We start from the raw sequence: 144,179 nt of genomic DNA on the forward strand, positions 1-144,179 counted from the left end.
TACGCTGATATACGGTCCTGTTAATTTTCACTTGGCTTGTTTGCTTTTTATTTATCTATAACACAGATATAATACATATTATACCACAAGTGCTTTCCTGGATTGATTTTGAATTTGACTTCTTTAATTTCCTTTCTTATTCACATAATGTAAACATGGAGAATTGAAATGTATAATCAAGACTGTTCATGTGACCGTTGTGTGTGAGAAAACTCATCAATGTTTTTTTTATACATTTTATTTTTACGTAGGAAATGTGATGTTCGAGGAAGATGTTTTTCCTTTCATTTAAGTTTATTTATCAAACGAAAAATATGCTCTACTTCAATAAACTTCTGTTTTTAAAGTTTAAATTTCATTACTCACTGGCATGAAATGATTTTAATGCTCACACCCTTAAACCTTTCAATGTTCTCTATGTGATTGACAGTGCCATCCGATTGATATTAGATATGAATTTATCAGTATTTGGAAACGTTGAATTATAAAGCATCTGCATATTTTTCCGACGATGCTAGCATGGCTTTAAAAGTAAATGTCGTTGTTACCAACAATTATTGCTGATAGCTTGTTATTTTAAGATTTTTTTTCTTTTCATTAAACGCATACACAATATTTTCTTAAATAAACTTAGGCATTTGGAGTTGAAACTCGATTGCCTTACGCTCTTGCAAATTAATGCATCTCATTATCTTTCTGAGACTTTACTGTCGCAAAAAATAAGAAACTAGCTAGTACCCCATTAATGTTCTGCACCTCTTCAAAAATTTTTAAAAAAATCTGATATTTGTTCATTTTAACAGAAATCAACGTCAAATATTATCTAAAATGACTTTTTTTATTATTTTTAAATTAAATGAATAGTAAAATCCTAAGAAAGTTGTTTAAAGTAACTGTCAATTCTCTGAAAAGTATTGTTGATTACAATTATCTTTTTTTTTCTTTTCGTCATTTATTATACAGTTTAAATATGGATAATTGGTCTCCTAAATTTATTGTATTATACCTTCTAAAACTGTGTTATAATCTAATTGGTTATGATTTGTCGGATCATGAAAAACGGTCCTCTTAATTGTCATTTTTTAATTAAATGAATAGTAAAATACTAAAAAGTTGTTTAAAGTAACTCAATTCTCTGAAAAGTATTGTTGATTATAATTATCTTTTTTTTCTCTTTTTGTTATTTATTATACAGTTTAAATATGGATAGTTGGTCTACTAAATTTCTTTGATGATACCATCTAAAAACTGTCTGTTATAATCTAGTCGGTTATGATTTGTTGGATCATGAAAAACATACGAGATACCTGCAATACTATTACAAACTCGCATTCTATCATGCATACATAAGAAAAAAATGTAGATTGGGTCAAAGAGTCACAGCAGTCGGAAGTGTTTTTTAGTATTGTCAAATTAACTACTGACTTGAATTACATGATGGTCCAGTCAAACTAAGATTTAACCTCAAACTAATTGCAACAGAAAATGTTTTAGTTCTAATCTATAGCATTATGCCCTTTATATACACAGAAAAAAGTCCCATAAAATCTAACTTGAGGAAAACTCAAAATCCGCATTTTTAATTTCCTATAGAAATTTATATTGGAAGGGGAGATAACTCTTGCAAAAATTAGTCTTTTTTTGTCAGTTTTTTGTTGTTTTTCTTGAAATTTATGTAAAGTATGAAATTTTGATGGGGTTATAAGTTCATGAAATGTACAAAACCGAAGTGTTATGGGTAGTTTTATTTTTTTCGTGCATCTTTCATTAAAGAAATTGCAAATTTGAAACTTTGTGACCATTTTGAAAAAATAATGTGAAAATTTGGTATTGTTTATATCTGTATATTATATTTTTTCAGCAACTTACTTATCTAAAGATACTTTAAACCACAAAAAGAAGAAAACATGTTTAATTGTTTTGATTAAATTTGAGATTCTTAATCTTGACGTGTTGAAAAATTCAATAAATGGTCAACTAATGAATTAAGAAATCTAGATTATAGCTTGATAAAAGATATGAAAACACCTTAAGAGTTGTTTGTTATATTTTAAAGACCGCTAAAAAATCAACAATCAATACATTCGGATGAATAGAAGCGGTAAAGTTATAATTTTGTATCAATTTTTATTGATAATTCTGCCTTTTTTGCAAGAGTTATCTCCCTTTTCAATGCAAATCTCCAAAGGAATTTTAAATGGTGATTTTTTTAGTCTTCCTCATGTTAGATTTTATGGGACTTTTTTCTGTGTATATTTGGGGTATAATGCTAAAGATTAAAACTCAAAAATCTTCTGTTGCAATTACTTTCAGGTTATGCTCAAATTTATGCTAGATTGACTGGACAATTAATTGAAGAACGAAGGTACATCATGGAAAGTATTTAAGAAACAACTAACGAAAACAATTATATATCTTAGACTGCTATATCTCTTTAAAAAAGCTATAGTTACCATTTGTCTAATTAGTTCTTCAATTTCCTCATCGCTTTCCTACAAATAAAAGAAATATTTGATATGTATTGTGGCAGCAATCCAACATCATGCGTTTTCCGAAAACGACTTTTGTGAGTATCTTACTACTAAGCAGTGTAAGAAGTTGGTTTAAAGTAACGGCCAAGTAACTAATATGGTTTTGTTTATTTCCAATTTTCTTATTTTGTGTTTTTGTTATCTCTGTTTATATATACCAAAAAATGGTTTGATCGCAATGCACAACTCTGCACAAGAAACAAAGGGACACACAAATTAACAACTACAGGCCAGCATACGACCTCCAACAATAAACAAACCAAAAACCGCGTAAACAAAAACAGTCAGCTATGAAGGGTCCCGAAATGAAAAATATCAAACAATTCAACGGGGAAAACTAACTGCCGAATACGAATAGCAAATCTTTCAAAAGAGAAAAGAACATTCCATATTGCGTAAATCTTCAATTTCAATCCCAAATATGTTGTTGATATGCTGTTATTCACTGCATTTCAGTAGGTTTTTGAGGCTTGTATTTCCAGATGACCATACAAGATTAATATTTGACTCTTCAGGTTTTGCGCATGTGCGAAAATGTAACAAATTCACACATAAACATTGGAACTATTTAGTATTTACTTGGTGCTTTTTGTTTTTTAAATGTTTTTATGAATTGGTTTGATAACATTTTTTAAGGTGATGAAACAAACGTGTTTATAAATTTTGCGCATGCGTTACCTATTTATAGATATACAGAGCGATTTGCACACTGATGTAAATTGTAGTAAAACACAGAGAGGGATTTGAATTCTGTAAATAAAAATCAGTTTTGTCGACAACAAAGTATGTTGCTGATAACCTGCTTCTTTTGATACATTTGTATAAAGCATACCAAAGGTTTTACTAACCGTGGTGATGGACGTTGATTATGTTAGCTGCTGGTCAAATTAATAACTTACCGTGTCACTACCAACGGTGTTCAGATCTGTCAAATGCTCCTCTGTACTAGTTTTAGTACTCGATGTTTCTGTCAATTTGAACATTGGCTATAAATAAAAGACATAAATTGGTTGCCCATTATTTCAAAAGCAATCCAACAACATACGATGATGGAGATAAAAAATATGAGAATCATGCCATAGCAAACAATAAACTTTTAAGGAAATGACAGATAGTGCATTATATTTCAGAAAAAGAGCTTTGCAACGAAACTGTAATGCATTTCCATCACTCTGGCGTTTATCAAGAATAAATTTTGAAATAAAAGGACTTAACAGTAATGAGAAAAGAATCACAAGCCTTATTGTTTATGAATGTCGAGTACGCTGATATATGGTCCTGTTAATTGTCATTTGGCTTGTTTGCTTTTTATATATCTATAACTCAGATATAATACATCTATAATACCACGAGTGTTTTCCTGGATTGATTTTGAATTTGACTTCTTTATTTTCCTTTGTTATTCACAATGTAAACATGGAGAATTGAAATGTATAATCAGAACTGTTCATGTGACCGTTGTGTGTGAGGAAACTCATCAATGTTTTTTTTTATACATTTTATATTTACGTAGGAAATGTGATGTTCAAGGACGATGTTTTACCCTTCCTTTAAGTTTATTTATCAAACGAAAAACAGGCTCTACTTCAATAAACTTCTGTTTTTTAAGTTAAGATTTCGTTACTCACTGACATGAAATGATTTAAATGCTCACACCCTTCAACCTTTCAATGTTCTCTATGTGATTGACAGTGTCATCCGATTGATATTAGATATAAATTCATCAGTATTTGGAAACGTTGATTTATGAAGCATCTGCATATTTTTCTCGACGATGCTACCCTGGCTTTGAAAGTAAATGTCGTTGACACCAAAAATTATTGCTGCTAGCTTGTTTTTTTGAGAATATTTTTTTTTTCATTAAACGCATACACAATATTTTCTTTAATAAACTTAGGCAATTGGTGTTGAAACTCGATTGCCTTATGCTCTAGCAGCAAATTAATGCATCTCATTATCTTTCTGAGACTTTAATGTCGCAAAAAATAAGAAACTAGCTAGTAACCCATTAATGTTCTGCACCTCATTTGTTCATTTTAACAGAAATCCAACATCAAATATTATCTGAAAATGACTTTTTTTATTATTTTTTAATCAAATGAATAGTAAAATCCTAAGACAGTTGTTTAAAGTAACTGTCAATTCTCTGAAAAGTATTGTTGGATATAAGTTTTTTTTTCTTTTTGTTATTTATAATACAGTTTAAATATTGATAATTGGCCTCCTAAATTTCTTTTATTATACCTTCTTAAAACTGTCTGTTATAATCTAGTCGGTTATGATTTGTTGGATCACGAAAAACATACGAGATACCTGCAGTACTATTACAAACTCGCATTCTAGCATGCATATATAAGAAAAAAATGTAGATTGGGTCAAAGAGTCACGGCAGTTGGAAGTTTTTTTTTTAGTATTGTCAAATTAACTACTGACTTTAATAACATTAATTGAAGAACGGAGGTACGTCCTGGAAAGTATTTAAGCAACAACTTACGAAAAATTATATGTATCTAAGACTGTTATATCTCTTTAAAAGGGCTATAGTTACCATTTGTCTAATTAGTTCTTCAATTTACTCACCGCTTTCTTACAAATAAAAGAAATATTTGATATGTATTGTGGCAGCTATCCAACATCATGCATTTTCCGAAATGACTTTTGTGAGTATCTTACTACTAAGCAGTGTAAGAAGTTGGTTTAAAGTAACTGCCAAGTTACTAATATGGCTTTGTTTATTTCCAATTCTATCATTTTGTGTTTGTGTTATCTCTCTTTATATATACAAAAAAATGGTATGATCGCAATGCACAACTCTGCACAAGGAACAAAGGGACACACAAATTAACAACTATATCCAGCATACGACCTCCAACAACGAACAAAGCAAAAACTGCGTAAAAAAATAGTCAGCTATAAAAAAGGTCCCGAAATGAAAAATATCAAACAATTCAACGGGGAAAACTAACTGTCGAATACGAATACCGGACCTTTCAAAAGAGAAAAGAACATTTCATCTTGCGTAGATCTTTAATTTCAATCCCAAATATTTTGTTGATATGCTGTTACTCACTGCGTTTCAGTAGGTAATTGAAGCTTGTATTTTCAGATGACCATACAAGATAAATATTTGACTTTTCAGGTTTTCGCATGTGCGAAAATGTAACAAAATTGACACATAAACATTGGAACTATTTACTATTTACTTGGTGCTTTTTGTTTTTTAATGATATTATGAACTGGTTTGATAACACTTTTTAAGGTGATGAAACAAACGTGTTTAACAATTCTGCGCATGCGTTACCTATTTATAGACATACAGAGCGATTTGCACACTGATGTAAATCGTAGTAAATATCAGAGGGGGGTTTGAATTCAGTAAATAAAATCAGTTTTGTCGACAACAAAGTATGTTGCTGATAACCTGCTTCTTTTGATACAGTTGTATAAAGCATACCAAAGGTTTTACTTACCGTGGTGATGGACATTGATTGAGCTAGCTGCTGGTCAAATTAATAACTTACCCTGTATCTACGGAAGGCGTTCAGATCTATCGTACGCCTCTCTGTTAAAGGGTTAGTAGTTGATGCTTTTTTCAAACTTGACATTTCCTATAAATAAAAGAAATAAATTGGTTGCCCATTATTTCAAAAGCAATCCAACAACATAAGTTGGTGGAGATAAAAAATATCTGAGAATCATGCCATATAAAACAATAAACTTTTAAGGAAATTATATATCAGAAAAAGAGGTTTTCAACGAAGCTGTTATGTATTTCCATCACTCTGGCGTTTATCGAGAATAAATTTTGAAATAAAATAACTTAACAGTAATGAGAAAAGAATCACACGCCTTATTGTTTATTAACGTCGAGTACGCTGATATACGGTCCTGTTAATTGTCATTTGGCTTGTTTGCTTTTTATATATCTATAACACAGATATAATACATCTATAATACCACTAGTGCTTTGCTGGATTGATTTTGAATTTAACTTCTTTAATTTCCTTTGTTATTCACATAATGTAAACATGGGGAATTTAAATGTATAATCAGAACTGTTCATGTGACCGTTGTGTGTGAGGAAACTCATCAATGGTTTTTTTATACATTTTATTTTTTTGTAGGAAATGTGATGTTCAAGGAAGATGTTTTCTCTTCATTTAAGTTTATTTATCAAACGAAAAGTAGGCTCTACTTCAATAAACTTCTGTTTTCAAAGTTTAGATTTCGTTTCTCACTGGCATGAAATGATTTAAATGCTCACAGCTTTAAACCTTTCAATGTTCTCTATATGATTGACAGTGCCATCCGATTGATATTAGATATGAATTTATAAGTATTTTGAAACGTTGATTTATGAAGCATCTGCATATGTTTTCCGACGATGCTACCCTGGCTTTGAAAGTAAATGTTGTTGTTACCAACATTTAAGTTTTAAGTTTAAAATGTTGCTGATATTTTTTTACATTAAACGCATTCACAATATTTTCTTGAATAAACTTAGGCATTTGAAGTTGAAACTCGATTGCCTTATGCTCTAGCAGCGAATTAATGTTCTGTACCTCATTTGTTCATTTAAACAGAAATCCAACATCAAATATTATCTGAAAATGACTTTTTTATTATTTTTTAATCAAATCAATAGTAAATCCTAAGCAGTTGTTTCTTGACGATGCTAACCTGGCTTTGAAAGTAAATGTCGTTGACACCAAAAATTATTGCTGATAGTTTGTTATTTTGAGAATATTTTTTATCATTAAACGCATACACAATATTTTCTTTAATAAACTTAGGCATTTGGTGTTGAAACTCGATTGCCTTACGCTCTAGCAAATTAATCTTTCTGAGACTTGTCGCAAAAAATAAGAAACTAGCTAGTACCCCATTAATGTTAAGCACCTCTTCCAAAAAATAAATAAATTGATATTTGTTCATTTTCACAGTAATCCAACATCAAATATTATCTGAAAATGACTTTTTAAATTATCTTTTAATCAAATGAATAGTTGTTATTTTTATGGAGAGTTGTCTCATTGGCACTCACACCACATCTTCCTATATCTAGTAAAATCCTATGAAAGATGTTTAATTTAACTGTCAATTTTCTGAAAAGTATTGTTGATTATAATTATCATTTTTTTCCTTTTGTTATTTATTATACAGTTTAAATATGGATAATTGGCCTCCTAAATTTCTTTTATTATACCTTCTTAAAACTGTCTGTTATAATCTAGTCGGTTATGATTTGTTGGATCACGAAAAACATACGAGATACCTGCAGTACTATTACAAACTCGCATTCTAGCATGCATATATAAGAAAAAAAATGTAGATTGGGTCAAAGAGTAACGGCAGTTGGAAGTTTTTTTTTTTTTAATATTGTCAAATTAACTACTGACTTGAATTACATTAATTAAAGAACGGGGGTACATCCTGGAAAGTATTTAAGAATAACTAACGAAAAATATTATGTATCTAAGACTGTTATATCTCTTTAAAAAAGCGATTGTTACCGTTTGTCTAATTAGTTCTTCAATTTCCTCATCGCTTTCCTACAAATAAAAGAAATATTTGATATGTATTGTGGCAGCAATCCAACATCATGCGTTTTCCGAAAACGACTTTTGTGAGTATCTTACTACTAAGCAGTGTAAGAAGTTAGTTTAAAGTTACTGCCAAGTTACTAATATGGTTTTGTTTATTTCCAATTTAATATTTTGTGTTTTTGTTATCTCTCTTTATATATACAAAAAAAAAATGGTATGATCGCAATGCACAACTCTGCACAAGAAACAAAGGGACACACAAATTAACAACTATAGGCATACGACCTCCAACAATGAACAAAGCAAAAACCGCGTAAAAAAATTAGTCAGCTATAAAAGGTCCCGAAATGAAAAATATCAAACAATTCAACGGGGAAAACTAACTGCCGAATATGTGATATGTTTATATTCTCCAAGATATTTGGTCCGAACAATACGAAGATCATTTGAGGCAAATGCAAAATAGACAAGAATCTGTTCTTTATAACCAGATAAAAAAGAACTGTTTCCTATATAGCCGTAAAACGAAACTTGAAATGTCTTTGTCAAAAATAAAAGCTGAAGAACATGAAAAGTGATTGCAATCTTTTTTCTAGACTTTTCATTTCCTGTCAAATTAGACGGTAGGAAGATTTCTTTAGCCATGAAAACCAAAGGAATCCTCTGTCCTCGTATAAGGACCTCATTTTAAACAGTTTTTTTTTAATCGCAGCTAATGGGTATACTTGAAACATTGTGAGATTTGCTGTCGACTGATCCAAATTATGACGCTATCGTTGGTGGGTCAGCAATGGTTAATTCAAGGCCACACAGTGCAAAAATATTTGATGTTTATGCAAATGATGTCATACTGCCTTACATTAAATCTTGCAACGATAAGTATATTAGAGTAGACATTGTATTTGATGTTTAACAAATGAATAATTTAAAGGCTTGACCGAGAAAAAGGCAAGGTGCTGGTGCTAGACGGGAAGTTGTTGGTTCTAGTAGAACGCCAATGTTTTGGAGTAGTTTTATCTGTGAAGATTACAACAAAACGGAATGGTTCAAGTTTCTTGCCGACATAATTGCTTCTTTAGAGACTAATACAAATGCTTATATTACTCAAGGTGAAATATTCTTTGCAATTTTAATACGGATTATTCCCAGCTGTCCCTATATAAACATGAATAAAAGTAGTACTGACACAGATGTAGTAGAATTTGGGATTGCAGCTCTCGCAGTATTAGGTGTGGACAAATAGATTTTTGAAGGAATAAACACTTTCGATGTCTTCATGTCTATGAAATATCAAATGAGTGTGCTCCTCGTGCAGCTATTCTTCATTTATATGCATTATTTGAATGTGACACTCTGTCAGCATTTGGTGGGAACGTGAAGAGGTCAGCTTGGCAGACATGGGAAGTATTTCAAGATGTAACGGATGGTTTTGCTCGCTTTAATTTTATATGAAGACACGGACATGGACATCATAAAGGCATTTGTCAGAAGCAGCGCTTTGATGATGCTATTCCGCATACCACAGGTTCTCTACCGGAGCACACAAAAGAGAAGCATATCAAGGTGGACTAAACCGGAATAATGCATTCGACAGGTACACGTACCAAGTCATGAAGACTGGGTTTGGATGATCAAAAGCAAAAGTCCAATGACAGTTTGAAACCAAATGGACTTCTTTGGCTGCCGTTGCACCCTCGTATCAAGAAATTTTAAAATGCGGATGCAAAAAATTCAGCAGTTTTTATTGATAACTTTAACATACCGTTCTGGCCTTCCTTGTACGGGTTTGTGTATTGGCAACTGTCAGATAAATATATGAAATGCAACCTATCTTTTCTCACAAAACTATGTATTTTGACTTAACAAAGTAAAAGATATCTCTTTTAAATAAGAAGAAAATGAAAAAAAATGAAATTTTAAACGTGTTTGCCGCCATTTCGGAACCGAAAGTCACTTTCGTCATGTGTGTATTTTTCAATCAAACATCAGAAACTGTAATTTGTGTCTTATCAAAACTTACTTTGGGTTTTATCTATAAAAAAGCTTTCTTATGATTGACGAAATGTAGCCATTTTGAAATATTTTGCACCAATTTTGGAACCGGAAGTAACTTTTCTGTCATTTATGTATTGTTTAATCGTACTTTAGGAACTGTAATTTACGCTTTATCAAAACTTACTTTGGGTTTTACCTATAATACAGTTTTCAAAGGTATAAGAAATGTACCCAATTAGATATGACGCTTTTGCAAAATGAGCGGTAGCCACCTTGAAAAAAGAAAATTTTTGATTGCCAGCAGCTGATTTTTTTTATTATCATTTAGTCAACCTTTATACCAAATTTATGCTTGTATCACGATTTGCACAATTATTTTCATAATATCTCCTACTAATAATAGTGCAGATAAATTCATATTTTAAAAGATTATCGGGGTTGTCATACATTTTTTGTTCAAATGTTCAAAACAATAGGTCAAAAAGGCTAAACTTAGGCTACTGAAACGTTCAAACAATGACAAGTGTTTCATTTAACGAATAATCGTGCGTTTCTGCGAGAAAAAAAATCGCGCGCAATTTTGTGAATGAATGGGAAAAGTAGATCCGTAAGCGGTGCAGCCGGCCGCGCATGTCAACTTTTGATTTTTTTAAACTACTCACTCAATAATTTTCATATCACGACCAGTTCACTGATACTAAAGACTACACATCAACGAAAAAAATGAACAAATTACCAATAAAAGAATAAAGAGGTAGAGCCGATTTGCCGAGGATTTGTTTCATTCGATAAGATAGGTAATTCATGTTTTAAATAGCCCGTTAGATGCTAATTATAGTACATGAAAATACGTCACATCATCTATTTCCATACCTTGAACAGGTATTCCTACAAAAACAAGGCCAAGACTATTGATTTTTTAATATTGATTCTATTTTATTATTAACATCCTTTATGCAAGGTTCCATACAATGTACCACGTAACTTGTCAAGGAGCCAAATAATATCGAACAAATTTAAATCGTGATTTTCTCATTCTGAATATATGTATATCTGTATTTGTCCTGGTCTTTTAATGTTTTATCGTCTATAAGATAAGATAAGATAATACATGTATATATTATAACCGGAGAACATCTTACATCAGTTGGTCATAGATCACCCTGTGTTACTAACACATGTTATATTGTCTTTTTTCTGTCATTTTAACAAATCGGCCCTTCGTTGTGATACAGATGCAACAGCCTCTTGATGTTTTACCTACAATCACGATTTGTAGTGTAATTGATTTGTTCTGTTGTGTTTTCTCGATGACTTAGGTAACGGTGTAGGGACGGTGGTAAAAGAACCAATACTAGTATCTATACAGTTTGTGAATTGGCGACAAAATTGTTGTTGAATGCATTTGTTACATATAATACCATGTTCAAAAAAGGTTTCGAAAACTTGTTTGTGTTGTTTTGAAACTTGTATACAATGGCCTTATTTGAAGTTATGTGTATATTACACTCGCAACATGTAGGCTTCATTGCTATAGAATTAATTCTCGTGTTATTGGTTATGTACAGGCACCTACATCAGTTTAACGGCAGTTGTTCCTTGAATATATGTAATAAATGTAAACACATAAATAGAAAGTTGGTCAAGAGTATGGACAGTCATAGGAATGCACACAATAAGCGATACATTATTTTTTTTCTTTGATACATGTAAAATGATAATTATACTAGTAAACTATATAGTCAAAATGAACCAGAAACACTCTATGAAATAAGCAAACATCCGAAAAAATATGATAGAAACATTAAAATTTAATATAACAACACAAAAAAAGCAAAAATTTTGAGCGAGATTCGAACCCCTACTTCAAAATCATCGTATATTAGTAGTTCTGTGCTCTACTGATGGAGCTACGGCGATGCATATACCTTTCTCGTTTATTAAGAGGCTATATCGGTACAATTTATCGATGTTACAACTTTTTCTTTAAAAAGTTGTTTTTTATGTAATAAGGACACACTAAACCAATTTCATTTTTAAAGGAAAAAGTAGTATGAATAACAACAGTCATAAAAAGCATAATTTTTTTTTGGTTTGAAATGTCCTTCTGGGGGGGATTCCCTGTTTTTCCTACCTAAACACACTCGAAAATCCGCATCTTGGACTTTTATCCTTTTTTAGGGTTAAATTAACTATTGTTCACACATATCATAATATATGTAAATCGAGATATTGATCAAAAAGCATTTTTATTTTTGGTTTTTATAGTAAATTTCATTCTGTCGACACTTTTTGAAATTGGCCCTTCTGTGAAAAAAATCCCCGGCATATTGGCCCTACCTCTTTGATATCTGTGCATTGTAACAGAGAAATCCAACATCATAAGTTATCAGAATACAACATTGTTAATTGATTTTAGAATAGTAAATTTTAAGAAGATGGTTTGAAGAAACTGCCTATTTTCTGATACTTGTGTATTATCAGTTTTCTTGTTTGATCCTTTTGTGATGTGTTTTGATATCATTATACTAAAGTGTTCTTTTCAGTTAATTCATGTATGATTGTCTTATAATTGACATATCGACATAGGTTGCCATGTAACTGTTACAGGCCGGATATTTCGTTAATAGTTTTTGTAACATCGTTAGTTTGTTTTTCAAAACATAGATTTGTGGTATTGATTAGTGAGCGTTCAGAGTATCATTAATCTCATGGAAAAGAATATACAGGGGCTATTTTAAATCAAATATACTATCAGTTCTGTTTTTTAGGATTATTTAAAACATACAATAAATTATTTTCTCAATTTAAGAAGATAAATAAAATACTAGTGTCGACTGATATTTTAGGATTAATGTATAAGACGACATATAGGTCTGAACTTGCCATTTAAGTTATATGAGTTTTTCCATGTATTGTTGAAAATCCAGGAAAGTGTTCTTCAGTTATTTTGTTAATATCAAGCAATTCGTCAATACCGTTGCGCTAGGAACTGACGGATATAATAGTGAGATCAACAATGTAGCATGTCGTGCGTTACTAACATAATTAATATATTGTGTAAACACTATATTCCTTCATATCGAAATTTATCGTGAAATAACGTTTCAAGTAAGTGATTAAATATATTTGAAAATGATAAACATCAATCAAATGTATTACTTGACAAAAGTGTTAATGAGATCCTTCCAGACTGTTAAAAATGTTAACAAGACTTTGTTCATTGTTAAAGGCCATACACTTACACATAGTTGTTAATTTGTGTGTCATTTGGTCTTTTGTGGAGAGCTGTCTCATTGTCAATCAAACCACAAGTTCATTGTTTTATTGTACTAACTTTACTAAGTCTTCTATCTTGGAACAGGTGAACTTGAAGGTGCGGATAATTGGACGGCATATACTATTTGACACTATTATGAACAGTATTTGGCTTTTTTGTTAAAATGCATACATCCTTAGAGTATTATCATAACAGTTTCAAATGAAAAGACCAAGTTTAACAATGACTTTAAAAGAAATCTCATTTTTTAAAAATTATATCAAGTTTCTGTTTGCGCTTCAAAAGTAAATTCCATTAATGCAAACAAAATCATGTTACCAATGACCTAATTGTGATAAACTTTTATTTTTATCAAACGCTAAATAAAATCAATTGAAGGAACTAAGTTAATTGATGTTGAAATGTTGTGATTGCTTTTTTCGCCTGCAAAATTAATGCTTTGAATGATCACTATCATACTATAAATCTTTATACTATTAGCTACTACCTTTGATACACTTTCTTTAATCTTTCTTAATCTCTCATCATTTACTTCTATCTACAAAACAAAGTACCATTGTTAGTTGTTCATTGCTTCAGCAATCCATCACCGCAAGTTAACCAAAAAGACATTTGTGGTGACCTTACTATCGCATTATAAAATACGAAGAAGTTAAATTTTAAGTCATTGTTAGATCTCTGTGAAACCGTATTCTGTGTCATTATTTTATTCTTGTTTTGTGTATGTGTTATCTGTTAGATTTCTAGAATGATTTTCCTAAAGATTGTTTTGTACAACAGCGGTCTGTAAGCGTATGTTCAGTTGATACACTTTGTCAATGTTTGTTTTTCTACACCTCGATGTTTTTTAAAAGGATAACGTAAGAAAGAAAAGTATGTTAAATGATGCATCTGTCGAAAAGATTGTATAACCACATATAGATGTCTTTGTACGTTGTTTTGCAATCAAATTACATACATGTATAGCAGTTCTTTTTCAACCATTTCAAATGAAATGTCGAAAGCTTTCAATTCATTCCAAATATATGTTTATCATGAAATTATTGATAATGTTTCGAAACAACCTTGAATTATGAGACATTTAAATATTTGTTTCGAATTTACTAACACAGATTTGAAAGTAATTTTTATTGTTGTGAGACCCTTTTTCTTTCTTCGACCTAACTAGTTTTGAACCATTTTCAACCGGATTGATATATTATGAAAATACGTTCATTTCGATCGTATTGTACAAATAAACGTTGTTATGTGTTCAGTTTAACAGTAACTCATCACCTAAAGTTTAACATTAAAAAAGACGTGTGAAGTTACGTTAGCATTGGAAAGTATATTGAAGTCTAGGAAAGCTGTTTTTAGTTTCAACCAGTTTTATCGGATACCATATTTTCATCTTTGTGTGATAGGTTGTACAGTTTTATAGACATACGCGGTTTTTTGAAATTATTTGAGTGTGCATCAATCAATTTAGTTTTTAATTCACATATAAACCACAGAAGCAACCATCAACCTGTCAATTCATATATTTTGGCAAAGATAATTTTGCTACACCTTTTTTTTTGTTTTCAAAAGTCTAATTTTTTAGTGTTAATGGTTGTATATTCTGAGGAATCTTTTAACTTTTCCCAACTGTTTAAGACTGAAGAAATGAAAGTTTGTTTAGGCGTATGTATATTCAAATTATGACGGGGAAGCAAATAGACTATTGTTACATGTATTTTGCTTCCCATATATGCTTTTAGTTCGGATGTGTTGCAGCATTCAAAACATATTAAGCATATAAAGTACCGTACTTGACTATCACTCTGACGTGCATGTTTGTTAAGAATTTTCATGAACTATTATTTTTCACACACATTTTACATGAAGCTCCTCGATTTCGTTTGTCTATCAATTTTTTATGTTAAAGGTCTCAAAAATCTTTAACAGGTGATTTTAGATTTAAGGTTTGCATAGTATCATTTCTAGATAAAACCGAATGACGACGTCTAGGTGTCGTTTTTAGCGTTGTGGGTTGCTATCTTGTTTGCATACAGCATACATTTTCGTTTAATATCTGTAAACTAGTTTGAAAGGGAGCATAATCCTAAATATTTGAATTGATAACAAATATATATTTATCAAGATATTATTTAAAAAACTTTCAAAGCTTTGAACATTAAACATCTCCATATCTGTCTAAGCTGCTACTTGCGCTTCAAAAGTCAATTTCATTATAACTTCCAAAATATTGATGCCGATAATCTTCTGCGTTTGATAAATAAAGGCTTTATCAAACGCAAAATAAATTTGATTGAATAAACTAAGGTAATTTGTTTTGAAAGGTGTGATTACTTTATGCGCTAGCCTAATTAATGCCTTGTTTGCTCACAATCATACTTTATATTTGGCAATTTTAGCCCTTATCTAGTTTTTACCCTTGATATTTTGATGCATAAGTGTCATTCTGACTTTCTATCTGACATGTTTTCAATTGTGTCAATTTTTGTGTTTCTATGCTTTAATCCAGTTGTATTACTCATTTGTGAACTCTGAATCTAAAGAAAAGAAGATTATCTCAGACAGTATGAGCAAAATGTGTTGTATAAATGACCCTCGTCTAACGCCTTGTTTTGATCAAGTTAAATGTGAGGAGCATGGCACATAAAAGTTGAAGTCCATAATAAAGACCTCACTAAATTTGTATAAAAGCACTTAACAATGTCTTTTGTACCAGTTTCATTTCACATATCTTTCTTTACTTCTGTAGGATAGCATGTGGTTCAAATATAAGCCTGTTGAGACTAAAATTGCGTGCAAGTTTTTCACTAAAAAGTAAAAAATCTTTGTATCAGACCATACTGTCTGCTTAAAAAGTTGAATGTCAAAGCCTTTTTGTGCTCAGATTTATTGTATCATGTCACCTGAGTATAGAAATGATAGAAAAGACACAATTTTTTATTTCCTATAGCTTCAATATGCATTTTTAAATGTAAATATGTGCTACGGCTTAAATTGACCCTAAATTAATTTTAGTCTTACTTGGCCTAAGACCCTTTCAAACTAATATGATATGTTATTTGTAAGTTTTCTTTCCATTTAAAGTACATTAAATACATATGTAAGGATTATTTATAATCAAAAAGCTTCACAAATTTAAAATTGCTGGAAACTATTACATCATGTAAGACCCCCTTTTATTGGAAAATCTCCATTTTTAGGCACAGGCTCATATAAATTTGACTTTTGAATAATTATGCTAAGTCTGATATATCGAATGAGTACTCTGTTGCTTAAAATACATGATATATTATATATTAAGGCATTTTTAAAAGTATTTTTTTGCAACATTTTAATTTTAAAAGCCCCAAATGTTGATAGTTGAAATTTCTCAATTTTAACGTCTAAATTTAACACGGAAAGTTGAATATAAAATTAATCATATTGTCTATAATATATATCCTATTGCTATGAAACTTTGTCAGAAGTCTAATAATATATTAAGCTTTAGTCATATCAAGTTTTATTAAGATTAGTCAACTTTTTCTATCCTATTAGGTCCGAGTACACAGTTATCGTCCTTTGATTTTCGTTGTCCACAAATATAGTCCTTAGTGGACACTGTGTTGCTTGCCAATTTTTGTTATATCCCTTCCAAAATTTTCCCAATGTTTTATGCCTCATATAGCAAGTTGGGGTGAAATGACACTGTAAAAAAATGTGGGTCATAAATATTAATGTAAAGTAGTGATTAGGTCCAGCTGAAAAAGGTAAAAAAATTAGCACTTCGGAAGCTGTGAAAGATTTTAAGACCCCCTTAACAGAAAATTGTCCATATTTTGAGTTAGAGCTGATGAAGTTTTCTATACTTTTGATATAATTTGTCCCAAAAGTAATACAACACACTGTAAAAATATTATTGAGAAAGCGCAGGTGGGATTTTTTTAATTTTCATTTATTGTCTAAAAGAAATGCACTACGAAATAACTGTGTACTCGGACCCGTTATTCTTTTTCCTAAATATGTTGTCGGTTTTTATGTTTTTTTTACCATTGCACACATTGATTGATTGTTATTCAAACGCCACATTCAACACCATTGTGTTATATCATGGCAATCAGTTTTAAATGGTTGAGGAAGCCGTAGTGCCCGGAGAGAACCTACGAATTTCGTTACGAAAACTGACAATCTTATTCAATAAAGACTGGAGTCGAGTGCACCTGCCCGTGCAGGATTCGAAGTCACAATTTCAGTTTTGATAGGTTAGCGTTACAGTACTTCGACTACTTATAAAACTCAGCTACCAAGGTCCCCTATTGAAAACATTCTTAACATATAAAATAATATACTTGAATGGCATTCAAGCATGCATGTGTGAGAAAACAGTTTTTATAGATTATATCAAAATGACATTGCATATGTTACAGTTGTTGTTATTTTATTCCTATTTTTCTCATATTTGTAAATTCTGAGCTCGGTTATGTATTATTGACGAATGAAACTCGAGAAAAGCGCCCTGGTGTCATATACATTTTCTGTCAGTGAACTGTTACCTCTGCGTATGGACTGTACTTCTGCCATGGAAATATTTGATTACATGATTAATAACATTGACAAGAATTGTTGGAATTAATAAAAAAACATAGGTTCGAAATATATGAAAAGACATATGTGAAAATGTATTACAACATTTTTGTAAGGAATGTTATGGCCATAACAGAGGGAGGTTTGGCATGCCACAAAACCAGGTTCAACCCACCATTTTTTCCTTTAAAAATGTCCTGTACCAAGTCAGGAATATGGCCATTGTTATATTATTGTTCGTTTGTGTGTGTGTTACATTTTAACGTTGTGTTTCCGTTGTGTAGTTTGTTTTCTCTTATTTTTTTAGTGTGAATTCACATTACTATAAGACATGTCACGGTACAATTCATGTATTTGGTTACGATGTTATATTTGTTATTCTCATAGGATTTTATTTAATGCTTATACCGTTTCTGTGTGTGTTACATTTTAATGTTGTGTCGTTGTTCTCCTCTTATATTTAATGCGTTTCCCTCAGTTTTAGTTTGTTTCCCTGATTTTGTTTTTTGTCCACGGATTTATGAGTTTTGAACAGCGGTATACTACTGTTGCCTTTATTTATCCAAGAAAATATAATGTTATAGCTTATTATTGTCGTGTAATCAGAGTTGTCGTTTAATTGACATATAATCAGAGAGAGCCACGTGACTGTTAGATGTCATATGTTCGTCAATAGTCTATTGCTTGTTTTAAAAAAGATAATGTGTGGTGTTGATGAGTTAAACATTCATAGTATCTTAAACCTCATGGAGAAAAAAAATAGTGGAGTTAAATTTAAAAAAAAAAGTAAACGGTGTTTATATTTCCTGAATAGCTGTCATTTTGGATAACATTTATAACATGAATTAGATGTTGGGTATTTAATGAGTTTATTTTAGGACTTATCTCCGGATATCTCAACAATCCTTATCTTAATCATCACATAAACAGATACAGACACTCTACGATGGATACGGCAAAGATATCATTGTTTGAATTCATCTCTTATGAAAATTATTGTGATGCATAACAGGAGACATATTGCTAACATAATTAACACAAGAAAAAAATACCAAACCATGCAAACACTAATGGCGATATCATATAGTCTTCAACAATAAATAATTGTTTATAAAAGATCTCCATATCGTTGCGAGACTTCTTGAATCTAAGCATTCAATTCTACCAAAAATATCATGAACTATTCAAAATGAAAACAAATTATGTAAAAATATAATGAAGTTGATTTCTATGAAAGAATTGATCAAAATGAACTTCTGGCCTTTGTTGAAATGCAAATGCAACCATAATATTTACTACTTACAAAATTAAAATTAATTAATTTTTCAATGCAGGTCAACTGATACGATTGATACCAAGTTTTATTTGGAACCAAAACGATTTGTTTTCTTCTTCATTACACAGTAAGGAGTATAAAAATAACTAAAAACTTTTAAACTTACCATCTCTTCAAATAATTGATGATTTGTTAATACTACCCCATACTTCTGTTTTATAGCAAATCTAATTGGCTCTGAAACATTCAAACAGTCGATCATTACAGCAAAATTTTGTTCTTAAAAGTATTTGTTTGCGTATCTTAAGTATGATCCTTTATTCGTACTTTCAATATTAGTAAATTCTCTCAAACATATATTAGACAATTTTAATGAAAATGCCAAAAAAAACCATAACGTTATATGAAAATGGTCAAAATATGAAATATTTGATGAGCTACAATTTGACGTATTAAAGAATGCTGACTTATCATTAAAAAAAGTTTACCACGTACCTTTGTATGAAAAACGTTTTTAACAATGTTGCTTCGATAATATTTTTTTTATAGCATTGGCCACGGAAATGAACATATGTTTTGTTATATTTCATCATAACAAAATCGTTAAGTTTAAATGTTTTCATATGTCTTATTTTTCCTGTTTTCAAAATCCTACTTAAATATGTCGTGCGAATCTTATAATGACGTATCTCTCAAATTCTTACTGTTAGGAGAATTTGAATATGAACTTGAAAAGCACAAAATCTTAAATATTTTACTGTGACATAACAAAGATATAGGAATGCAAACATAAGTACTAACTCATTATTCGGTTGTTTTGATTAATAGGCAAGCATAGATATATGAAGCTTTTCTGGAAATTAACACTTCAGGAAAAACAGTTTTGTTTTAGAAATGTATCCCTTTATTTTTTTTTTTGGATTTTTTTCACTGTAAAATATACCAATTTATCCACTGCTGGATTTGTTCTGATTAGCTCATTGATTGAGTTTAAACCATGTTAAAGATTAAGCATAGTACTACTAAGAAAATATTGACACCTATTATTTTACAGCCAAAAATACGTACAAATGTGGAAATACAACACTATAACAATAGCTGTTTTAGATACATTAGCAATAAAATCCAAATGAGATTGTTCTGACAAAAGTGTGTAGAAATATAGTAAAGGGAGATAGACCATTACACTTAGATATAAAATACATAGATACATATAACTCCGTTTGTATCATATGTAGACATATAACAGTATGAGATTCGCACGACAAAATACAATCCTAATTATTACATGTATTTGTTGTTATAATTATATTATACAGTAGCAAATAAGACGGAATCTTAATGTGATTAATTTTTCAGCTTCTTTTTGTTTTTGTCGTTTGTAGGGAAATAAATCTTAATTGTAAATCGGTGGTGCAACGATAACTACAACAACGGTTGCTTGAAGGCATAACCGAGGAAACAAAATGTTTATTTGCAATTATTATAAAAAGTATAGACGTGTTATTGATACCAAGATGCAACTCAAAATCCTCGAAATACTTTTGATTATAATTCATAAAACATACGTTGATATTAAGTATATACACTTGTTTTTTTTATAAAATTCTATGACTGTTTCAAGTTCATAGTTCGGTCGATATGGTAGCAAATCGTTTAATAGGCGTTTATCAAGCAGTACCTGTTAATTATATTATATCTCATTGTCAATATGATAAATGCCTGCTTTCACGACATCACTACTCAACAACACTAATTTGTCCGTAGAAACTGCTTCGATTCATTTTTTATGATAGAACAGTGAAACCGGTAGGATACCATGGAAACATTTTTTGAAGAATTTAATGTTGTTATACAATTTGGAGCATGTTCATCCTTAATTCCCCCCCCCCCCTTAATACGTCTGAATATAAGGCAACGAGTTCCCACGAGCATGCTTGATCGTTACGAGTAAAGATATATGTACACAATAAATAAATTATATAATCGACTATTAAGTGTACATAAGAAAAAGGAAATATTAAATGTAATAATAGTCTAGTATTATTGATAACAGCTATCATTCATCAGTATGATTTTGATGCAAAATGAGTCGTATCAATCTAATCTGATTGACCTATAACAATCTTGAAATTTAACAATGAAACAGTTAATACCGAACATACAGACTCTTGTACAATTCTTAAATTTAATGTTATAGCTATTTATAACAGAGACTGCAAATAAAGTTAGTAAAGTGCAATATGAATTGGTTCAATTCTGAAATTTCACAGGTGACGATATTTAAGATGCTAAAACAACGACAGCGAGGAAATACTTTTCCAATAAACAACATGGACCGATGTAAGCTAGTACAATAATTCAAATTTGAAAATAGTAGAGTTATTACAACAGAGGCTGCGTATCTAAACATCCAAAATAAATAGCAGTGTGATAATGAAAAAAAGGCAAAGGTTAAACATTGGACGTGACTGCGTACTTGTTTATCTCTTCCAAATGTATAGAACCCTGCAATCTAAAAGGGTATAATCAATAATTTATCTTAGAGTTGACAAAGGTCAAGAAATAGAAACAGAGACTGTGTAGTAATAAGTTAAATAACCATAATGAAAAGCACAGCACGAGGTCGAACAACATCTCATTTATCCCAATTGGTGCCAAGGTTTTAATTTTCTTATCCAAAATCATTCCCGAGTGAGTCTATCTCCAAGCAGGGTTATGGTCTAGAAACGTAATGGTCAGTCGATTGAGATCTGCATTAGTGTGGCAAGGGGATCTCAAATGTGGACTGAGAGTAAAGTCTCGCTTGCATTCGTAGTTGCTACGATGGCCATTCATTTGTTTTGTGAAATGGCTGTTCTGACTCGCCAAACTGTGAACGGCCATCGTAGCAACTAGAGATTTTGTAGTCTAAAGCTACTTATAACACATCCAGAATAACAGTGGTTCACGGAAGGAAAATAATGACGTGCATCCGTCAATAATACATTTTTAATACAAATCACCCAATTTACACTCCGAATACCTCAAATTAGTGTTATAAAGTGGTAATATAAATCATAACATCATGAACGTACACGATAAAATTATTTTCATAGCAAATTACAAAACCCTTGATGTATGCGGAAGCAAATTTTCAGGTTTTGTTTTTCACTATATTTGTAATGAAAAAAAGTCCAACAAACATAAAAAAAATCACAAAAGTTTGTTCTTAACGAAAAAACAAATGGTTCCGATAAAAATGAGAGCATTTTTATGGATTACTCAAATCATTAAGAAAAAAAGCCACATGGTATTGAATATATTTATATACTGCAATGTAAATATTTAACAAATACTTTGTATACAGTGACCTCGTACTGAAAAAAAGAAAGATCAAGGAAGGAGTAATCCGTAATATATGTGTAATTCCGATCTTAGACAGGGTATGCAGCATGACATTCCAGGCTTAGGGTTTATGTCCTCTTTGCCCACGGCTTAAGGAATATAAACTCTAAGCCAGAAATGTCACAGTATATAACCTTTCTGAGACCTGAATAACATATATAATAAACTCGTCGGGCATAGTGCAAGACGACTTGGTGCCACGATATCTCAGAACCATGAGTTCGAATCCCGGCGAGGAAAGAACTAAAACTTTGCAAACGCAAATTTACAGATCTAACATTGTTTGGCTGATTTTTAGACAAATCATATATACAGATATATTTTCAGCCTTGCATCAGCATAACTGCTGGTGACCCGTCGGATGATATTTGCTTTAGAGCCGTACTTATAATATATTTATTTCTGTGACTGCATCTTACATAAATTTTTAGGATCCTTTACAATAGACAATTCAACTGACCTGTAACAACTCCATCTGCATGCCTCATATATCATGTACTGTATTACGACGCTAGATTTAAAGTGACGAGGAAAGGTAATACCCGGCCACCGAAAGTTTATTATTTTAAAGCCTATGTGGTCGTGTGGTCTAGCGCGTCAGATCTACTTAAAGGCGATTTGGTGCCACGATATCTTAGAAGAATGAGTTTGAATCCCAGGGAGGGAAGAACACAAAATTTGCGAAAGCAAAGGACAAGGTACGGTACTGCCCGTTTTTGGCCCCCTCTATTTTCTCATTTTTAAAATTTCGTTTTGGAAAGCTACTTATCACGTTAAAACATTTCCTAAGGTTTGAAGTTTGTTTGGATGAATTTCAAAACCATTAATTTCAGAAAATGGGTGAGTTGAGGGGGGTTAAAGGGCACCAAAAAACGCCCATAAAGAAGGAATAATCACGGTTTTTTGCCATTGTTTCTAAAAATTTAATAGCGTGCTCCTTCGTGACCCGGAGAAAATTATGGCGATTTAGACAGCACAAACAGTTTTCATGACATTGGAATAAAAAAAGATCCTCGGTCACGTTGGCACAGGCACTAAAAAATTAAAAAGTCATTGTACTGAACACCTGCAAAGTTAATAATAATAACATTATTTGATAAATAACAAAACGTTTACCCCCTCACCTCACAGTTGCTACAATAAGTGGTTTTGAGGTTCAACAAACTTCAAACCTCAGGGAATATTTAAACATAATGAGCAGATTTCCAAAACAGAATTTGAAAAATGAGAAAATAGGGGGCCAAAACAGGCCTTGTCCTTAACAGATCTAACAGTGTTGGGTTGATGTATTCATATAATAATTCTAAGAAGAGTGCACACGCTGAAATGTCTCGCCTTCTTTACTAATCATTGATATTATGTTGATAGTCCAAAACTCCAAACTTTATTAGAACTGTCACACAATGTCTACATTAACCAAGAAAGCTAAACATTGACCAATGAACCATGAAAATTAGGTCAATGTCAGATGAACCATGCCAGGCAGACATGTACCCCTAACAATTCTTCCATACAACAAATACAGTTGACCTTTTGCTTATAGTTTAAGAAAAAAAGACAAAAACTTATCACCGAGCAATGAACCGTGAAAATGAGGTCAAGGTCAAATAAAACCTGGGTGACCGAAGTATTATAAAAAAAGACCAACATTCAAAACTTAACTTTGTCCACTGAACCATGAAAACGAGGTCAAGGTCAGATGACACCTGCCAACTAGACATGTAAACCTTACAATCATTCCATACACCAAATATAGTAGACCTATTGTGTACAGTATAAGAAAAACAGACCAAAACACAAAAAACTTAACTATAACCAAGGGACCATGAAAAAGAGGTCAAGGTCAGTAGACACCTGCCAGTTCGACATGTTCACCTTACAGTCACTCCATACAAAAAATGTAGTAGACCTATTGTATACAGTATAAGAAAAACAGACCAAAACACAAAAACTTAACCATACCCAATGAACTATAAAAATGAGGTCAAGGTCAGATGACACCTGCCAGTTGGACATATACACCTTAAAGTACTTCCATACACCGAATATACTAGACCTTTTGCGTATAGTATCTGAGATATGGACTTGAACACCAAAACTTAACCTTGTTCACTGATCCATGAAATTAGGTCGAGGTCAAGTGAAAACTGTCTGACAGTCATGAATACCTTGCAAGGTACGCACATATCAAATATAGTTATCATGTTACTTACAATAAGATAGAATTCAACTTAACAAAAAAATCTTTATTTTTTTCCAAGTATTCACCGAACCATGAAAATGAGGTCAAGGATATTAGACATGTAGCTGAAGGAAAATTAGTAATATGAGGCATCTATATACAAAGTATGAAGCATCCAGGTCTTCTACCGTTTAAAATAAAAAGCTTTTAAGAAGTTAGCTAACGCCGCCGCCGCCAGATCACTATCCCTAGTGAGCTTTCTGCGACAAAAGTCGCAGGCTCGACAAAAAGAACAGTTCGATTAAAACGAATATACGCACTAATATAAGCGATAATGTGACTACAAAATACATACAACCCAAATAATAACCAACCTTAAACCACAACTTTATCCTGATATTGGACGGACGGACGAATGCCAAAAGGGAACATAAACAAGAATACCCAATGGTCCTTCATTATTGTAGCCAAAGAATAACACTAGAGGCTTTAACGAGCCTGTGTCGCTAACCTTGGTCTATGTGCATATGTTAAATGCCCTAATGATAATTGTGGACAAGTTTGGTTAAAGGAGTAGGTCCGGTAAGAGCCGATTTTGGCATCAAATTTCAGGTTCATCTAACGAAAGTTTTTGGACATTTTTTAAACACTTAAGTGTCTATTTCAATTGATTCCATTAGTTTATGTGAAAGATTTTAAATGATTTAGTCATTAAAAACGCTCTGATTCAAGCTTAAATATGAAAAATTTATCAAATATGCCCAAAAAACGTCACTTTTCAGATGGTTTTTGTCAAAAATGAAAGTGGCCGCATCCGTGTTTATCCTCAACTTTTATATATGTTTTGTATTATCACTAAATACAATTTACTCTTCAATATTATGAATGAAAACGAATGCGGTCACTTTCATTTTAGAGGGAAACCGTCTAAAAATTAACCAAAATGCTGAAATTTTGAAGATTTCAGTAATATAACTTAATGATGCTAGTACGCGATATTTGTACATTATATTGTCAAAAACGGCCCATATTTATGTAGCAGAAGCATTTTACCTTCTAAAATATAGCTTAAAGATTACATTTTCACGATTTTGTAAAACTTCTATATTTTGGGGCCAAAAAGAAGTCTTTCTGAACCTACTCCTTTGTCTTAGTAGTTTCAGAGGAGAAGATGTTTGCTTAAAATTTACTATAAATGGTAATAACTGCTTAAGGGGTCAACTGACAATTTTGATCATGTCACTTATTTGTAGATGTTACTTTGCTAAACATTATTGCTGTTTACAGTTTATCTCTATCTATAATAATATTCAAGATAATAACCACAAACGGCATTAAAATTTCCAATTCAGGGGCAGCAACCCAACAACGGATTGTCCGATTCATCTGAAAAGTTCAGGGCAGATAGATCGTGACCTGATAAACAATTTTAACCCATGTAAGATTTGCTCTAAATGCTTTGGTTTCAGAGGTATCAAAATCTACGTATTACCCCTTCGTTCTATTTTTAGCCATGGCGGTAATCTTGGTGGGTTAGTCGGGTCACCGGACACATTTTTAAAACTAGATACCCCAATGATGATTGTGGTCAGGTTTGGTTAAATTTGGCCCAGTAGTTCCAGACATGAAGATTTTTGTAAAAGTTAACGACGACGACGGACGACGGACGACAAGTGATGAGAAAAGCTCAATTGACCCTTTAGGCCAGGTGAGCTAAAAATGTGAACAGTAAAGTCCAGATATAAATTGCACAAATATAACTAAATCTTAATAAGCAAATTCTCTTTTGAAACTTGGATTTTCTTCTGTCTTATGTCAATAGTACACTATCTACCACTTAACTAAGGGTCACTTCCAGTGTCAAGTGATTCTTTTATGTTTACAATATTCCCAAAATATAAGTGGTATATATATGCGAAACACGGAAACTGTGAATGCCTTCAAGAAAAACATTAAAACTAATCTATTCAGACAGGCTTTTCCACAAAATTAATAATCGGACAGTATTAGACTTGTATTCGATCTCAGTATATATTTTAATGTATCATACTTACTTTTGTTGCATTTTGATTCCTTTACCATGTTTACTCTTTTTATTTTTAGTAATTTCTCATACTTAGTTATTTTTATTGCATTTATATTTCCTTTACTCTTTTTATTTTTTAGTCATTTCTCATACTTACTGGTTTTTTATTTTACTTATTTTTTATTGCAATTTTATTTCTTTTACTGTTTTTATTTTTTAGACATAGAACTATAAGTCCAATTTCTAAATTTTGATGAATAATTTTCAATTTTCATATATTGAGTTGTATTTTTAACGGTCTATTTTGATATTCAACATAGATTTTTTATATATTTTTTTTTATATATATATATATATGTACTTGTACCATTGTTTTTTTTGGCATTGTAAGGCGCTTAGAGTAAATGTTTATTGAGATAAGCGCTATATTAAGCACTGTAAATAATAATAATAAAAAATAATCTATATATACTTCCCCGATACATAATGACTGCTTAACGTTTTTATGCGTACACACTGAATTTTTGTAAAAACCACAGTTGCAAAATCTACATTTAAATCATTGTTGTTTAGTTCATTTACATCTCTTTTCGTTCACAAGCAAGAGAAAAATAAGCCTTTATTTGGCACTTTAGATTTACCTCAATTTCAATTTATGATCAAATGATGGAAAAGTAGAAAAACCAAATCATCAATAAGAGTATAAATAATTTAACACTGGGACATTGGAGATATTTTTTGCCAATGATTTTGAACAATTGAACGTTTCCATAGCATTGAAATATAGTCAATAAGAAATATTCTAAAAAATACAGCATACCCTTCGAAAAAATGTATTATGTATTCACCAACATTCTGTCATTTTTTCGGGGGAAACTAACAAAACAAAAACTTACCATTTTGCTCATCCATAAAGTTTACAGATACTACTATACGTGTTGTATATCCATTTCCGTAATGTTCATTCATTTGTAGTAATTTTGACAACAAAGTATCTATAATTCCGAGAAAATGTCCGACAGTATAAAGAGCTGATGGTGATACCTTTAAACCAATAATGACAGATCCCTCTTTAGCAAACGTTATTTGCATGTCGTCACTCGATAAATTGTCAGTTCGCTTTTTTATTTCCTCAACTAACGGAATATTCTCTCCTTCTATCCTAAGCTCCAAAGGTACGCTGCCTAAACAAACAAGGACATAGCATTAGGACAATATAGATATAATCATATATAATTGTAAATCCGAAGTTTTGTTTTTCACAGATTCTATTCAAGCAAGCAGCATACACATGCTATACGTTTGCATTTCATATAACACCTAGAGTGGTCTGTTACAACTTGAATATACAGGAAAAACCGGTAGAAAGCAGACCTAGCCTTTACAATAAAAAAGAATAACAAAACATTTTAACTACGTAATCCTAGCTTTAACATGTTAAATGTAAATATTTTTATACCAATCGTTTTCTGAGTGGAAATGGCCAATACTAAATCAAGAATATATCATTTGCATTCTTATTGCTTAATCGAGCGCGAGCTCATACCGCATTATCAGCTATTAAAGACCACAAACTGACAAGTGTAAAATATTTGAAACATGAACAGTAATGGTCTAATTAATGTACAAAAAATGAACGAAAAACAAATATGTAACACATCAACAAAGGAGAACCATTTCATTCTTGGGACAGGCACATACATTCCGAATGTGGCGGGTTTTATCATGCTATGCCAATTTGTGTTTATTTGTTGAAACTAATTATTTGTTTTTATAATATTCAAGATTATATTACAATCCTGACTGCTGTACCCCAAGTTTTGACGTTGTTACTTATTAAGTCTATTTGTTTTGCTCACACAGTGTTTTTAATATAATGGAATTCTATGCGAATGCCTTTCAAGTAAGATGTTTAGCTAGCTATAAAATATGAAGGTTGTTTTCCTCTCTTTAGATGGGGTTGAGCTTTTGGTTTTGCCATTTTGTTTTGCATTTCCCATGGTGTTCATTGTCTTTGTTATTTTAATTATTTCTAATTTCGGTGTGCTCGTTTTTTCAAGGCACTTCAATCAATGACATAAACTTATTTGTAAACGACATGGATCAGTTATGACATTTTTATTTATTTGATATTCGAGGTTACCAATTAAAAGAACCCACAAAACATACCTCAGTCTAAGTAAAATAATTCACAACCGTGTTTTCGAACATACGCCTTACCTAAGAAACCATTAGAAGCTGTTGCAATGACTGTGGGTGGCTTTGTCGTCATACTTAGATGTTGTTTTATTTCATTTAAATCCTCTGGAAAAAAATATTTCAAAAGTAATCTTTTATTACATACAAAGGATTTAAATCACTGCTTTTATAGTAACAATTAGAAATTGTTCTTTTTATTATAAGAAAGAGTACATAAAATCTAATCCAATTAAAAATATGAGTTAGTTCTCTTGGTAAAATCAATGACTAATACGTCATATATAAGGTCGGAGGGTATGACAGTTAAGGGTACCGATCAGATCCTAAGCCGTTTCTTGAGAAGCATTAATGAAAAATTCAAAATAAGATTATGATAAATGACTGTGTAAAGATATAATCACGCTGGCTTATTGTTCGATAGCTTGATAAAACGTATTGTTTGCTGGCTTATTACATATAACCTATTTTTCAAAGACTTTTTGTTCGCTAGCATGACTCTTTAAAGAAAATAGTTTAATGCATTATACATGTATAAGCTGCCACGATTAAGCCGTATCATTGATTTTTATTGTCATAAGTATGTCTTATTAGGTAAGTCTTATTCACGAATTTACCTCTTCCTCTTGACCAATTCTCAAAGACAAATTAAACCATTTAGATTTGTCAGTAAATGTCTTAGATTAGACAATCGTAACATGTTTTCATAATCTAGAAAACACTTGCGATCCTCGATGTATTATAAACATTTGAAAGAAACATCTATTGCATCATGTGCATTTTCAATCTCATTTTTGCAATTGCAAATCTTCCATATGTTATTTCTGATTAATGTGCAATTAAATTTTAAAATTTAAAAATAAGAAACATTTAAAATAAATCAAGACCAATACGTAAGGGGGTAAAGTAAAGTCATGAAAATGAGAAAGTAGCTTTATCGTTATAACAAGTTATTTAAGTCAATGTAACGAGTAAGCTGGTCGTTATAATGAGTTAGGATAGCTCGGTCGTTGTAACGACTTTAAAATAAACTACACCCTGACACTAAACGGCTTCCGTAATTTCACCACTTGTATAATCAAAATATATCATTGAAAAACAATACTGAAAGACGGCCAATAGCAACTAATACTTCTTTATAAACATTCAACCTATGGAAGCCTGTCACGACCTTTTCTTGTTTATATCTAATCCATCGTTCTCTTTTTCCGACGTAGTCGGTATAGTTTCGGTTTGTGCCCTTTGAACTTAAAGACGCTTAACTATGGAAACAGAATACGCATGCTCGAAAATCCTTTATGTGATTGGACAAAATGCTGTCATGGTGGGGGATTTGGTTGTGTTTGAAAAAAACGTCTCGTTAATTATATCGTGATGGAAAGCAAGTGAAAAACTATAAATATTTGAACTAGATCTTACAAAGATTTATATTTTTATTAAAATACTTGCTTCTCCAATAGCTGTTTATTCGGGACAATTATATAATTCTTAATGTAAACTTTGTTGTACGAACGTACATGACTTTTAGAACGCACCTACGCATGTGAGATTTCCGCGGGGTTTTTTTGGTGAATGTAAACAGAAAGATACGAGAACCGAGAATACTGAACACAAACAGAGAAAACGTTATTTAAATGGTATCTTTGTGCTTCTGAAGGATATCGAAATAATAGTTTTAAACATATACTCAAATTTAAATACGTCGGATATCTTTTTTAAAGATAGTTCTTCTTGTAAATCATGTGTACTAAATTTATTTCAAATCTACGATGTTTTTCAAATGTACATCCCAACATAATTGTTTAAGAAGGTCCTAACTATAAATACTTTTCAGAAATAAATTATTTCATAAACGAAAAAGGAACTTGATACAAAACACCATATGCTCCTCTAAATATTTTAGGGATCTTTACAATGCTCGCTTGTAAAATGTTTTTTTTTTATTACTGCAACATGTTCGTTTCTACGAAATGCAAACACCTTTTTATTTGTTACGTTTAAACAATAGTTCATTCAACATCAATTGAATTGAATGGTCAACATGTAGACTATGCATGTTATTGTCCGTTTTTTTTCTAGAATTATGCCTACTTTATGTATATCATGTTTATGTTGATAAAACAATTTTTTGTTTTAATTTTTACAAAGAAAAATATTGAAATTGACAGATTACAATACTATATGGATATACTTATCATACCTTTGAGACTGTTATAGTTCAATTCATTTTGTCTGTCGGCTTCTTTGAGTCTTCTGATAGTATTACACAGTTCCTTTTCCATTACATAATTAATTTCTGTTGTCAATATAGAGTCAATTTTTCTACTATAATCGTCTCCTCCTAATTCTATGATACATTTGCTGATTTCCTTCCAGGTTTGAAGAAAGTCTTGTTCGTCTAGTGACAGGTTTGAGCAATGAGACACATAATTATTTTTGAAAATACGAATTCTATCAATATTTGCAGACAAACTTCTATCAGTATCTTTTGGCATGTTTCCCCAACCATTTAACTGGGGTGCAATTGTATGTATATTCCTTAAAATGGTGTAAATCAGACTTATATCAAGATCGGACAAGTCCCCGCTGTAAGACGAACCATCTGGGTATAACAATTGGCGTCCATGATTATTCAACTGTGGAAGAATTCTATTCTTCATTCCATTAAATGCGTATCCGAAGTTAGCACATGGTAGCCTACCTTTCAGAACATCAACTAGAACATCTTTGGCAATGTTTGTAATCAGTTGTACTACTTTCAAATGACTGTGGATGTTGATTCTTTTTTGTATATCTAAGGGAATTAAACATACGCTATTTCTTTCAAATATTAAAACCAAAGCAACAAGCTGAAAATTATAAATGTGTGTAACCGTATCAATTAACTGTACGTGAAAATGCCGCAAGGAAATTGACCATAGGCGTGTTTGTTTGTTTCGTTTTGATTTGATTTCTTTACTTAATCTTAATCACAATGCCATATATTGTAGAAAATAAATATGCAAACACTTTCTGCTTAAACATTATTTGTTATTTTGTAAAAAATACCACCTGTTTGAATGTCATCTTCTGTCTCGTTTTGGTCAGCCTCAGCCTTCATAACCTGGAAACAAAAGGAAACACAATTACCTCAAACTTGTTTTTCCACAGTGCGTATCCAATTTTAATTGTGACTTATCCGACTGAATACTTTTATGTCACCCATCATAGAGGGCAACGTTGCTTGTAAATTAGTAAAGTATTTCTATGTGATTGATTGATTAACGTTTGCTTAACGTCACCTTACTACGAAAATGCTTTATCGCCGCGAAAGTTTATTGAATAAAATAAAACATGTTAACAATAAGATCTGTTTAAAAAATAAGTCAGTAAATCCTGTGATATATCAAGTATAAGTCCAAAATGAAATAATTTAACATTATCTACAAATGTAAAAGACAACCATAATATCATGTGATAAAGTTTAAGACTATTATTATCAGATAAGATATATCTACATTTTGTAGTACATTCCACTCTCTTTGAGAACTAAAATTGGTTGATGCTATATACATTTTTCTCCTACATGATCTACAACTGCAATGAATGTTTTTCATAATTTGGTCACCCCTTAAAAAGAAAATGCTTCGCTGAGCGTAGCATGATACGACCGTACAGGTTGAACCATGAACAGTTGGTCCAAATTTGGACACAATATTCAAGCTTAATACTGTCTGAATTTGGATTGTTATCAAATTTTTACAAATCTATTGCGCAAACTGTGCAATTAAATATTTCTTCTTTAAACTATATAAAAATTTGAATTTGAAATTTTGAAAATAAATTGAACCCCTTAAAAAAATTGGAACCCCCTAACACTTTTTGAATCCCCCCATGGAGCAATTATCTCACATTGGATCCCTGCCTTTCCTTTGTAGTATGGAATCTTGTAGTACACTATCATAGAGATTTTTACACTTTAACATAAGTTATTATCGGGAAACTAGATATATGCTTGTTTTTCAATGGCCCTGTTTTTGGTCCCTGTTTCCTGCATGTATCGGACAATAACTCCCAAAACCAATACCAGCATTCCTTGTGTGATATGGAACCTTGTGGTACAATGTCAGATAGATCCATACTCTGACATACAAGTTATTGTCAAGAAACTACAAAAAAGCTTGTTTTTGGCCCCCCTTTGGCCCTGAATTCCTTAATTGTTAGCACCATAACCCCCAAAATTAATCCAAACCTTCTTATTTTGGTATTTAACATTGATGTAAAAGATATAAAAGCGTTGTGAGTGGCGAGAAGGCAAACCAGTGCTGACCAAACATTTTCAAGTATACATGCCCCTTTGAAATCTCAATTGCATGGAAAATTGCATTGTAAGCGCTCAATCGTTTGCTAACGAGCAATGATTTTAAGGCCGAACATTAGTAAAAAGAACTATAAGAAGTAAATTTAGGTTACTGAAAATATGGATTTTCTAATTGCATTTCATTTAATGAAGTATTTTTATATACCCTATTCAAATTTAATAAAAAAATCGGCTGAGTTTAGAAATCTCAGATGATTATATATTTCACATATTTTTTTTCCCTTTGATATATGAATTATATGGAACATATTTTCCCCTCTCAAGCCTACATTTTGATAACATTTTTATGAAATACATATGATAAGTGTATATCACCAATGCTTTATTTAAGATTGAAAATTAATCCTGATTAGTACTTTCAAATAGAAATTATGTTCCGTATAAATTATACTTTATATTGGAAAATACCTGTAAGTTTTTTATGTTATGAAGTTTAAGGTCTAAGACGATTATTTTTTTTACAGGAATAATGTTCGAAGGAAATATTAACTATTTGAAAAATAGTGTTCGTACATAACAAAGTTGTATTAAACGCCTAATATCGTTTCTACCATTTATGGGTCATTTTGATTTGCTTTTAAATTGATTTGGTTAAAATTTAATTCACCAAAAACATGGCACACTCTTATTCTTTAATACCTGTAACGGTTTCTGTGCTTTAATCATGACATGATTTTTGTCACATGTGCAAATAACTCTTGAATCAAAAATGCGCCTGTAACGTTCAACTAGAAAATGTTGGTTGGTCAATACTTATTACTTGTAATTCAATATAAAAGAAAATCATTTGAAAGGTAGTGTTTTTTTCAAAAGGTCTAGACAATTGGTAACAAGGAATACCTTTATTACGTAGTATTTGACCAATCAAGCTAATGAATTTGGTTAGAAAATTGTCGAAAAAAAAGTACAGAAAGGAATTAAATTGGCACTTAGATTATATATAAATTTAGAAAAGAACAAGGGAAATCATTCTGTTTGTTTTAGATCTTATAATCACTCTAAATTAAGACAAGAGTGTTGGATTTGACTGGCTGCTATTGTTTGGAATATCCTTTTACCTGAACGTTGATTGTGTTTTAACATATCCTATGAGTATGGTAAAACATATAATTGTGTGAAAACATCATTCGCACAAACAGTTTTTTTTCTGGCATATTGATATCAAAATATAGATTCATCTTACTGGTTTTAACGGAATTCCATGTCGTTAGCATCAAAATAGTTGCCGTGGATTATACTTAGTCGAGCTTCTATATAACTAGCCTGTCAACACTGAAATGTTTAGTTCGAATCTGAAGCGTGAAGATCTCTTCGACTCAAATCTTAATTAAATAGGATTTTCAGGTTTCTTATAGAAGAACGGTGCTTCACGAAGGCTAACTGTTTCGAAATAGCTCAATAGTGCTGAAAGCGGCGATCAACACAAATCAATTAAATAATGTAAGCATTAAGTTATCTCACTGTTTTTTTTCTTAAATTCAAATGTGATGTGCAAAATTAACATGTGTTAAGATTAATATGTGTTATGATTAATATGGTAACTGCCGTCGGTTTATTCAAAATATATGTTTTATTGTACATTACGGCTTTGCATTTAAATTGTTCACACCTGTACAATATGTTTGAAGTCAAATATTGCTAGCTGTTTGTATTGCCTTACCTGATTACTGCAAACAGATTTCACAACTTGCAGGTCTTTATCTAAAATATATGGTTCTACCTTTCAGTTTGTCTACATGTGTTTATGCAAAACAGTTCTTTTTGAAACATTACATTTAATTCACATATGCATTGTACATATTAATGAACAACAATATGATATTACAGTGATGTTTTATACACAAATATTTCAATATGCAAACAAAATTGTAAAATAGATAAAGATTTTCAAAATGTCTACAAAATATTATGTGAAAAGAAAACTATTTATCTTACCTCCTTTACATTTCTAAGAATATAATTGGTTAAAAGCAACCGCATAGAGACCGTGTACATTCCACATGAGGTAAGAAGGTGGAGCTTATTTGAAGACACGGTTAGTCGTGGTGTTACGTCCCTTTATTAAAACAATTCGATGTTGAGGAAAAATCATAAAGGTTTCAACAGACGAAAATTGTTGATCAACGATTGGAAAAAAAAAATTGTTATTAAACAAATTTAAGCTAGCAAGTTCTTATTGTTGACATTTGGTTTTGTACTGAGCAATCGAAGTAGGTCCTTAATACTAACGGCATATTAGACTACATCAATTTGATAGGCCACCAGTCTAAATACAATTTGTTAAGATAGTCGGTAAAATGAATTCGTTCTTGGTGTTCTAGTGACCTTATACGATATATATTGGGTCATATGTAACTCACTGCCCCCATCTATATCGCATTAGATAACTAGCACACTATGTAACAAATAAAATCCCCAAATACAAGATGTTTGTTAATTTACCTGCACTTTCAACTACACTGAGCGAGTATGTACCATTTGTATATTTTCCATCCACAAGTAAAATTGGAATTTCCTTACCTGAAACAATACGGTAAACTAAATGTTATAAGCGTTATCTTTTTATATAAGCAAATGAGACATACTCAAAGGGACCTCACCGGATGAGACAAAGAAGGATTAAGAAATTGAAGGAACTAAACACGTTAGCAAGACAATCAGTATTCATTTTCAATTAAGGAGAAAAATCCTGTATAGCTTGCCTAGTACCAATTTGAAACTTGCAGTAGACACTTTGACGTAAAATAGGTCACCAACAGACCAAACAGCAAATCTGAATCTGTTAGGTGAAGAGGCATGGCATTCTCATACACGTGACCGCATTTTTACGCATCCAAACAGACATAATTAGTTAGGTTCAACTGTCAAGAAAACGTCCAGGGATTACAATTTTAACTAAATGTATATAACAGCTAACAATTTATTTGAAAAAGAAATTAAAAAAAAAGAAAAAATTGAGTTATTAAAAGTTGTTACGGAAGAAGTGGCAAAGTTACCATTGACTGACTACAGAATATATGAAACCTTCATAAGGAGATGTTTAGTATCATAATTACATGTTTATCTCCGTCACATTATATATACTTATGCCTGTTCTTGATCAGGAACCTGTGAACTTACCTATTGGGTCTCGTTTGTTGCTATGTTACATATTTGTTATTGTACATTAATAAGGCTGTTAATTTTCTCGTTTGAAATATTTTGCATTTGTCATTTCAGGCCTTTTATAGCTGACTATGCGGTATTGATTTTGCCCATTATTGAAGGCCGTACTGTGGCCTATAGCTATAAATGTCTGTGTCATTTGGACTCGTGTAAAGGGTTGTCTCATTTCCAATCAAACCGTTTTTTTTAATAACTATATATACACACCACAGAGTTTCCTTCCTAGATTCAAATTGTTGTCTAAATGTATAAGGTCCAGCTCCTTCCGCACTCGATTACACAACTGATTTTGCTGTAAAAAAACATTAAATCAATCGAAAGTAAAAGAGCTAGAGATAAAGGATACTACAGATACAGTTACGTCGGCCTCATATCTTGTCTTACATCTAGAAATTGACAATGAGGGTCGGTTGAAAACAAAACTTTACGACAAAAGAGATGATTTCAGCTTTCCAATTGTGAACTTTCCATTTCTAAGTAGCAACATTCCAGCAGCACCTGCATACGGGGAATATATCTGCCAATTGATACGATATTCCCGTGCTTGCATTTCCTATCATGATTTTCTTGATAGAGGGTTGCTGCTCACAAGTAAGCTATTAAACCAAGAGTTCCAAATGGTGAAGTTGAAATCATCCCTTCGTAAATTTTACGGACGCCATCACGAGTTGGTTGACCGTTATGGAATAACCGTATCACAAATGGTATCGGATATGTTCCTTACGTCGTAACTACAATCCCCTTCCCTTTCCTGAATGTGACCTACCGAATTAGACTTTTTATCGGATTTGTTATCACATAAGCAACACGAAGGGTGCCGCATGTGAAGCAGGATCTGCTTACTCTTCCGGAGCACCTGAGATCACCCCTAATTTTTGAGTGGGGTTCGTGTTGTTTATTCTTTAGTTTTCTATGTTGTGTCGTGTGTGCTGTTGTTTGTTTGTCTTTTTCATTTTTAGCCATGGCGTTGTCAGTTTGTTTTAGATTTATGAGTTTGACTGTCCCTTTGGTATCTTTCGTCCCTCTTTTAAACAAACGTTTTGTATATTTTCTAACAAATTGTGGGGGCCTCGGTAGCCATTTGGTCTAAGAAGTACCTACTGCAATTACTAGCCAGTCAACTCGATTCCAATCTTAATTGACTAGGAATGTTTTCCTATCGAAGGTCGGTGGTTTTCTCCGGGTACTCCGGCTTCCTCGACCAATAAAAAGTGGTAGCCTCGAAACATCCCAAAAGCGGAGCTTAAAAGTGACATAAAAACACAAAAAAATCAAAATCAAATCAAATCAAAATTTGTGTAACGTTGTTTTTTTTTTGGTCACAAATTCGAGTAAACTTCACTTAAGTCGTTTCCACTATTGTTTTTCCCACAAAGATGTGTTGTCAGAGACAAAGCTCAGTCAAATTAACAACTACAAAATTAAAACTAGAATAAATGTTAACGTCACATACAGCAATTTCATTTATCTTATCTTTATAAAAAAATGTTTAAAGATATATATGTATATATGACCGTTAACAATGTTTTATATAACACATTGATCAAATACTTGCAAAGATGTCTACTCGTCGATTTTAAAATGAAACTTCGGGAATTTAATTGATATAGTAAAACAGTTATATACAAACAAATAACATTTCGTAGCTTTTGGAATAAAAGTATTTACCCTTATGAAATAAGGATGATTGAAAGCGTCCTCCAAAATGCATTTTCGGTTGTCTTGAGAAAAGTTTCTGTTAAAAAAAGTTTGCTTTGTTGTTTCGCATTTACGTTTGAAGTAATCAGATTGCTTACAATGAGATGCTATGCTAATTATATGTGATTCTATTCTGTTCCAAAGATGTTCAAACGTGAACCTTTCGCATTCAGAGTTAAAGACTGCAATTTGTAATATCTGAGTCTGGCATTCAGAAACGATCTTAACTGATTTATACAAAGGACAAACTGTGTGTAGAAGCAAAACATTTAGAGTTTCATCTAAACTTGATAGTGTTATATCTTTAGTTGCAGAAATGTCAGCAACATTTCCCTCTTTTCTAATTCCGCTACATTCCCCTGATTTGAAGAGTATTTCCCATTGGGTTTTCGTTAAGCTTGGTGTATATTGCTTTGTCGACGAAGAAGGAAGATCATATTGTGTCATTGACGTTTGATAAATTCCTAACAACTCATCCTTGTGATCATTCAAAATTTCCTCAAGTCTAGTATTCAACAAACATACATCCCAGAACAAGTCAAAACAGTTAAATTTAAGAAGAATGTCTATAGTACTCAATTCCAAATCTTTCAAATCAATTGTTGACGATCTTTTGATGGCACGTTTAACATCGTCAAACTTCAAAAAGGTCTGATTCAAATCAGTTAACCAATCAAGTACATTTAAATGTTTTTCTCCAAGATATTGTTCAAGTAAAGATCGCTTTACATCTGTTCCAGTATGGAAGACTGACAATAATCGGTCGTAGTTTTCTTTTTCTGAGCTGTCATTTTCAGTTCTAAATTTCTTTTCATCGTTGGTCGATTCTGCCATTTTAAGTAATTATTACCTTCGCATAACTAGATCCATCACTTTACCTAATTTTCTATTATCAAACCTATGTTAAGATACAGAATGAGAAACAATATAATATTATGAGCAAAAGCAATAATAAAGATTTTTCTGAAATCTATGGTTACTGTAATGGTTGCATTTGGCTATTTTATGTCCTTTTTGGCCGAACAGCTCTTTAACCTATACATTCTTGGCTTTCATACATTTGGCATTGAACATTCCTGATGAAGGTAAATGCAGAAAAACCATTCCGACTCATGGAATTAGTAATTTCTTAAGCAACACAACGGGTGCCACATGTGGAGCAGGATCTGCTTACACTTCCTGAGCACCTGAAATCACCTGCAGTTTTTTGTGGGATTCGTATTGCTTAGTCTTTAGTTTTCTATGTTGTGTCTTCTCTGCTACTGTTTGTATGTTTGTCTTTTTATTTTTAGCCATGGTGTTGTCAGTTTGTTTTCGATCTATGAGTTTGACTTTCCTTTTAGTGGTTTCAGTTTTTATACATGTTATAGCACTAAGTCGATATCGCTGCTGGCGGACTTTCAGTTCCTGTGGGTATCACCAGATCAGTACTCAGTTTATAAATAATAATAATGTGTAAAATTGTCCGTTTATAAATTTTGAAACTATTTAGAAACTATGTTTCAGTTCTCTCAAGCAAAGTTGACTTTAGATCGATTTGGCTATTTTTAAATCTTTTTTGGTGGTAAAGCTTTTAAATTGTTTCGGTTCTTATTCCTAATTGGCTTTCAAATCTTTGGAATTGAGCGTTCTTGGTGAAGGTAAATCTAGAAAAGAGCATGCTAACGTGTTGTTTTTCGTTTTTATTATGAATAACATTTAATGGCAAATTCTATCAAACTTCGTATAGCTTCAAGCACTTGATCTCATTTTCAAATATAAAAAGCCACACAACAAATATTGATAACCAAATACCATTTTTAAAACTAATAGTGCTGCTCCTTCAGGTAATCATATAGTGGTGATGCGAGCGGTAATGCTTTCCCAGAGCATATGAGGAAATTTATAAAGCGTTATGCAAAGGTAGAAGACCATAACAAGATTTGGTTTTCATGGAAATACCTATGTAAAAAGACATTTCTTCCAAATGTTACCGATATGTTGTCAATCCAGTAATCGAGAATCTTGATATTTAAATATCAGTATCGGAGAAGGTTTCGTTTGCATCAGAGTATTTTTTTGAACAAAGTTCGATTCATCCACATTAAGACGCGAGTCTTGTATCTATGTTGGTCTTTATTATTAAATCAAAGCGTTGTAAGCGCTGAAGGCAGTTAACCAAAAACAAAGGCAAACATAATTATGAAAACTGTGGAAATGTTGCTCCAACATTAAACATTCATATATAGTACATTTATGTTTATCTAATGATTTAATTAGTAAGGCAAATAATTCATATTTTATCAAGGTTTCAAAAGAAATGCATATATCAATGTATATTTTGTATGGTAAGTCTGCAGTGGTAAAAATTCGCAATGATTGCAGTTGTTCTACTTTGTAGTGAAATGTTGGTTTTAGTTGACTGACACGAATCAGACAAATGTTAACTACTACAGGGGTCGCAAACCTCGGACCACCGCTTATTTGAACCCCTGCCTCCAAATTGAAAAAAAAACGAAAATTTCGTCTTCTAATTTGAAATTGCAGCCAACAGCATGAACCGTTGAATTTATTATATAATAGACTACTGACGTAGTTGTACTACGTATTGGTGAGAAACAATATTCCTACAACTTTTGCCATTTGGGAAATCTAAACTACTTGTCTTAAGAGATTTTTGGCGATTAAATATTTCATACAATTGTTCTTTGACATCTTAGTCAAAAGCAGAGGTCATAATATACTAGACAAGGAATCCTAATGAGCACTACTTCCTATGTGTAACTTCAAAACGTTTGGGTGATTCGACGATCATTCAAGGGTTTTCAGCTCGCATAATGCAGCTTAACTGCATCAAAAGAAAGAAAGACCAATTCTTTCAATCTCAAACTAGAACGGGAAATACTCTTGTAAAGACTAGTAAAGTGGAATGTTTATAAAATACATATCTGTCCGTACTCATTAAGTGGTATTGCGTTAGGTAATGTGATCTAGTGAATAACATTATTTAATTACAAATACATTATACTTGTAAGTTATACTGTACGTAATTCCCATGGAACGTCCAAGTCCGATACATACCAAATGTGTTTATTATTTAAGGGGATACCCAACACTATATCCAAAATAATCTGTCGTTTAATTGAGTCTTTCCACTTTTCTGTGGAAAAAAGTATGTATTTCTTCTGATTATTATCATTATCATAATTATTATTTTTACTTAATTGTTAAAAATTTTGGTTGAAAGGGTGCGTAAACAATAAATGGGAGTTTTCACCCATCTTATATTAGAATTATGCGTAAAGTGATATAACTCATTAATTATACATATTAAAGACCTCGCGTCTTTTGATATGAGGTTCTTGGTTTGTTACTTTGAAATTGAGGTCAAGGTCATTGGTTAATAGGACTTTCTAGATTTTGACCTTTGCTTTAAATTCATATTTATACATCAAGAAGCAATAGGAACTGACATTTTAGACTGATTTTTTAATATTTAATATCAAAATAGATCTTTCCTGGTGGAAAGACCTGCAATTGATCTCTGTGCAATATGTCGCTTAGATATTTCTTATATTTTGTTGTACAGTTTATACGCTTTCAAGTTTCACCCTGCTTAGACGAACAATTTTCTTTGTAAGAGTTATCTCCCTATTCACTTTTTATCATCTGCGTGCATGTCCTTCGTAAAAAAATAGATATCGGCAAAATTCTTTTTTACAAATTGTTCGTTACATCTGCATGAATTGTTGGCTTATATGGATGGAAGCGATTCGATGAAATTTTATAGGAGCTATCTACTTTTACCAAATGAATTAGTCGGTGTTTTTTTTTAAATCATCAACTGTTAACCGTATAACCCTGGAGTGTTTTTGTTTGAGGCCCCTGGGTCCTATCTATAAAAATGAGGTCAAGCTCAAAGTTCAAGGTCAAGTTCTCAATGTTGATTTTTCCTTGTTTTGGCATTTTCTCCAACACCTTTAAAGATTATATATAAAAGAAGTGATAAATGTTTGTTTACTTGTAATGAAGATATGTTACATTTGGTCTGAAACAATCTAAAAGCATCTCATAGGATTTAGTGCCCCTGAAATATATAATTATCAGGTTTATTGATTTTTATTTAAATTTGGTTCATTATATAGACATATGACCTTTAACAAAATGTTGGGTGACAGATATATATATATGACCTTGAAAAATGACAACCGGAAGTGACCTTGAGAAAATCGGAAGTAGCCATTTTTGCACATTTTTCATGAAAATGTAATCAGAATCTATATATTTTGTTATTTAAATACATTAACTTTTCACAAAACACTGAATGTGACTTTCAATAAACCGGAAGTGGCCAATTATATTCTAATTTACAGGTAAAAGTATATAAAAAACTATATATTTTTGAAATCAGTATGAAAGAAGCCTTCATATGAGACCGGAAGTGACATTAACTTCAACTGAAGTAGCACATTATATCCTTTATTTCACTCAAAACTCTAAAGAAAACTTATCGTGTCGATATATTAAATTTTATGAGTGGGTGCCAATTTCATTTTTGAACAAACCAGAACTAGCTACTTTTCAATAACTTTGAAAATTGATGTGGAAAGACTTTCATTGTTTTTGTTTTTCTCTCATTGATAAACTAGGAATAGCTTAAAATCTTTTTAAATTTCAAAAGATTTGAACCAAAAGTTTAAAACATTTGGCAATTTGAATAAGGCATCTTTTTCATGCTAATATCGGCCAAAGGAGTAGGTTCAGTAAGACCCCTTTTTTGCCCCAAAATTAAGCAGTTTTGCAAAATTGTGAAAATGTAATCTTTTAGCTATTTTTTGGAAAGTAGAATGCTTCTGCTACATAAATATGTGCTGTTTTTGACAATACAATGCACATATATCGTGTACTAGCATCATAAAGTCATGCTAAATTACTGAAATCTTCACAATTATAGCATTTAGTTAAATTTTAGACGGTTTCCGTCTTAAATGAAAGTGGCCGCATTCGTGTTCATTCATAATATTGAAATGTAAGTTGTATTTGATGATAATACATAACATATATAAAGGTTGAGGATGAACACGGATGCGGCCACTTTCATTTTTGACGAAAACCATCTGAAAAGTGACGTTTTTTGGCATATTTGATAGATTTTTCATATTTAAGCTTCAATCGGAGCGTTTTTAATGACTGAATCAGTTAAAATCTTTAACATAAACTAATCGAATCCATTGAAATAGACACTTAAGTGTTTAAAAAGTGTCCTAAATATCTCGTTAGATGAAACTGAAATTTGGGGCCAAAATCGGCCCTTACCGGACCTACTCCTTTAAAAGGTCAGAAATATGGGTATATTGGTATATATATATATATATATTCTCATTATTCAATCCTAAATTAACAATAGCTTACTTTATATTGATAACTGCGGCAAATTTTATTTCACCGTTAACTTTTACTTGTTATTTTATTTATTCTGGATTTAGACATTCGTAGTTATATATCGGTCTGTTGTTCATGCAAATATATTTAAAATTTTAACCGCTAGATTTTTTCTATTAAAGTTTAAAATACCCCTTACCCTAAAATTAGTTCATTAAATAAAGGCAAAATCAATTCTGATAGTACAGCATGGCAATAACTTTTTTACTTTGATCTAGGCCTTACATATTTGTCATGTGGATGTATCATCATCAGGTTAAGTTTCTTGTATCATGATGACCTTCATGTGACTTCAAATTTGACCTCAAGTGCAACTTAATGTATTTTTTCGCAAAAACACAACCAGGTCATTACTTCGTCGTCTGTTGATCGATTCTAAGACCTTACAACTTTGGTATATTGATGTAGTATAATGAGTTTGTGTGCCCCTTTACAATTTAACATTTGTGTGACGTTGACTTTTGACCGCAAGGACGATAACTATATTTTGAAGACAAGAGTGCACACGCTGAAATGTCTCGCCTTCTATACTAATCATTGATATTATGTTGATAGTCCTAAGTATAAAGTTAAGCATTATAACAACTGTCACATAAACTTAACATTAACCAAGATAACTAAACAAAGACCAATGAACCTTGAAAATGAGGTCAAGGTCAGATGAACCATGCCAGGCAGACATGTACAGCTAACAATGCTTCTATACAACATAATTATATAGTTGACCTATTACTAATAGTTTTAAAAAAATAGACCAAAACACAAAAACTTAACATTGTGCAATGAACCGTGAAAATGAGGTCACGGTCAAATAAAACATGCGCGACTGACATAAAGATCATAAAATATTTCCATACACCAAATATAGTTGACCTATAGCATAGAGTATTAGATAAAAAGACCAAAACTCAAAAACTTAACATTGACCACTAAACCATGAAAATGAGGTCAAGGTCACATGAAATCTGCCCGCTAGACATGTACACCTTACAATCATTCCATACAACAAATATAGTAGACCTATTGCATATAGTATGAGAAAAACAGACCAAAACACAAAAATTTAACTATAACCACTGAACCATGAAAATGAGGTCAAGGTCAGATGACACCTGCCAGTTGGACATGTACACCTTACAGTCCTTCCATACACCAAATATACTACCCCTATTGCTAATAGTATCTGATATATGGACTTGACCACCAAAACTTAACCTTGTTCACTGATCCCTGAAATGAGGTCGAGGTCAAGTGAAAACTGTCTGACAGACATGAGGACCTTGCAAGGTACGCACATATGAAATATAGTTATCCTATTACTTATAATAAGAGAGAATTCAACTTTACAAAAAATTTGAACTTTTTTTTCAAGTGGTCACTGAACCATGAAAATGAGGCCAAGGACATTGGACATGTGACTGACGGAAACGTCGTAACATGAGGCATCTATATACAAAGTATGAAGCACCCAGGTCTTCCGCCTTCTAAAATATAAAGCTTTAAGAAGTTAGCTAACATCGCCGCCGCCGCCGACGCCGCCGCCGGATCACTATCCCTATGTCGAGCTTTCTGCAACAAAAGTTGCAGGCTCGACAAAAACACTTAAGCAGATCATGACTAGTCCTTTGAACAAGGTGTGATAATTTTGACTTATAATTCAATTGAGTCGAATTCAAAGATCTATTAAGTGTCATATTCAGTTAACAAATACAAATTACACAAGCTTTATTCGAATTTAGACAAACATGATCACATATCAAGAAATTGCATGCATACGGAATACATAAAGTAAATGTATTCATTTACGATCTTTTGAAATAAACAGCATGAGACATAAAATACAGTTTCTTGTGTACAATTTGGAAATTAGTATGGCGTTCATTATCACTGAACTAGTATATATTTGTTTAGGGGCCAGCTGAAGGACGCCTCCGGGTGCGGGAATTTTTCGCTACATTGAAGACCTGTTGGTGACCTTCTGCTGTTGTTTTTTTCTATGGTCGGGTTGTTGTCTCTTTGGCACATTCCCCATTTCCATTCTCAATTTTATATAGGATACAAAGGAAAAATCTTAAAAATCGGTTGATATTTTACATGATCAAAACTTTTAATTTTGTTGGTCTAAAATAAAATTAAAAAAAAATATATCCAATTCCAAATTAAGAACGAATCCATTGGTGTAAAGTGTAAAGAATCATAGCTCCTAGAACTCTGAACTAGGTGATATAATAGAGCTGACCGTACAAGATCCTTACGTATAATTGAGATCGTTAAACAAAGACTTTGATAGAATATCTGCAGAGGTTATGTAATTAAATACAAATGGTTTTTAGAAGAAAGCAAACCAGTCTTGCTATCAAAATATGAGAGTCTGAACTCACTGCACCCATCATTCCACCAAAATATCATGTTACAAGTGTCACATTTTTTTTGGTCCCCTTATCCTTTATTGAGTTATAAACTTGAATTAAGACATGAGAAGAAATACTTTACAAAATTGCATTCACTAATTCGGAAATAAACATGAATCTTAAAGCACGATAAAAAAAAGTTGTGTTCAGTTTGAAATTAGAATTTGATATAGAAAAAATAACAATCCCATTTGTATAATACATGTTTAGTTTCAGTTTCAACCAGCGTTCTAAATTTAGATTTGACTTTTCCACAAAATTTCAGACGGAATGGGAGACATAGTCATAGTTTCTACACCGACAAGGATAAAGGTTGAAAACTGAGAGTTGAATGTATTTTTTTTTACCTTATTGGGATATATACAGAATTTTATTGTTTGGTCTTTTACTTTTATACCTTATTATAATACAATGTTTATGTAAGGCCTAGGCTAAAAAAAAAAAGAAAAATAAGTTATGGTCTTTTCTGTTTCCTTTATTCCCTTTGAAAAATTCTGACCTGGTTTTCTTTAGTAAATTTATTTTACTTTAAAATTTTCCTAATTTGTTTCTTTAAAAATTCATTTATGGAAAATGTGGGTTTAAATGAATTAGAATATCAAATGAAATACAATATGTGTACATCTACTATAAGCAACAATGTAAACATTCTGATCAAGCTATTTTTAGTTCTGCATATTGCATGTGGTTTTGAAACGCTACAATGAAACAAGAGTTATCTTTTCTTAGGTGTACACCCTTCAACAATAAAAAATACTACAGTAGGACTCTGTAAATGCCGTTAATAGGTAAAATCGACTACTACAATATTGGCGATGTAGAAGGGACTTATCAACATACAGTTACCAAGAAAGCATACGAGTTTAATTCTTCTTATTATCAGTATTTTGAAATAATTTTGTTTTTTGAATATAAACTCATTATCGATACCCGACTGAAATTTTGTATTTACGCCAAACGCGCGTTTCGTGTACAAAAGACTCATAAGTGAATGGATTTTGTCACTCAATCAGAAGCAGAAATAATCCTCATCGCTACTAAATTATTCCTTATCGTTATTTGAAATAAATCCGTGACACGCTTGTGTTGTTAAAAGTAAAACAAAAGACACCAACGTTAGTTTTTAAACCTTCATAAAAAAAACACCTTTCATTGCATGGTATGTCTATTTTGACTTTTAAATATCTGCATTTTAGGTGTGTATGGATATAATTGTATATAACAATTGTTATCTTTCTATATGTATTCTAAAGTGCTATAATTTAGATACAATTTTCTTATAATCCTGGTACTTTTGATAACTATATCGAGGGGTTAATGCATCAACCTCTTAACTCAAAATTTTGCAGTTTTGAGATTTTATGATTTTGTAAAGACAAAAGTAATATATAATATTCCCGAAATTTTTTACAGCAATTGGTCATAAAACAAATTTTTAATTGACATGTTCATCAATCTATTATAAGTTTGATAACGAAAGTATGCCAACATGAACGACTTATCTCGTATTACTATAAGAATGAACGATTTATTCTTAAAATTAAATAGCTTGCACCAAGCGCCTCAACAAAATATCTAACTATAAGGTGTGTTGCATTCCTATTAACAAACAATGTATGAAAATGCATATGCCTCAACACTGTAACAAGTACTACCTTCATATTGCAATTGACATTTTGATTTATTTATTTCAACACCTAAAACTATTTCCTCCACAACATCAGATAATGTATTGCAGCTGTTAAAGAAATGTGAATATCAGCAGGTTATCAAACAAGCAAGGTCAATTAAGTGTTACTGGCATGACCTCATATTAGATAATATAAACATCAACTGAGATTAAACCAAGTAATTGTTTTGATTGATGATGGGTTTTGACATGGAATTTTGATATTCAGCAAAAAAGCTGCAAATTAGAAAAAAAGGTTTGTATATTTTGTTTAAAAATAATGCATATTAAGATAGATAATTAATTTTTAATTCAATTATACTTTAATAACTTTTACATTTTAATTTACGTTTTTAAAATTGAAATTATAACATAACATAATTATTTACCGTACAATTTATTAAACCTAGCTGTTTCTTAGAGAAAAATATTTAAAAAGATAATAAATTAAAGTTGTTTGTATCTTTGTAAATTTCATTAGTAACAATAAGCGCATGTTTTTTGTTTTGTTTTGCAGTCGCATCTTTATTATTTGAGACAAGAGAAAAAAGAAAAAGAAAAAATGTATGCCTACAGATATTATTTGGTAAGTTTATACGGAAAAAGTAGTATATTGAAAAATGAATCAATTTTTTAATGAAACATACAAATTAAGTATATTTTTTTTAAATGCAAAAAATAAATCGTAACATATGACTTTTTTTTAAAGATAAATAAGCTGCATAAGTATGTAAAAAAATATCAAAACACTTGTACACGCTTATTTCATATATACAAAAATTATGTAACATTTAATCTAATAATACTAGATTATATATGTTTTAAGGAAAAATGTTTGAACGAAAATATCTGCATTACATTTCGTATCTGTTGTAGATATAAAAAAAAATATGGCAGACATATAGTGGTCCTCAGATGATAACTTGGAGGAAACTTTAATTGATACGGAATCAACTATTCAACAGGCTGATGTCACTGTAAACCCTGATACGGAATAAACTATCCAACAGACTGATATCACTGTAAACCCTGATACAGAATCAACTATCCAACAGGCTGATATCACTGTAAACCCTGATACGGAATAAACTATCCAACAGGCTGATGTCACTGTAAACCCTGATACAGAATCAACTAGCCAACAGGCTGATGTCACTGTAAACCCTGATACGGAATCAACTATCCAACAGGCTGATGTCACTGTGAACCCAGATACGGAATCAACTATCCAACAGGCTGATGTCACTGTAAACCCTGATACGGAATAAACTATCCAACAGGCTGATGTCACTGTAAACCCTGATACAGAATCAACTAGCCAACAGGCTGATGTCACTGTAAACCCTGATATGGAATAAACTATCTAACAGGCTGATATCACTGTAAACCCTGATACGAAATCAACTATCCAACAGACTGATGTCACTGTAAACCCTGATACAGAATCAACTAGCCAACAGGCTGATGTCACTGTAAACCCTGATACGGAATAAACTATCCAACAGGCTGATATCACTGTAAACCCTGATACGGAATAAACTATCCAACAAGCTGATGTCACTGTAAACCCTGATACGGAATAAACTATCCAACAGGCTGATATCACTGTAAACCCTGATACGGAATAAACTATCCAACAGACTGATATCACTGTAAACCCTGATACGGAATCAACTATCCAACAGGCTGATGTCACTGTAAACCCTGATACGGAATAAACTATCCAACAGACTGATGTCACTGTAAACCCTGATACGGAATCAACTATCTAACAGGCTGACGTCACTGTAAATCCTGATACAGAATCAACTATCCAACAGGCTGATGTCACTGTAAACCCTTATACGGAATCAACTATCCAACAGGCTGATGTCACTGTAAACCCTGATACGGAATCAACTATGTCACTGAAAGTTATAGAAAAGACGAGAAAAGGTCGTCCCGTTAATGTAATGGAGATACCTAAGAGATTTACAGCTAAACAGACAGTATCTGCTGCTAAGAAGAAAGATTTACTGAATCTTTGTAAAACTGGTGTTATTCCAAGAGAGTACAACAGCCTCTACAAAGGATTACAATCTGACAACAAAACACCAAATATACTCCCAGATCCGGATTTTGAGGAGGATGAAAGTGACTCCGAAAAAGAATAATGATTAAGATTGGAAACTGCATCAGTTGTCTTCAAAACAAATACAATCTAACAATCTCAGTTATAACTTAAGGGAATATTAGGAAGAAGAACAATTGCGACATTTATAACATTAACTGATATAGTGAATTATGCATTTCATTTTCCATTCACGTAACCTTAGGAAACTCATTGATTGTTGCTGTGTTATATTTTGTTGTAATCAAGTACATGGAATTATTTTAGTCTAATTGCCACTTATGTCGAATTAAGGAAACATAAGAAAGTTTTCAATTTTGGAAGAAAAGGAATATTCTAAAGGCAAAGTTTAAATAAGCCTTTATTCCTCCATTATTATTTCAATTTTGAAATTACTATATTTTGTTTTATTAACAACATCCAATCTTTTTCTATAAGAACTTTTTGTCTTTTCTTTTTTTAAGATTCAGTGAAAATGACTTCACACAATACATTAATAAATTCAATTTCTTTATGTGTATATAATTTCATCATGTGTTTTAGAAAAGAATAGTATAAAAATAAAAAGGATCCATTGCCATAAATTCTTTTAAATTAAATGCAACTTTTTAAAACTAATAAAAAAAAAATTGGAAAATAATTCGTCAAAAAAAATGATTTTGTTCATGAATAATTATATATTTTTTTAATTCACTTTCCTTGGTTATTTTGTGTATAGTTTTCCCTGTAATTACATCATCTTATATATTATTTACTTTAACTTAACAATGTTTAATTATTTTGAATTTGTTTACAGTATATAATTCAAAACAAATAAAAAATAATTAGTTATATTAATTCGTTTTTCAAATTCTACAATCTCTTATCGCTTGCAAATGCAATGATGCTTACCAAACAACATTTAGAATATGATATACCACACAGGTTTAAATCTGTTATCACTAGTAATGACCTTGTGACACAAACATCTGTATTACTTTTTAATCACTATGGAATGCATATATCCGTTAAACGTTTCAAGTGCAATTATATCTTTTATCTGACAACCAATTAGCATCAAATTATAAAAGGATAGTAACTATGTCTATTTTTGCAATCTATGTTAATTTGATACATTTCTGTAGTAAAATAGAATTTACATTTACCGTCAAACTTTGTATGTCGGTTTCTGAAAAGTCACAACTTTCTAGATACAAAATTGTTGCATTAACCCATCGATATTCTCCCACTGCATATGTGTTTTCTATTCAGAAACGTTTTCCTGTTTTGTTTGTTTTGTTAACTACTTGATTTCTTTGCATATCACTGTCATTGTCTGATACAATAGGCAACAACAGATAATCCTATATATTCACGTTTAATCATAAACCTGATGTCAGTGATATTTAGAATATGAAAGTAGACGTGAGTAACTTTCGTACCTTGTATTTGTCAGGTTTAACCTGTCAAAATTCCTTTTGTTATAATTATATTTAAATTTTAAAAGAAGTAATAAAACCAAAACATTAGCAGAATTTATATATAAATATGTAGGCCTTTGTAAGTGCACTTGTTCCCTTTAAATACACATTAAAGTTCTTACCTGTACATTCTTTATAAAGGGAAATAATTATAAAATGGCCTTCATTGTCAAAGTCGATCACTTCCATTTATAACCGATATGAAGGTATATAATGAATTATAACATAAACTTAATGTTATCACTTTAACAAACTAGATATTCCTTGTATGTACTTTACCTAAATCAAACAGTAAACATGAACATGATGTAAACGTAAGGTTATATTTACTTGCGCATGATCCGTCTGCGTAGTGATATTGATCCAGGTGTTATGTGCTATATATATGTGTTGATTGGTGTATTTAAACACTATGTGATAGTTAAATATAAATAGAAGCATACAAAAACCTGATATTCAAACTTTGTAAAATGAACCATAGCATGACAAATATAGATTGTCCCAAGATAACATTTAAATGAATAAGGTTTTATGAAAAAGACTTAGTTAAGTAACAATAAGCATACAAATATTAATTTTAAGTTAGTTTTTCAATTAGTTATCAAAGGTACCAGGATTATAATTTAATACGCCAGACGCGCGTTCCATATACATAAGACCCACCAGTGACGCTCAGATCAAAATAGTTATAAAGCCAAACAAGTTCTAGAAGAGCATTCAGGACAAAAAGTTTCAAAAAGTTGTGCCAAATACGGCTAAGGTAATCTATACCTTGGATGAGAACATCCTTAGTTTTTATTAAAATGACCATGTAATTGATATTAATGTCAACAATGAAGTGCTAACTACTGGGCTGGCGAAACGTCCACCAGCAGTGGCATCGAATGATTTAACAGATGCACGGGTTTAATACGATTGTAGAAGTAAACATACTACTATTTCAATTCCACTACATATATTTTGTTGTCGATAAGAGAGCAGAATAACCAATCGAGTCAGAAAAAAAAATACATTGTATATTCCAATTTGTGAAGAATTCAAAAGGCATTATTTTTTGCTCATGACAGAGGTAAGAGTTATTTACATGTATAATTCAGTTCACCACGGCGTTAAACTTTTCCAAACCCTTCAAAGTACAATCAAGGAATCACATGTCCAAGAAAAATACGTTTTCTCAATACCTGTACGGTCACATTGTCTATTAATATATTAATTTCAACATACACAACACAAATTTACTCCTGAGAAATATGATACAAAACAAGACATGAACAAAATAATGACTTATCAATAAAGGTGTTGCTTGGAATTACAAATGCTTCTGTCTCAACATATATCATATTAAACAATGAGTACCAAGAACATTCAATGTGCAAATGGTTCGATTGATTGGGATTCTCTTTACGCGACATCTGCTCAAAAAGGCTACATCGTTAGCTAATTCAAATATTTTTTACAATTTAAAGTATGCATTTTTAAAATCAAACAAAAGGTCCTTCTTCATAAAAACTCAAGTCTAAAGCAACATTGCTTATTTACAAATAAAATTCATCACTAAGATGACGTGATAAAAATTAAAATCATTTAAAATTTTTACAACACTTTAATATTTTATAATATATTCAAACTTCTTTTAAGAATGTCACAATATTAGTAACAGTATCAAATAAAACATACATATTCTTGACATTTATATGATTCCTACGAATATCAGTGTAGTCAATGCAATTAGTTAAACCATGTTTAAAAGTATACTTGTATTTGTAAGGTATACATTGTGGTTCGTGTTTATTTTTGAGAAATACTCATATGGTATTCTTGTTTGACCAATACGGCATCTAGAAATAACACACTGATCTGTTCGGCATACAAAAATATTAAAAGGTTTACCCAATTTAGGTTTAATTTCATGTAATTTATTATCATCTTTTTTACTCCATTCATTTTTCAATATATTAATACGTATTCTCTAATATTAGATGTAAATTCGGTATATGGTATATCATAGTTAGAAAAAGGGTCATCTAGGGCATTTTGTGCGTCATTGTCCACAACGTGTTTTTATGGATTCCAACATGACTCTGAATCCATAGAACATTATTTCTATATTTATTTTTCTTAATTGAAAGATGTGAAAATGCAATACAAAGAATTCTATTGTTTTCATGAGTATAATGCCAGAAAGCCTGTTGTTCAACTTATTGAAATACTGACCAGTCGTTAATATGTTATATGATTTTAATTCGCTAATCCGAGAGACACAATTTATTCCATCCCATGGCTGTGCGGGAGACATTTTTTTTTGTAATATCACACTCTCGTACAGACCAATCAAAAGTCGATAACTGAAAGAACAATGATTGAATTTGAATCAAATAATTAAAAGTTGGAATACTCAAGCTCTACGTTTTGACTCTGAACCTTTCTATAGATTGCTGTATTTATTTTTTTAGAAAATTCAGAAGATACAGCATCTTTTGAAATGGCCGGATTTTTCTGAAGTTTTTAATGCATAATAGGGATTGATTGTACGCATCAAGCGATTACAAACCAGCTCATCGTTGACGAGTCTTTTGTAGACAAATGTGCGTCTGGTGTACGAAATTTTAATCCTTGAATTTATTGCAAATGAGACATGTATTTACCAAAGAGTATGAAGAACACGGATGTTAACAATTACATTTAAATTTTAATAGGCTATGCTATTGAAGTCAGGAAGGCAGTGTGTTAAAACGAAAACAATTTTGAACGTGTTGTTCCTTTTTGCTGTAACTATGCCAATCATTGAAACAGAATTAGTAGCCTTAGAAAAATTGAAGACACCCTCACATGCATCCACGAACACCACATAGCATTGTTGACTATTTACATGGTTTTGCATGTTTTCGTTTGACACTATTGTCTTTCTTTATCCGTTTATGAATGCGATGCTTTTAAAAAGACAATGGTTTGTAAACCAATTTAGATCAGAAACGATCATTTCGATTTGAACAGCTCTGCAAAGACATGTTTGAAGTCTTTCAGACATTTGAAAGTTGTCAGTACAAACCAATAAAAGTCTGTAATGGCCTATATCGGTACTCGACTGAACTCATTTTTACTCGACCATTCTGAATTAGTCTGAAATAAACATGAACATACACGACTGAAGTCTGTATAATACATAATTGTCTAAACTTGTACATAACCTTTACTCGATCAGTACTTAACCATTCCGACCAGGTCTGAACCATGATGGACCTAGTCTGAAACATACTTGACATAGTCTGAACCATGCTCGACCTAGTCTGAACCTTGATCGACCTAGCCTGAACTGAGCCTCGACTAAGTCTTAACCCACCTAGACATTCTTTTGTATCTATCTATTGTATTTCATCAAGTTAGGAACTGTTTTTAACAACAGCTATTTCCCCTCGCTAGAAAATTGAACAATTTGAAATAAAAAATGTGTTCAATATAGCATTTTATCAAAAACTTCACAATAAACATAAAAGAACTTCAACACAATATTCATCAGCACTTACATACATATATCACCTTTAAAATAAAAATAAAACAAGCTGATCAAATAATCTCAAAATTATTTTTTAACAAAACTTTAAAAACTTTAAATTTTATTATTATATAAAAGAGGGACGGAAAAAACCAGAGGGACAGTCAAACTCACAAATCGAAAATAAACTGACAACGCCATGGCTAAAAATGAAAAAGACACATAACAGAACACATGACACAACATTGAAAACTAAAGAATAACAATGAATAAGCAACACGAACCCCACCAAAAACTAGGGGTGATCTCAGGTGCTCCGGAAGGGTGGGCAGAACATGCTCCACATGTGGCATCCGTCGTGTTGCTCATATTATAACAAATCCGGTAAATAATCTAATTCGGTAGGTCACATTTATGAAATGGAAGGGGATAATACGACGTAGGGAATATATCTGATATCATTTGAGAAACGGTTATTCCATAACGGTCAACCAACTCGTGATGACGTCTGTAAAATTTACAAAGGGAAAATTATAAGTTGATTTGATTTACCTATCTCTATTAAATGTTGATGAATCTTATAACCATGTAATTACTTAATAATCTTTTTTTCTAATTTATATATCTTTATTTTATTGTGGCTGTTAGCTTAAAGTGATTTATTTTAACAGTTAAAAAAGTAGAGGTTATTTGGTCAAGTATGGGTCAGATTGATCGAGTATTATTCAGAACTATGGTCAAAGATGATTTAGACTGAAAACAATAGGTCGAGAATGGGCTAATACTCTTTCAGACTGGTCGAGTAAAAGTTCAAACTATTTTCAATGACAAAGATAATGGTCGAGTACAAATCAGCACAGTAGAGTACAGTTAAGACTGGAGTCGAGTTATGTTGAGTACAATTCAGATCATTTCAGACAGGTCCAATAAAGATCAGTACAGTCGAGTACAGATATAGGCCATTTCAAACTTTTACTGGTTTGTAGTGTATTGACTACAGTTTATTCAGTGCTATGCGTAAACAGTCATTTAAGATATTTTCAGATTAATTCTTTTCTGTATTTGATAGTGCATTTAAACCGTACTATCAAAATCATACTAAACTGTCTGAAAGGCTACTGCGCAGTATTGAAGTGATTGAATAGTCTGGAATTAACGACAATCGTTAAGTCTGAAAATCGACTACAGGTTTAAACATGAAGGAATAATTTATTTTTCGGTCAAGACTAAAAATGCATTTACTAAATAGGGAGGCAGTTGAAAAATTATGACCTTTTATGTGAAGCATCTTTGGATATTAAACTTCTTGAATAATGTCGGTCTATATATCATTTTGATCCAAAACGCCGTTTTAATGTCTTATAACATTTAAAAAGTAAAATTACAAAAATACTGATCCAAAGGGAAATTCAAAAAGAAAGTCCTGGCGTTTCAAATTATAAGCCTGGTACCTTCGACAACTACCTACACCATTGGATCGATTACACTGCTGGTAGACGTTTCGACCCCGACGATATTACTAGCCCCGTAGACAGCACTTCGGTGTCGACACAAGTATCAATTATATTGTCATTTTTATAAAGTTTGAAAAAGTATGAACTATTCGAAATACGGTACTTAGGATGTTCTGATCCCAGGCTTAGATTATCTTTTGACACAACTGTTTGGAATTTTGCGTCCTCAATGTTTTTCAACTTTATACTTGTTTTGCTTTCTAACTATTGTGATCTGAGCGTCACTGATGAGTCTTATGTAGACGAAACGCTTGTAAATTATTAGGCGAGCCTAGTTTCTTTGATAACTACTTTATCAAAAGTCAAAATCAAAAGCTCAAATACATCAAACAAAAGGAAAATAACTTTCATTATCATGACTTGGTTAAGACTTTTCCTTAGCTATAAAATGGTGGAAATGAAGGCATGTGTTGCAGCAGGTTTTTTGTTGTATGTCTGTTATCTATCTGCACCTTATTATGATTGTTTTAAAATGATACCCTAAGTAAGTAAGCATTAGAAGCTTTATTATTTATTGTGACATCAGCAATGCCTGATTTTCATTACTGTTGAAACTTTACATTTAGAGTAGATGAAATCGTTACTGGATATTCCATTAATGTTTTTTTTTAGGTTCAAATGTTACAATAACCAACATAACTCATCATGCGTTAATTACAAATTCGAATAAAAAAGATAATGTAGAGCACATGTAATGTTCATTTTGATGTTAAAAATTGCGTTATATATACATTCATATTAACAGAAGTATAGTTTTAAGGTGATGAGGTGTGCTTAAACATCTGACTCGTTCTTTTTCATCTGATGTCTTTTCCTAAAAAAAAAAGTCAATAAAAATGTAAATATACAAGTAAGAAATAGTAAGTATAATTTGAAGAAATTTTTTTTCAAAATTTGTGTTATAAACTAACATTGTATTTTAGCACCGAAAAATACTTCACGAATGAGTGTCCGCAAACAACAAACTACAAGTTCAAACATATCCTGACCTTACTTTATTCAATTTTAAAGTACTGAAATCCTTTTAAGAAAGATTTTAATATAACTGAATTGGGACAAACTTGAATCAACTACATTGGCGTTTCTACACGAACACCTATCAATATGCCTACATGCTCCTGAAATAAACTAAAGGTAAACACTAGTAATGTCATCCATTTCTGAATATGCTGGTTGACTATATTGACTAGACGTGATACATCCCGCATTGCTAAACTGACGCCCAACTTTGGCTAGCGTTTTACTACCGGTGCGAAGAAGACCAATTTACCATATTTCTATTCCCTAGTCACTGTATAGTAACAACTTGAAAATGCACACAACCATGGGAGATTTGTAGACACATGTACGTTAACATTGCCGGAAATTACGGTAAAAGGCAATATGTAATTGGATTAAATTAAAACTTGATAAACTTTCAATAAAAATTAATTGTACGAAACGAAGAAGATTATGTATCCCACACAAGATAGTTTATTTCAAATAAATACATTTTTAAATCAACATTACTGTAAAAAATTTCGAACACAAACAACAATGCAAAAAGTATTGAAATCTGTTAACGACCTCTAAACATGTAAAACATGGAAATTATTTGATTACATATTTAAGTTCCATGCGGCTATGAATTATGTTTGTATTATCCACGATGCTTTATTAAATAACATGTATATAGTTTTTCATCTTCTATTATTTTTTTATTCGCCGTGCTGATTCTTTTGACGAACAAATGTTTATAACTTTGCAATACAAAGCAATTTTTATCAACCCCTTGCAAACTCTTTTCTTTTAATTTTTGTTGAATGTGTTTTGTGTTAATTTGTATATTTTGTTGCGTATATTGTCGAAAGCCAAAAAAAAAAAAAACAACAAAAAACAAAACAAAACAGACCTAACAAGTTCATAGTGATAAGTATAATTTAAACACAATTGAATGTAAAGCAAACTACATTATCGTTGTTTGATGGCTTGATTTTCATTTTTGAGGATAAAAAGTTTTGATGTTATATATCCTGTTTTAATTGATATCCAAATTGAAATTACAGATATTAGAAAGAAAAAAAAAGAAAACCCAACATATTATACTTCCCGAATTATTTTATAAGTTTAATCATTAACTATCTATTTAGAACGGAATTAAGTGTGACTGTCATACAAGTGAGAGGGTTATTTAGCTCTATAAAACTAGGCTTTATCAACCATTTTCTACATAATATGATGTCGATACTAAGTTAGGAATATGACAGTTGTTTTATTTGTTAGATGTGTTTTAACCTTTGGCGTGAAACTGTACTTATTCATCTATTTGACGTGGGTCTGTTATTATACATCCCATCATTGTGATAGTGTTCTATTAAAATTTGTATATTCTTGTCTTCATTTTTGCTAATATGCTTTGTCTATATGTCTTTTTGTGTTACTTTGTTGGATAAAACGTGGCTTGGTACTTATAAATCCCGTCAGTGTGGCATTGTGCCATGGTAAATATGTGTTTATATCATGTATATAGTGATTATGATAATTGCACAATGTTAACAAATGTGTCCCTATTTTTGACATTTATACCTATTGTGTCTGTTTGTTTTGTTCACACATCATAGTCAATAAAATGAAGTCATACAAGTGAGAAGTGTAGCTAGGTATAAAACCAGGTCTAATCCACCATATTCTACATAGGAAAATGCCTGTATCAAGTCAGGAATATGACCTTTGTTTATTCGTTTGATGTCTTTATTTTGGTTTTGCATTTGACTAGTAACCTTCGTTTTTAAATTTTACTCAGAGTTCAGTATTTTTGTTATTTTACTTTTTATCTTATTACATACCAAACACCGAAACTGATTAGTAGAAACAAAGCAATGGTCAAAATAACTACAAGGACAGTTGTACTTGTTTTCCATCCGTTTGTACCTGTATAATATGAAATTATCAAAAATTGTGTTTATCATATTACCGTTGTTTTATGTTTTACATTTTATTGTTTATCATAAATTAATCATTCATAATAACATGATTTTAAAATCTTTTTTTTAAATTTGTTCAATCAATTGCGTTAAACATTCAACTTTTGAATATGAAAATATCATCAAGCTACAATTTAAGTGTTTTTATCATATTTATATTTTATATTAAGAAAAACGTTTAAAACCAATCAGGAGGGAATGAGTCCGGCATAATACACTTGTAAGACTCTTCCAATTATTTAAAATGACAATAGCATACTTTTCATAGAGGTCGATTGTTCATTATACTTTACGATTTTGGTCACCAACTTTTTAGATTCTTTGATGCGATACCATTTAGTTTTATTTATGTCTATAATTTTGTTGACATACAACTCCAGATTTGCAAAGATGGGTGTTTTTCTCGATTGAAATTATGTATATGTTCTTGTGTTTCTTTCTGTTTTTAGCCTTGTACGTTTTTTTCTTCAGTAAGGATGATTTGTATACGGAACAATATTGAGACCCGCATAACAATTCAGGCATTATATTTGTTTACCTGTTGGTTTGTCAATTTCTGGATCTGAAGATATAAGGTAAAAATAATCTAAATATGGTGAAATGACAACTCAACTTTTAAAATGTTTTATTTATTCTCAGCAAGCAAATAAATACAATATTCGCTAAAACGCAAATTAAGTTACGTTTTGAAATAATAGCCAGCAAGTCAATTGAAAGGCTTAAACACAAAATCAACCAAAGTTTAATTATTGTAATTTGACCCGCAGTTGTTTTTGCATAAAGTTCAGTGACAAATACGACATCATCTCATTTTTCAATTTAAAAATTACATGTTAAAAAATTGCACATTCGAATCAAAATAAGAACACATTTTTCAAATCACACAACAGTATTATACTGTATAATATATTCAATGTGTTCAATGTTCTTCCAAGGTAATGAGTTTGGCTTTCTGACTGATCTTTCGATTGGTATAAATAAAACGCACGAATTGATCAAAATTATAATCATGTATCATTGTGCATTTTTTTCGGATGGATTTTTTGCACACAATAAATAATGTTCTAAGCGTTCTATTTTGGAACATTTTTCTATTGTGGTAAATCTTAATTTTGGGAAATGTGAACTTTATCTAATAATCAAATCACTGTATTTCCCCTAGAAACACAAATTTCTTGTTTAACAACTACATGTATATAACTTATTATGCAAACACATAATTAAAAACAATGTTACTTAAAAATTCAATATTGACGGGACTAGCACAAGATTTTGATAACATTTGACATGATATGAACAATTGCGACATTAATTTGTATATTTATCTTTTAAAAGTTATGTTTATCACCAATAACGCGTTCTATTTGAAAAAGAGAATATCTATTTTATTCTCTTTTTAGTGTGGTTTCAAATTCGGTAAACAAAAAGATTGTCAACGTTTATTGTAAAAAACATCTTTGTTTGAAGAAGGCAAGGCGATTCAGTTGCTAAAAATTAGTGAACATTTATCCAGAATAACACCTCATGTTAACTTTATATTCATGCAGGAACAAAGAATGATGAAACTCCTTGCTATTTATAACATACATTAAATGTAAACATTGAAATTATTCCTCATCTATGCTCATAATGAATTATTGAAAATGGGAAAATATCCTCGGAATAAAAAGACCTTTAGACTGGGGAAATATCCCCATAAAAAAAGACCTTCAGACTGGGGAAATATCCCCACTTTTCTTCAAATATAATTTTAAGTTGAAGAAGTGTGTGTAAGTAATTGTAATTAACATCATTCATAAAGTGGGGAAATATCCCCACATTAAATATGACTTTCAATATGGTGATAAAAGAATACGAAATGGGGAAATTTCCCCATTAAATTACAAGTAGTGGGAAAAATCAATACAGGAAGACAACACACACGTGAACACTAAACAATAGTGTGGAAATTTCCCCACATGAAAATAATCTTTAAAACAGGCTGTGTGTAATTGGTCATTTTCTATGTCGAAGAAATAAACAATATACACAGAATGGGGAAATGTCCCCATTGCGTGTATTTATCCATTTCTACAGCATTTTGCAAAGATTTACCTTCCGTCTAAAAACGCCAATCTTGAATATAAAAATGACGAACATTTATCAGGTGAAGCATGGAAAAGCAGTGTGATTCTTAATGCACTTTTTGACTGAGTTTTTTTTATTGCAAACAAGTCAAGCTAGTGAAAATACTGCTTTAAATTATTTTGCAAAGTTAGATAGCGGGCTTAGATTTGAAGGTCATACTTAACACTAACTAATGTACATGTACAAGTCTTTAAATGACTTTGAAACATTCAAATACGAAATAAAAGAGGAATTTTGGTGATTATGTTGGCTTCGCACTGTCCAGCGGTAAATAAATATGCATATTCAGGACAAGAACATTTAACAAGCTAATTCATAAAGGAGGAGTAAAAGATACCAGAGGGACATTCAAACTCATAAATCGAAAGTAAACTAACGCCATGGCTACAAAAGAAAAGACAAACAATAGTGAAGAAAAAACGTCAAAGAAATTAAAACCTACAAGCAACACGAATCCTACCAAAAGCTGGGGGTGATCTCGGCAACTCCGAAAGGGAAGAAAATACTGCTTCACATGTGACAACCGTCATGTTGTTCATAAGATAACAGTCCACCGACACGGACATAACATTATCACTTCGAGCCAATCAATCCTTTAATCAAACTCCTTCATGCTGCGTGCTAAGCGGAGAAGCAACAAATACAAATCTTAAAGTCTCCGTTTTCATCCAGCCGGGTTCCAACCTACGACGTCTCGCACTCGGGGTGATCACGCTATCACGTATTCGTGAATCCATCAAATTAAAAGAAAGTAAACGAGATAGAAATCAATTATTTTTCAAGAGAAAACATAACTACAAACTGTTTAATGTCAGTACAGCACAGGTAGAAAATTTAAATTCTTGAAAATTACATATTAAAGCATGCACATTATTTTGAATAAAACATAATTGTACTGTTGCTGTTGAAACCATATGTTGTTCAACTGCTAGGTAAAATAGCCACAACAAATATGATAACTCATGTAAATAACAAATCAACTCAAAAAAGAAAATGATTTCTTTTAATTCCTGTATTATAAAATAAAATATCTGTTTCTTTTGACATATATAGCCATATACATATGAGCTATATATAGTGCGTCTAGTTGTCATGTTCTTCGTATTTCCTAAAAATACAAAAAAAAAAACGATTGATTTCGACTTTAAATGTTGTTGGTTGATGATCAAAGAAAAACAAATAAATATTAAAAACCAATTGTTCAGAGAACAATTGAAGGTCTTTCCACCAAAACAATGTATTTTAATATGAAAGGTGTAAAAATAGGTTTAAAATGTCATTTCAATCGTCAAATGATAGCTTATTGTACGCTGATTCCAAAAATATATGGTTTCTAAACAATATTTTTTTAGATAAGGGAGATAATTTCTTACTTCCGGTTTGAAAAACTCTATTTCCGATAATATTTGACTATTTACTTGACACTGATTCCAAAAATATCTTGTTTTTTATACTTTTATGTAATAAAGTACAATAAATAGCTACTTCCGGTTTACACAAGGTCACTTCCGGTTGTTTTTTTAAGTTTAAATGGTTTGATACCGTTTGTCAAAAAGTCTCATGACTTTATTATGTATACAGATGGGGTAAAAGCAAAGGTCAAAATCTAGAACGTCAAATTAAGCTATGACCTTGTGATCAATTTCAAGGTCATTAACCAAGAACCTCAAATCAAAAGACCATAGGTCTTAATTATGTTTAGTTAATGAATTATATCACCATACGCGTATTTTTAAATACCAAAGGGGAGAAAACTCCCTTTCACATTCAACGTAACCTTGCAATCAAAATTTACGTGTTACGACATGTCACAACAAGCGATTTAGAAAAAAATAATTTGTCGATATCTTAAACGTTTTTTGGAAATGAATGGAAATGAGCCATATTCAAAAATTAGAATATGACCTTGACCTTTGACCTTGACCTAATTTTCATTTTTTTGGACCAAGGACCTCAAATCAAAAGATCCTAGGTCTCTATCAATTATGGTTTACCAGTTAGAAATGCAATTCACTTATATCAAATGAATAAGGGGTAATAACTCTCGTATGGAGCATTCATATCACTTCGGTCAAAATAGGACAAATCATGCAAAGGATATAACGAGCAATTTTGTAAAATAAATTTGTCATAATATTTTACGTTTGCGAAGGAGTTGCGCTCACAAGGAAAACAGTGTTTGGGGAGATTACTCCTACAAAGAAAAGTTTTCGGTTACGCAGGGTAAATTTCAAAAGCGCATCAATTGTTCGATATCATATACCAAATATCTAAGCGACATATTGCAAAACAAATGTTTATCGCAAGAACAAAATTAGGCGGAAGAAAAAAAAAAAAAAATTCAGAGAACAATTGAAGGTCTTTCCATCCTTTTTGATATGAAAAGTTGTGAAACTAAGTTTAAAATGTCATTTCAATTGTCAAATGATAGCTCCTAGTAAGCTGATTCCAAAAATATATTGTTTCCATACATTTTTTTTTAAATAAGGGAGATAATTTGTTACTTCCGGTTTGAAAAATGTTACTTCCGATTATATTTAAATATTTACTTGAAACCGATTCCAAAAATATCTGGTTCTATATACTTTTATCTTAATAAAGTACAAATTATAGCTACTTCCGGTTTACAAAAGGTCACTTCCGGTTGTTTTTTTTTCAAGGTTAAATGGCTTGATACCTTTTTCTAAAAGTTGTATATCTTTATCATGTATACATATAGAATAAAAGCAAAGGTCAAAATATAGAACGTCAAATTAAGCTATGACCTTGAGATCAATTTCAAGGTCATAAACCAAGGACCTCAAATCAAAAGACCATAGGTCTTAATTATATTTAGTTAATGAGTTATATCACTAAACGCGTATTTTTTAATACAAGAGGGGAGAAAACTCCCTTTCACATTCAACGTACGCTTGCAATCAAAATTTACATCTTACGACATGTCGCAACTAACAATTTAGTAAAAATAATTTGTTGATATCTTATACAGTCTTTGGATATAAGTGAAAATAAGCCAAATTCAAATATTAAAATATGACCTTGACCTTTGACCTTGACCTAATTTTCATTTTTTGGGACCAAGGACCTCAAATCAAAAGATCCTAGGTCTCTATCACTTATTGTTTATAAGATAGAAATTCATATCACTTATATCAGATGCATAAGGGGAAATAACTCTCATATGGAGCGGTCATATCGCTTCGGTCAAAATAGGACAAATCATGCGAAGGATATAACGAGCAATTTTGTAAAATAAATTTGTCATAATCTTTTACGGTTGCGAAGGAGATGCGCTAACAAGGAAAACAGTGTTTGGGGAGATAACTCCTACAAAGAAAAGTATTTGTTTACGCAGGGTAAATTTCAAAAGCGCATAAACTGTTCGATATCATATACAAAATATCTAAGCGACATATTGCGAAACAAATGTTTATCGCAAGAACAAAATTAGGCGGAAGAAAAAAAAAAAAAAAATAATCAGAAGAAAAACAATAGGTCTTTCCACAGAAAAGTGGAAAGACCTAATTATAAAGACTAAAAGTAGTCAATTACCAATTCCATGTTGAGTTTGCTAATAAAACGTCCAGATGTTTTGCTCAAATGAAAAATATTTGATTTGAAATGAAGAAAAATGTTTAGTTTTCACAGTAATATGAGAAAGCAAAGACAACGCGTTTGACTTACTTATTAAAAATACTTTTAAATCAGTTGAACTAAAACAATTCTATAAACAATATACCATATGCCAACCCCCTCCCCCTATGAATATTTTGAATATTCAAACAAACTAAAATATGTCCGTTTTTTTTTGTAATAACAAACAGTGGTAATGATTGCCACCGGTAACGACATTGAACAAAATCGTCATTGCTCCTCCAAATGACACTGTAACAACAACTGTACAATAGCGTACCTTTTTTGCCTTTCTTCTGCTTTTTTAATTCAGGTCTGGTTTTGTCCTGTCCACTTTGTTTCCTTTTCCTTTTCTGTGTAATCTGTATCTATGATAGAAAAATACTAATGTTCTACTAGTATATAAGGTGTAAACAGATCAATGGCAAAGGTATTATTGCATACGAGAAATCATTTTTTTTTATTAATATTAATTATCCATTAATATTTGACTTGAAGTGTATATTTCTGAATGTTTTATTACTAAATTAAAAAATTATGACGAAACTAGGGTTTACACTTCTCCAGGAAAAAGAATAAATGAACAACAAAATAAACAAGCGTTAGCCTTTTGAAAAGGCTATTCGACTCTTAGCTGATAAAAATGGAAAGTGCTCTCGCTTTGTAGATTAATTCCTTTACTAGAATAGCCACGTGCATCAATCAACAAATTTTACAACACACGTGAGGTCACACGCTATGAAGTAGTATCGTTTAACGTTGTTTTTTAATCAAGAAGATTCGACTTTTTATAGATAAAGGTTACCTGTGTAAAATCTAATTGCTAAAATAGAGAGGACAAATCCGATACTCTACGAGATTGAAGGACATTTACTTAGTTTGGATTGTCCTAACCAATCAATAAACTTTGATTATTCACGTCTCGTAAAATCTTCCAATCAGGTAGCATGACAAATTCACGCCCTAACTGTCCATCGTTCAATTCTTAATCTCGACTTAGAAATCGAAAACTAGGAGTCGAGAATAACAAATATATCAACAAACGACAAACACTGAATTAAATATGTTAGCGGGATCCGCTCCCTAACTTGGGACAGTGAACAGTAGTGTAACAGTACAACATAGGGAATGAACTATAATAACAATCAGTTGAATGAGGCTTAACTTTTCAGATGGATACAAGTAGAAAAACATTAAACAAAAACACAGAGTTAACGTGGCTGAGTACTTGTACATTCCGACAACATAAAGACACTAAGAACGGACCTGAGAGTAACTCTTTATCGCTCTAAGTCTGTATGTCATTGTATTCTACTCAAGTACTGAAAAATAAAAGTACCCAAATATTACAATAATTCTAAAGTAAAGAAATAGTACTAAATATTAAAAGTAAATTTCCAGTACTACAGATTTAAAGTAAAGAAAAAGTACCTATGCAATAGTAGCTGTGTAAGTCAGGAATCTGATGTACAGTAGTTCTCGTTCGTTTATGTAATTTATATGTGTTTCTCGTTTCTCGTCAGTTTTTTATATAGACAACGTAGGTTTTCCCGTTTGAATGGTTTTACACTATATAAAAAAGAAGATGTGGTATGATTGGCAATGAGACAACTATCCACAAAAGACCATTTTGGGGCCCCTTATAGCTTGTTGTTCTGTGTGAGCAGAGGCTCCGTGTTGAAGACCGTACATTGACCTATAATGGTTTACCTTTTTTTATTTTTAAATTGTTGTTTGGATGGAGAGTTGTCTCATTGGCACTCATACCACATTTTTCTATATCTATATAGCATGTATAGTATATATTTGACATTTACACACTGTAAGGTAAAATATCTTTGTGGTTTTAATCAGAATCGGCTCAGTAAAAGGTCTAATACGAGTTGCATTTACATTCTTTTTAGATTTATCTGTTAAACTCACGCAACTCTATTTTTCTCTCGCGAAAATGTTATGTCCGTTAATTTCTAATTCCGTACAAACGTGACACATCCAAACATGCATATTCGATTAGCAATAATCAAGAATTATAATCATATAGCTCATTGCGGCAATTTGAGCTAATTTTAAACATATTTTCCTAAAGATATATATTAATTGTGAGTTCTATAACACACCAGAAACTATTTTAGAATTTCCAATGTTTCTGTTGTTCTTATCGGTTAGTTCAAACATAAAAAAAAACAAGAATGTGTCCAAAGTACACGGATGCCCCACTGGCACTATTATTTTCCATGTTCCATGAACCGTGAAATTGGGTCAAAAATTTAATTTGGCTTTAGAATTAAAAAGGTCATAATCATAAGCATCAAGTGTACTACGTTTCAAGTGGATTAGACTACATCTTCATCAAAAACAACCTTGACCAAAAACTTTAACCTGAAACTCACACTTTCATTTTCTATGTTCAGTGGACCGTAAAATTGGGGTCAAAAGTCTAATTTGGCTTTAAAATTAGAAAGATCATATCATAAGCAACAAGTGAACTAATGTGCGGGAATTTCTCGCTACATTGAAGACCTGTTGGTGACCTTCTGCTGTTGTTTTTTTCTACGCTCGGGTTGTTGTCTCTTTGTCACATTCCCCATTTCCATTCTCAATTTTAAGTTTCAAGTTGATTGGACTTTAGCTTCATCAAAAACTACCTTGATCAAAAACTTTAACCTGTGGACGAACGAACGAACGAACGAACGAACGAATGGACGAACGAACGAATGGACGGAGCCACAGACCAGAAAAGATAAGGCCCCTCTACTATCGTAGGTGGGGCATGAATATATATTCAATAAATAAAAAGTTAATAAACAGTATTTATATAAGTAAACAAATCATGAGACACATGACATTAAGCTTCAGTCTATAATGCGGTCAGTCAAGTTTACCTCACAACGTCCTTTTAAGATCTTTTAACACATTGGATAGTTTAAACATCATATTAGAATCTGCATGTAGGAAACACATTTTGATTAACTCTTAATTCATAAAATAAATATAGTTTTCGATAATAATATTCTTTTTTTTTAACTGACCACGAATTAGAATTTGAACCACTTCTTTTTTTTAATTGGAAAAGTCATTCCCGACTACTTATAAACTTTGAAAGATCAAATTAAAGTTAAACATGCTTACCTCTTCTCCATCCATATTGTCATTTTGTTGGAATTGATTGTCTAAGATTGGTGCTGTTGATAGTTTTATGCAAACCATCGTAATTAAGAATAATTTGAAATGAAAAATTTCAAAATAACACTTTTGATTGAACACAACTCTCATTTAAAGAAAGAAAGCGCGCGTTTTCCGGCTCCAAGTTTCCTACTAGGGTGTGCGATTTTTCACATTGATTTACTTCACAGTTCAAAAGAATTCGCACAGACTTGAAAGGATATCGTGTTACATTTAACAAATTATCTTTACCGTTGGAATTTCATCTAATTAGACTTTAACCATGCAGAGATCCTGGACATTAATATCTGATAAGAATATTTACATAACAGCGTATTTACTTTCAGATCTGTAAATGTTACGTTATTTCTTGTCTGTTAGGTTTTGAAGTTCTTTCGGATTTAAGCATGCCACATGTTTCATTCAAAATTAACGGAAAAATAAAATTTTGGTCACACAAAGAATGTTATATATGCCGATTAAAAAACACATGAAATTATTTTTTTTTCAAATGCGATGTTAAAAATAACAAACAATTTTTAACAAGACTGTATAAAATTTCCCTATGCAAAAAACATCATTATATATTGTACTATTCTTTTGCTACTGAGGCTGTGTGCTGTTATCTCCTCGAGGGGGAGGAGGCAGACACTTACTATATAATTAGTGGTAGGGATGAGCCGCTGTAATAGGTCACTTTTACATGCTCTATGATATATGAAAAGGGTGAGAAATTCAGATTCAATATATCAATAGGTTGATATTATCACTTGCTTGATTATATCATAAGTATCTGAAGTTAATCAGATGTCCGTATTTATTTTTGATGCGGTTAAACCACAGTCGTAAATGCATCAGTTATTTGTCAAACCAATTAAACTCTTTTTATTCTGATGTGGTTCTTCCACTGATGCCAGTGATAGATGCAATAAATCCAACCATTTTGACATTTGCACCTATTTAACATTAAAGGGTTTGTATACTAAAACATGATAACAATAATTTAGAGAAATTCCATTATGACAGTGTCCTTGGAGAGAGAACGGCAATGTAACTTTTAATTTAGTTTTTAATTATTATTGAACATGTTAAAATCAGTGAAAGTATTACTCTCTATGGTGATATTAAATTTATCTGATCATAGATGTTATACCATCTATGATCTGACCAAACGTCTTTTACATGTATTGTATTTTGGAATTGAATGTCTTTTATATATAGGGGGCAATAAGAAGAAAGTGTTTAAAATTAGACGAATTTATTGAAAAGGAAGGTTATATTATTGCGCTACTACGTTGCTTAATAACAATGAACGTGATGATGAGCGGGACAAAAAAATTTATACTAATGTACCAGAAGATGAAAAATATTCAAATATATCTATAGGTCTTATTTTTGTTAATTGATATATAACAAGGTAGGTATATATTTTTGATAAACAAAAAATATGAAAAGGGTGGGGTACTCGATGTCCCAGCTGCTCACCCTTACCAAAAACAAAATTGAAGTGCCCCGGCCCCCCCCCCCCCCCCCCCCCCCCCCCCGAGGTTTTCTCTAGAAAACCTTCTTTAATTAATAGTTTGTTTATATGCATCAGGAAATTCACACAGCTACACATACATTCGAAATAAAAATAAATTAATTGATAAGCATGATTCGTATTTAAAAAAAAGCCAATTGTACACACTTTGGACAAGCATAACATAATTTACTTTTCAGGCTTTATCAGGGAGATATATTTTTTTTTTTATCAAATATCTGATGCATTTACGTCGCATCTGGTGATCTTGATGCCAATGAATGGTCCCTTTCACCATCCCCGAAAGAACGAGAGCAATGTTTTATATTAATATGCATAATTTCGTTGTTACTAGTGGTTTGTAATAAATCTAGCTATTTATAACAGCCTTTGCCAGGTGTGAAAACGTAAAATATTGTTGCATATGATAAAAGATTCGGAATTGCGACTTGTTATCTGGATAAAGACACTGTTGATATAGAAATGCACAAAAAAAAGAGAATATGATTCAGCAATCGATGGACAAACAAAAAAAAGACATATAGATTCAACAATTAGTCTTCAAGAATCTGTAAAATAGAAACAACAGAAGATGTTGCATGATTGGCAATAAGTCAACTCTTCACCAGAGACCAAATGTAAGAAGTCGGAAGCATATTGTTCAGTGGTTGTCGTTTGTTGTTCTGAATCATACATGTATATTGTTTCTCGTTACTCAATATTTATATGTATTAGACCGTTGGTTTTCCTGTATGATTTCAAGTTGTCAAAAAAAAAAATCAGCTTCTCCTTTTCGTGTGTAGTTTAGACTAAATGTTTTATATTATTATTATTATTAGCATGATTTCCAAAAAACTCCATCAGGTCATAATATACAGATACGGGTGACATACAGACTAAGAGATAAAATCGAATAATAATTTCATTTCTTAGAGCTGATTTTTTAAATTTATTATAACCATCCATATCCTAAATATATAAACAAAATCATAGAATTTCAAGTGGGTTAATGTATCAAATACTAGTACTATATATATGTCAAAATATTCAACACAATCTTCCTAAAATGCTGCAGTGAGAAAACAAGGATCCAAAAAGAAAGATTTTGAAAGCAGAGAATACTGTAAATGTACACCTTTAATATATGATCAGCACGACTATATCAAATGAAAATACGAAAACTAAGAATTCAGACTACAAATTGGGCTTAGGAACTTTAATAAGTCTCTAAACCGTGATGTTGCCTATGTGTTTTGAATTTTCTCGATGTGATGAAGACTCATTGGTCTTGAATTTTTATTTGAAATAACTGTATCACGTATTATGCTTACAGCGGATGACCTTAAGGGCACTCCGGTGTATTGCTATCGCCTAGATTTCCATTACGTAATATTCGTTTTGGTTCAAGTTTTAACCGATCTATAAACATGATAAGTACGTAAACATTCCTCGCTTGTTGAAATTCATTTCTTCAATGAATACTCACCAAATACTTTTAAGAAGATAAATTAGTAATATTAAAATGTTTTGTTGTAAAAAAAATCATAAATATATATGCACACGCTTGCGGAAAAATATATCAAGAACGTTTGCAACTCAAGGAACGATTACTGCATGGATAATCAAACAGTGTTTGCGGGTAAAATACGACATTGTAAACGAAATCCGTAAAATTATCATGGTTTTCCCAAGTCCGAGTCCGTAACTAGTTTCAAAAACCGGAAGTCGGTCATTTGCAATGTTTTTGAAGCACCTGCTGTGCAAGTTTCTTGGATTTTAACCTATTAAAATACCTTTTCACATTAATAAAATGTTTTACTGACTTTCTGTGTTAGTAGAAGCAAGTTAGATAAATTATTATGTCGATTAACAGAAGCCTTTGTCAAAAAACAGGGTCGATTGATATTTTTTTTTTTTTTTTGAAGATCCAATAAAAAAATTAGGGTCGGGGCTTAAAAAAAAACAGGGTCGATCGGGTTACAGGAAACTCAAATTCTTTTTTTCTCGGCCCTACTCAAATCCATTCTATAAGAAAAATCGGAATTATTACAGAACAGTGTCCACCATGCACTTGCACAGGTAGTTGCACTATTATTGATAAAGTAGAATAGAATGGTATACAAAAGCATGAAAATAATATATACATGTAACTGTAATGTACAATTATTAATATAACAATAAACCAGTCTAAGAGTATACTGATTTGTATCACTACAATATAGTAGTCATTACGGTGAGGTTGAATTCCCTGTCATTTATTTATCATCCATGCACGAACTTGTCTCATGTTTTTTTTTATATCTGAACATTTACATCACTTTCAGGTATAGAGACGTGAGTTTTTTCTGAGACAAGTGCTTGTCGGATTATCCACAAGAACTTGCGGTCATCCGATGTTCAGTACTTCAGTACTTTGATTTTTGATTGATTTCAGTGTAAGGGTCTCAGTATTGAATAGAATAGGAATGTCTGTTAAATTAACTAAATAATTTAAAAAAAAAAACAAAACAAAAACAAAAACGAGAATTAAACAGTTGCCGAAAAAGTAAAGTGTCAATCATACTTGTTACCTCATAAGAGAAACTCGTTTTGATGGGCATGTATATATAAATATATATTATACCTGCATGGAACGAATCTCGTATACCAAATATGTATTTTCATTAGTTATAATTAATATGAATTTCACAGAATAAGTATGAAGTGTTTTTATAGTCGCTGAATTATGAAAAGTAGAATAAAGACAATTGACAAAATGACAGATCGAAACTTTGTAAGATGAACTTCCCTTTGGAATTGCATTACATTTGTTCCTTCTAAGCATTTTACAGTTTGCTGTACGATTTTAGTTTGCTCATTGTTGAATGCCATTTTGTGACCTATAGCAAATGTTGCTTACTCTTTAACTGTTTGGTCTCTGGTGGAAATTCTCATTTGCAATCATACCCCATCTTCTTATTTTCATATTGTACCGATGGCAGCCAAAACATAAACAAATTTAATGCCGCAAAATCTATATAGGTGTGTCTCATAAGTCAATAAACTTATAATCATGTAGGGCTTACATGCATATGTCATACTGTGTTAATTTTGGTATTTATATAAGTTGGTCCTGAATGCTACATTTGTTGTTTTTGTTGTATTCACAACTTACATTTGTAGAAACACTCAGTTCTGTGTATACTGTTGGGTATACCTGGTGTCTTTTTTTGTTGTTGTGGATGAACACATATAGCTTGCCACGTCCGGTTTATGTTTTCGTTAGAGGTTTATGTTTTCGGAGATTGAAATAGAAAAATAACTGAGGCATTATCATATAATAGATCTGATTTAATCAGAAAAAAGGCCAAACAAACACAAAGGAAATTCCTTTAGTATTGGCAACGAAATTTAATCCATGCATTCATAAATTAAAACAATGCATTAGTAAACATTGTGATCTACTAAAACAGGATGCAGTTTGCAACGAAATATTTTCACGCAAACAAATAATAGCTCATAAAAAGCATAAAAAATATTGCAGATCTATTGACAACGACAAAATCAAAATAAATTGATATAGGTAAATCCGTGATGATGACGGGCCTAATGCTATAATGCTTAAACCCTTTCATAAATGTTATACATTTATCACTAGCATATAATACAAAAATCGTTAAATTAATGTCCGATTGATTTGAAGCAATTGCAAGTCTAGTAATACTAGCATCATGTGATCAATATTTTTTAATATAATTACAATAAAATACTTATAGTATGTATACGGAGTCTTCCGAATAAGATTGATTGCTATCGGAATTCGGATTGATGTTGGAATACGTGGATGTTAGGTGTCACTTTTATACAAAGGCCTTATGGCTGCATACATCTACTTCATTTGGACTATGATTGGTATTTTATAGCTAGGCACTATGTTTGGATAGCGCTGTATTTTCTAGATACCCTTAAGCTTTGTCGTTTTTTAACTCACAAATATCTCATATCACCATGATCTCCTTTAACTCACAAGTTTTTCAAATGAAATATTCAAGTTTATATATCCATAAATAAACACATGAAAAATGCCGATGAATCTTTATCCACTTAGTTTTTCACAGACGTACTGATAATCCTTCAAATGTCTTGTTGTGTCGTTGGGTTTTTGTCTCAATGACGTTAACATCGGATCTATCTCCTTTCATTGGTACGGTTAAACACCACATTCACGGTCAATCGTGCCACTTAATATATTAAATAATATACTCTTGAAACCAAAATTCAGGTCAATATCAACCATTGTCAACAAGATAAATGGAACATAAAAGACAGATTTATTTTTTAAGCTTTGGTCAAACTGATGAACATTGGTTGCTTCATATACGGTATCCTGTTACGGAGTGGCCGAGGCCCAATGCCACTTAAAATTGGTTGCTTCATATACGGTATCCTTTTACGGAGTGGCTGAGGCCCCATGTCACTTAAAATAGTATATAAAATGTTTATGCTACTGGTATATCAAACACAATGGAAATATAGGTACAATGTATACAACTGTAAAAACATTTTTGTACAATTATGTAGAACCTGCGTCATTTTGTCGCGGAACAGAGATTTGACATTCATTCATTCCGTCGTAGATGTCGGTAATATTTAAGTGCAGTCTATTGTAAAAAAGTTGGACATCGATGAATTTGTCAAACCGTCATTTTATGATCAAAAGACAATATTCAGAGAACATGTTTGGAAATATTTCTTTTTTTCATAAACTAGTTATACTTCTAAAGGGACTTAATATGTTTTAATTAACATTAAGATACATTTTGAGATTAACGTTTTAAGACTTCCATAAACTTTAATGACGCCTTGGTATAGAAGCATGTTTATGATTTATACGGACTGATTGATTGTTGGTTTCATAAAGTTCAGTGGCAAATATTAAAATTGAGAATGGAATTCGGGAATGTGCCAAACAGACAATAATCCGACAAGAGAGCAGGCATAATCAGGACGACAAAAAATTACAATACAACCACTATATGTCGGTCCTTAAATACAGATTCTGATCGGACGTGGTTGTGTACTTATACATCCGGCCCAGTCAAATAGACAAACCACTTAACAAGAGTTTTACTGTCGGTCGAAAGAAAACCAAAGTGACCATATTTCTATTCTTAGTTTAATATGATCGTAAGTAATGTTATGATGAAGACAATATCTGAATCTAAGATTAAAATTTCAGACATTTTATGACTTGGGCTATTTTTTTTTGGGGGGGGGGGACTTCAAGGTTTAATTGATAGGTGGTGCAGCTATTATTTATAAATGTTTAAATTATAAGACATCTTTCTTTTGTTGAAACTCACTTAACAGACCTACTACATTTTTTTCCATTTAAATCAGTATATTATCTGTCTGTTTGTGGTTTTCTTTTTTAGCCATGGCGTTATCGGTTTATTTTCGAACTATGAGTTTGACTGTTACAGTCCCTCTTATAAATATCAACTTCCGCTAGTGTCATTCCTTTTCAAAATTCAATTACTGACTAATTTGTATATCCATCCAAGTAATATTTAAAGTGTGATTATTTTATTTTACAAGGTATAAGGTTAAATTTCCTACTTTGGAAAAATACAGTGAATAATGTTTTTTCAAAAGGTTTTATTCATCACTAAAGCATTGAAAATAAATATTCAAATTTCAATAGTTTTAAATTTGAAGGGATTCAATTTGAATGCATTACATGTAGTTTTATTTTTCTTCTCAAATATAAAAATATGATTTTGTAATTTATTGTATTATTATTTAGTTAGATTATGATAAACGCTAATATGCTTGTATTATTGATATCCTTCGGAACATACATATCTTAATTTGTGTATTTAGGTGATTTTATCAGTAGTCGTCCAGACGTGAAGTTCTAATATATCTAACAACATAATCATTTAATTATTAGTATATATAATCAATTGCAGGGTTCAACGCTGAACTACAGACAAAATCACGGATGTCAGCATGTCAATAAAAACAGATGCTTTATTTCCTGTAGATGTGTTAAACGATAAAATGAGATCAATTTATATTTCTAATAAACACAAGTTATTGCATATCACAAGAACCATAGAAGATTAACTTCCAATAGAAATTGTATATCTATAGTAATTTATTCCATCCGGTTAAGTTCTGAAATTACTCAACTCTTTCAAACCAGTTGGATCTATCTCGCGCCTTGTTTTAACAATGAATTGTGAAAGAGTTCACTCAATTTCTTTAATTTGTGTGTAAACAATCTAGTCATTTCATTGTTTTTATATATAAATTAGGCCGTTAGTTGTCTCGTTTGAATTGTTTAACATTTTCATTTCGAGGCCTTTTATAGCTGACTATTCAATATGGGCTTTGCTCATTGTTGAAGGTCGTACGGTGACCTATGTCTTGCTAAAGTACTTAGTTCCCTTCACATTTCTCATATTTCCTTTAAAAAAATGAGCTACATTTTTTTGTACCTGAAAACTTTTCAGTTTGCAAATAGATATACAAAAAGATTTAAGGAATATACTTTGCTATATTGACTGCAACATAAAGTAATACAGATTTAGAAAACACCGTCTTCAACAAAAGACAAATAATTATGGCTAATATATCATGAATTTATTTTACATTAAGTGTCATATTCCAAAAAGTATTCTCTTATATTCACAATATAAAGGTCCGGCATGTGTTTACTGAGGATTCTAACAATATGTCGTTTTTCAAAAACAAAACGTCCGACGTGGCTTGGTTTATACTTGTACATTCCAACAACTAAAAGAAACGTAAGTACAGATCTAAAAGTACTCGCATTTACTGACAGCTTCTTCAAAGCAGATAGTAACTAATGTAAAATTAGGCACCTTGGACTAAATTATCATTCAGTACACATCCAACATCCAATGGAGTTAATGTACAAACGTCGTTAACAGTCAAAGAAAAACAGAACCTTGTGCAATGCAATGAATCAGAGATTTAAAGTCAAGTGATGGAGATGTAAATTCAAGCGCCGGAGATGTAAAGTCAACGTATGATTTTAAATGTTCAGCGTAAGACTTTAGATCTATAGCGATAGACTATGACTGGAGCGGCCATTCTTAGGTCAGTCAATTGACCCACTCCTTAAAAAAAGTTCTGGGTCCGCTACTGTTAGGCATATCAGTAATGTCATTGTAACCAAAATATAATATTCTCTCTTCTCCATATCAATCAAGTTTGTTTAGTCAAAACGATATCTAGAAATAAGAAAATTATCTGTCACTGTATCTTCTGTGCTTCAGAGAAACTGGTCATCTCACTATAATGTGTCACGCTGTATATAATGCAAGCGCTGGAGATGTGAGGTCAACTGCTGTAGATTTAAAGTCTTAGACTGTAGGTTTAAAGTCAAACACTGTAGATTTAAAGTCTATCGCTGCAGATTGTCATGCATTAGTGATTCCCTATATAGCCAACACAATGTATTCCTCAGAAGGGCCTCCATCCATTGATCCGCATATGCCTATATATATAAGCAACTTTATGATATAAAATACTGATATGATTGACTATGGAACAACTATACCATTAGAACATATATAAGGTGAATTGAAGCAGTTATGGGTCAACTTTAAAAATGAGCTAAAATGAAATCAAAGCACTGTTGTGTATCATAAATACTTACAAAACAAGATATCATTGAGATGGGAGCCATGACATTGACCCTTGACGTACATGTAGGAAGTTGTACATAAATTATGACACACTCTCTGTTGTTGGTTTATATACATGTCAAGTTTAAAGTTTGAAATCATAACGGTTCTTTAGATATAGAGTGGTCACAATTTGTTACTGGCGGACGGACGGACAAATGGACAGACGGACGGACAGATTGAACATTATATGGGGTTCGACATTCGGCGGGGCCCCAATTACTTTCTGTGTTTTAATGTTTCAAAATTCAAACTTAGTCTATGTTTTCAGGTAATAAGCATTGTGTTGAGGGCAAACTAAAGTAAGAGAATGGAAACATATTTTTGGACGTACGGACAAACGTACATGTAAAACTTAATGCCCCCTCCGTCGGGGTGAGACCATAAAAACCATTTTGATCTGAACGAGACAGCTTAACTGTACACTGCATAACAAAACAAACACGGAAACTTGTATATGCAACTTTTCAATGTTGCACTGGTAAAATATCTTTAAGATGTAAAGTTTCCAAATTTGGTATGTTCACATTAGACAATGTACGTATAGTGTCTTGAAATATGAAATTTATTTGTATGAGGCTTAGAAACGGGAAAATGCGAGGTTCTACCGAGCATTTTCCCGTTTCGTGCCGAATACAAATAAATTTCATATTTCAAGACACTATACGTATATTGTTTTTATACTGAAATCGATAAAAAAAAAATGAAAAAATAATAAAAAATATGAAACAAATATTATTAAAAAAAAAGTGTTTGGAATTTCCCCCTTGGGGTACCATTTTGGGGTATTTCCCTATGAGCGTAGTCTAGGCGGTAAGCATTGACAATTTAAAGAATTAGAAAGGGAAAATGAATTTAATTAATAACATTTGATAAACATGGTATATAAATTACCAATTTGAAGACATAACAGGTTTAAATTCATAAAAGTTTGACCATTGTTACTACACGTTGTCATGGTTGTGACGTGACGTTGTAAGTAGGCGGGGCTTATAGGTGAGTTGAGGTCATTGACGTATAAAGCTAACGTTTATACGTATAGCTTTATCTGTATAGTAAAATAGCTGATTGCAGTATAAAAGCGTTTGGGCGTTCCAGTAACGTATGATAGTTTATGTCTGTCGTGTCTCTAACGTAGATGCAACTATACATATAGCAAAAAAGTCATTTGAGTGTGTATGAGATGTGTCTCAGTCGTACCGTGCCGCCGGCGTGTCTCGGACATGTAATTATATATGGGTTTTTGTACTACTTCTGTATCCATATGGTCTTGTAAATTCACGGACATATGGCCCTATAAATGTCAGAGCAAGTTTCGTTGAATATTAGAGTACGTTTCAAATATGAATGTCAGAATACTTTTTGAATACGCCACATGTGCGTTTTATATAATTTTATAACACTTTAATTGACCTCCACGATCAAATCGTGTAAGTTTGCTCCTAGAATGTAGTTTATAGCTTTACATTTTACATTTTCATTTTTGTTTAAAAAAATGCTATTTGAGACGTCTGTTAAAAGATGTAATGCAGTTTATGAAACAGCAAAGTAAGCATCCGTAAAGAACTGACAAAAGTATGAAACTGTGATAGAAACAGATGATTTGTTGTTGTGGCTGATCATTTTAAGAAATTGTGGTATACTGAGTGCCCGGATAAAATCAATTATGGCATCTTTTGATAGAAAAAACTGCTGGACAAACCATTTGTTTACCCAAATATTTAAAAAAATGCATTTAAAAGTTAAATGGTGCAATATTTATTTTACTTGAAATTTGTTATTTTAAAGCAGGTAGCAATGTTCAAATTGAAATATCGGAAGACCGTCAAAGCGTTTTAATGTTTTTCTTATACATGCATCTATCAAAATATATAATGATGAGACCTTAAGAACCTTAGTACTAGTGACAACACGCACTTTAGATGTAGTCTAAATACTGTAATTTCTGAGTTACTAACATAGCATTTATCCAATCCTACTAAGAAACTTGTAAAACAAAATAGTGTTTGTTTCTTAAATGTTTATTTTATATCGATGACACGGATACATTTATTAGTGTATGATTACACAAAGGATCTTGAAACATGCATCGGATCTTGTTAATACCACCTGTGGGGAAAAGCCGTGTGAATGATCAAGTATGATATTTGACATGTTTGTCCATCTGTCACGTGCATCAACCACATTAGTTTATATCATATTGGAATCAATCATCTGACAAACAAACTGCTCGTTTTCGACATATACCTCTGTGACAATGGTGAATTGGAAAATTGATAATGGCAAACTGAATATCCAAGGGATTGAAGATTTTGAAGAACAAATTGAGTATGCTAAAAGCTACTTGCAGTATAAGAAGATCGAGGTAATTGTTTTTATAATTGTTTTTAAGGCATTGGCTAATTTCCAGGCGTCGGCAAAATAATAAAATATGCTATTTTATCAGCCTTGGTTAAAATGGCGAAATAAAGCCGACACAATAGCATATATATACGGGGTTTTAAGTTGGCTCTATCAAAACAGTAAATACGTTATTTTGCCGGTCATTTGTAAAGAATGAATTTAAATATTTTCTTTATAAAAAAAAGTACTACGGAAATGTGCATTGTCAACAAAAAATAATCAAAATTATTACTAATTTACATTTTTAGTTAAATGAAATAACAGTTACAATATTTTAGATTTATCAGGATAAATGAAAATAAGAATAATTAACAAAAGCATAAATTATATTGCAATGAAATAATATTAAAACTTGTAGTTGAAATTACTTGTACAAACTGTCACATTCCAATGTTTCATTAATGAATAAGAATAAAATCTTTGATTAAGAGTAAAAATCACATTGGATACAAATTTTAGAAAAACCCTCACACTTGAATACATGTATATGGTCCGAGACCACAGTTGTCGTCCCTTGATTTTCGTCCCTAGTGTTAACAGTGGGTTACTTGCCAATAATTTTTATACCCCTACCAAATTTATTTCTCCGAGTTTAATGCCTCAAATTGCAAGTAGGGGGTTAAATTACACTGTAAAACTAGTTGGGTCCAGAATTTTACAGGAAAGTAGTGATTTGGTTCAGCTGAAAAAGGTTAAAAAATAGCACTTCGGAAGCTGTCAAAAGATTTCAAGACACCCTAAACACAAAATTGTCCATATTTTGAGTTAGAGGCGATGAAGTTTTCTATAATTTTGATAAAATTTGTCCCAAAAGTAGTACAACAAACTGTAAAAATTTCATTGAGAAAGCGCAGGTGAGATTTTTTTATTTACATTTATGTTCTAAAAGAAATGCACTACGAATTAATTGTGTACAGAAAAACGTGTTTTACGGGGAAAATTTGCTTCCTGGAGCATAACATTATTTTCTTTTTTTCCGGCGACATTCAAAAGATGCAGCCAAAACCGCACTATAATTTAGATATAGAAAGCCCAACTCCAGGTGCAGGATTTTATTATTGCACTGAACAGGCGCGGATCCAGAGGGGGGGGGGGGGTTCCGGTGGTTGGAACCCCCCTTTTTTTGGACGATCAATGCATTTGAATGGGGACATGTAATTTAAACACCCCCCTTCCTTTGTCCTGGGTTAGGACCCCCTCCCCTTTTTAAAATAGCTTGATCCGCCCTTATAGCTCGTTGTGCACACGTTACAGATATGATTGACAGGTTGAATGCTTCCAACTGACTTCATTTTCAGAAAACGACATCTGTAACAAACATAAACTTTTAGCTACTTCTTTACAAGCAGAACCAAACACAATGAAAGTCCCAACTATGTACTGGCTTCCGAAGCTGCACAAAAAACCTTACAAATATAGATTTATTTCATCTTCCAGCCATTGTTCAACTACTAAATTGTCTGTTTTACTTACTAGTACACTTGGTACAATAAAAAACCTGATAATAAATTGTTCAAATAAGGCCTTTGAAAATAGTGGAATTAATTACTTTTGGAGTGTCAAAAACTCGTTGGAAGTACTTGATAAATTGCATGCATATATTGGTGATTTTGAATCTGTTCAAAGTTTTGATTTTTCTACCCTATATACCACTTTGCCTCATATTCTTATTAAGAAAAAATTCACATCCCTAATTAACTGGGCATTTAAAAAGTCGGAATGCGAGTACATATGTTCAAACTCTTTTAGATCATTTTTTAGTAGCAATAAACAAAAGAACTATGTCAATTGGACATGCTTTGATACTATTTATGCACTTGAATTTTTACTTGATAACATTTTTGTTCGCTTTGGAGATTCCGTATATCGTCAAGTTATTGGAATTCCAATGGGGACTAACTGTGCACCACTTATTGCGGACCTGTTTTTGTATTGTTATGAGTTACAATTTATGACTAAAATTAGCAAAGACCCATCAAAACAACATTTGATACAAAAATTTAACAATACTTTTAGATATTTGGATGATATATTGGCTCTAAATAATGACGACTTCAGTATGTATACTAAAGAAATTTATCCTGTAGAACTTACTTTAAATAAAGCTAATGATAACAATGACCACTGCCCTTTCCTCGATCTTGATATCTATATCATAAACGGGAAGCTTAATACAAAAATTTATGATAAAAGAGATGATTTTTCATTTCCTATTGTTAATTATCCATTTTTAGATGGTGACGTTCCCTTGTCACCATCTTATGGTGTTTATATATCTCAACTTGTACGATTCGCTCGTGTATGTAACAATGTATTAGATTTTAGCGAGAGAAATTTATGTATTACTGAAAAATTATTACACCAGGGTTTTCGATATCACAAACTGGTCAAAACATTTACAAAATTTTATCACCGGTATAAGGAAATAATTCGTAAATATAACTCAACATGCAGACATCTTATACGTTCAGGTATTTCACATCCAAAATTTTATGGAAATATTCTTTATAAAGCACAAAAATGTCAGTATTCTCCTCAGAAACTAACAAAACCTTTAAATAGACTTATTAAAAGGGGATATAGTTACGATACTGTTGTCAGGTCATTAAAGATTGCATATTTTGGCTTTAACATTGATTCACTGATAGGGTCTTTGCATCGGAACTAAACACATTTATTTCTAAAAAACAGTTGTTGGCATGACACGGGTTATGTTCTTCTCATATATTTTATGATAGTATGATACTAAACCCCTAACGAGAGGGATTGTACCTGATATTCATATGATGAAGACATAATCTTTCAATCAGTTTAATTGAGGTCTGGAGCTGGCATGTCAGTTAACTGCTAGTAGTCTGTTGTTATTTATGTATTATTGTCATTTTATTTATTTTCTTTTGTTACATCTTTTGACATCAGACTCGGACTTCTCTTGAACTGAATTTTAATGTGCCTATTGTTATTGTTTTACTTTTCTACATTGGCTAGAGGTATAGGGGGAGGGTTGAGATCTCATAAACATGTTTAACCCCGCCGCAATTTTGCGCCTGTCCCAAGTCAGGAGCCTCTGGCCTTTGTTAGTCTTGTATGATTTTAAATTTTAGTTTCTTGTGTATAATTCGGAGTTTAGTATGACGTCCATTATCACTGTACTATTATGCATATTTTAGGGGCCAGCTGAAGGACACCTACGGGTGCGGGAATTCTCGCTACATTGAAGACCCATTGGTTGCCTTCGGCTGTTGTTTGCTCTATGGTCGGGTGGTTGTCGCTTTGACATATTCACCATTTCCTTTCTCAATTTTATCCAAAATTACTAGCGTCTTGGCAGCGTACATGATTTTAACACGTACGTCGGAGCTATACGCTGATGTGTCACGCCTCGGTATTGTTCTATATAAAAAGCGTAGATTGTCAGGTTAAGATTGAAACTAAAAGTAATCAAGGATTTCATAGAGAGGTTCATTACATCATTGTCCATCCTGACATAAACATGATAAATGAATATTTATTTGACAACATATGACTTGAATTGACTCTTCCTGTACGCGTAAAGATATAGACAAATAACTGAACTACTGAGTATAACATTAAAGATACGGTTGTCCATGAAGCTCACTATAAATAATATCTTTTGAGGACACATTTCTTGTTTGTATGACCTCGCCCTTTTACAAATTTAAAGAGTTGAATTTGATTAAACATGCTTAATGTGAAAATAATTTTTTTTTCTCTATATTTTAATTCCTCAGGCTTCCGAGCTCATCTTGTTAGAATAGCAAAAAAAAATGACTAAGCCGAATCGCTACAGCACTATCTATTTATTGAGACCATGGAGAAAGATGTAACCATTAATTAGTTCTCTCAAAAATATATAAACCAGTCTATGTTGACACTTTTAGCTATATATGAACTTATATGTAAATGAAAGGGTTAAAGTATTGCATGTGATACCCTTAGTGTCAGAAACAAAACAATTAAATAAGAGTCTAGTGTTCATGGCCAAAGTATTTTTAATCATGTTTAATCGTGACAGAAAGCCGATGCATGCCTTATGAAAAGAGGTACACTGTTTGATCACCAGTTCACGTCTTTATAGTTTAAAAAATTGCTTAAATGTTTTAACTGTTAATAACAAAAAAATGTTTATTAAATTATTCAATAAAGAAAAACAGAAAATAATAGATTAAAAGCTAACTAAATATTACAAGTATGTTATATACATATACATTTTCATCTACAATCTGTCGATACCTGTAACTTGGCATTGCACACGGTCATTTTTCTCTGGCTGTTTATGACGTCTTAACACTAAATACATTGTTTGTTGGATGTGTACGGATTGAGTGTTTAGTCTTAGAGGCATGATTTTTTTATTAGTTGTTAGTGGCTTTGAACTAGCTGTCAGATAACTGCGAGTACTCTCAGGTCTGTTCATTGTGTCCTTATGTGTCGGGATGTATAAGTACCCGGCCGCGTCCACTTGTATTTTTTGTCTATCTGATGATTTAAGCCTTTTTCAACTTTAATTCGTTCTTATGTTGTACTGTTATACCACTGTCCCAGGTTAGGGGGAGGGTTGGGATCCCGCTAACATGTTTAACCCCGCCACATTATTTAAGTATGTGCCTGTCCCAAGTCAGGAGCCTGTAATTCAGTGGTTGTCGTTTGTTTATGCGTTACATATTTGTTTTCCGTTCATTTTTTTAACATAAATAAGGCCGTTAGTGTTCTCGTTTGAATTGTTTTACATTGTCTTATCGGGGCCTTTTATAGCTGACTATGCAGTATTGGCTTTGTTCATTGTTGAAGGCCGTACGGTGACCTATAGCTGTTAATGTTTGTGTCATTTTCGTCTTTTGTGCATAGTTGTCTCATTAGCATTCATACCACATCGTCTTTTTTATAATTTTAATTATTTTCAAAGGAAATGAAGAGACCTGAGAATCAGATAAACATCAGATCATTGGAAGTAAAAAATGTGAGTATGAAGTATGAGTATGTTTTATTTGTTTCTGCTAGTCCCATGTCGTGGATTATGAAAAAATTTACTGAAACTTAGATTACAAAATTGTAATGCCTTGGGCAAAGTGAATCAGTGAAATCTATAATATGTGTATGCAATGTAGTTTTAAGCTATCAACCGTTATATTTCTGTCTTCTCCGCAAAATATCAACGAGCACTCAAAAGAAAACATGTATTTATATTATTTTTAAGTTCAGATTTGCACGTTGTGTAACAATTCAGCTTTTTTGGAAAACCGGTTGGGATCAAGTTCGCGGAAAAGGTGAGAGGGGAGGTAAACCCGGAACATCATGCTACATTTGCATTTTTGTGAACTTCAAAAATAATCTAAAAGTTATTTCCAGCCATGTGTCATTGCTTGAACGATTTCACACTTAATTGAAATATTTGTTTGCGTTTTACTTGACGTTAAATTGGGCCACATTTTTTCATGTTATATGTCTGTCCGAAATCAGTAATTTAGTGGTGGTTTTGGCTGCTGTTTGTGATCTATGATTTCATTTCTATTTATCGGTCGTTGATATTCACGTTTAAATTTTTATACTCCACCTACAATAGTAGAGGGGCATTATGTTTTCTGGTCTGTGCCTCCGTTCGTCCGTTTATTCGTTCGTCCGTACGGCCATTTTTCAGGTTAATGTTTTTGGTCAAGGTAGTTTTTGAGGAAGGTAAAGTTACATCAACTTGAAACGTAGTACACATGTTCCCTATGACTTAATCTTTCTAATTTTAATTCCAAATTAAAGTTTTGACCACAATTTCACGGTCCACTGAACATAGAAATAATAGTGCGAGTGGGGCATCCGTGTACTATGGACACATTCTTGTTTGACATTATGTTAAATCGTATTTTTTAAGCTTACACTACGGCATATGATTGCTTATTGTTGAATATTGTACAGTAAAATATAGCTGCTTACATCCAAATCAATTTACGTCTATGTGATAGTGTCACTAGAAATCATACCACATCTTTGTATACCTATCTAGTTTAAAACATAATATTTTAATAAAATTTAAAGCAGCATTCAAACAGAGGTGAAATTCTAAAGATGATTACATTGTTTTGAATTTTTTCGCAGGATTTCGCAGTGAACGAAAAAGTAATGGGCTTCTGGAAACCGGAAAAGAAATGGTATAATGCAACAGTCCTAGAAAAAACTTAATCAGGTAAACCATGATATAAATTAAAGAGAGATTACAAAAGAACGATAATTAATGAATTGATTGATAGTCAGGTAGTTTTTTTGTTGTTTAAGGCCATATTGTGCACCCTAGGCTATATCATAGATACTAGAACACACCCGTGATATCGCGGGTCCGTGACTGATTTAAAGTATGTAACTATGCGCAAGACTTATATTTGTATTAGTATTGTCATCTGATAAAGTCATGCCGTTTATAAGATAGTTTTCACAGTTTTCTCTGCTTTCAAATCATTCTGTTTTAACCCGTCTAACTGGAACTTATCAATTATTGGTAATATTAATTATTTGGAAAACAAAAGGTCCTGGGATGGAGTATTTTTTTAATCAACAGCATTGTCCTATATTAGTTATAAATTAAAGTTGAATTCATTGATTCGCTGTTTTACGTCATGCCCGCTAACAAATTGAAAACTGTACCTATACGCCTTATTTTTAGTATTTGTATTGTTATCTGATTAAAATACTACAATAGGTAACAATTTGACAATTTAGTAGTGTCAACCCTATGATTATGACCCGTGTATATAGCATATCCTGAATACACCGTTTGGTGGTGCGCCTGTCAAATACGGAACGTACAGATAAGGTAAGGTAACAGATGAATATACTATTGGTATCGGTATCGGACTCGACCCGGAACTTCTTAATTATTGGCAATATTAATTACGTGGAAAACAAAAGGGCCGGGAGTGGTGTAATTTTTAATCTACACCTTTGTACTATATTAGTTATATATAAAGTTGAATTCTTTGATTCGTCGGTTTTACGTGATGACGGCTGACAAATTGGACCTCGTAATTTTAGTATTATAGATAGGAAGATGTGGTATGGGTGCCAATGAGACAAGTCTCCATCCATGTAACAATTTATAAAAGTAAACCATTGTAGGTCGAGGTACGGCCTTCAACACGGAGCTTTGGCTCATACCGAGCAGCAAGCTATAACGGGCCCCAAAAATTACTAGTGTAAAACAATTCAAACAGGAAAACGAATAGCGGTCTAATTTAAAAATGACCGTTTGCATTTATTGGCTGATAAAATTGGCGTATCTGGAGAGAACATAGAGCATCACATGTCTAATCAACAGAAACAATGTACATTCGAAGTAAAAGACTCAATAAGGATTCAACATTTCGATAAAGTCAAGGGAAACATCGTATGAAAGGAAAGATGTAGATATATTTGATTTATTTTAATATGCTTAATTTATGTTTTTTTTCTGTCCCTTTGATTGGATAGTCTCTATTTTACAGGTTGCAAAGTCGTATTTGCAGACGACAACTTAGTAAGAGTGTTAAGTCTACAGAATCTACGAAAAAAGACATCGAGATGAATTCAGCTGAAGGTGTTTTGTTGAACAAAACACTTTCATATATATATGAACTTACAAGAAACTCACAAGTCATCTGATAATGTTCTCAAAACAGGATATAATAAACAATATCAACAACTTAAGGAGGCTGTATTTCCTTGTCCTTGAACAAAAGACATTTCACATCAGTCAAATGATCCTATATATGTATACAAGTATACAAGAATGAACAAGGTTATATATATTGTTTAATTTATATTGGGACAGTATCATGATATCTTAATGATAAAAAAACAAACATTCACAGAATTAGCTTGTTTGGTCTGAATGTGCTTGTAATTTAATATGACAAACTGTATGTAGAATAAGAAGTAATTATCACACCATCACTGAGACAACATCAATGACGAAAATAAATAGATGAAAAAGTATGCAAAAATCATCAACAACAGATAGATGTGCATAGAATAAATTATAAATCGCCAAGTGTGATTATATATTATGCACATAAAGCTGTTCAATATAGTTGCAATATTAAAACATGTAACAATGTGTCATAGAGCACTTTTTATAGTCATTAGTAAACACAATCTTAGCATATCAAAATTTATGATGATGTACTTACAAACATTTTTTGTCTTTGTGCAAGTTATTGAGTTCCATCATCAACAGAATTACTTTTATAAATTCATTAAAACATCATCAGCGTTTACATACAGGATAGGTATTTTCTGAACATCAACAGCTTCAGGAAAACTATTTGAAATTTGATAATATTGATATTTGTTATAACAAATTGATTGGAATTGAGTTTTAGTAGGGCGGTCGGTTGTGTCTGCTGATTAAACAACCATAGATTTAAATTCCTTGTTTGTGTGCATTTTGTGTTTTTTGTGGTTTCGTAAGAATATAACAATCCCTTGTGTTTTTGTGGGTTTTTGTTGCTTAGTCTTTGGTTTTCTATGTTGTGTTTTGTGTACTATTGCTTGTCTGTTGGTCTTCTTTTTAAACCATGGCGTTGTCCGATTAAATTCGACTTATGAGTTTGAATTTTCTTCTGGTATCATTTGCCTCTCTTTTAAGGAGGTTTGTCCCTAATGGTGACGATTTAACGTAAGCTCCTCGTGTTTAAAAAGAATCTGTATTCAAAACATTCAGCCTTCTTTATACGGATAACAACAAAATATTCAAACATTTTGTCAGGAATCTGATGTTAAGTAGATGCCGTTTGTTGATGTTGTTCATAAGTGTTTCTCGTTTCTCGTTTTTGATATAGATTAGACCTTAGGTCTTCCCGTTTTAATGGTTTTGTGCTAGTCATTTTGGGCCCTTTATAGCTTGCTGTTCGGTAGGAGCCAAGGCTCCGTGTTGAAGACCTTTTTAATACCTATAATGTTGTTTTGTTTACAAATTGGGAGTTGTCTCATTGGTACACATTTGTTTCATAAGAGGTCAACTGTCTAAACACTGTCTAAATTTCACGACTTGGGATGACAGTTTTAGTACATACAATTATTTGATTTTAAATTTTAATCTTATGAGATTATGGGGAAATTTCCCCAATTTGTAGTCAACAATATCTAATATGAACATGATGAAATTATGGGGAAATTACCCCAATTTGTAGTCAACAATATCTAATATGAACATGATGAGATTATGGGGAAATTTCCCCAATTTGTAGTCAACAATATCTAAGATGAACATGATGAGATTATGGGGAAATTACCCCAATTTGTAGTCAACAATATCTAATATGAACATGATGAGATTATGGGGAAATTACCCCAATTGATAGTCAACAATATTTCTATGATTTGAACATAATGAGATTATGGGGAAATTTCCCCATTTGATGGTCAGCAATATTAAAGCTTGTTTTTTCCAATTAATTATCTTATCGTGGGGATTTCCGCATTCTGATGTTTTTGGTTGTATATGTGAATGTGGGGATATTTCCCCATTCTAATGTTATTGGTTTTATATGTGTATGTGGGGATTTTCCCCACTGGTACATTTTTCAATTCAAGAAGACTATTTTTCTTCATTGAGTGGGAAGATTTCCTCAAATTTGATAACATCAAGTAAGCGCTTTCCCATTATCTGATAAATTTGTTGACAAAAAGTGTTTATTTCAATTCACATCGTCAACCGAATTTGAAACCACCAAAAAAAGAGAATAAAATAGAAATTCTCTTTTTCAAATAGAATGCGTTCAATATACTTTTGTTATATTATACCAGAAAATCCAATTATCCTTCAAACTGCTCTAACAAAATTTGACATGAAATTATTAGGGACTTTTAATCAGATATAGTTATATAAACTTTCGTTATGTGTCAATGCAACACTTTGAGAATGTGAAAATTAAGGTAATTGTTGTTGTTTGTCTGGTATTATTGGTTTTTTGATTTTTGTAACATTTTTCTCTGTTGATTGCTTTCGTCGTTTATTATTCTCAAGATTTGGATAGCTTTCTCTACGATAAGGATTTTTTTTCATTTTTGAAGGTTGTACGGTAACCTATAAACGATGTTCTTTGGTTTTAATGGATAATTCTCCTTTAAGCAATAATTCTTAATCTCATTTAAAAAAAATATAATAACATATATAATGTGTATAAGTTATGTTATTTTGACTCACTTAAACCTTTTATGGCAAACGCTGTTGCTGGTTTCAATGTGTCACAGCCCTCGCTTGACAGTGCACAACCCAGTTCTGTATGTTTGTCGTCAACCGACACATTATACTGTAATAATGAAAATCTTTCAAACTGACATTCAAAAGGCTTAGGATCAGTTACTGATATCATTAAATTATCATTGCCAATATATTCCATGTAGTTAATGTCATGCGACGTCTTCCTACACCATATCGGTAAACCAGGAGGATTACCAACTTCACAACCACATTTTAATACGATAGTTTTCCCTATGGTGTAAGTGTTAATTGATGATGTGCTAGTAATTTCTTCCACAGTGAACTTTTCAGTACTTGGAACTGGAAGTATAAAACAAATCAACATCTTTACTTTTAATTTAGAAACTGTTTTTCTTTCATTAATCGAGTTTTAAAAATATGTTTTACGGATACAAATATACCATGACTGTCACATTTTCGAACTTTTCTGGGCTTTTCCTCAGCGATGTTAATGTCTACATTTAGTTAAAACAAGCCTTAAGATAGATACTAGGAGTCAGTTTCACCAAAAAAACTTACGACTAAGATTGATCGTAAGTCATGAACATTTCATTATACTTACGATCAATCTTGGCTTTTTGTGAAACCGACTCCTGGCTTATAATATAGGACGCCAGATACCCGTATTGTCAACATACGACTCATCAGTGAAACTGGAAACCAAATAGTGTGAAGGTCAAATCAAATACGAACTTGGAGATCAAAATCAAATTTCAAAGCAAAAACATCGATATATGAAATAATCTGAATAAAAGTAAACATATATTTCAAATGTACTTAAAGTATACAAACTTGGAAATTCTTATTGTCATAAGAACTGAAAAAGATAATTTCTAACAGACCACTATATCCTAATGAAGAAAAGACAATGATGTTTGTTCACCTTCCAATGTATTACTTTATTATTTCACTATGATCAGTCAAAATATGATTGGTTATCTACGGGATATAACGGTGGCCGGTTCAGGCCATTTCGCCTTTCATATTATATAGGGCGACAACGCGAAATCGCGAAGTCGAAAACGCGAAATCGGTTTCGACTTCGCGTTTTCGCCCTATAGAATATGAAAGGCGAAAACGCGAAAGGGTACCATAGGATATCGATTTTGACTTTAAAGTATTGTTAATGTCATTTGAAACCTCACATTACCTGTAATATTAAGAGTCAATGTACTTTTCCCGTTTTTATCGCCAATAGAAATCACTTCGCATACATACGATCCTGCATCGGAACATTTAACATTATGTTTCGGTATTTGAAGACTAATATTTGCACTCGAAGCTGGGTAAACACTTGCTGATAAAACCACTGCTCGGGATTTGTAATTCATGTCATACCACTTCAGTTTCGTGCCCTCTGAAAAACTGAGTTCTGCTGCAATAATTCTTGATAAGCCATTGCTTCCTAATTTCGAAAGTACTATTTCTGCAATATTTCAATGGGTAAAAAAAGACCGATTGACATACAGTAGACTCTAAACTCAACTTAGAAAACCAAAAAAATGTGTCCCCAGTACACGGATGCCCCATACGCACTATCATATTCTATGTTCAGGGGACCGTGAAAATTGGGGGAAATCTCGTAATTTGGCATTATAATTAGAAAGATCATATCATAGGGAATATGTGTACTAAGTTTCAAGTTGATTGGACTTCAACTTCATCAAACACTACCAAGTGACCACAAACTTTTACCTAAAGCGGGACGCACGGACGGACAGACGAACGAACGAACAGACGGACACACAGACCAGAAAACATAATGCTTATAAATGGGGCAAAAAAAAAAACTAAATGATATTTTGGTTAATCTTAAATTGAAGAAATGCCTACTGGTATTTATGTTATTAGTTGAATATTAATGTATTCGTATAAAAATTAAATAAGCATGTTGCTGTTTATTAGTAGTTAGGCAGGCAAACATTTGCCGACTAGCATATACACCGACAACTAGTATCGACATAAACTTAACTGCAAATAAGGTAAAGACAGATGGTTATGTTTGTTTTTTTTCTCCACTTTTATCATAATTCATTTGAAATACCACACACTCACACATAACATTAGCAAACATATATGTCAAAAGGATGAATATTCCTTAAGTGCTTTGTGAAAAGTCCGGTTTGGGAGTAACTTGTTTCACGCCTGAAGTTGTTAGTATGGAATAGAACTATAAAAACCGTCTTCTACAAATCTTTGTAATTATGATATCAAATCGTGATAGATGTAAGTTTTTAGCCCTTATAACCTCTTGCAGATTTCTTATCGACAGCATAATTATAAATATTTTGATTGCCCTTTTTGCAAAAACTTTCACGTTATGTTTAAATATAGATATCCATATCAGAGTTATCAACATTTTGATTATGACTATCTAAATAAAACTGAAAGAACAAACGTATTACATTTCTAAATCAAAACAAGTCTAATGTGCGTACATACTAGTACTATATACTACATATCAGAGGCATACTATCAAACAATTACAAAATGAATGCAAAGATTCATACATATGCAATATAAATTAAAAAGCCTTAGTGAGCACGCTCACATACCCCACGTCCCCACATTGTCATTGGAGAAATTAAATATGTGTAAGAACAAAAAATGTATAAGAAAAAATATTGAATAATAATGTCCTGTCAATATGCATCTCTTCATAGTATGTCCTTATTATCTACAAAATTTCATGAAATTCTGTTGTGTGGTTTCAGAGGAGTTCAGATGACAAACTGTCGCAGAAGTACATTAAGGCAAATAAGTTTAAAGGGCGTAACTCCTAGAAAAAAAATGAATCGTAATTTCCTGTCGATATGCACATCTACGTAGTAAATGTATGTCTTTATTATCTACAAAGATTCATGAAATTCTGGTGTGTGATTTCAAGAAATTTGAGATGACAAACTGTTTAAGTAGTACCTTAAAGCAAATAAGTTCAAAGGGGTGTAACTCCTAGAAAAAAATTGAATCGTAATTTCCTGTTGAAATGCACATCTAGATAGTACGTAGTATGTCCTTATTACTTCAAAGGTTTCATGAAATTCGGTTGTTTAGTTTCAGAGGAGTTGCGATGACAAACTGTTACGTAGTACATTAAGATAAATAAGTTCAAAGGGGCGTAACTTCTAGAAAAAAAATTACTCGTTATTTCCTGTCGATATGCACATCTTCATATTATGTCATTATTATCTAAAAAGGTTTCATGAAATTCTGTTCTGTGGTTTCAGAGGAGTTGCGATGACGAGAAACAGGACTGACGGGTCAAAAACGTTATACCCTCCGCAACTTCGTTGCGTGGGGTATAATTATAATTTTCAATACAATATAGAAAAGTGCTCTCGACCAATGACATTGAAGGATTGTGCCTCAATTATGAAGATTCTGTGTAAATCGTGTTCTGAATAAGAAATAGTCATAATGTCTAGGCCTACTAACAATTGATAACAAATAATTTTTAGAAATGATTTATAACTGCCTGAAACACATTCATTTGCTATATAATAAAGGATAAAAGGTCAGGATTGAAAATGATTAAACATGCAAAAACGTGTTGAGGCTACTGCTGCATTATCAATTAAACTAGAACCGTCAAAATAGGACCATATTGTATCTTTCAAACTACTTAAACTAGAGGCTCTCAAGAGCCTGTGTCGCTCGAATTGGTGCATATTAAACAATGGACACAAATAAATTCATGACAAAATTGTGTTTTGGTGATCGTGATGTGTTTGTAGATCTTACTTTACTGAACATTTTTGTTGCTACAATTATCTCTATCTATAATGAACTTGGCCCAGTAATTACAGTGGAAAATATTTTCTAAATTTACAAATTTATGAAAATTGTTAAAAAATTACTATGAAGGGCAATAACTCCTTAAGGGGTCAACTGAAAATTTTGGTCATGTTGACTTATTTGTAGATCTTACTTTGCTGAACATTATTGCTGTTTACAGTTTATCTCTATCTATAATAATATTTAAGATAATAACCAAACACTGCAAAATTTCCTTAAAATTACTAATTTTGGGGCAGCAACCCAACAACGGGTTGTCCGATTTGTCTGCTAATTTCAAGGCAGTTAGATCTGGACCTAATAGACAATATTACCCATGTCAGATTTGCTCTAAATGCTTTGGTTTCAGAGTTATAAGCCAAAATCTACATTTTACCCCCTATGTTCTATTTTTAGCCATGGCGGCCATCTTGGTTGGTTGGCAAGGTCACGCCACTCATTTTTTTTAAAACTAGATACCCCAATGATGATTGTGGCAAAGTTTGGTTAAATTTGCCCCAGTAGTTTCAGAGGAGAAGATTTTTGTAAAAGTTTACGAACGCCGGACGACCGACGCCAAGTGATGAGAAAAGCTCACTTGACCTTTCAGGTCAGGTGAGCTAAAAATGTAAAAAATATAAAGACATTGCAAATGAAAAAAAAAAATTGATTGATTGTTGGTTGCTTAACGTCCAGTGGCAAATGTTTCATGCATATTCAGGACGAGAACAAGTTCACAATAAATACAATAGGTAGGTCTTGTCACAATAGAGGCAATCTGGGATGATGGTCGGGGAAATTTAGGCTGCCACTGACAAATGAGGGTTTATTGGATAGGGACGGACATTTTGCCTTGCAACAGGCCACCTACGGACCCCTCAAATAGTTGTTGCAATGGTTCTTAACGCGCAAAGAGCGTGGCACTCTCTTTACACGAGACATCGGATTTAACGTCCCCAATCTGACCGGACGTGACTGCGAACTTGATACATCCCGCACAGCCAAACGGACACCCCACTTCGGCAAGCGTTTTACTGCCGGTCGGGAGAAGACCAAGTGACCATATTTCTATTCCCCAGTCACCCTGAAAAAAGAAGAACATTTAATTTAAACACAACTCAAATATGTTGATACTACAAGATCTGTGTTTGGTAAAAAGTGTATTCATATATTTCAATACAGTTGAAACAGGAGGTTAGCTTTACTTAAGAATTTCATATTTAAGGCATTATATTTGAAAATTCAAATTGTCGTTAAATACCTCACATAAGGATATCTTATTTGTTGTAAAAAGCTGTATTAAAATATTGAAACTGGAATGTAATTATGTTGTAATTTAAAATAAATTGATTTGAATTGTTGATACTTTCTCACTTACAGCTAACATTATCTGCTTTCATTTTCACAATTAGGTATTTTGTACGAGTCCTACCATTTGGTGTGTCATCTAATGTCTTAAACAAAACTCATTAAAATTTCATATACTATAAAAGTCCCTACATAACCAAGACCTATGGATACATGAAATGTATAAAGAATTAATTATAAACATTTCGAGAGATTATTTGAGCCTTGATTACGTTCCAATATTCAAAGGTTTTAAGAGAACAATTATCCCTTTCTTCATGATAAGTACTAGGTAACGCTCGAACTTAATAATGAAGAAATGGATAAACATTATCTTACATATACTTAGATGACGCGACATTTTATGGGACTTCAATTAACAAATTGTACAGTAAGTTACATTGAAGTGTTATGACCACTAAAAACTTGTTTACAATAAAACCACAAACAACGCTGAGTACGGTTAACTTTTCTTCATAGCGGTTTCAATGTTGTGTCCAAAGAACATATAAAACTTACTGTCGTTTGTATTGATAATACAAACTTGTCCCGAAATTTTTGTTCATAAACTACAAAAACACTTCTATAACTAACAAAAATCGATTGGGCATCTTTCATTATGCTTGTGTATGTAATGTTATCGAAGAAAAAAACTACTAAAAATGATCAAGTCATTTAACTGTTAGTACCTTTTGAAATGTAGGAGGATTCGACCTGTCAGCTGATATTTGCAATATATCAGAGGTCACATCTCCTACTTGTTTACTTAACAGATAACTGTATATGACATCCTCATTCGTTATTTCATTTGGTAAACACTGGATCATGAGAGGTTCTTGATGATAAATAACTGTATTTGTCAACTTTATCTTTACATACTTTCCATCAACTACAAAATAGGAAAATATAACGAATGTACCTTTCCAGAAACCTGTAAGTTTGATAGAGGGTTATATTTGGGTTATGATTATCTAAATGAAACTAAAAGAATAAAAGTTCTCAATCTCTAAACCAAAACAAAAATTTTTATGTTTTGATTTTGGTTTTTATTTGAAGTTATCTTCTCTAGTCATACGGACGACTCATCGACTAGTATTGTGTTATTGTTTATTTCTGAGATTAATTTCACTGCATTAGGAAAGAGTCAATCAAAAATAGACTATTCAAATAGTATGAACATGTATGTTTTAAACGGTTCGTATAAAAACGATTTGTCATGTACCCCTAAAAGACTAAAAAAATATACAGCCAATGGGATAAGGATACAAGAGCAGACTTCCTAGTACACAAATCTTTTTTCCCAAGTTCAAAAATAAATTACAAAATTATATAAACTGGCTGATAGGCAGACCCACATTCATGTGAACAAATACATATTATAAATACAATTATCTAAAAAAAAAGATCAAAATAAGATGAAAATGTGCGATTATAAAATAAAAATTGGATCTGGGTTAAAAAGCAAGTATTTACAAAAAAGTTGGAACTGTGGTAAACATACCGATTGAGTTGGAAATAATGATTGAAACATTTTATCAGTCCTTTAAAGGAACGAACAATATATATTTGATAGTATATACGACATAATGAGTATATCATTTCCACGTTGAACATTGTAACTGTCCCCGTTTATGTTTGTGATGTAAACAGTGGATAATCTTTATGAACAGTGTGCAGTTGTTATTTTTCTTATTATTTAACGCTTGTAAAGGAAATCATTAACAAAACATTTGCTGATACCGTTAACGAAATATTTCGATGGTATTTTAGATAATGTACAATATTTCTGACCATCAGTCTACTTTTTAAGAGGATCTGCTTACCCTTCCGGAGTACTTGAGATCACCCCTAGTTTTTGGTGGGGTTCGTGTTGTTTATTCTTTAGTTTTCTATGTTGTGTTATGTGTACTATTGTTTGTCTGTTTGTCCTTTTCATTGTTAGCCATGGCGTTGTCAGTTTATTGTCGATTTATGAGTTTTACCGTCCCTCTGGTATCTTTCGTCCCTCTTTTAAAAGAGTTGCAAAAGCTACCAGAGGTACATATAATCTCATAAAGAAACTGCCATGTAACTTCAAACTAGGGGGTATGCCTTGTTCTTTTTTTTTTTTTTTAGTATTCTGATTCCCAAATTGATGGAAAAAAAGGTAAAGGAAAAGGAAAAATTGGTGTATTCAGCTTATCCCTATACCTTTTGGGTTTAATTTTGAACAAAATATTTTTATTGATGGCGTTTAATTTTCAAATAAAATTTGCGTCTAGTTGACTCATAAAAAAAACGTGAAGTTTTAAAATTTTCCCCGAGACGAAAATAAACTTAATAACGCCACAGAAAATAAATTTCCACTTATTTGTTAAAGCTGAATAATTTGTTTCGGTTTAGCTAACCCCAGAGTTTGAAATGCGACATACAGTCATCATATTATTTGTTTGGTAACTAATCAGCAACAAGTAAAACAAAAAGTAGAAAATTACACCTTCAATTTAGACATGCTATTTTTGATGACCAATACTTTATTTACTCTAAGTAGATTTATTTTACTTCATGATTTGAAAACACGCATACATAATTTCATGTACTTACGACGTAACATTTCTACAGAAAACAATAAAATACACATGAAAAACCTCATGATGTTAATGTCCGTTGTGTGTTTTCTGAAAACCATAGATAGTTATAAATAGGATATCGGTGATGAAAGATTAAAGTTTTATGCAATGGTTTAAAATTGATTTTGTGAGATATGGTATCACAACTAACAAATATTTTCAGTTGTTGGTAAATATTTAATATTTCGATAACTGTAATAAAATAAATAGAGATTTGTTATCTATACAAGTCACAAATAAAGGCAATATTCAAATGTTTCTTTTATTACGTACCAAAAAAATAAAATAACGGCAAAGCATCGGGTAATAAACGAGGTTATTTGGTAGGTCAAATGCAAGTTTACAGTTATATTAAAGGTATTTTTCAAAGCTTCATTAACACCTAAGCAAAAAAATTGTGCCCTAAAGATACTCGATACTTTTATAAGAATAATGAGAACAGTTTAAGAGGAATTTCCATTTTTAGGAAGGAACTACTATGATGAGAAATTTGGGACAATTTAAGTAAAAATTTAGCTAACAGGAAGACTATACAACTGCATTAATAGTTACTTCATAAATTAAATTACCACGAAAGTAAAAAAAAAAAAATGAATCGCTCAAACGGAAAGTGCCACTTTTGTGATGAAAAAGAATCACCGTTTCATCTGTTTATATGCTGTAAACTGTTGGAAGACGTTGAGCAGAAAGTATTTTAGAAAAAATGGGAAATTTGTTCAAAATTGAGTATCGATAATTACAAAAATCGGAAACGATTACTTTGCTGATCTGAAAACATTACTTGAAAATTAAGGCATTCTTAAACGACCCTCTCATATTTGGAATGTAGACGAGTCAGGAATATCTCTAGATCAAAATACACCTAATATAAAAAAGAAAATGTGGTATGATTGCCAAAGAGACAACTCTTCACAAAAATGAGGAAATTATTTGCACAAATCCTAACGAAAACATACAAACCGGGAATGATTTTTTTATCCGGAATTGTGATCTAATACTGCATCTTATTTTAAACGCTTTACATGAAAATTCAAGAATCGATATCCAATCGATCATGAAACGCATTTAAAAAGTGTGACTGTTACATACATTACATCATCTGCTTACATTCTCTACAGCAATAGAATGCCGTTATGACGTGATATGTGGTAATGTCTAGTATGTATATTTTGATATTACCCCAATGTTGACTGGGGAGTCGACATATGGTCACTTGGTCTTCTGACGACCCATTTCCTTTCTTAATTTATTTTCGCTGATACTTTACTTCGCGTAAAACCTTTAAAACAAAAACAAAAATGAGAATGGAAAAGGAGTATATGTCAAAGAAACAACCCGATCAAAGAGCAGAAAACAGCTGAAGGCAACCAATATATCTTCAACGCAGCTAGCCCCTAAATTAAATTAGTTAATTGAAAATGGACGTCACACTAAACTTCAAAACATATACATGAACTAATATCAAAAAAACATACAAGACTCACAAAGGCCAGAGGCTCCTGATATGGGACAGGCGCGAAAATGCGGCGGGGTTAAACACGTTTTGTGAATTAACCATACCCTTATACTTCTAGCCAATGTAGAATTAAAAAAACATATAGCAATACGCACAGTTTAAAATAAGTCCGAGCTCAAAATAGGGAACAAAAGAAACTAAGCAAAAGGACAATGATACATAAATGAACAAAGGACTACTAGCAGTTACTGACATTCCAGCTCCAGACCGTAGTTAAATTATTTGAAATATAATGTCTTCATCATATGACAATTAAGTACAATCACTGCCGTTAGAGGTTTAGTAATATCCAATCATTAAATATATGAGAAGAACATAACCCAACCTCAATAGAATAAATTTACACGGCGCTTTAATTTTCCTATTTTTAAATTTACGTCAAATAGTTGAACAAGGAACCATATAAATTTACATATTCACGATGATTTATATTCGCGTTATTTTCCGACTCTTTAAAACTTTAGCACCCTTTTAGTCTTTTTTTGTGCCCACCTTTCTCTTTTCTTGTTTTTTTTTGCACATATTTCTCTCTTCTGTAATCTCCAACCACACCCTCATATAAGTATTGCAAATTTTAGTCTGCACTAATTTGAGCATACTGATGGACACATAATATATAATTTATAAGTATTTATTCTTTTATCAGTATTCTTTATTCACTTCAGTCATCAATAGTTAACGGTCTTTTGGGTTTCGTAGTATACAGAGCTAATCACATTCAGTTCTGCGATCAAATCATCAATGCTGATATCATTACTGCTTATTCTCACAAATAACTTTGATATTAATGGTTTGCATTCAATAGGGAATATTGAAGGTTCTAATAAATATTTGAGGAAATTCTTGTAAATGTTATGAATATTTATCTGTACATTTGATCCACTACAAACTCCTATGGAGCAATCAGTTTTTGGATCACAATACGTCGTTGTTTTTTCAAGTTCGTTTAAAGGTTGGCACGTACGATTAAATGGGCATTTAGAAAATGGCTGGTCAAGATCACAAGGAAATTCAACATTATGCATGAAATCAAGATCAATTATTTTAATCCTGTTTTTAACCATAAGAAAATGGTTTTCTTTAAAATCACCAAATATCAAAGACCCCAACGGAGAATTATGTAGATACCATATTAAATCAACTAGATCGGATGCATGTTGTAGTCGCCCTGACAAGGTTAATGTTACATTCTGGATGTCGAATGCATCTCCATATTCATAGACAGCGGATATATCAGAATATTTCAGTTTAACTCTTTTGAAATTTTCGCCATTAAGATGCCGTAAACAAAAGCCCAACATGTTGATGATCGATGGATGTTCGAGTTGATCCCGCATAAGAATCTCTTTCAGAAATAACAACTCTCTAGGTTCCCAGATAGTTCGATCATAGATCGGCAGCCGCTTAACAACTACCATTTGTCCATTAAATTGTCCAATGTCGACGACTTTCGAACGTCCATTTCCAACACCATATATAGATATGTTTATTTGATCTATATTCGTACAATTGAAAATGTATTTGTTCGATATGTAGACAGGTTCGTAACGTTGGACACGAGAATTTTCGGATTTACCTTGCAGTTTCCAGTGAGCAGGATGATAAGTTGAGTTTATATTTCTCTTCATAAAATATGTCGTTAATAATTGATCACTCATGATGAAAATAACAAGTATGGTCGAAATTATAGTCATCATTAACTTCCCATGAACAGTTGATGCAGGACAGTATTGCCGTCTTCCTACGTGCATATTTATCTGTGAAATAGTCAGAAGTCCTTGTAGTGGAATACACCCTGTAAAAATAACCAATGAACAGCTAAATTATCATGTATGGTAATTTATAGAATAATAAATCAAAGAAATCAAATATACACTCATTCAACGAAAGACCAAGCAACGCAATAAGTCACGTGTGCTCGCATGAGTTTATTCTAAGGGTTATTTTGACACAGTTTCTACGTTTTCTAACTTTTAATTCTTTGAACATTAAGGGTTCTTATTTAATGTAAAAAATATAAACTATTGAATTGGGGAAAAAGTAAGGTTAATGGACTTGTATAGTCCAATTTCATTTTGCTTTGATGCATCGTCACCATCATTAATTTGACACATCCATTATTAACAGATATCACAGAATTTATAAGAATTAGTTCACATACTTACTAAGACATCATTATATTGCATAACCACCATAGTGTATGAAACTAAAACTCTACGGAGGCCCATGTGGGACAAAACAAAAACAAAATGTGAATCCATAAAACATACTCCCATTGATATTTGGAAAACAACGAACACAGCTACATAGTTAATTTGATCTTTCACATGCACAGGATTTAAAGTAAACAAAGATAGAAAAATAGCTCATGATTTTAAGCATTTATCACGGCGTCTTATTTCTGATTTTTTAGTTATTCCTGCATGATCATCAATTTTAGTATATTTATAAGTTTCAGAGTTTAGTATATGATATTAAATTATAAATGTTTCGACCAACGTACTTTAAACTTATGATTTTGTAAGTTTTTAAATCGTAGCAGATGTTGTACTATAATCTTTTATAGAATGAAATGTAAAGACATTGAACTATTAAGATTATGTTAACTGTCATTTTAACTGACAAGATAATGGTATTATTTATCACCCGTATTGTCTATCTGATTCTCTCAATAAATAAATATAGTACATGTGACTGCTTTGGTTTATTTGTTCTGATTAACGCAGTGAACGTTGAACGTAAATTATGACTGCAAAATTAAATTGTGTATAATGTTTCAGAGCCGCCGTATTTGCATTAGCTTTTTCCTTAGGCGGAACTACGTGCCATACCTATCAAGCCAACTTTAAATAATACACTGACAACAACAATCGCAGACAGGACCCACCAAAACCCTTGGCGAATGTTGAATTAAGGGAAAAGGACAGACCAAAGGGAAAGAAGATATTCCCCATTTGTCCGAAATAATTATTTTTTTAAAACTTTTTTACTTCCTCTTTAAATTATACAAGAATGTCCCCCGTCCTGCTTTTCGAAAGCCCTTCGTCTGCTACAGAAACTTAAATACGAACGAATACCAAATACCTCGAATTCTAAGTCAAAGTTCAAGTTAATGTCCAATCTGGATGAATCTCGAGTTCAAAGTCTTGAAGCGTAACTCGAAATCTCACTCTAAATTTGACTCAAATTCACAGTTAGCGTCCAATGGTAATATTTCATGCATGTTCAGGACGAGGACAAGTAAACAATAAATACAATAGGTATGTCGTGTAATAATAGATTGATTGATTGAGTGTTGGTTGCTTTACGCCGCATTAGTTGTTGTAAGGGGTTTTAACGTGCGAAGAGCGTGACACTCTCTATGCACGAGGCATTGAATTTAACGTCCCCATTTTTGACCGGACGTGGCTGCAAACTCGATACAACCCGCACATTCAAACGGACGCCCCACTTTGGCAAGCGTTTTACTTCAGGTCGGGAGAAGACCAAGTGACCATATTTCGTTTCCTCAGTCACCCTTTGGGATTCTTTTGTACGACAGTCGCATCAAGTTGTTCCATTATATTAACAACGATGCGTGAATAAAAAAAAAGAAATAATAGGAAAAATTGTCAAAATAGAGGTACAGCAGTCGTAACCGTGTCACAATGATGTGTTTACAATTTTTTTGTGCGCAAATTATTATAAATATTATTACATTGGTTAAAATGAATTATATTGATTTCCCAGGCCAAGTTCGGATGAATATCTATATAACAACTGTTATGATTTGATAAAGCTTTCCTGCCATTTGAGCTCGAGGAGCCCTGGGTTGTGGCAGGGTTTCTTGAGATCGATTCGATATCCCGGATGTTATGACGTCAATCTAATAAAATTTGAATGTAAATATATTTAGAGTAGGGACCTTGATTTGGTGTGTTGTTGGTTCTCTTTGAATATTTTTCTCTATTTGAATTCTTTGCTTAGTTAAGTCTATACATATTAAATTATTATGTTATTAAATATTGTTGCAAGAGAAAGGCTAAATCTATATAATTAGTTTTGTCGTGTTTATATGATAGAATTTAGTAAAGAATTACTTTAAACCTCTTGCTGCCGGAGGGACACATATGTCCATGATTGAATTTGAGCAAGGTTCTCAACTTGCTGTATTTTTTTTTAAAAATAACGACAAAAGATTTTAAACAGGTTTATATTTTCTTCAATGGATCCCAAATGTAACGGTCATTTTGCCGTGAAGTCATTGTTGGACACCTGACGTCTCAGACGTCGGGCTGTCGTATTTTCTGGCACACGACATGCAACCTTTTAAAAACAACTGGCAGCAAGAGGGTTAAATAAAGACGTGCATGACGAAGGAGAATTCATACTATTGTGTAAAACGTTGGTGTTAACCCCAAATGTGAATTAAACTGTAAATTCTGTTCTTATACTTTGTTAGATGAAAATGTAATTGCAAAAACACACTTACATATGCATTGTAATTAAAGTGACGAATGATGACATACTGCGTCCCATTTGCACGTCTAATGGCGCATTATGTGGAATTGTAGTCAAAATTAAAAGAAAATACAAACTGTAATCTTGCCTTACCGTAAATTATCCGTTAAAACTTTTCAAGAGTGCATGTTGTAATAACGAAAACCCTCCATATTGTCCTGTATTCTTTTATAGTTATATTTTAAACAAACTATTAGAAGGCAAGCTTTGCTGATATAGCTATAATGTTTTAATCAAATAAAAATGTTGTAACCTATGTACTTAAATTTTATGGATTTTTATAAATTGTCACATAGAAGCAGCTGTTGTACTTTAATCCTATACATCTTGTAATAGGAAATCGTAGTACTAATAGGATTAAGATTAGTCTTTTCAACGAATGATTTAATGGTATCAGTTATCATTCTTATGGTCCATTTAATTCTCACCATAATTAAGTGTAGATGTGAGTGCTTTGGAGATATACTACTTGTTTTAAGATAACATTACCTTTATTTTGAGTCTATGGTTTGTCGATACAATACGGAAGTAGTTCAAAGAGACTGCATTAATGTTGTAATTGCAATACGGAGAAGGATAAGACACACATACTGCGTTTAATAGATTATAAATTGAGGAATCCGGTTCCTTGGATATTATAACAACTGAAGAGATGAAAATCAGATGAAATAGTTTTATAGACTTCCTTCATAATGTTATTGGAGTTCACAAAGTTTTAATTAAATATGATAACTCACCTTGTGGACTGTTTTGGTTGTTTTAACGATGTTTGATGATAGACTTTTCATTGGTCATCACACTCACGTGTATTTATTTAATTGGTCATTTAAATCACTTATATCTGAGGTAGAAAATGTTTTTGTATTTTAGTAGTATTCATTTGGTTGAAATGCAAAGCAGACATACTTGCTCAACATAAACTAATTTATTACTGATTTTCTATTTGAGGCTTTCTTTGATTTTTGGTGTTTTAACGACCCTTTAATGCATTGCATTTAGGCTATTTTGAGGCGGCTGTTTTTTTATTGGCGGAGGAAACCACCGATCTAGATAGGAAAACTGACAATCCTAGTCAATTAAGATTGGGAGTCTAGTGCACACACACGAGCGGGGTTCGAACTCACAACATCAGTGTTGACTGGCTAGCGATTATAGTAGAAACTACTTAGAACACGCGGCAACCGAGGCCCCTTCTTTGATGCTTAATAGTAAGGCACTAATTTACTTTGCTATCAGATTTCTTCTTTACAGTATTTTTGTTTACTAAAATATATAAGTGACATATATTTGATACTTTTATCGTAATTGAAATTAGTGATTGCTTGATTAACAGAAAATACTGGTAAATGTTTTTGTTTTAAAAGTGTTATGCCACGTCATGAAACTCGTGCTACTTGAGTTAATATTATAACGGTGATATTAGTTTCGAGCATTATATTTTTTTTGCATTGTGGCCTATTGTTTATAATTGCCAAGACATGTAGCTTTTTTTTATAAGTTTGCTAGTACTCTGATATATGTACTTTAATTTGGTTGTAATTAAATTTTAACTCTGTTAGTTATTGTACATCCCAACATTGGAGCATTATTTAACTCCATTTGTATACATTCATTGGTAAATACAATTTCTTTTTTTTTCTATTTCTTTACTCTGATAGATGTTTCAAACCGGGTAGTCATTCATAGAAAGAGAAAGCGGACAAAAAAAAAGCAACAACAGCAGTTAAGATAACCGGAAGTAACCTTCCCATAAAAGATCTAGTACAATCTCCAACGTGTCCTTCTGGGAGGATACTTATGGCAGCTGAAATTGATTTGGCATTTCTATACCTATTAGATCTAACAACCCAACATCCGAACAACAGTCGTCATTATCTGATTTAAAAAAAAACACAAATAGAACAGCTAACACAAGAAAATGCTTCAGAACAAAACTTAGGTATTCCAACAGTAGCATCTTCTTTATCAGAGGGCATGGACAATGTCGTACAACCAGTTCATACCAGCATATTTCCCAAATGACCGCATTTTGATATCTGAACCAGTGAACCATTATGCAACATCACTAAGGAAAGGTAGTATTCCTAAAGCATATAGCTTTGTTAATTTAATTAAGAATTCATTGATTTGAGGACATTGCAAACGAGAAATTGAGAAATTCTATTTAAAAAATGAATATGTGGATTTTACTGCCTTAATGCAATCAAATGAAGAAATACATGTTATTTGCATTGTTGTCAAACTAATGACTCCCTCTAATTCAAAACTCAAAGCTTTTTCAATCATGCAATAGTGGATTAACAAACATCAAAAAGACCTAATTATAGACGGAAGTGACCTTTCAGGAAAATCTTACATTATTTATAGATGGTTCCTTATGCTTAGTTGCAAACATGGAGAAATCGAAAAATCAAAAATACACAAAATAAATACACGTTATACACTCCATTCATTGGGCCTCTTCCTGTCGAAAACAAATAAAATAATGAAGCAAAGTCTGTAAATCAACTTACAAATAACATACAATTATAGAACTTTCAGAAGAAATAGGCTGATGTCCAAAAACATTGAAATGCTTACATGTTTCTTTTCAAGCGGTATGTTTGAAAAATAATAAAGGGGCATCACTCGATGACAATGTAAATTATACCACCTAAATTCGAACTTGATTTGTATATGGTAATAAGAAGCATTATGTAAAAGTGAATTACATTTGGTCTATGCAAATTAGAGAAAGTAACCTCATTTTCAATGCTCGCAGCTCCAATGAAGCATCTACTTGTAAATATTTAAATACCAATAGATACCTTGGATAGTCATTCCTGCAAAAAAAAACTTCAATCAATCTTCGAACTTCATCTTTCACCAATTAAATAAAAAAAAAAATATAATTGAATTAAAATATTAGTGTGCCAAAATAATATTGATTACATTATTTTCTTGGTGATTGGTTTTATATGAATTTTTGGAATGGACCCAATTAAAGGTAGAGTAAAATGGGGGCTATAGATAGTGAGTCGTTCCTTGGAGGAAAAATTAAATTTATTTGAATAATTAAAGTGAAATGGTAGAAACAATTAGCAATTACAACCAAAACAGGGGCGAAAGATACCAGAGAGACAGTCAAGCTTATCTTCTTCTTCTTCTTTCGTAATTCCCTCCTGTTTAGGAGCACTCGGATGAGACCGATAAATGTTAACAGTATATGTACATTAAAACTCAATAAATCCTCTGTAAAATATGAATGAACAGCATCCTCCACCATAAAAACCAGTGTATTTACAACAAGTCGTGAATTTATATATAAGCATTAATATAGGGACTTTTAAAGTAATGAAGTAATTAAATTGGCAAGAGATATACTAGATAAATTACATGTTCGCAGACTCATAAATTTAAACAGGTGCTTTTCAATGCAATATAAAACATAAGCATGACTAATTTGGATGTTGAGTTACATTATTTAATTAGGCTTAACGTTAATTTAAACTGCAAAGAAATAGTATAATTATCATGTAATTTTAATGTAAGAATAAACTATCTAAGTTTTCTTATAAGATGAAAATTTATATAATCTGAAATCATGAATTTGATGTTATAGTAGTATTATTTTGATTAGTTTAATAATGTTCGTATGGCGTACTACTTTTAAGTTTTTTGAAATGACACTGGCTTGACCTTACACAGAGATATACCCCTAACTCCACACACTAGCTAGGCATTAGTAATGTTCATTCTTTTCATGTGGATTAGGTGGCAGTAGTCCCTTGATTTCCTTTCTATTGTTCTTAGTATCAGTTTGTCATTCGGGAGAATATTCCTTTCAACGAAGCTTTGACAGTCTATCAATAATTGCGTGATAGCCAATTTGTTATTGAAATTGATTGTCCATGCACTACTTCCAATTTTGCTAACAATATATTCTTTTATCTGTTGAAAGTGCGATTTTCGAATGTGTCTATACGCTGGGCAGCTTGTTAGAAGGTGTTGAAGAGCTTATTAATCGAAAAAACACTGACAACGCCATGGCTAAATACGAAAAAGACAAACAACAGCACACATGACACAACATAAAAACTAAAGTCTAAAATGTAAAAGTTTTACTATTTCGATTTCTGTGGTATTCGGTGTTTCGTGGTAATAAGACGGTCCCCAACTACGCGTTGTCACAGTGATTTGGTTTGGTCATATTTAAGACATGTTCGCCTTTCATCTGCCTTCTTTTGTCGATGAACACTGCGTATTTATCATGCAACACTTTAAATTACACTAAAATCCAAAGTTCACGGATTTTATACTATTAAACGAGAAGACCTCATTTTGGGTGTCGCTTCTCTTCTTTCCACAATAAATTAATCAACACGCCTCTGTTTCCTATAGGTACAGTGCATAGTCGCATTTGTCATCCATTCATATGATTATTCAGATTGAGTTATTTTGGGAGAAAAACGAGAAAAAAGGCATCCGGATATTGTCCCGTCATTGGGCGAAATTTTAAGTCAGATTAGACTTCCGGTTTGCGTTTTTCTGTATACTTTGAACATACATTTACTACGAATAAAGTGTATTTTAATTCTATCTGCTATCATTTTCAAGTTTACTATCCACGGCGGTCACAGAGTTTATTAAATGGAGAGGGTGTGTATACTACATGTATATCAACTGACCATCGATCGATTAGTAAACTTGGAATTGAAAGTAAATACACTTTATTTATATAGCAATGAATGTTCATAATATACAGATAAGCGCTAAAATTATTCATGTGAACTTTTGATACCTTTTCTGAAATTCTCCAGTCATTAAATCTTTTACAAAATTCATTTATTACAACAACAAAAAAAGATGTGGTATGATTGCCATGTTGAGACAACTCTCCACATTTCGAAAAACAAATATGTAACACATAAACAGAGACATATAATACTTTTATATGTCTCTGACATAAACAATCAGGGGTTAAAAAATCCACTAGCCCGACGCCCGGGACTACAGCATTTAGGCCTCGGGCAACCAAATTTGCAACCAAATATGCCCGACGGACTAGTGACAAAAAAATCTTGGCGTTTCTAAAATAGAACGGTGAAACTCCCCTCATCACTTTTCTATCTAAGCCAATCAGATTCGACTACGTCATCAGAATGTTAACTTATTTTGAACAAGTTTTAAAATAGAACAAATAACTCTGAATGGATCCCGATCTTTCAATATCGATGTATCAGTACAGGCTTTATATGAAACCTGATTGCACCTCCTTCTGAATAATTTATTGCAATATAAATGTGAATCCTTTTTGGCAGCAGAAACCTGACTTTTGTCAGATATAACTTTTGAAACATGTTATGGACGCCATTTTGTTATTGTTTACATACTGTAAAGAAGCCTCCAGAACCATGATATGATCATTAACAGTCTCGGAAAACTTAAATAAAGACAACAGTAGTATACCGTTGTTCAAAACTCATAAATCCATGGACAAAAAACAAAATCGGGGTAAAAAACTAAAACCGAGGGAACGCATTAAATATAAGAGGAGAACAAGTACACAACACTAAAAATGTAACACACACAGACTGACAGAAACGGACTAAGCATCAGACAAAATCCCACGAGAATAACATTTATATAATCAAAACCAAAAACATGAATTTGGGATAGACAAGTACCGTGACACGTATTGTCGCAATGTGAATTTACACTAAAAATAAGAGAAAACAAACGACGCAACGTTAAAATGTAACACACACTAAAACGAACAACAATATAACAATGGCCATCTTCCTGACTTGGTACAGGACATTTTAAAGGGAAAATGGTGGGTTGAACTTGGTTTTGAGGCATGCCAAGCCTTACACTTTAATGGTAATGTTAAATATAACATTGAAATGACAACATACAGGACTACAATACAAATAAATAGAAGAACATATTAGACAAAGAAACACATGATTGATAGATAACAAAAAGCAAGTCCAAGTGTTCCCGAGCATAATCCCAGATAGCTTCTATTGTATCAACCTACCTATTGGATTTTTTGTGAACTTTTTCTCGTCCTGATTATGCATGAAATATTTGCCACTGGACGTTAAGCAACCAACAATCAATCAATCGATGTTTAAAGAAATATTTTTTTTTACAAATACAATTTTAGTTCAGTTAAAAGGCCGTGCTTAGGTTGTAATCTATTAAAAGCCACAATTAGCTTTACCTGTAATAAATGTAAATATGGACATTACTGAACTTCGATTCTAAAACAATTATAAAAGATAAAAGCTATTGATGGTGATATTTATTCACATAAATATTAGTGGTTATAATTTTATAAACTGGTAACAAATATGAGCATTACGTAATTAATCAGCTGATAATTCTTTTAAACACACGCGATAATGTATCTGGTAAAAACCCTCCAGTACTTGAAGACTTGTATCATGTCGGGATTTGGGCAACTAATTATTAACGAATATTCAGTGAATATTCAATTATCAATTACTTATATATATATATCTCCTAATGCCAGTAATTGGAAAGTTTTGAGTATCCAATTTGCAGAAATCTACTGTAAAATGGATAAAAATTGTTAACTTTATATAATTCATTGTTTTTGCAGCAAACTCTGAATTTGTGAGGCGTACTAGGGCTAGTGGGTCAGTTTTGCTGGGCTAGTAGTTCTTCCAACAGGGCTAGTAAAATCATGCTACCAATTAGCCGTGAGCTAGTAAGTTAATACAAAATTTCTTAACCCCTGAAACAATCGACAACCACTGAATTACAGGTTCCTTACTTAAATGTTCATAACATACTAAATGTATGTTCATATTGAAATTGATAGAAAACCAAAAATTGGGAATTTTGGAAATGGAGAAGGAGGGATAAAAAAAACATTTTCCTGTCCCCAATAACCTATGACTTATGATACATTTGCTGAAATTCTCCAGTCATTCAATATTTTACAAAATTCTTCCAACAACACTTTACATTCTTTAAACTACGGTCTGAATGCCCGCGATTTCGCGGGTGTGTTCTAGTAAATTATAAAAGTAAAATTAGATCACTTAAGTTTTATTCAATAAAACAAGAATGTGTCCATAGTACACGTATGCCCCACTTGCACTATCACTTTTCATGTTCCTTGGACCGTGAAATGGTGTCAAAACTTTAATTTGGAATTAAAATTAGAAAGATCATATCATAGAGAACATGTGTACTAAGTTTCAAGTTGATGTGACATCAACTTAATCAAAAACTACCTTGACCAAAAACTTTACACTATCATTTTCTATGTTCAGTTGACCGCGAAATTGGGATCAAAACGTTAATTTGGCATATACAATTAGAAATATCATATCATGGGGAACATTTGTACTAAGTTTCAAGTTGATTGGACTCCAACTTTATCAAAAACTACCATGACCAAAAACTTTAACCTGAAGCGGGACAGACGGACGAACGGACGCACAGACCATCGTAGGTTCGGCATAAAAAAGCGGGACACCACTGCCTCTACCTCATTATATGTGCAAACAGTTCACATCATTATTGTTCAATATAGACGGTTTCACTTTCTTTTCAGTTAACTGGACTGATTTGTGAGGGGGAAATACATTTTTCTGTTAACCTGTTTTGGGATATTTAAAGGTGTTATTAACTGTTTCAACCTACTGCCTGTTCTCTGTTTTGTAAGAATTGACAGTGTTATTACCTGTTTTATATAAAATGGGAGTCATGTTATTGGATATTTGACACTTAAAAGAGGGACGAAAGATACCAGAGGGACATTCAAACTCATAAATCGAAAATAAACTGACCAAAATAAACACGATGGCTAAAAATGAAAAAGACAAACAATAGCACACATGACACAACATAGAAAACTAAAAAAATAAGCAACACGAAAATGTTCACTGTTTTTAACTTTATCTCTGTTAACTGTTATTTGCAAAGAACATCAAGATCCAAACTGATTACATTGAATTTGCCTATACGGTGTTCCCTAAAAGGAGTGACATACACAGCATTTAAAGTAACAGTCTGTGAAGTTTATTTCTCTCCCCTATGTAATTCATCCCCCGAGTAGCAGACATGGCTTCGTCTGATCAGGAGAAATGTCAAGAAGTAAACAACAATATGACATAAACATATTTGAGTGCCTTATTAGTTATATTGATCCTGGACACATGAATGCAGTTGTCAAAATCAAGAACTAAAGAGGGTTAGCATTTCCACCAACCCTCCACTAACTTTCACTCTGCTATTCGCACGTGCGGTGTATTAATATCCTTGGATGTATCACCGTATTCCTATGAAGTTCAAGATCAATATCATTCGCACAATAACAGAACAGTGTGGCCTTGCAGAGGAGGCAGCAAAACGAGGACTTGGTCCTCATATAGATGTAAATTAAGGTAGCAAGACTACATAAATGTATAGATGGGCCTAATGCACTTTGCGTATTTACCCAGACTACTTGGGAGATTGAGATGAGAGAGATGTTGACCGGAGTATCTTGTGACACCTTACAAGGTATAAGAAGATTTAAACATGGTTTTAATGATTTGAAATAATGACCAGTTAACTTTTCCAGTTCTTTGTAAAAAAGGCATGTAAGCTATAATAAATCATATGATTAATGACATTAATTTGACCTATAATAATCTATGACTCATCTATAACATGAACATGTATAATGGTTTACAATGATTTACTTTTTAAAAATTGCGACTTGGATGGACAGTTTTCTAATTGGCACTCATATCACATCTTCTTAAATCTACAACAATTAACATTACCAGAGGAAGCTCCCTTTTGATTTTTGAAGCGTTTCCATTATCATGATTATTCATTTCCAAGAAATTGGAGTCAGGACTGAGGCTGGTTGGAACCCTTCACGAGTTAGTCATCTTTCTAGTTATGATATATTTTTTTATCTGCATTGTTTACAGATTTTTACAAAAAACAAAACAGTACCAACAAGAAGTGGAAGAATTGTCAGAGTTTCTGTAAAAGGAGAAGGTCCAGTAAGACCCCTTTTTGGCCCCAAAATACAGCAGTTTTAGAAAATTGTTAAATTGTAAACTTTTAGTTATTTATTGGACAGTAGAATGCTTCTGCTACATAAATATGGGCTGTTTTTGACAATACAATGCACACATATCGGGTACTAGCACCATAAAGTCATGCTAAATTACTGAAATCTTCATAATTCTATCATTTTAGTTAAATTTAAGACGGTTTTCGTGTAAAACGGAAGTGGTCGCATTCGTGTTCATCCTTAATATTGAAATGTAAGTTGTATTTTATGATAAAACATAACATATATAAAGGTTAAGGATGAACACGGATGCGGCCACTTTCATTTTTGACAAAAACCATCTGAAAAGTTACATTTTTCAGCGTATTTGGTAGATTTGTCATATTTGAGCTTGTATCGGATCGTTTTTAATGACTAAATCAGTTAAAATCTTCCACATAAAATTGAGACTGGAAATGGGGAATGTGTCAAAGAGACAACAACCCGACCAAATAAAAAACAACAGCAGAGGGTCACCAACAGGTCTTCAATTTAGCGAGAAATTCCCGCACCCGGAGGCGTCCCTCAGCTGGCCCCTAAACAAATATATACTAGTCCAGTGATAATGAACGCCATACTAATTTCCAAATTGTACACAAGAAACTAAAATTAAAATAATACAAGACTAACAAAGGCCAGAGGCTCCTGACTTGGGACAGGCGCAAAAATGCGGCGGGGTTAAACATGTTTGTGAGATCTCAACCCTCCCCCTATACCTCTAACCAATGTAGAAAAGTAAACGCATAACAATACGCACATTAACATTCAGTTCAAGAGAAGTCCGAGTCTGATGTCAGAAGATGTAACCAAAGAAAATAAACAAAATGACAATAATACATAAATAACAACAGACTACTAGAAGTTAACTGACATGCCAGCTCCAGACTTCAATTAAACTGACTGAAAGATTATGATTTCATCATATGAACATCAGGCACAATCCTTCCCGTTAGGGGTTTAGTATCATACCATCATAACATATATGAGAAGAAAATAACCCGTGTCATGCCAATAACTGTTTTTAGAATAAATGTGTTTAGTTCCGATGCAAAGACCTTATCAGTGACTCAATATTATTCAAAGGTTTTGTAAGTTTCTGGGGTGAATACTGACACCTTTGTGCTTTATAAAGAATATTTCCATAAAAAATTGGATGTGAAATACCTGAACGTATTAGAAGTCTGCATGTTGAGCTATATTTACGAATGATGTCTTTATACCGATGATAAAATTTAGTAAATGTTTTGACTAGTTTGTGATATCGAAAACCCTGGTGTAATAATTTTTCAGTAATACATAAATTTCTTTCGTTAAAATCTAAAACATTGTTACATACACGAGCGAATCGTACAAGTTGAGATATATAAACACCGTAAGATGGTGACAAGGGAACGTCACCATCTAAAAACGGATAATTAACGATAGGAAATGAAAAATCATCCCTTTTATCATAAATTTTAGTATTCAGCTTTCCATTAGTGATATATATATCAAGATCGAGAAAAGGGCATTGGTCATTGTTAGTATTAGCTTTATTTAAAGTAAGTTCAACAGGATAAATTTCATTAATATACATACTGAAGTCGTCATTATTGAGAGCCAAAATATCATCCAAATATCTAAAAGTATTATTAAATTTGTTTATCAGATGTTGTTTCGATGGGTCTTTGCTTATTTTTGTCATAAATTGTAACTCATAACAATACAAAAACAGGTCAGCAATAAGTGGTGCACAGTTAGTCCCCTACTTGATTCAAATGAAATAGACACTTAAGTGTTTAAAAAGTGGTCAAAATCTTTCGTCAGATGAACATGAAATTTGAGGCCAAAATCGGTCCTTACCGGACATACTCCTTTCAATAAGACAGAAAACTGTTTAATTAAGTTATAAATATATATATGACTCTTGTATAAGTCGTATAAGACAACAGTAGCATGAGTCGTCTTTGTAGATCTTTGCATTCTAAATTCATATCTGGTAATCAGAGCGAAAATAAAAGCATAAAGATGACAAGTAATGGTCAAACGTGTAAACATGCCATGGGGTTTATCATTACAAGGCAAACAGTACAGATTAATGAACTCATGTGTTTTGAAAGAGTGCGCATTTACACCCGCCGTTTTGTTAAAAAAGTTTCCCATAGTCAATCAGAACAACCAAAATACCTTTACAGATCTTAAAATTTTTCACAACTGTTATCTGTTATTATGTAAAAATTGGTGTTAACTGTTATCAGCATTTTATTTTTGCTGTTAACTGTTTTCCCTAAATATGAGAAGTTGTTAACGGACCCCCCCCCCCCCCCCCCCCCCCATTGCCCCCCTCATTTATGATTTCTGCAAAATGCATGTTCTGTGGGTATGCAACCTATAACACATATCGGTAGACACTTTCTGAATTTTGTCTAAATCGGTACGACTGTTGATCTCAGTCAACACAATGGTACTATCATTAAGCATTTAACCTATATCTGATTTTTTTTTAAATCTCTCATCCTGATGTGTCAATAATAGAGATCGCTAAGGCCTTTATATTACAACACGACTCTTTCTTCTGCATGTCGTTGTAATGCAAGACAGAGAAGTCAACAGTGTGCTATGTTCTCATTAAATGACATCATGATGTTCCACAGCACCTGCATAAAAAGATTCTTTTCCACGTTTATTTAACCCAGAGAGGTAAGCCATTAAGCCATTAGACTAAGTATGCACCTTGACATACTATTTGATGTAAACAGGTAACGTCAAAAGTTCCTTGTATACCAACGAGTCATACCAGACACGTTGAATACAATTTCACCTCTCAAATGAATTTTACTATAATTGGATGATTTATATTCACTCTGCAACATTATAATTTCCAATTTATACATGATTTGTAGGTGAAAAATATAACTCGCGATATTATTTAAATTATACAGGTAACGTTAAAAATATATTTCTTTGTCTTTACTGCAATAGTATATGTATAGTACCAAGTCAAGAATATGAGAGTCATTTGATGTGTTTTGTCTTTGGTTTTGCCATTTGATTAGGGACTTTCAGTTTTGTATTTTCCTCGGATTTCAGTAATGTTGTGATTTTACTTTTGGCTAATCTTGATTCTGTCCCTTCTGTTTTCAACGAATGTAATAAAAAGTCGCAGACTTAAAGTCACGGACTAAAAGTCAACAATTCAGTTTTCTTTTGATTTTTCTTTCAACACGAAAACACTAATTTTAGAAATTGTTTGTTTGTTTTTTCTTTAACTAGCATTTACAAAACCACTTTGTTATTTAAATTTATTCAATAAATCTAAATAATGATCTGATAATTGTTATGAAAAAAAAATGTCAAAGTGGTTTGTAACTTAAATGGCTTCATAGACATTTTAGCGCATTGATAGGACATTTGAGCGAAAAAGAAATCTGACGTTGTAGCGCCAAAGTAGATCCATTTTAGCAAAAATTATAATTGCCTTCGCCCATTTTAGCAAAATTTTTTCAACCCATTATATAATAAATAAAAAAAGTTTAATAGACAGCACAATATAAAACATATGATGTTCATTAACATACAGCACTAAATGTCTTAAAGGTTTAATCAAATGTTAGAAGTTCGTTCTAGCCTAGATTTTATATCCTAGAGAACGTGCGTAATGGGTTCTGGATAAACTCCATATTCAATACTGTTGAATTGCATTAGGAACTGTTCTTTCTCTTTATCTTGTCTAGATTTTGGTGCTCATTCGTCTATACTTCGTATTTTTATATATGTTGTATTTCTATTATATTCATATAATTGGCAACAAATAATTTGTATCTTTTTGTCCTGTGACTCTTTGTCCTATCAAATTTGTGACTTTATGTCCTGTGACTTTCTGTCCGTTTACCGTTTTCAACACTAGACCGAAAGATGGTTAAAAGGAAGTAATTTTTTACATAGGCGACAATGGTAGCCTTTTTGTCATTCCTGCGTTTTCACTACATTAAAACGAATGTTGAAATCTGAATAATCAAAACCTTTGGTGTAATTGACAACTACAAAACCTTGCTAAATTTGGCCCGGACAATGTTTCTCGTCACAGAGTTTTCTCTAAATTTCTAGCTATTTCTACACCAATAGCCTAAACTCATTTCTCACTATTTCAATTTTGATATCTAATTACTAGGGCAGCAGGAAATAAATGTACTTCTACCTATAATCTTCGATGGAAAACATAGCTGGCGCCAATCATCCTTATTTACTTCCCTTTAACCTATTCTGACAAGTATCGAAATAAAATCGGGCAATCTTTACATTACCAGATTGCGTTATTGTCGATATCGAATAGAGTAAAGATTTCGATCACGGTATAAACATAGTGTGGGAACGGAGCTGTACGTTTTATTTTTTTTTTATTATTTGGCTATTCGGGAGACTTGTCAAGCGGGGCTCCGACATTTGTAAAAACAACAAGTTTATGAATGTAAGTTTTGACTAACGCACACGGTACAATACTAAGTTTCTGCTTCAAGATTTGATAACGAAATCATTTTACACATATATATATGGACCAATGAAATGTAAGCGACATATACGGGCAGACGTTTTCTATTAAACGGTTGAGCTCCGAGTAAATCGCTCAAAATTCTTCATCAACAGCGAATAAAATTTCCAGAAAAAATATCAAAATGATAATCATAACTACACCAGTTTTACAATTAAGCCTTTGGTGATATATAGTCTTAACCATTCGATAACGATTGATTCAGTAGAAAATAAAATAAATTAATTTTCTTGATGTTGGTAAATTTATTGACTACAATCGCTTGCTCGCCTGCTGTACAATCACTCGGAGCCTTTCTGTACAATCACTTTGGCAAAATAATGAAATAAATTGCACATTTATTTCATTGTCTTCTGTTTCTTCACTCACTATTAATGTATTAAATATATAAATAAAAGTGAACATAAATGTGGTCATTGTTTTCAATCAGGTACACCATTCTAACGCACGCGTAGTTTTTCTATACCAGAGATACATAAATCGAAGATCAGTATACAAGACAAAAACGTACAGCACACATGATAACTAATATCGATTAAAAAAAAAAGCTCGTCACACAAAATTCAGTCAATAAAGTCATTATAAATTGACTTTATAGTTTTCGGAATTGATTTCAACTTTGACCACAATATAAAAAATGCGAAGATTTCTTCTGATTTCTGTGACAGCTTATATTTTATATAATAAATAAAAAAAGTTTAATAGACAGCACAATATAAAACATATGATGTCCATTAAAATACAGCACTAAATGTCTGAAAGGTTTAATCAAATATTAGAAGTTCGTTCTAGCCTAGATGTCTGTGACAGCTTATATTTTATACTTATAAATATTACGTTATGCACGAACTATAATTGTCACTGGACAATAATTAAGCACCAATCAATCAAATAATATTTATTTAAATATACATATCATAATACTTTACATGGAATACAATTTAGCGTTCAATCTTTAATCTTTTACTAGGATACACATCATGGACGGAAACGAAATTTTCTAATGTATATATTGCCAACTGACGACACGGGATTTGTTAAGTGCAGTATCATGAGATGCAACGTGACCCTTGTAGTTCCAAAGGGGAGCAAGCCCCTTATGACAAAAGTAACACTTATATTTAAACACCTCATGTGATGTTTATACATGTAGAAACAGTCCGTAATTAGTTTTGAACATTTTCCCACAAATGCTGCAAAGTTGTGTTTTTGGTGTTATTTAATGTCCAGGGGCTTGATATCCATGTGGCGTTTCAAATTTCTTTCGTAGTTGCTTGGGAATTGCCAAACGTTGCATTTAAACTCGTTTTGATTTTTGGTCTCCACTTCAATCTTTACAAGCGATTCATCAATTCCTTCTATATCAAAAGATCCATCCATGGTCAATTTCTAAAAAATTGAAAGAAACAAGACATTATTTTCATTGCATGATTTATGTGTATTCAAATCAAATAGGTAGGTATGATGTTTTGTTTTCAATAATCTTGATTGACATCTAGGTAAATTATGTGCACTATGCACTCCGGTTTACATGTTAAACGTTTGTTCATTGTTGAAGGCCATACGGTGATCTATAGCTGTTAATGTCTGTGTCAGTTATTTTCTTATGAAGACTGTTCCATCTCATTGAGACATAACTTGGGAATGTAACCAGTATATATACATGTGCATAATGTTTACATTGAAATCTGTGGTAACCTTTCATTCGAGGTAGGGGTAGTTAAGACAATTGGTGTTAGTTTAAACTCTGAAAAATTTAGGACATATAAACGTTGAAAATATGCCGCACAGCCCTATATTTTAACCTTTGAAAACAATTGTAGTGATAAACTTTCAATTCTAGGATAAGATTTTTTTCAAAACTTCATGTAAAAGTGGCACAGTTTAAGCCGTAAAAAGAGTTCCTATGGGAAATTGCATTGCCAATATTTACAGAAATGCAACCTGAAAACTGATTCCAGGAAGATGCTTTTGCAATTTTGAGCTACTACTCTTTTAAGGATTACAGCTTGAATTACAAAGGAAAGATGTTCACCGACAATTCAGATAAATTTAAATTCACTTTTATAATGAGTATCACACACACTATTTCGCGGATCTGCCATGTGCTGAAGAGAAACTCTAAAGAAATCTACACGAGACAGCGTTTAAGCTGTATTTGTCAAAACATTTAGGCATTTGGGTCCTCAATAATCTTCAACTTCGTACTTTATTTGGCCTTTTTAACTTTTTTGGATTCGAGCGTCACTGATGAGTCTTTTGTAGACGAAACGCGCGTCTGGCGTATATATAAAATTTAGTCCTGGTATTTATGATTGATGAGTTTAATTAATTCATGAATATTCATGAATTAATATTTTCCCGCGCTATTTAAACTGCGTTATTTACAAATGTTTATTATTTTAATTAGGTAAAAGCCCAAGAGTATCGAAAGAATGGGATTCTATGATATGCTGAATCTAACTATGGATTTAGTTTTTGATGATTGGGCCCCGTTATCAAATTGTTCAACATTGAGGTCAAAAGAGTCCAAAATTTAACGTTTGATATCATCAAAAATTGAATTATTGGGGTTCTTTGATATCCTGAATCTAACCATGCATGTAGATTTTGGATATTGGACCATAAAAGGTGAATGTCAATTTTTTTTAAGTTCTTAGACCACATTTATTCCGTGTCAGCAACCTATAGTGTGTCAAATATTTGATCACACTCCAAATTCAGAGCTGTAATGTTGTGTCATCAAAATTAATTCTTGGGGTTCTTTGATATGCTGAATCTAACCATGTATTTAGATTTTGGGTATTTGACCATAAATGGTAAATGTCCAATTTAAATTTTGTTAAGTTCTTAGACCACATTCATTCTGTGTCAGAAACCTATTGTTGTGTCAAATATTTAATCACAATCAAAATTCAGAGCTGTCATGTTGTGTCCATACTTGCCCCAACTGTTCAGGGTTCGACCGCTTTGGTTAATGTTGTATCAAGCTGTACATGTGCTCTGCATTTTAATGATATTGCTGAAAAGACGATAAATTAGTTAAAAGCATCAAAACTGTGAATAAATACATATTTGAAACAATACACGCCTATAACCAATTCGAAATAATACACATCTACAGTTGCAACCTTTCCAGAGGTACTAACCAGCATTCCTAATAAAGTATAACACATTAGTTAGTTTCAGTAAAGGTATAGTTCGTTTTAGCTGACCACCTTCAGCAATTCCACACTCGAAGAAGCAGTTCATCCTTGATGCGCTTGCTTAAAGGACGATTACCAGCAAACATACATTTCTTTTTTTACCCATTTCTTTAAGCACAGTTCTGACCACATTTTAAAAATGTCTTGTTTCGACGGGTCGACACATTTCTATGTTCACTTGATAAAATTGTCTGTTTCGTTTTAGCTTTGATTTTATCTTCAAGATTGCATTATTTCTTTCAATGCATTCAGTTTCAACAATAACTAGACCTTGGTATTTTCCTTCGACTTGTTTTCTTGCACATATGCTCAGTTTGAGTTGCCTAATAAACATTTCATTTTCAGTAGCAGTCCAAATTTCCACGACCATCATCCCGGATAGTCCTGAACATGCACGAAATTAAAAAAAAAAATATGTTTATGGCCTAGCTGGCCCAAAATAAAATTGATATATTGCACTGTAGCTGAAAAAAAAATTATGCTGTCCCCTGCTTCAAAAAAATATTGCACTGCTGAATTTGAAAATGGAGAAACTAACAACACTAGACAGTGAAACAGCAGATTATAAACATCTGTCCAGTCTACAGAATGATTAAGATAAGATTTCTATTTTTACATGATCACTTTTTGTATGATCCTGTAATAGTGTTTGTTCCAGAAATATTTAAAAGCACTCCGAATCTCCCGCATATATGTTACTACATTAAGACCATACTTAAAACTACTATTATAAACATAAAATAGTCATTTTATAACAGGAATAGATATGTATCATAAGCAGTCTTTAAAGAAGCCCTGATTGTGTATGACACAGACTTGGATCTTTGGGTCGATTCCCTTCTTTCACTGTTATCTTTCCATCGTCATTCCTATATTGGTCAGCCCAATTGACCACAACTTCGTTTTCCTTATCGTTGAGCTTTCGTAAGGCACGAAAACTGTCCTCTTTGTTATTATAAAACTCTTTTCTAGCTCCTTCGTCCCAAGTGCTAGATATTTCCTTGTGTAATCATGTCATACCGTTCATCTGAAGAGTAAAGCTTCTGATTACGAATCGGACCCACAAGTTTAAATATTGTCTCTATGTGTGTAACCTCATGTACGCCTCTCTGGAGAGATCCCTAGCTGCATCGACGGTTTTCTGATGTGTACGTCGATACATATATTTTTTGGCATTGTTCAAGTAATGTCTTTTCACTGTCCATGACGTAAAAATGTGTTTTCATAATCTTTCAATCAGTTTAATTGAAGTCTGGAGCTGGCATGTCAGTACACTGCTAGAAGTCTGTTGTTATTTATGTATTATTGTCATAAAAGAGCGATGATGTGTTGTTCAATTTATTCCTTCTCAACTCTGATAAAAATAACAGACCTGAATGGGCCGATGTGGCTTTACACGATGTAAAACTTATGAAATACTGGTCTCAGTGGGATTGCATTGTACTAATAAACAATGTGTTGTACCGAAAGTGGATAAACACTACCATTGAAGAAAGTAATTTACAATTCATAGTCCCTGAAATCTGGAAAGAAAATATTATGAAAATGTTACATGATACCATACAAGTTGGCCATTTTGGCATACACAAAACTGTAGCCAGAGCACAGAATAGATTATATTGGGCTAATCATAAAGACGAAATAACCAAATGGGTGCAAAACTGTATTGTTTGCAATTCATTCAAACAACCTGCCAGAAAAGCTAAAAGCAAAATGAAACAATATAATGTGGGTGCTCCAATGGAAAGAGTTGCCTTGTATATAATAGGACCCTTACCGATTGCATATAAAAATAACAAATATTCTTTGATTGTAACAGATTATTTTACTAAATGGGTAGAAGGCTTTCCCATGCCAGATATGGAAACTACTACCATAGTTTATAATTTATTTCACCATTTCTTCTGTAGATTTGGAATACCTTGTCAAATGCACTCAGATCAAGGGAGACAATTTGAGTCTGGTTTATTTAAGGAACTTTGTGCTAAGTTAAAAATTGACCAAACAAGGACTACATCATTTAGGCCACAGAGCAATGGTCTTGTGGAGCGTTATAATAGAACTCTTGAAAATACAATAAGTAAATACATCAGCAAAAATCAAAGGGATTGGGATGAGCAACTTCCCTGGGCTTTAATGGCTTACATCTCATCAGAACATGAAACGACTAAGTTTTAGTCCTAGTATGCATATGCTAGGCAGAGTAAAACAATTGCCAGTTGACTTGATATATGGTCCCCACCCCCAGAAGATTGAATATCCCGACGAAACAGTATCACACAATGATTATGTTAAAAATATGCAGGAAGGCATATGGAAAGTGTCTGCTAAAGCACGACAAAAATATTTCTAAAAATAGTGACAAACAAAAACGTCAGTATGATGTTAAGGCACATCAGAACGCATACAAGACAGGCGATGTAGTATGACTTTATACTTTTAATCGAAAGCCAAAACTGAGTCCTAATTTACAAAGGAATTGGGATGGGCCATACTTTGTTGTAGAAGTTATATCGGATTTAATATATAAGATTAAAAAGACAGCAACGTCTAAAATGCAAATTGTGCATCTTGATAGGCTAAAACCATTCTTTGGAAACTGGGTCAACGAACAAGAAAATCAAAGAACTGACAATACTCTTAACACTGTGGTTGCCGATGGTATCTGAAAAACAAATAAAATGTGTTTCAAATTCGTATTTGAAATTTGGAAGTTAGTAAATGTGTTTGAATAACTGAAGAACGCATTTTGTGTGTTCATATATATATTAATCATAGCGAGGTTTATTGCTGTGTGTTAATAAAAAGTAATGTGTTTCATTTTTAAATAGAATGAAAAACAGAAATTTAAGTATAAATACTTACCAAAGTATGCAAGCAAAAGTATGGGTACTGATCAACTGTGCTGCGTGTTAAAATTGAATATATTCTCAAAACAGTATTTTTATACTTCAGATGACTTTCTTCTGCTTTCACTGTGGTGCCCAGTATAACCTAAGGAGTCAATTAACCAGACATGTTAGGGACAAACATCATAAGAAGATGATGCAGTGCAGATTTTGCTCGTACTTGGTACCTTCAAGTAAGAGGTTCCGCTTGATGGAACATGAGAAGAATGTTCACAAACATATCATGAACCCCAGAACTAAAGACAGAGAACTCATAATACCAGAAACCCCGACCAGAAAACCAGTGCCAACATCTTATTTCCATCCAAGACAAAGCTGCACTATCACTAGGCCAAGAACACCGCCAACAACACCAATACTGACAAAATCTGTAAAACCTTGCAGTATTTCTTTGGGAATTGAGGATTATAGCTCCCTGTCACCAGTTAAGAAAATCCTAGTTGATCTATTTGAATCGCCTATTAGACAGTATGTGGAAGAGCTCATAGAAGAACCCATTATGGTATCCGAGCAACCAACTACAGAACCATCCACAGCTACTAGTAATATGAGGGATAGTAGGCATTTGGAATTGCCTACTATTGGGGATGAAGTCTGTCCTGAAGACAGATTTCAGGCCCACCCTCCCGCTTCCAGTGTTCCTATTAAGCCTCCAAGTGCCTGTTGGTAGCTGAGAAGGCAAAGAAGACGGGAAAGTATACAGACAGTATATTGCCAACAGGATATGGTTGTGTAAGGAAAGACGAATCGTGTATTTTGCCCGATGGAACAGTGTACAAACTGTCTGCTATCTGGATACCAGATACATCTTTTCACAGTTTGAAGTCAAAGGACACACAGACAGAAGAGCTTCAACTTCAACAAACGTCTACGCAAACTGAGGATAAGTGGGTTGTGCTTGCAACAACAGCCACCCAGACGAGGAGAGTTGTCAAGATAGAGACAGAGGTTCAAACAGAAGATTGCAGAATAGTAGTAGAAAAGGAAACAGAAGAAGAATTAGATTTGGACATAGAAGAAGAGTACATGGACTTTGATTTTGATCATTAGAACTGTTTTTTTATATTCGGACAATTATAGGCTTTTAGAAATTAGTTCATATTTAAGGTAGAGTAATTAGCAAAATTTTTGGGTTGGGTAAAAGATTTTAATAGTTTGGGAACGGATTGGTTATATTTAACAAATATAAATGAAACTTAAATGTTTCATTCCAGTTTACAGTGTTGCTAGTTGAGAGTTTGCATATTTGTATATACAGTGCGTTTATTTATTGGATTTATTTGAATCAATTTTGAAGAAATGTGTATTATAAAGGTATTATATTTATTAATGTTAAAAATACATTTAGTAAATCAATTTGTCCAAACAATTTTTTTTAAGAAGGGGGCAATGTAACGGATTTCGTCCTCGTTGTTCAACAGTTTGTGTCCCCTTCCCCTTTTCACTTTTTATGAAAAGTTAAATCTCTGTTTAACCGTATTGAATACTCACAATTTTTTGAATATGTTTCCTTTTATTAGAATAAGTTATCACAGATATTTAAGACTTAATCACATTGTGTTATGAACAGTAACTTGAGCAGATAAAAATAACGTCAAGTCCCACCTGAAACTGAGTCGCCTTTTTATTTATTTTTGTACAGTGTAAATACAGAATTTCCTTATACTGGACCTACCTTTATATATTTATTGATGATTGTATTGTGTTGTTTTAATCTCTAAATATACTTATATTGAGTGAATTAGTTAACCTGGTCAAGTTTCTAGAGACTCAGAGTCTCTCTTTTTCCTTGTAATGTCCGCCATGTTTACTGGAATCGCTTTACCGTAGACGTGCACTGTCGTGAACGGCAATATTACGTTGAAATAGTCTTTCGAGTCGCTTTTGACGTCAATATGAAGTCTTATAAGTCTTTTTGTTGTATATATATTGAACAACCATTGAGCGCGTTAGTCGTGATCGGACTAACGTGGCAAAAGGTTGCTTACAATCACAATTCTTTCTTCACTGTAACTTACAATTTGAGTCTTGCACTTTTAACAGGTAAGGAAATATTTTGTCAGAGTTTTACTTTATGTAAAACATAGATTTATAATTTTATAGTATAAGAGACTCTAAAGATTAGCATGTTAGAAGTTCATGGACTAGTATACGTTGTTACGCATATATCTTACATAAGAACTGAAAGCAGTGATCGGGAAAGTCGAGCGCCATGCGCCGATAGCGCATCTTTACAAAAAATGGCGCATAGAGTCACGTATGCCAGCGCCGGAGTGGCGCACAATATTTTTTGCGTCGTTTAGACATCGCAAGTTGAATTTCCGATTGTGTTTGAAAGTTTCGTGTCGCCATGATTTGTGTCCAAAACGGTGTTGTGTTTTGCTCCAAAGATAGGAGCACCATAACATTTTCGAGTCGTCTCGGGCGTTTTGATTCATGTCCACGATAACAACAGGTGGTATATCTGATTACCAAAATGAAACATAATCAAGAATGTTTTAAATATTTCAAAGCAAACAACTTTAAATCTGTAAAAGTTAGCTTGTAAAGAGTAGAAATTTTTACAAATTATTAAATTTAAATCAAACTCGCTATAATTTCAATTGACCCGGGGGCTTTTTATTAAAATATCGAAATTGTCTCTATAAAAAGGCGCTTAACTGTCCTTGTCAACTTTTGGGTCTTTGGTTTAATTTTAAAATTTTGTAAACATGCCTCCAAAGAAACAGCGAATTGTGGTTTTGCCTGGACAAAAAACATTACTTTCTTTTGTTGGTCGGGATAAAAACAATAATTCAGAAAATGCAGAGGAGTTGTCTCAAACATCCAACACAAATACGGACATTACGGAGGAAAGTATAGCGGTCGACGAAGACCCAAATGAAGTTGAACATGACAACAAACACGACGATCCCGGTGAAGGTACTAGTACTACTCAGTCTACTGCTGTAAATAAAGATTCCCGAAAATACCGCCCTGTTTGGGAAAAATTATGGCCCTGGCTATTGTATGATGGCACGAAAATGTATTGCAAATCTTGTCAAAAGGCTGGGAAGAAAAATTCCGTTGCATTAGGCTGCACAACATTCAAAACAAGTACTATGTCTAGACATCAAGAGACACCTGACCACAAACAAGCAATATCAACACCAATACATCAGCAAGAATTTACTAAATCATGTAACAAACTTAACAGTGCTGAGGATGAAGTCATAATTCTTGCAATGATGGCAGTTTATTGGTTAGCTTCAGAAGATTTGCCTCTTAATAAATATGAATCAATGATTAATTTTTTGAAAAAAGTAGGAGTCACTTAACTTGAAAACTTAAAATTCAATGACAGAATTAATTATGAAAGTTATTATTCGGCTACAGAAATCCTTGATGCCATTGATTTGGAAATTGAATCAGAGATTGATGAAAAAATTTCAAAATCGCCTTATGTTACCATTCTAGCAGATGAAAGCACTGACATTTCTAACAATAAAAAGATTACCATTAATGCAAGGATTATTAACCCAGAAACATCAATTCCTGAAACTGTATTCCTACGGAATAAATCTTACTCCGATGGAACTGGTGAAGGTTTGACCTCGGTTATTACAGAGGAAATGGCAAAACACAACATTACTAATGACAAACTAATAGGTTTTGGCTCTGATGGAGCAACTGTAATGTCAGGGTCTGATAAGGGTGTTAAAGGGCGGTTGATGGAATTAAACCCACATATGATACACATTCATTGTATGGCTCATAGGTTAGACTTTTGTACAAGCCAAGCAGCAGAAGGTGGTCAATTAATGAAACATTATCAGGAATGGTTGACTTCTGTATTTTATTACTTCAAAGCTTCCCCAACAAGAGAAGGTGAATTACATGAAGTACAGTCAGTACTAAATTTACCAATATTAAAATGCAAAGAGATACATGCTGTCAGATGGTTATCCTGTTTTGAGGCTGTGCAGGCGGTTTATCGTAGTCTTGATGCTCTCATTTCATACTTCCATAAAAAGGCAAAGGACCCAAAGGCAAAGGGCTTATTAAAAAAAATGGCAACAACTAGTTTTATATATATCACTTATATGCTGATGGATGTACTACCAATAGTGTCGAAGTTATGCTTAACCTTACAAAAGCAAGACCTTGATGTTGCTGTTGCAAAGGTATGTACTTGACAAAGTATTTATTGTTTTGACCAAATAATATTTCTGTATGATGGCCATCATCGACCATTTAACAATTGTTTTTTTATATGATGCCAAATTAAATGAAAACAATTAATATGAGACTAGTTGCTAACTACTACATTTATAATCTATTATTATTTGGTCTCTGTTGTGACTGATCTGTTTGACAATCATACCACATCTTCTTATTTCTTTACTCAATTGTATAACTATTATTTTATGAATAATGGACTTTAATCAATAATATTTATTAATATTTTGCACATTCTTATTCACTTCCAATATTTGTATACCTTAAAAAACTTATGCTTAAAACGTCTTCTACTGATTGTAGGTGTGTCTTGACAGATGCAAGAATGATCTTCTGCAGTACAAGGAAAATACCCAGATTTTTCCAACTCATTTGGAAAACTTTGATACTGATATACAGTTAATTGATGGCCATCAAGAATTCAAAGGACACATTCTGTTTAAATCCAACACAAATTTTAATGCATTAAAGAGTTCTTTTGTTAACAAACTCTTGGACAATTTAACTAAAAGGTAATTAAAAGTTATTATAATAGTTCCAGTTCTTACAAAAACTGAAATTAAATCTAAATTGCTGATATACAGTTGTATATATTAATATTTATTTATAAACTAAAGTACTAGTAGCAGTCAAAAAACAATATTCATATGATCTTACAATCATATTTTATTGTTTTATAACATTAACATCAAAATAGTACTCATTCAGTCTTTACTTTTCTGTGTTGTGTTTTGTAGACTATTTGTTTGGCCTTTGATATTATGTTCGAATTTGAACAAATCTTTGGTATATAACCTTTAGCCTCTCTAGATCATTCAATCAAAAACTATTTATTCATTTCAGGTTTCCACAGCAAAGTCTCATGAATAATTTCTTTGTTCTGGCAATGAGAAGCATCAATATGGAAGATGATATTGACAAGTTTGGTGTAACAGAAGTTGGTGAACTCCTAGACCATTTTGGGAAAGAGAAGGTTTTAATTTTAATTTTGATTGATTGTTTGATTTTTCTATAATTTACAATCATAATATTATGACATTTCAGTTGACTTTCCTGTCAACAAGAATAATGTTTGACATACATGTTTTTTAAAATCCAATCTGTGTCAATGTGATCATCAAAATTAATAAAATGATCCAAAGTTAGTGTGACTAGTATGTAAGATAATAAAGCTAAAGTGATTTTTAGCTGTTTACAGTTCAAAATTGTTATAAACTTTATTGTTATCCATTTCAGGTGCATAAAGGAAAAGTGTCTGCCCCCATATTTGATAGGGATATTGTATTGAAAGAATGGAGGGAGGCAAAGCTAATTGTAAAATCACTCAAATATCCAGTAGACAGAATGAAGCATATGTGGCAACTTCTGACTGTACACCACACAGAAGATCTACCCAACATCATTAAGCTGGCACAGATATACCTTATTATTCCTTTACACACTGCTGACTGTGAGAGGACATTTTCTATTCAAAATCAAATATTGACCCCAAAAAGGAACCGTCTCAATCACGAACAGTGTGACAAACTTATAAGAATAAAAATTTATGCATGGCAAGGGTTTGGCACACCATAACTTTAAATCCTTACTTGAAAGGTGGCACAAGAAAAAGAGAAGACTCTTGAAATCAAGATCTAAATATTCTAGTCAATTAACCGAAACTTATATGTCTAGATCAGCTAATTATAGGCTGCTATTATTAACATAAACAATGTTGAAAGCTCTAGTCTCTCACCTTTATCCAGTATTTCATACAAAGAAAGATATGGTGTTTATCTGTTTAATTTTATTTTGATACTATCTCTATGATGGTACATGTTGTTACTTGCACATTGTTGTATTGTACTGTATTGTTTGATGATTGATATGTTTATTTTAAGTTTCATCATGTTATGATGTCTTCTCTAAATAATAAAAGTTAGTCTTGTCATATGTTGTTCAGTTGAGTTCTATACTATAGACTAGTAAGTTCATAGGTCACGCACATTTTAATTTCTAAATGATGTATCATGCATCATATGATGAACAAATACAATGTTAGTCTTTTGTCAGCATGAACTAAGACCTAAATTATCATTAAATTTACAAAAGCAAAGAGACAATGCAAATTAGAATCACAAGGTTAGTACCTCTTTGCTGAAACATACATTTTTGGGGTTTTTTTTTTGGTTACAAATCAATGGCCCATTCATTTGACAACAAGGCCCATTAAATCTCAAAATGGCCCATTAAATATTGTTTTGGGGGGCCCTGGGCCCATACTGAAAAAATCCTTCCAGATCACTGTGAAAGGAGACAAAAAAGACCAATAAATAATTTAAAATGCATAACCCCTGTTGCATACCAAATATATAAACAAATCGTAGTATACACTTACACGAATATATCAATTATGCATATTAAAAGACATTTATTACATTAACAACGTTCAAATTACCTCTTTGGGCCATTAACATGTCTAAATTTGTTTAGCATAGTGGATAGTTTACGAGTCTGATGTATCTGGGAAAGAAACGACCATTTACTATTAAGTTTCTAATCGTAATGTGTAGCTCACTCCTAATCAATGTACAACGGTAACATGGCTCCCCAAAATTAATGTTTATTTTTTTCAAAATATCAGTCTTAAAATCACTATACTACCATTACTGGACATCGCATCCTAAATGTCATCAAGCTCCTCGGTTCCCCCTACTTCTAATATCAGCACTAACTTCTGAATTGGCCTTTCTAATTAATTCCTGAAGAGGTAACTTCCTTCTTCCATTATTGTCACTTTGAGCACCTATCGTAACCCACACTTTTCTAACAAGTCCATCCTCATCTACGTGTGCTGTGTTTATCTTCCCAAGATGCCACTGATTTCGTGCGGCTTGTTCATCTTTGATCATTACTATATCGCCGACTTGCAAATTTCGTCTCGGAGCAGTCCACTTCTTTCAAGATTATAGATTAAACAAATACTCCTTTCTCCATCTATTCCAAAACTCGTTTGCTAAGAACTGAACTCGCCTCCAGCGTTTTCGAGAGTAAATATCACTTCTTTGAAATTGTCCATGCGGAAGAAGAATAATCTTCGACTTATCGTAAGTATATGATTCGGCGTTGGGGGTTCCTCTGATAAGGGATCTTTCAAGTTGTCGAGAGTCTGATGTATCGGGGAAAGAAACGACAATTTACTATTTAGTTTCTAATCGTAATATGTATCTCACTCCTAATCAATGGAATACAACGGTAACAGTATAGGGGAGGATGGGATCTCAAAAACATGTTTAACCCCGCCGCAATTTTGCGCCTGTCCCAAGTCAGGAGCCTCTTGCCTATGAAAGTCTTGAATGATTTTAAATTTTAGTTTCTTGAGTAAAATTCGGAGTTAAGTATGACGTTCATTATCACTGAACTTGTATACATATTTGTTTAGGGGACAGTTGAAGGAAACCTCCAGGTGCGTGAATTTCGCACTGCATTGAAGGCCCATTGATGGCGTTCGGCTGTTGTCTCTTTGACACATTCCCCATTTCCATTCTCAATTTTACCTATAGCAGCAACTACAGCACTATCAACATCATCATGTGTTAAGGCTACAAGATTAATGAAGCACCTCTGTTTCGTCCTGAGGAGGTTGAATACTGACTTTGTACCGATGCAAAAAAAAAAAAGAAGTTTAATCACAACCAACCAAGACATGAACGAACGATAGAATACCAGTGACAACTCAAACTAAAAAGTAATTCAGGTCGATTGAAATATTATACTTGACTTGAATAAATTATTTTTGGTCGGCGTATATTAAATTTCTGTAAATATACAGCAATTAAAAAAATAAAATTCACGTATTTTCTAATATTAGATAATTCACAGAAGGAAAAGAGATAATTTCTAGACTCTAGACGTGAATAATTCACCTTCATATTTTTATAAGATGGATTGGCATTAATTTATTTACTGTGTATTATGAGAGTAAATAAAAGAATTATGCTTTAAAAAATATTATATATGTCACTTCGCAAAATATTTATTAACTGAGACAATGAGATTGAATAAAAGAATTATACTTTATATTATTATATTATGTATTATGATTAGATATTATAGGGAGATGTGATATGAGTGCCAATGAGACAACTCTCCATCCAAGTCACAGTTTATAGAAGTAGACCATTATGGGTCAAAGCCTGATTCAGCTAGTGCAAGTATTTCCTACGTGTGGCAAACTTTACCATCTCCTAAATGTGAAGAGACGACTGGTAACATCTGTAATCTTAGACCGCAAGCGAATGCTAGCCCGAGAAAAGAAAACAACGCATTACATTCTGGTATGAGATGGATAGATACCCGTAGATACTCGCCTATCAGTCGATCCGACTATAAGTCTGTTGCCCTTTTCAGCTCCAAATTCTGAGGATTTAGTCTTGACCCTCGTATAAGTCGGACAAAATTTTGACATTTTTTTTTGCAGCTGACAGTTACTGAACGCCGGTAAAACCAATGCAAATCCAGGAATTATATTCATTTTCTGCATGAATGTTTGTTTGGTTTGAATTTAATTGATGTTGATTATGATAATTTATATAGCTGTTAATAATAAAGATGTATTCATTCCTGTTGTTTTGTTCACTGTTTGATTACAGATTAGCCATGTGTTGTTTACGTAATGCATCAATGATTTTGTAGGGTATGACTAACAACCTATTGTTTGAGAAAAGCTAACATAAACCAATATGAACCTGAAAAAATTACAAGTCAATCAATATTTTTCACAGCACACATTACTCAGTGTTAAAGGAGCATGAACACTTCATAATTCTTATTATATTGTGATGATTAAAGGATTAAAAAAATTAAGTGAAGCTAATCCACTTTATCTTAAAATAACTCCAACTCATTAGTGTCATCTGTTCACCTATCACTGATATTTTTCACACCTTTAGTGAATACAACTCTTTGTCTCTTAATTAGGGGTTATCAATGGATTATATTGACTTGCCAATCAATTTTGTAATCATTGAGTTTACCCGAGACATTTTAATGAACAATATTTTTATCTTGGGAATGAATCTTAACAATTATTTTTGATTATTGTATGATTTATAAGTATTGAATTTATATCATGATATCACAATAATGACACAATAACTCGGCTGAATACATCCTTCTACATAGTTGGTACATTGTTATCTCTTTTTCATTTTTTGTACTTGGCTCTTTCTTTTGGGTTTATGCACAAACCATTTGACCACGAAAATCAATACACAAACCGGAAACAGTCGGAAATTCAACACAAATTGACAGAAAAATGTTAGCAGAGAACAAATAAAACACAAAGACAGTATTGTACTCATTTATTTTCAACAAAACCTTTTAATCTAGGGATTTATGTAGGTTTGGCAATCACCAACGTAGTAATGACCAGGAAATTCACTCCTGACCACTTTTCTCGATCTTCGATTTTTCCTCTGGTCGCTGGATCTCGCTTATAAGTCGATACCCCTTTCTGGATTCTGAATTTTACTCCCAAACTTCCGACTTATAAGCGAGTATCTACGGTAGTCAACTGACACTCCGTCATATTGAACAATACTACTTTTGATGATTGACTAGCTATCATGACGACTATCATTCAAGGAAAAGGTAGGGCGAAGTTGCTTGAAGTATACCCTGAAATGCATAACCAATGTTTTTTTTTTAGAAAGAATGAAGATGTATAAAGAAATAGCTTATGGCAAACCACACCACAATACCGAGCAGTATGCAACGCACATCTAACAGAGCAGCAGCTGAAATGGTCAAGCTCAACAAAACAGACATGAAACAAAAACTTGAACAAGTCCAAGACGTCAAAGAAGGAGAGGTGTATCCGAAAAAAAAAACTAACTGTGGATGCTAGATTCAACAGCAACACAATTTATAGTACAACGAAACCAGTTAAGCATTCACACTTGGTATTGAAACAGTGACAGACAGAAGGTTTATTGCAATTGAGCAGAATGAGATGTGTTTGAGAGGGGCATAGCTTAGAGGGTAAGCTTTTCCAAAAGCATGTACAGCAAATGTATACAGAGCTGCTGCCCTGTCAGAGTTTGAGAAGGGAAACCATCTAGGACTACAGAAATTTCTCGTACAGTATGTGACCACAGACGGAGATGTTAAAGATGTCATTGAAACTCTAAACCCAATGTGGAAGGTAGAAAGACCGGCAAATCCAGTACAATTGGGACACTCTCAATTCAGGGTCTCTCGATTCGGTAATGTTCCATTGAAAAGCAATAGAGGATTATAGACAACCGAAGACATTGTTTAGCAAAGATATCAAGTGCAGATGCTCCATGATAATAAATAAACCGATTGAAAAGTACGACATAGACATTGATGATATAACTAAAGCCTTACTAAAAGTTCTAGATGTAACTCTTCGCTAGTATGAGTGTGACTACACCCTTTGTCGGGAACATTCCTTTGTCTCCTAAGGTGATGCTGCCCAAAACTGGGAGTCTGTTCATCTGACCTGTCCATATACATTTACCAAATCACTGCCCTGCAAAAGGATAAAACAGACATTTAAACTAACTAAGGCAGCTGTTGAAAGTATGAAACTGTGTGACAATACAAACAAAAATGAAGGAGTTCACACAGCAATGAGTGTAAATTAGCCCAAAAATGTAATTTACTCCAAACGTATGGAAGGACGACTTGCTTCAGGAGTACATATAAATAACAACATGCCGGGAACTTCAACCTAACTGATATGTTAGAATATAGGAGTATACCTTTCAACACAAAGTCAACTTTACCTGTAGAAAATCGACAAGGACAAATACAGTCAGGATTATGAGTTAAATAAAGGAGACTAAAGCAGAATGCAGAAAAGCTAGCTGATCACAAGACATGGGGCAAATAAGACCTTGAAAGACGCGGACGTGTTTTCCTAAGCTCCTACTGATATTTATGGATTATACATAACAAGTTAAATACCAATCAATACATTAATTTTTGTACTTTTATCATTCGAAAATAATTATGAAAAATGTCATCAACAAATATGAATTCAGAATTTAATAGACAACTGAAGACATTGTTTAGCAAAGATCTCAAGTGCAGATGCTCCATGATAATAAATAAACTGATGGAAAAGTACGACAAAAACTTTGATAATATAAGTAAAGACTTACAAAAATTTCTAGATGCAACTCTTCGCTGCTATGAATGTGACTACACCTTTTGTCGGGAACCTTCCTTTGTCTGCAAAGATGATGCTGCCCTAAACTGGTGACGTCGGTTCATCTGACCGGTCCATATACCAAATCACTGGCTTGCAAAAGGATTAAAACTGACAAATTTTGCTACAATCTTAAATGAAACGAACAAAAGCAGCTGTTGAAAGTTTGAAACTGTATGACAAAACAATCAAAAATGAAAGAGTTCACAGAACCATGAGAGTAAATTTGACCTAAAATGTAATATTTTCTGATATTCGTGAATTATACATAACAAGTTAAATACTAATCAATACATTAATTTTGGTACTTTTATCATTCGATATTAGACCGGTTAAACCAGTTAAAGTCGATAAAAATGTTACTACTACAAACAACACACATTTACAAGAACCTCAAATTGAACATAATAAGACCATCATATCCAACATTAAACATGATGAAAATATGAACAATATACAGGCTAATACAGTGGAAAATAGAATGTCTGCAGTAGTGAAACACTTACGAAAACCTACACCATATATAGAAAATCGGAATAAATCCTTTAGAATACAGAAAGTTTTTTAGACAATTTCAGGCAAGAATTATCAAATTCGTTTTGTTGTGCTTTTTCAGATAGTGTTCTTGCTCTAGCACCATCTGCATATTCTGATTCTGAACTAGTCGTTTCTTCCTTTGCATTCGTGACTATTATATATCTTTCCAAGAGATGATCAAGAGATCTATTTCAACGCTATTCGAGAAGAAAATAAACAAACACAGAGGTCAAAAAGCGTAATTAGTAAACGATCATCGCAAAGGTTAAAAGAAGAACAAAAACGAGTTGAATAAGGGACAAAATTGGCAGCACTAAAACGAAAGAAAAACATTGAGTTAGCCAAGTTAAAATGTTCCAAAGGTTCCTCGGTGTATTGTCCTGGATCAATACAATGTCTCATTTTCCACTTTTGCCTACTTTGTGGTAAAGGCAAATACTCATGATTCCATCTCTTCTGTCAAAATTTGACACTGCTATTTGTAGACAGGTGAAGTGCTATCATTCAGTTTTAATTTATATAATTTTTTTAGTTAAAAAATGCATCCATTTTGAAGATGAGATATAGTAACAATGAGCAAATAGTATTTATCATTTGTAGTGACTTTCTGGCAATAAAGTTTGTCCTTTCTTTTTTTTAAATTTAATGTACCAGCCTCTTAGACCCGACACCACAAATTACTCCTCTAATTGTTCTTAATATAGTTTTGTCTCATTTAATGAAAATTACCTGTGTTTGTCAAATATTTTGAGTGTGTAATTTACAGTACAAGTCTTAAAATATATCTACGTCAAAGAAAAGTGCAGGTTTACATCTTACAAATTTAGCCAATACACATCCATACCCCTATGGAAAAGTCAAGAGATGTTCTGGAAACTCTAAATATAACCTTTTTGCACTTGGTTAAATGACTCTTTCCATCTCAAAATCAGTTGAAATAAAACATTTAAAACTTCATTCCAGTTCTCTTCTTTTTTTTCCACTTTATAAAAACTTTAATCAAGGGAACTATATTCGTGAACAATGAAAAGTGGGGTCATTAATTGTGGTTTGGTGCTGCCTACTATTTAACAGAAAAACATACAACAAATGAAGTTTTTCACGACCTTGACTAGCTAGCTAAATGGACAGAAACTCTCAAGGACATCAAGTAACAAAATTGATAGGTAAAAAAGTCACAGGACGTAAAGTCAAAAATAATTTGTTGACAATAGTTTGAATATATGAGAGTGAGATCTAGATTTTTTTTCTTTTGGTAACGTATACTTATTTTTAAGTTTAGACGATTGTTCACAAGTCTTGATGAATGAAAATTTATTCGTGCAAAGAATGTTTTTCTTGGTAGAATGAAGCCATTCAAATACCAAACCACTATGACAATTTATTTTCATAACAAATATTAGATCATTATTGATATTTATTGAAATAATTTAAATACAAAGTTGCGTCCTATACAGAAGTTTAAAAAAAACATTTTTTAAATTCAGTGTTTTCTTGTTCAAAGAAAAATAATCTCAAAACTCAATTAACGGCTGCGTTCAGGGGGAGTTTGGTCAGCTTGGCAACCCGCTTACCATGATAATGGAGTACTGTTCGATGAGTCTCGGGTGTAGTATTAACGATGACATGAAACAGTATCAGGACCACTGTCGTAGGACAGTAACATGGATTGATTGTTGGTTGCTTAACGTCTAGTGGCAAATGTTTTATGCCTGTTCAGGACGAGAACAAGTTAACAATAAATACAATAGGTAGGTCTTGTCATTATAGAGGCCATTCGGGATGATAGTCTGAGAAATTTGGACTACCACTGGAAAATGAGGGTATAATAGATGGTAAACGGACAGAAAGTCAAAAGGACATAAAGTCACAGGACATAAAGTCACAAATAATTTGTTGACAATTGTTTGAATATACAAGAGATATCTCATGAAAATTTACTTTATGTTACATATGTTTATATTAAAGTTAAGGAAATTTATCATTATACTTGAAACATTAAGATTTATTAAATTTTAAGCACGCTAAGGGTATATTTCTTGGCACCATGAAGCCATTCAAGTGCCAAGCTACTTTGACATTTTGTTTTCTTCACAATTATTTGATCATCTTTGATATTTATTTTTTTTATTTTGTCTACAATGTTGGTTTATTTACAATAGTTCAAGAAAAATACAATTTTTTTTTTTAAAATAAGCAATTTTTATTCAAAGAAAAGAAATAATTGTGACTTTGTCCGTGACTTTATGTCCTGCGACTTTCTGTCCTACATTCTGATAGATAGGGACAGATATTTTGCCTTGCAGCAGGCCACCTACCGACCAGTATAATGGAGATCCATTATTTAACACCTCGGATACAGCCCTGGGACGTTAGTCGACATAACTCTCCCCTGTCCGTAATGGGTTTTAGAATGTATGCTGACGCGGGTTTGGCAGATAATGCCTAACATCTTCTGGTTCTGTACAGCGTTGGATTTAGTCTAGTCTGTCTACAGAATCAATCTAAACAAATTGCAACAGAAAAGATTTTTTTAAATATCATATGAGATTATCATAGCACATTACTGTTAAAAAAGTCTAACAAAATCGTACGGTCGGAAATCGGTGAAAATTGAAAATAAAAATATCGGTGATGTGCCTACCGATTCATGTCAGAAATGGTCCGCCATATTGACAAAGGGAGAAGACTCTTACATATGTGAATTTATAGAAAACAACTGAGAAGATGATATCACTGAAAGAATCGCTAAAATAAATTTATATTATAATAAAAGTATGCTGGTAAGTGTTTTTGTAACATACGCTTATGTTTTACGTGTATTTAGATATTCGGAAATGCGTCAAGAAAAGAATTAGACAACAAAAGTTCTTGACGCAGGTCAAACGACAAAGATCGCTATATTTTTGCTTATTTCAAAAGCAATAAATAAAATCAACTACCTTTACATAAAATCAATTAAATTTAAAGTAATAAAGTCCAAAATATAGCAATAAAAATAATTTAAAGGAACGTAGTAAGACTCGTCCCTAACAAAAACAAAAAGGTATGGAACGCCAAATTATCAAAAATGGATAGTCATAATTGCAATTTTGTCGATTTTGAACTTATTACTATAGCCAAAGCATTTATTTTTACCTACTATTGCATTTTCTTCAAATAAATAATTTAAATAATTATTTTCTTCCTTTATTAATGAATAATTGTCGAAAATGAACTATTTTGTAATTTATTTCAGCTTTGAATTCACTTGAAGAAACCTATTAATTCAGTGTCATGATTTTATTGGAGCTAACCAGTCACTGTACTAATTGTTTAGCACACGGATAATTTCTATATCAGGTAATATATTATATTTTTCTGCATTTCCTATTTCAATGAAAATATTTTATCACAATGGAGTCAAAAATATTTGCGTATCTTGTACTACCAAAAGTCAATTCAAACCAAATTCAAAATGAATGGTGAACTAAACAAATGTACGGAATAAGCTACAATAAAACACAATCGAAATTTTCCAAGTAGGGAAAACATCGAACATAGTATACTTTTTTAATGCTTTATAATAAATATTGTACTTAAGTTCAAGCTGCTCGTTTCTGTGTGTACTTTGTATAGTTTGTCTTGTTTGTCTTAATGTCCTTTTCGTTTTCTCTGACGCGATTTAAGCCTATTGCTGCAATTTCTCTTGTCACCCTTTTTGACACTTTTCAAATAATGCATTATCTTCAGTAGTGCTAGAATTCATAATAAATTGAGAAATGGACAAATGAATTACAGTGTATAGACACACTAAAAAAGAAACATCACACGGACAAGAAAACATTATTCATTTAGAGTCGATGTTGTTTATTCTTGTTGTTCTGAATAATATTTTAATGTGTATTGATATGTTATATGACATATATATAATGATTAAAATATACAACAACAAATGATGTGTGAACTAATTCTTTTCAGCTACATCTATACCATGGAGAAATGTATTGTGTGCCTAAAAGATGACCACCCAACAACGCTGATCAAATTGCGACAAAAAGGATGTCTTGGAATCATCAAAGCTAGCCAGGAAAGAGGAGACTGTTTGTCCGCATCAGATGGTAATTTTGTCCATCAACTCTGCAGGAAAACATATACCAATCCAAATGACATAAAGAAATACAAAAAGAAAAACTTGTTCTGAGAGAAATAAATACAAATACTCCAAAATTACGATCAAAGTCCCATTTTGATTTTAAACATCATTGTTTATTCTGTGGAAATGAAGCAACGGACTCAAAGAAAAAAGACAAAAATGTATTTCAGGTTCGAACTGATGATTTTGATAGTCGCATACAAGATGCTTGTGATCTCCGAAATGATGATTGGGCAGCCGAGGTACGCGGAAGACTGGAGAGCGTAAGCGACCTCCATGCAGCGGATGCTGTTTATCACCAGGCATGTAGTGTCAACTTCCGCACGTGCAAAAATACTCCTGTATTCCGTTCTCCAATATCACCAGACGCAAAGCCTGAAAACAAAAGAGGAAGGCCAGCTTTGCAAGAAGACGGCTTCTACAAAATAGTCGACTTCCTTAAACATCATGACGACGAACAGATTTCTATATCAGATCTTGTTGAAAAAATGGACGAGATGTGTGATGGAAATGCTTATAGCCAGATGTATTTAAAGAAAAGATTGAAGCAACATTTTGGAGACGAAATCATTATTACAGACATACCAGGTAGAAAAAGTGTTGTAACTCTACGAGAAACCGTGACTTGTATTCTCCAGGACTATTACCAGAGACCAAGCAATTTAAATCCAAATGACGAAAAGAGAGCTTTGATCAGAGCAGCTGCCAAACTGATAAAAAGCGACATCCGATCTGTAGATACCACAAAGTCTATCTAAACAACTCCAGCCAACATTGCATCAGTTGATAATAATCTATCATACTTACCCGACACCTGCTGTTATTGCTTTCTAATATATTTTCTGAGAAAGACCAATCAGTGAAAATAGCTTCCATAGGACAAACAGTAATGCAAGCCTCGCGACCTCGAGCACTTATAACACCACTTCAACTCGGTCTAGGAGTACAGGTCCATCACAACTTCGCTTCACGATTTCTTGTGTCCACATTGAACAGCTTAGGATTTTGTTCCTCATACTATGAAGTCCAGAAGTTTGAATCAAGTGCTGCAGCTGTACAAGGAGTTGACCTTCCAGGTGATATAAGCAACAGCTTTGTACAATTTGTAGCAGATAACGTTGACCACAACACAAGAACGATAGATGGCCTCAACACTTTTCATGGCATGGGCATAATAGCTGGAATTACGCCTGGTACGAAGAGAACACAACCCATTCCTAGAATAGCTTTTTCTACTGATGAAATAAAGGCATTAGCAAAGATAGAGATCAAATATTACAAACCAATCAGATCGTATGGCTGAATTAAGTTATGCTGAGTTGAAAAACCTAAACACATTGGATAAGACTTTCCGTCTTGATCTGCTGTCGGTTATTGTTTGGCCTTTAAAGTATCCAATACCAATGTGGTCTGGCTTCATGCAGATGGTTCAGACGGGAGACTACCCAGGTAAATCATCAGTTTCATTCCTGCCTATGATAGATTTGAATGCTTCGGACATGACATGTATTTATTCTACATTGAACTTCGTCGCCAACCAAGCAAAGCGTTATGACATAACAGCGATCTTAACTTTTGATCAACCTCTGTATTGGAAAGCCTTATCAATTGTTGAAAACGAAAATCCAGGAAGCACCTTGAAGTCTATGGTTTTACGATTAGGACCATTCCACACAGAGATGAGCTTCCTCGGCTCAATAGGGAATCTTATGAGTAATACTGGTTTGAAAGAGATGTTAGAACTCATATACGCTCCGAATGCCGTCACGCATATCCTTAGCGGAAAAGCTGTAGCTAGAGCTTTTAGAGGTCACATGTTGGTGGATACAGCACTTTATTGTTTGTTGATTGCAGAAATATTTAATATTGACGTATCTAAACTTTAATACATTTTATTTAGAAATTTATTTCATTTTTTTTGGGGGGAGGGTAATTTTGGGCTAATTTCGATGATAGATAAATAGATTTTCCTTACAACAACTGTTTGTTTTCTTTTTTCTATTCGCAAATAATTGTAAATACTTGTGTTTAATGTTTTTACTTTAAAGCTGCCTTCAAAATAAAACGTTTGAAAACAGCCATATATGAATCTCAAACATATCGGTTTTTTTTGCATTTTTTTGTGATTTTATCATTAAAAGGGATAATTCTACCAATTAATTCTAAGTGTGGATTGTAAATTTTACATCGGAAATGTTCTTTGTAGTTATTTTAGTCATCTTAATTCGTTTTTGAGATTTGATTGGCTAACATAGTACCAAAATTTCGATTTTCAAAATTTTTTCACAATTTTCCTCGATTTTTGGTTTAAATCAATGTTTTTAGCCCAAAATGGTGATTTCCGATCGTACGATTTTTCTAGACTTTTCATATATGATTGTGTCATGCTTTGGTATTATAAAACTGTTGAAATCATTTCTGTTGCAATTTGTTTAGATTTTTGCAATATTTGCCGTAGACAGACTAGACTAATTGGTTTCTGTCATCGAAAGTAGCAAGTCGTTAATCCATCTATCAGTTAACCCTCGTCAACGGTAGCGGGTACATGAAAGCTGACCCAGCACGTCCGTTCAGCAGTAACGACTTATACGTTTAAACTGCATAGATTGCACTGGAAATAAACTCATCATAGATACCAGGACTAAATTGTGTACATACGCCAGACGCGCATTTCGTCTACAAAAGACTCATCAGTGACGCTCGAATCCAAAAAAGTTAAAACGCCAAATAAAGCACGAAGTTGAAGGGCATTGAGGACCAAATACCTAAAAGTTTTGGCAAATCCAGCTAAGGTATTCAATGCCAGAGGTAGAACAGCCTTAGTATATCAAAATTCTAAATTTTGTAAACAGTTAATTTATAAAAATAACCATAACAGTTATTATTGTCCTTGGCTGGTTTTTTTAGCCCGTGCACCATGATGGATAGTACTGTTGACAGGTAATATAAAATCCAAAATACTGTGAACGTCAAAAATATTTCTATTCCATAAACTGCATTTGTATGTCTGTGTAGACAAATTAGAGGATAAAAATTACAAAGACCTGTTCAATTTTAATAAACTATCCTTTTATTCATTCATGTTACAATATGAACACATGAAAGAGGCAATTAAAATACATAAAAAAAAGTATGTGCTATTTGAATGAACATATTTGTAAAGGAAAGATACAGCAAACTGTGAACGTCAACATTATTTCATTTCCATAAACTGCTATTGTGAGTCATTGCACTGGCGAAATAGAGGGTAGAAATCAACAAATCGTGGATAAGGTACCATGCAATAACCTGAAAAAGTACATGTACCGAAAGTACATTTGCCAATAATCGATTTATTTGAGCATTTGCACACATGTAAAATAAATTTCAGTTGTCATAACTCGTAGTCTGATTCTATTCCGGACTCGAATCATGATAATTGGAAAGTGAATTATATAACGAACAATCATCTGATATCAAAAGTTTTGAAAACAACTTTTATTTTTCGCAAGCAGTCATTAAATGAGGAAACGTAGCTGACCCGCAACTAGCAAAAAAAATCACAGAAGGACCTAAGAGCTACGGTTGCTATAATTTGGTGGTCTATTCACACATAATCTATTACGGGATTTGACAAACTATTAGCACTTATAAAAATGTATGTTTTGACACATAATTGAAGGTACACATGCGTTTACAGTAAATACAACATACTGTGAACGTCAAAAATATTTCTTTTCAGTCTACTGCATTTGTGTTTTTGTGTAAAACGAGTTTTTGGTTAACATATTCTGTATTCTGTATCAATATAAATTATGCCAATGTAGGCACACCTCCAAAGGAGTTGAATATAATATGAAGCAAACCTATCTCCAGATAAAATCATGAATATTCAATCGAGTATACAACATACTGCGAACGTCAAATATATTTCTATTCCTTCCACTGCATTTGCGTGTTTGTGTGAAAACGAATTTGATGAGATTGTGTTATGTTTAGATGTTTACACACCTATCTAGATCAAATTATATGTACTCCGTCGAGTTCAAACATAATTGAATGACCAGGAATTCACTTAAACATGTCGCTTGGGCTATCATCAATTTCATGAATTCTTGGCACACTTTACAATTTGCTATTTGGATGTGTTCTCGGTGCACTAGTGATAATTGTTTAATGAATGCATTAATAGTAAATAGTGTATGCCCATCAAGGATCCTGTCTTTTCAAAGTGAAATGGCTCTGAAGGGAAACAATGACTTAAATTAACAATACATTCTCAACAATAACATATAAATAAATGCATCCTCCGAAAAAAAGATAAACTGTCTTACGAAAACACAAATAGAAGGTTCCTAAATTTATTGTGCATTCATACCATATACATATCAAATATAATCACATTAATTGTCAACGCTGAATAGTTCAATATTTGTGGGAAAATACAAAAACACAAAACATCTTCAGTCGATTAAAATGCAGATCATAACTTTAATCAACTTAAACTTGGAATAAAGATTACTTATCCAAATATCAATGAAATGCATCAGAAACATTTATTCATACAAGATATTTAAAAGCTACAAGAACATGATTATCTCCCTT

General features: G+C 32.3%; 3 protein-coding genes and 2 long non-coding RNA genes across 5 annotated transcripts; 3 read left to right on the top strand and 2 right to left on the bottom strand.

Annotated features, from left to right (window-relative positions):
- Positions 1-18,887: 18,887 nt before the first annotated feature.
- Positions 18,888-51,651, bottom strand: LOC139495661 (uncharacterized). The gene is made up of 10 exons (XM_071283965.1): positions 51,396-51,651; positions 38,173-39,100; positions 36,712-36,796; positions 35,782-35,859; positions 35,000-35,040; positions 32,028-32,082; positions 31,180-31,773; positions 29,004-29,087; positions 27,680-27,967; positions 18,888-19,425 (listed from the first exon to the last, which is right to left on the bottom strand). The coding sequence occupies exons 2-10, from the start codon at positions 39,034-39,036 to the stop codon at positions 19,274-19,276; spliced, it is 2,241 nt and encodes a 746-aa protein (XP_071140066.1). The 5' UTR covers positions 39,037-39,100; positions 51,396-51,651; the 3' UTR covers positions 18,888-19,273.
- Positions 47,876-50,327, top strand: LOC139495644 (uncharacterized). Its single transcript, XR_011657423.1, has 3 exons — positions 47,876-47,959; positions 48,221-48,289; positions 48,580-50,327. It is a non-coding gene; the product is annotated as an uncharacterized lncRNA (long non-coding RNA).
- A 5,309-nt stretch (positions 51,652-56,960) lies between the features above and the next one.
- On the bottom strand, positions 56,961-91,458 carry LOC139494858 (uncharacterized). Its single transcript, XM_071283016.1, has 5 exons — positions 91,181-91,458; positions 89,974-90,330; positions 59,782-59,805; positions 59,106-59,190; positions 56,961-57,094 (listed from the first exon to the last, which is right to left on the bottom strand). Exons 1-5 carry the CDS (start codon positions 91,359-91,361, stop codon positions 57,055-57,057), a joined length of 687 nt encoding a protein of 228 aa, XP_071139117.1. The 5' UTR covers positions 91,362-91,458; the 3' UTR covers positions 56,961-57,054.
- Positions 84,307-88,027, top strand: LOC139494857 (uncharacterized). Its single transcript, XR_011657183.1, has 3 exons — positions 84,307-84,765; positions 85,893-85,980; positions 87,272-88,027. It is a non-coding gene; the product is annotated as an uncharacterized lncRNA (long non-coding RNA).
- Positions 91,459-126,200: 34,742 nt separating the features above from the next.
- LOC139494284 (zinc finger protein 862-like) lies at positions 126,201-129,282 on the top strand. Its single transcript, XM_071282452.1, has 5 exons — positions 126,201-126,411; positions 126,865-127,652; positions 128,011-128,219; positions 128,551-128,680; positions 128,944-129,282. Exons 1-5 carry the CDS (start codon positions 126,201-126,203, stop codon positions 129,280-129,282), a joined length of 1,677 nt encoding a protein of 558 aa, XP_071138553.1.
- The last annotated feature ends 14,897 nt before the right edge of the window (positions 129,283-144,179 follow it).

Source organism: Mytilus edulis, chromosome 11, assembly GCF_963676685.1.
Source record: "Mytilus edulis chromosome 11, xbMytEdul2.2, whole genome shotgun sequence".
NCBI lineage: Eukaryota > Metazoa > Mollusca > Bivalvia > Mytilida > Mytilidae > Mytilus > Mytilus edulis.

Bases quoted from the DNA above. Each gene is read 5' to 3' on its own strand.
- LOC139495661 (XM_071283965.1), bottom strand. From the start codon at position 39,036: ATGGCAGAATCGACCAACGATGAAAAGAAATTTAGAACTGAAAATGAC. The intron at 35,860-36,711 runs GTGTGTATATAT...GTATTGTTTCAG, and splicing joins TCTAGGAAGGAAACTCTGTG to GTAAGGAAATTCCAATTTTA. The intron at 27,968-29,003 runs GTAAGGCGTATG...TTGTTTGTTTAG, and splicing joins AGCTTCTAATGGTTTCTTAG to GCAGCGTACCTTTGGAGCTT.
- LOC139494858 (XM_071283016.1), bottom strand. From the start codon at position 91,361: ATGAATTACAAATCCCGAGCAGTGGTTTTATCAGCAAGTGTTTACCCA. The intron at 59,191-59,781 runs GTAAACAAATAT...CATATTATACAG, and splicing joins AGAAATTGACAAACCAACAG to GTACAAACGGATGGAAAACA. The intron at 57,095-59,105 runs GTATGTAATAAG...TTTTTTTTTTAG, and splicing joins CTAATCAGTTTCGGTGTTTG to GAAAAGACATCAGATGAAAA.
- LOC139494284 (XM_071282452.1), top strand. From the start codon at position 126,201: ATGCCTCCAAAGAAACAGCGAATTGTGGTTTTGCCTGGACAAAAAACA. The intron at 126,412-126,864 runs GTACTAGTACTA...ATTCGGCTACAG, and splicing joins ACACGACGATCCCGGTGAAG to AAATCCTTGATGCCATTGAT. The intron at 128,681-128,943 runs GTTTTAATTTTA...TATCCATTTCAG, and splicing joins ACCATTTTGGGAAAGAGAAG to GTGCATAAAGGAAAAGTGTC.